The following is a 138,629-nucleotide window of genomic DNA, read 5'->3' on the forward strand; positions in this document are numbered from 1 at the left end:
GCCCCAGTTGCCTCCCTGACCCTGCCTCCACCCTGACAGCAGGCACTTCCTCGTGCCACTGTGCTGGTTCTAGTGGGACTTACGTTTAGGTTCTTTGGGGTTTCTTCCATCTCTTCCCACCCCCTCATTTCTGTTCCGTGTTTTGTTGGGTAACTCCCCTAGGCCAGGTCCGACTGTTTAGCTGGAGAAATGGTTTTGTCTGCACCTTTTTTCTAAAGATTTAACTCTGCCATGGCCCTCTCCACACCTCCCTGATGGGTGTTTCTCTAACTGGGTTGTAATTAGAACTTGGATCTACTATTTAATTTCTCTGGCCATTTCCCACTCCCTCCCACAGTACTAGAAATCTTAGTCCTATACAAGAGTAAGAGGTGTGTACAAGCCCCCACTGTACTGTATGCACGGATCGCTTGGCCAATAATTATGTCAGTGAATCTGAGACTTGTATTAAACACTTTAGACATTTGTAGAAGGGAATTCGTAGACTTTTCACTTATATACTAAAGGTTTTTTTTTTTTTTTGTGCAGTTCTCATTGCAAAAATAAACATTTGTACTGAATATAAAATTACCATCCTGTGACTACTGCTGTCTTTTTGTTTGAGGGTACAGCTGGGGCAGGGGGATGGTGAGAGTTTTGTGTAGCAGCGGAAGAAGGGACATCCCCAGACACCCACTAGCCATGCGGCCAGATTACAGAGGACTTGGGAGGGATACCGGGGTCATCCAGTAGTTGGAAAACTGATTTGATGGGAAGTGTAAAAGAAACCAAAGCTATGATACAGGCTAATCGCACAAGAAAAGAAAGGTACTAAGTAAGGGAGAATAAAGCTTTGTACAATACAAGCCATGTAATCACAGCCCTCTACCCGACGCTGAGATCAATTGTTTACTGAGGCGGAACCACATAAACCGCCATTCCCCTGTAAGTAGGAACCCACAGACTTAATTATGGTCCCAGGACAATAATGTTTAGCAGCTTTAACAATACAGAGGTAAGGTTAGCAGTGACGAAAAGAAGGAGTGTAGTGCTTAAAAGTTAGAGGAAACCGATAGGAGAACTAAGAACGGGTAGGGCCCGGGCCAGTGGTGGGGAGACGGAATCGATGCGCGGTGCGTCGTGCCCCAAATTGGCTAAGAAATAGCTACGTGAGCGCCTAGCGAGATACCTGGGCAACCCGCGGAAGCATCCGGACGGCTGCCTCTGGACGGGAGGAGAGGCGGGGCCTGGGGTGGTTGCTTTTCTTCTGTAAACCCTGTTCAGCAAGCTGTGTGGCCTTAGGCAAATGACTTACTCCCCCAATTTCAGGCTCGTGGTCTGTCATGCAGGGATGTGATCATGGTACCCACACTTAATAGGGGTGTTCTACGGGCTCAACGATGAGTGACTGAGATGTTCAGGATCTTGCGGGCAGGTTGCAAAACGGAGGGAGCCGCCCGGTGCGGCCTCTCGCCCGACCCTGCCCACTTCCTCTTCCAGGCACAGGGCCCCAGCGCCTCGACCCGCCCGGTCCTCGGGCTCCCGGGCCCGGCCGGCCCTCTGGAAGTCCGAGTCTTCATTGGTCGCCCCGGCGGAGTCCCCCGTCTCAACACCGGCCTATTGGCCGCCGGGCCTGCACGTCAAGGACCACCGCCCTCCAATCACAGCCGCGCGGGGGCGGGCCGACGATGGGGCCACCGGACTAACAGGAGGCCGGCGCGGGGTCGCCGCTGCAGGACCCGCCGTTGGAACCAGGCCTGGGTGAGGGTGCTGCTAGGTCGCTCCCAGCCAGCCTAAGGACAGGGTCGCGCTCCAGGAAGGGGCGCTGTCGGAGGGCGGCGCCAGGGGCCCCCGAGGCCGCCTCGGCTTGCGGCGGCCGCCCGCGCCTCCCTCCTAATCGCAGCCGAGGCACTACCTGTCCCTCTCCTTCCGCTTCCGGGCCCGCCCGCCGCGCCATATTCGGCTCCGGCCCCGCCCCCATCTCATTGGCCCGGATCCAGGCCGACCCCCAGCTTATTGGCCGAGCGCTCGCACCCTTCTCCCGCCCAGCTCTAGGCCCCGCCCATCTAGGCCCCGCCCCGCCCACCACCTAAGCCCCGCCCCCGCCACGCTCCGCGGCCAAGGTGGGTCCACGTTCCTGGCTCGTAGGCCGCCCCTACCGCGCACTGCTCCGCCCCTTCGCTCCAGGCCCCGCCCATTTCACCCGGGTCACCCCGTCCCCCCCGTTAGTCCACATAGCAATCCCCCCCGCGTACCAATCTTCAGGTACCCACCCACTGGCGGCGGGAGCCCTCCTGGGCAGCCCCCGTCCTTAAGCCCCGCCCCGGCCTGCCTAGGCCCCGCCCCCAATTCGCATCCCAGCCTCCGAAGCCCGGTTCTCCAGGCTCCATCCCGCACCCCATCCATCCTGTTCCCCGTCGCCGTCGCGCCCAGGTGTTTACCTGGCACTTAGGTGAGTCGTGTGCGGCGGCGGTTTCGGTCTGAGCCTCCCGCCTCTTCTCTCGGAGCCGTCCTCAAGCCCCGAAGGCACGGAGGGGCCCCAGACCAAAGGCGGTGGGCCCCCCAGCCCCGGCCCCGCCTCGTCGCTGCCGCAGGCGCCCCCCGCGCACACCCCCAGAGGCGGCGCCCAAGTCGTCCCGGGTCGCGGCGACATGCCCGAGCTGGTGGTGACAGCGCTACTGGCGCCGTCGCGCCTCACCCTGAAGCTGCTGCGCGCCTTCATGTGGAGCCTCGTGTTCTCCGCGGCGCTGCTGGCCGCCGCCGTCTACGGCTGCATCGCGCTCACACACGTGCTGTGCCGGCCCCGGCGCGGCTGCTGCGGGCGCCCCCGGCGCACCCCACCCGCCTGCTTGAGCAACCCCACCCTGGGCGAACACTGCTTCCTGACCCTCAAGGTGAGCCCGCGCGCCGGGGGAGGGAGGGGCGTGGCGGGTCGGGGGTGGCCCTTGGGGCTTGGGGTTCAGCAGCCCGGGGGTCGGGCCCTGGGGGGCCGGGGCGGGGTGAGCAGGAACCCAAATCTGGGACCGCCCGTGGCCGGGGTGTTGAGGCCTAGCGAGGAGGGGTTCCCCAGGTCTGACTGTGCCCTCCGCCAGAGCTCGGGCCTGCGCCTGCACTATGTCTCTGCTGGACGGGGCAACGGGCCCCTCATGCTGTTTCTACACGGCTTCCCCGAGAACTGGTAGGTCTGAAGCCCAGGGTCCCGGGGCACACGGGCTGGATGGAGGTGGAGCCAACCACCTGCGCATCTGGGAGGCAGGCTCTGGGGCTGTGTAGATTGGAGGCCCAAAGCACAGAGATGGGGTGTTCCAGGACAGGGGTCTTCAGGAGGAGGGCCTGGAGGGATGGGACAAAGAGGTCTTGGTGTTGAGGCCACACTGGATCCAGTGTGCAGCTGACCTTGCCCTAGGCCTGGGGGTCCCCCCATCTTTCATTCTGGGAAGCCCAGAGCAGGAAGATGGGGTCGCCAAAGGCCCCTGCTGGGGAAACGGTGGAGGTGCAGCCTGGGGACCTTGACACCCTCCCTCCTCACTCGCCTGACAGGTTCTCCTGGCGCTACCAGCTTTGGGAGTTCCAGAGCCGTTTCCACGTGGTGGCCTTGGACCTGCGGGGATACGGCCCCTCCGATGCGCCTCGGGATGTAGACTGTTACACCATCGACCTGCTGATGACAGACATCCAGGATGTCATCCTGGGCCTGGGTGGGGCTACTTCCCTTCCCAGGCCCTGTCTCCCTCACCCTGCCCTGCCTCTCCCTGGCATCTCACTCATACCAGTTCCTCTGACCGCCCCCGCCCCCAGGTTATTCCAAGTGCATCCTGGTGGCCCATGACTGGGGTGGGCTCCTCGCCTGGAATTTTTCCATCTACTACCCATCCCTGGTCGAGCGGATGGTAATTGTCAGCGCTGCTCCCATGTCTGTGTACCAAGGTGTGTTGGGGAGCCCAGGACGCTGGGATATGCTTGTGTGAAGGAGCATGTGTCTGTGTCTGTGCTTCCCTGTCCACCAGTCAACACTCCAGGGCCTAGAGACACCCATGACACTCCCAATCCGCAGTGAATGACAATACACTTAGGAGTGACTCACATTTCTTGAAGCACTTACAGGTAACCATTGCTCTGACAAGGAGCTTGCATGCGGTAACTTACATAGGTGCCTGAGCATATGAAAATGTTATTATCTTCATGGTCCAGTTGGGGGAAACTGAGGCAAGAGAGGTTAAATACTTCTTCCGGCAAGGAAGGCATAGATAAGTAAGCAACCACAATAGCATGAGATGCCATCTCACCTAATTCTAATTCCCAGTATCATAGTCAAAGTGATACAGTGACATGGTCCTCTTTCCTCTCTCTCTTTCTCTCTCTCTCTGTCTCCCTCCCTCTTTTTTGCTTTTCTGTCTCTGTCTCTAGACTGTCAGCTCCCTGGGGGCAAGGGAGTCTTTGTCCGTTCCATTTACTGCTGTGTCTCCAGGGTTTTAAACAGGTCCTGGCACCCAATAGGTGCTCAGTAAATGTTGAAATGCATCCAGGCCTGGGCAAGGGAAGCACACCAGTGGTTCTTGGGAGCTACAGAGGGAGGTGCCCCCATTCTGTGGGCCCCCTCGGCAGGGAGGGAAGCTGATGCCCAGGCCAGGAGGAGTGTCAGGTGTCCTCACGGCCTCAGGCAGACAGCAGTGACATTCCTGAATGCTGGCAAGTCTGCACAGCTAACCTGGGTACCCACAGGAATGCAGGGGTCTGGGGCCACCCTAGGCCCAGGCCTCACATCTGCCTTTCCCCTGCCCCCAGACTACTCTGTGCGCCACATTGGGCAGTTCCTCCGTTCCAACTACATTTTCCTGTTCCAGCTTCCCTGGCTGCCTGAGAAATTACTGTCCATGTCTGACTTCCAGGTGCAGTAGGGCAAAGCCTGGTGGTAGGTGGAGGGTAGTGGGTTGGGGCGGGCAGGCTGGGCACTGAAACCACAGTCCTGTTATGTACCCAGATCCTGAAGAGCACCCTCACACACCGCAAGAGAGGCATCCCACACTTAACCCCCAGTGAGCTTGAGGCCTTCCTTTACCACTTCTCACAGCCCAGTGGTCTCACTGGGCCCCTCAACTATTATCGAAACCTCTTCAGGTGAGACCAGACCTGGGGCAGAAAGCCGGGGAGAGTTGTGGGGGCAGGGAGTGGGGCCGGGCATTCTTCTGCCTGTCTGTGTCTTGGCCTTAGGAACTTCCCCCTGGAGCCCCAGGAGCTGGCCACACCCACACTGCTGCTGTGGGGAGAGAAGGACCCCTATTTCGAGCAGGGGCTGGTAGGGGCCATCAGTAGTCGCTTTGTGCCCGGCCGGCTGGAGGCCCACATCCTGCCAGGCGTGGGACACTGGATCCCACAGAGCAACCCTGAGGAGATGCACGAGTACATGTGGGCCTTCTTGCGAGACCTGCTGGACTAGTGGCTCTTGCTTGCTGGCCTGCGTGCCCCTGGGAGCCCACACAACATACATACATACCAGAGTGGGCTCTGGATCCGGATCTTGAATAGGGCGTGGACTCCTAGGCTGCACACAGGGGTGTCGGTGGATGCCCTCGGGCACACCAACCCAGAGGCTCACACACAGGTATGAGTGTGTGTGCATGTGAACAAGCACTTCAACCCTGGTACACCTGTCCTCTGTGGAGCTTGCTGCGGAGGGCCCTACCTCCCCCTCCCCGGGGCCTCACTCTTCTTGCCAACCTCAGCCCCCAGAGCAGCACCAACCATGTACTCTGACATGTACATACTCCAACATGTACATACTCCAGCCCCCCCACCCCCATCCCTGACTTTCCTCTCCAACCTGAGTCTTCAGCCAAATGCTGCTGTCTAATAGGGTAACTGGCAGCCACATCTGGCTGCTTCAGTTTAAATGCAAATTAATTAAAATCAATTAAAAATTCAGTTCCTCAGTCACTCTGGCCATACCTCAAGTACAAAGCAAGCAGTTGGGCAGTGCTGACGAGGGTAGTCCTAGAATAGACGCATCCACACCTGGCTCCTGACCAGCTCCCCACGTGCAAACAGGTAGGTGTCTGGATTCCAGTCTAGCCGGGCCCTGAGCAGCTCCCACGGGCTTCCTCCTGGTTGTGACTCCAGGCCTTGTAAGCTTGAATTCTGCTGCTGCCTGGGAAGGATCCCTGGGATCCCTGTCTCAGATCCACGGAAAAACAGCTTTAGGCTCCGTTAGGATGGATGCGTGAGATCCTGGACTGGCACAGGAAGGGACCAGCCCCTGGAATCTTCTCTAAATTAGTCACAGTTTCTGCTGATTCTTCCTGGGGTCTTTAGCTCCAGCCTCCAGATGAGGGTGGTACAAGGAGAGGGTGAACCACACAGCCCCAGGCTGGTGAAAGCACTTCAGTCTCCCCAGCCTTTGCCTGGCCTTTGGGGGCAGTGTCATGACCTGCTGCATGATGAATCTCTCTGGGGACCAGCAACCTCAGAAACACATTCCCTTATGTCTGGGATGGGCCTGCCTGGCTAACGCCGGCCTCCCAGTCATCCCCCAACGTCCTCTCATCTATTCTGCATGTCAGGAACCGAGCTAGGCCCGGTTGTGGAGTCAACACAACAGGCATAGAGAGCTGTGTGTGTGTATGAGGGCTCAGGAAAGGCTTCCCTAGTTGGGGGACACACTTTTCGGGGAGTGGGAAGGTCAGAGGCGGAAATAAGCAGATGTAGGCCACTAGAGCGACAACGTGGAGGTTAGTAGCTGCCAGGGCAGAGCGAGGCAGAAGAAGCCACAGCCAGTCCTCCAGGGGCTGCGAGGAGTTTGGATTCGATTCACAAGGGGAGCCAGACGAGAGTTTTCAGCAGGGGAGAGACACGGCTTGCATTCTGAAAAGCTCCCTGTTGTGGCTGGACAGTCCCACGCAAGAGTGTGAGCGGGGAGACAGGCCGGGGGCCATGCAGAGCCTGTGCACGGGGTGGCGCGTTAGGTCCCAGGGGAGCCGGCCCCGGCGCCTCGCCCACCCCGCCCCCCACCGCCCCCGCCAGGATGGGAGCAGTGCCCCCTAGGGGCGAGGAGATGGGCCGGAGGGGAAGGGGACCCCGCGACCTCGGGGTCTGGGGCGAGAAGGCCTGCGAGCAGGACGAGGATGGTGTGTGTGTCCAGGGGCCGGTGGGTGAGGCGACGGTTGCCAGGGTGACGGGGGAAGGGCTGATGGTCGACCGGAACGGGTAGCGGTTGTCTGGGTGATTGGAGGGGCCCAGGCGAAGGCTGACGGGAGGCCTCGGACAGTTGCCGGGGCGACAGGTCCGCTGACGGTTACCAGGGCAACTGGAAGGCGCCGTCTCCCTCCTCCTCGGCCGCAGGCGGGAGGGAGTCGGAGTCTGGGGCTGGGGGGGATTAATGCGGTGATTGGGCAGAGTCCTGGCTCGTGGGCCAATAGGGACTCGTGGTTCGGCCGGAGCCCGCCTCCCTCGGCCTGAGCCAATCCGGGCGCGCCTTTCTCCCGGCCGAGGGCTCGGCGCGCGCAACCCTTGGAGCGGGAGACGGGACTCGGAGGTCTCGGAGGTCTCGGAGCGGGCGGCTCGCGCCCAGGCCCCTCCCAGGCCCGGCGACTCGCTCTGCCCGCTCTGAGCCCCGGTCTCGGTCTCGGGACCAGCCTTCACCGTGCAGCCGTTCAGTCAGTCATTCGCTCGTTCATGCGCCCCTACCACCAGCTCCACGCCTTTAGCCAAGCAGCAGAGGAGCGGCGGGGAGATGGAGCCAGGCTCCAGAGGACTAAGGAACGGGGCGCTTACCTGGGGAGCGGCAGGGAAGGCTCCCTGGAGGAGGTGGCCCTGGAGCCAAACCCTGCAAGGATGTGCTCCAACTCACGCAAACCTCCACGCGCAGCTGAGTTAGTGTTCCGTGAGACTGGGAAGACAGTGGGATTGCGGAGGACTTCAGACACGGGGCGGGGAGCTTGATCCCCAGCGCGATGGGGAGTTAATCCATATGGAGAATTTAGAACAATGCCTGCAATTCATGCACTCTGCCCCACCTTCTCCCCAAATTCCTGCTTCTCTTGTATGCTCCGGACTTGCCCCACCCGTGTCCGTAGACCCAAGTTCAAAATCTGCCAGCCTTGTGAGCGTGGCCGGCAGGGAGGGTTCTGGGTAGATCTATGTGTTCAGGGTCTTACTCGGGGACTGGTGAGGCGGCAGGGCCAGAGGGGGGAGACTGAGAGGGAGGCCCGGAAGAAGGATGGGCATGTTCGGGCAATAAAAGATGAGGCCCAAACCCAGGCACTGGGTGCGGAGCAGATACGAAGGGAAGGCCAGAAGCAGGTTCGGGGCATGTTCAATCTAAGTAAGCGGCCTGGATCCCTGGTGCAAGGACCTAGATGCTTCTGTGCACTAAAGACAAAGATAGCCAAGCCACTGTCTGTGTGGCGGGACAGGGGGGTGCTGAAGCTGGGCGAGGATGAAGTCTCCCCGGAACAGAGCAGACAAGATGGCACTGAGCCCTTGCGGTTCCAACATCTAAGGGACAAGCAGAGCAAAGAAACCACAGTCAGAAGGGGAAGCAGGCAAGCGTGGTGCCCCGGCAGTGCTGGCAGTGGTGGTGGTGGTGGGGTGTCAAGCAGGAGGGGCTCAGCCCATGGTGTCACAGCTGACAGATGGAGAGGACTGAGCCACATAACAGTCAGCCTCTGAGAGTGGAGGCCAAGGACACAGGACATGGATGTTCTGAGCCCCCTTAAGCAGAAGTGGGGAGGGAAGCATGGGGCCTCCAGCTGTGAGCCTAGGGGAAATGAGTGGCACATTCACATGGGGTAATTTGAGGCAGGTTTGCTATAGGGAGCATATAGATAGAGTGGGCAGGGTTTGGGGAAACCAAAGGGGTGAGCACCTATGGGGCGCCATTACCATCTCTCAGACCCCCTGACCAGACAAGGGAAAAGAAGGACGTTAGAATCCAAGGATAGGTTTATGCGGACAGGGCCTTAGGTCAGGGGTGCACCCAGCTGAGGTGGCCCTATGGGAAGGGATGCAGGATTAATATCCCATTGTCTCCTTCGGCTTCATCTTCTGCCGGTGCCTCCTATTGGCCAAACCCACCTGGAAGCCAGAGGACAAGGCAGTCCATTGATGCAGCCTGTAGAGGTCAGCCTCCGGGGGCACGGAGTGGAGTGGGGAAGGGGAAGAATGAAGCCAAGCAGAAGCAGGGGACAGAGTAAGGGGGGTGGGGGAACGTGAGATGAGCATTTGTTGTGGATTCCTGTGAACTTCACTTTATCGTGGAACAGACCTCATTCCGTGGCCAAGGGGAGAGGTAATGAAAAGCCCTGGGGAGGGACGCCCCGGTGGCTCAGTGGTTTAGCGCCGCCTTCAGCCCAGGGCAGGATCCTGGGGTCCCGGGATCAAGTCCTACATGGGCTCCCTGCATGGAGCCTGCTTCTCCCTCTGCCTGTGTCTCCGCCTCTCTCTCTCTCTCTGTGTCTCTCATGAATGGATAAATACAATCTTTATAAAGGAAAAAAGAAAAGCCCTGGGGAGGCATTCCCCTTTTCTGATCAGGAAGACAGGTAGGGGGGACAGGTGCCATACTTATGGGAAGGAGGATAAGCTTCAAGGGCTAGGGAGCCAAGGACAGGCTGGGGACATCAGAGCAGGAGGAGATGGGGTCTGGGCTAAGGTCATGGACGTGGAAGATTAGAGTGGTCTGAGCCCAGGGTCTGTGAGGCCAAGGCATCCAGTGGATATCCCACCCAATGGGGGTCTTAAGACAGGGAAACCACTGCCTCCAGAAGGCGTGGGGGGGGTGGCCTCCCCTTTCACTTGTCCAGAGCTGCAGAGCCTGTAGCCTCTCAGGTGAAGGGAGATCCCTTCTCTTCACTCTTCCATATTCAGGTCTCACCCCCTCTCTTCCAAGAAGCCCCACCAGCCCCCAGGCCTACCTCTGACCTAGCGCTGATCTAATGGGGACATCTCAAGGGCCGGCACCGGGCACACTCAGGCCCCAGCTCCTGGGTTCCTGCTCTGCAATGAGTGAACTGGGTGTATCCTTTCACTCGACTGGCAGTTATTTCACCTACTGTGAAACAGCTCTATGCTGGACACTGGGGATTCAGCAGCAAGCGAGACAGATGCCCACAGAGCTCAGAATCTGATGGGGAGGTTCAGTTGGTTAAGCATCTGGCCTTGGGCTCAGGTCATGATCCCAAGGTCCTGGGATCGAGCCCTGAGTTGGGCTTCCTGCTCCACGGAGAGTCTGTTTCTCCCTCTGCCCCACCCCTCCACCCGCATCCCCCTGCCTAGCTCTTGTTCTTTCTCTCTCTCGCCCGCTCTCTCTCTCAAATAATAAATAAAATCTTAAAAAAAAAAAAAAAAAGAATCTGACCGAGAGCCAGGAAGGATCACACGGAGTGAAGAGGCCATGGGACCCCAGAGGAGACGGTGTAAAGCCTCAGGGACTACTCCCTGGGAGAGAAGAAGGCAGAGCTTCTAGAGTGGTCTTCTACAACCTCAGCCAGATCAGCTTCTCCCTGCAGAAAGCCTCCAGTGGCAGCCACTGTGCCTGTGTTAGAATCCCAGACCCTGTGGCCCCTTGAGACTTGGCCTGCATCATCTCCCTCAACTTCCCTCCCTTTGCTCACTCTGCGCCTGACACCCTGGCTTCCTCACAGCTCCTCTCATCCAGTTGTCCCTTCCTCGTTTGGGCCTTTGCACCTGCCATTCCCTCTACCTATGTTGCTCCTGGTTGGCTCCTCTCCTCTTCCAGGTCTCAGCTGCAATGTCCCCTGATTCAGAGAGGCCTGTCCTGCCCCCCGACACTGAAATCCCCCTTCTCTCATGTCACACTCAACGGTTCTTATTTGTCTACCTTCTTGTTTCTGGTCTGTCTCCCCCATCAGGTCAAGAAACAGCTCTGTCTTTGTCACCTCTGCCCGTAATGGGGCCTGCCACCAAGTAGGTAGTCAGTAAGGTTTGTTGAATGAATGAATGAATGAATGAATGAATGAATGAAGGTGAGAAGCGCTGGAGAGTCTGAGTGAACTGCCAAGTGGTGCCTGAAGGTGAACCTTCAGGGTATGAGAAAGGTGCTCCCAACTGTGTAACCTGTGCCAAGACTGGGAGGGCTGGGAGACAGAAGTGAGGCTGGTAAGGCAAGGCTGGTGTCACTCTTGGCAGCAGGGAGCCATAGAGGGTTGGAGTATGAGACGGCCCTAGGGACGCAGTGGCCAAAATTGCTGGTTGGGTCTACAGCCAATGGCCTTGGAGTCCAGCATCCCACCCTTGCCCAGGGCCCACACCCAGCAGCCTTCATCCCTCCGGGTTCTTGTCGGGCTCCATTGGCCCATTGCCTGGGCATGAGGGCCTGGCCCCAGCTTTGATGCAGGAGGCAGGACTGTGGTCCCGGGAGGAGAAGCCAAGGGCACGTTCTCAGGTTCCCGGTCATCAACCCTGGGCCCAGCAGCTGTGTCTTGGCCTGGCCCCAGGTCCTGTGTCCCTGGGGACTGAGCTCATTGAGGAGAAATGCAGTTCCGGGCCAAGGGGGCCGGCAGGGGCAGGGGAGAGGGCTCAAGCTCACCCCTACCCCCACCACATCGGGAACTGTGTGGCAGCCCACTGCGAGGCTGTGGGAATAGCTGCTCCAGACTACCCTGTCCCCCAAGGGTCCTGACACCTTGGGCTGGTTCTGCCACTGTGGCTGGAGGGCAGCAGGAAGCCGGAGCCAGGAATCCACGTTCTGCTGGCTGAGTCATGGGGACTTCAGAAAGGGATGGACACACAGTAGGCACTCTAGACTTTCTCTTGTGCCCACTCCCCCCATGCTGGCCTGGCCTGTGTTTTCACTATTATTGTTCCCTTTCTGTCTCTGCCCTAGACCGGAGGCCCCCAGATCAGCAGAGTCACAGACTAGACTTCCTGTCTCGCAAAATGTGAGTCCACATTCCTTGGTTGCTCTTTCTGATGGGGAGCTCAGCACCTCATAGGACATCCATTCCACAAAAAGTCCTTTCTCAGATAGGTCAGGGTTGGAGCTAGCCCACCTCCTGAAGCCCCTACCTTTATTCTTGGACCCCCAAGCCCTTTTCTGGACCCCCAGACCTCTAGAATGGTACTGAAGAGGTGGTCTGGGCCCCCTGTGGCAGCCCTTCTAAACGGGGCATCCTAACACTTTCAGCCAATTTCTGAGCCACCAAACCCTCCCATGTCACCCTCTCTGTGTCCACACCATGCTGTGTGATGCCTGGTTCCTGGAAAGCTCTCGGTCTAGATGGGGATACAGAGCAAGACATAGATATCCCAGCTCCTTATGGATAAGGCTGATAGAGAGAGCAGGAGGGTGCTGGGAAAGCCCAGGGGAGCTCTGCCTGGAGGAGCAGGGAGGGCTTCCTAGAGCTGGAACCTTGAGGAATAAATGGGAGTTCTGCAGGTACAGGAATGGGCAGGGGGTGCTGGAAGGCAGGCCAGAAAGAAGGACCAATGTCGGCAAAGGGGTGACATGTGTGGGAACTAGCAGAGTATTTCCTCTAACAGAAGAAGATACATTTTTGAAGAGAATGCATTTGCTGTGAGTTCCTGCTGGGGGAGGAAGCAAAAGGGTCCTTTTAACTAGCTGGGTGTCCCAGCATCAGGGAGACCTGGGCAAAGGCCATGAGGGCGCAAGGCCTGCTGGGTGAGAGGGAGTTTGACTCAGTGTGATGGGGGGAGGGCTGGAGAGGGTACAGCCAGTCTGAGGGCTCTGAAGGCAAAGCGGGGGGGGGGGGGGGGCGGGGGGGGGCTTGGATTTCCTCCTGGGGTGATGGGCACGGGGTGGGACTGCAGCAGCACCTGCCGAAGGGCCTGTTGACTCAGCACACTCACTGTGAATCAGGCTGTGCCCCATCTTGTGCAACTTTTGTCTTTTGCTGTCCAATCCCCAGCTCTGCCCCGCCCCACCCCTCACACTCCACGTGGCCCAGAGTCACTCGGACCTGGGTTCTAATGTCAGTTCTTCCCCTAGAAAGCCTCCAGCAAGTCACCATAAGATAGGCAGATACTCCCTCCCCATGGGAGCCGCATCCAGAAGACGGGAGGGGCAGAGCAGCCTCAGTTCCTGGCCCCAGGGGCTGGCCCATCTATGCCAGCCTCAGCCGGGGGGCATCTCTGATGCCAGGCTCCGGCCATTCAACTTCCACCCTAGGCTCTTCATGCTTCTTCTTTCTCACTAACAGAACTTTCTGCCTCCTTTCCCTCTTCCTCTTCCAGCATTTAAAACTCATCCAACATATTAATGGATGAATGGAGAAGCAAAGTATGGTATAGCCGCTCAGTGGAATATTAGCCATAAGAAAGAATGATGCGGGCGCACCTGGGTGGCTCTGTAACTGAGCATCTGCCTTTAGCTCAGGGCGTGATCCTAGGGTCCTGGGATCGAGTACTGCATCAGGCTCCCTGCAGGGAGGCTGCTTCTCCCTCTGCCTGTGTCTCTGCCTCTCTCTGTGTGTCTCTCATGAATAAACAAACAAAACCTTAAATAATAATAATAATGATACACGGAGGAACCTCAAAACACTTTTCTGGGTGAAAAAAGCCAGACACAAAAGGTCCCACTGTCTGATTCCATGTACACAAAATGTTTAGAACAGGCAAATCCACAGAGGCAAAAAGCAGAGTGGTGGCTGCCAAGGGCTGGGGAAGGGGGCTGGAGAGTGACTACCCTTGGGGACAGGGCTTCCGTTAGGGGTGATGGAAGCATCTTGGGAGTAGATAGTGATGATGGCTGTACTAAAGGTCTCTGAGCTGTACGCTTTAAAATGGTGAGTAGTTAATTTTGTGGTATGTGAATTTTAGCTCAATTTTTTAAAAAACCTCAGAGGAAAACATCAGTGCCTGCCAAAACCAGCAGGTGAAAGTTTGATGGGGACCAGGAAATTCATATAGTCTCAAAATATCTCCCCACATAATATTGATATCAATTTATTTTTATTTTTTAAAATGATTTTTTAAAATTTATTTATTTATTTATTTATTTATTTATTTATTTATTTATTTATTTAAGAGAGAGAGCACAAGCACAAGCAGGGGGAAGGCCAGAGAGAAGCAGACTCTCCACTGAGCAGAGCCTGATGTGGGGCCAGAGTTCTGGGATCATTACCTGAGCAAAGGCAGACATTTAACCAACCAAGTCATCCCCTGATATCGATTTATTATGGGAGGAGGGAAGGAAAGAGGGATCGGAAGAGAATGCTACCTCAACAGTAGGGGAAACTTGGCCAACTTCACTCAAGTGATCAAAGTGTAACATCACCAATGTTGGGAACTAATGTCAGGTACCTCTGGAAAGGAGGCGGGGGGGGGGGGGGCGGGGGTGGCGGGGGGCGGGGACCAGCGATCACCTCTGTGGTTCTGCAGAAAGACACGCAAACCCTGAAGCTGGTCCGGAGGAACCAGCAGGCTGGCCTGCTGGGGGACATTCTGTACAATGGATGATCTCAACTCTTAAAAAAATGTTGATATCACAAAAGACAAAGAAAAGCTGAGGAACGGATTCAGATTACAGGACATGAAGAGACATGGCCATTACATACAGCACATGGTCAGAGATTAGATCCTGGACCAGCGAAGAGACATGCTATAGAGGATGCTATTGGGGCAACAGAAAACTTGGAACATAGACTAAGGCTGACAGCTGCGGTCTGTTTGGGTAAGAGAATGCCCTCATTCTCAGGAAACACGCAGTGGCGTTTTAGGGGGGAAAGGAACAGCGCGTCCACAACTTGCTCTCAAAAACAAAAAGGCACATTGGGGCACCGGGATGGCTCAGTTGGTTAAGCATGTGACTCTCCATTTCTGCTTTCCAGGTCGTGATCTCTGGGTGGTGAGGTGAGAGGTGCTCAGTGGGGAGTCTGCTTGGGGTTCTCTCCCTCTCTCTCTGCCCCTCCCCCTGCATGCACAGGCTCTCTCTAAATAAATAAATAAATAAAAACTTAAAACATTTTTTAAAAAGGCACCTAGAGAGAGAAAGAGAGAGAGGGAGTGTGTGTGTGTCCGTATACATATATATGATTATAGAGCAAATGTAGCAAAATGTGGAAGGAGTTGGTGAATTTGGGCAAAGGGCATATGGAAATTACAGTATTCTTTTTTTTAAATTTTTTTAAAGATTTTATTTTATTTATTCATGAGAGACACATACCGAAAGAGAGAGAAGCAGAGACGCAGGCAGAGGGAGAAGCAGGCTCCATTCAGGGAGCCCGACGTGGGACTCGATCCCAGGTCTCCAGGATCAGGCCCTGGGCTGAAGGCGGCGCTAAGCCACTGAGCCACCCAGGCTGCCCCTACAGTATTCTTTAATTATCTGATAGAAAGAGTGAGAGAGAGCACATGAGCAGAGTGACGGGGCAGAGGGAGAAGTAGTCTCCCCCCTGAGCAGGGAGCCAAAAGTGGGACTCGATCTGGGGACTCTGGGGATCATGGCCTGAGTCAAAGGCAGTCACTCAACCCACTGAGCCACCCAGGTACCCTGGAAATTATGCTATTCTACGTTTGAAATTATTTTAAAATAAAAAGGTTAAGAGTTGCCTGAAGATTTCGGGGTACCCTTGTGACTCTCTCCCACCATGGCTTAGCCTCAGTGTTCAGCTGCTCTTAGGGCATCCCCAGGCCCCATGGCTTCAGCACCTCATCCACAAACCATTCCCCAACCCTGCAGCCTCACCCCCAAGCCAAATACCAGGGGGACAGCCTGGCTTCCTTGTCCTTCTCCTCCTCCTAGCTAGTGTGACCCCTGGCCTGTCCACTCCTCCTCCTTTCTCTGCTTCCTCCTGTGGGTGCAGGCCTGTGTCTCTGCTGTTCGATTTTTCCCTCTAATTAATCCTTCTTGGCTGAGCACTGCTCGACCCTCCTCTGGGGAGCCCTCTCAGGGGGAGGAAGGCCTACCCCCACCCCCTGGAACAAGGCAGACATAGAGCCAGAGCTTTATACTTACTTGTTGAATAAATGAACAAATAAGTAACTACCCTCAGGCAGAGCCCTCACCAACCCCTCTAGATGCCCTTCCCAGACTCTACGCCTCTCTCTGGCCCAGCTCTGAACCCGCGGTGCTGGGGGTGTCGGGTGAGGGTCTGTGTCCAGCTTTTTCTTCCCCAGAGTGAGAGCCCCTCCAGGGTTGGGCTTGGGGCCTCTTGGGATCCCCATTATCGCCACAGAGACAGAGTGGGCTGCTCCGTGGCTTTGTAGCATGACTGATGTTGGAAAAGGCAGCTGATCAAATGGAGCAAGGCTGAACAGCAAAGCTGTGTAGGGTTTGGGTGGTGCTGGGGCCTGGGGTGGACCTCTGGAGTTCACACAGAGTGGAGAAGAGTTTTCTAGGAGAGCTGAGAGTAAGAAGGTGTGTGTGTGTGTGTGTGTGTGTGTGTGTGTGTGTGTGTTTGCCCACATGCTTGAGGCTCCTTCCTAATGTGTGTCTAAGGTCTGAGGCTGGGAATGCTGCGACAGGCTCAAGGCCTGGCTGGGCCTGAGCTTTGGGTTTGTGTTCTGTGCTTTAAGTCCCCATGAAGCTCTGTGAATGCGCCTGCCTCTGTGTATGGTGGCTGTGTGTGCATGAGCTTCTCAGGACGTGCTTGCCCTGGATTTTGGGGTATCTGCAGGTCTGTGTTTGTGCCCCGGCTCTGTGTGTGCCCGCGCTCTGAGTGCGTGTTGGGAGCCCGGGTGTTCACGAAGCCGGCGTGTCTGTCACTGCGGGGTCAGCCCATGCTTCACTGCACCGCCCGCCTGAATTTCTGCGGGTCTGCGGGTCCCAGGCTGCGTGGGTGGAGGGTGGGCAGGGACCCCGGGAGGCCGGTAGGGGGGGTGCGGGGGAGCTCTGGGCCGGCCCCGGGGCGGGGCGAGCAGCCCAGGGCTGGGGGCGGGGCGGCCCGGCAGCCTCACTTCGGCGAAGTTGGCGGCGCGGAGGCTGGCCCGGGACGCGCCCGGAGCCCAGGGAAGGAGGGAGGAGGGAGGAGGGAGGGTCGCGGCTGGCCGCCATGGGGCCGGGGACCCGGGGTCGCCGCCGCCGCCGTCGCCCGATGTCGCCGCCGCCGCCACTGCCGCCCGTGCGGGCGCTGCCCCTCTTGCTACTGCTAGCGGGGCCCGGGGCTGCAGGTGAGGGACTGGGACCCGGCGGGCGGGACTGGGTGGTGGGTGGGGGAGGGTAAGAGCAGCTGAAGCCCCCCCGAGTCTGGGGCTGGGGGTCTGGCCTAGGAGCCAAGGAGCAGAGCAGGGGCAGGGAGCGCAGGAGCCCGGGGGCTGCGTGCCAGCCCCCCGGGGGGGGCAGGGGCTCCATGGGGGAGGGGGCAGGGCCCCGAGGTCCGCAGAATAGGGGCGCAGGAGCGATCGGAGTTGGGGACGAGGGACCCAGAAATGAGGGACTGGGAGTTTGAGGTGCGGGGATCAAGGGCGCAAGATCGGGGGCACCAAGAGTCTGGGGCTCGCTCCCAACGCACGTCCGCCTGGAGTCCTGGGAAGGTCACGACTGGAGCCCCAGGACCCCCAGGCTGGGGACCCCTCGCACAAAAGCCCCCCTACACACCCAGGGCTGGCCTGGCCGGGCGGGGGACGCGAAGGGGGCGCGAAGTTCTCGGAGCTCCGAACTCGGGGAAAAACTTCTCAGGCCGGAGCGCCGCAAGACCCGGAGCCGGAGCCGGAGCCGGAGCCGGAGCCCGAGCCCCAGCCCGAGCCCCAGCCCGAGCCCGAGCCCGAGCCCGAGCCCCAGCGGCGCCCGCGCCCCTCTCGCCGCCCGCGGCCCCGCTCCCTCCCTGGACGCCGCCCCCGCGAGGGGAGGGAAAGCGGGGGCGGGGGGCGCCAGCCCACGTGCTCCTCCGGCTCGGGCGCCGGTCGGCTCCGGCCGAGCCCCTCCCCCGCGGCCGGGCCCCCCGCCCCTCCCGCCCCTCCCCCGCCCCGCTCTCCCTTCCCCCGCTCGGGACAATGGCCGCGCCGTCTAGACACCCCCTCCCCCCGGGCCGGCCTCGCGCTTTCTCTGCCAGACAAAGCGGGACGGGCGGCGGGGCCCGGGCGGGGGCTGCGGGGGCTGCGGGGGCTGCGGGGGCGCACACCCCCAAGGGAGGCCCGGCCGGGGATCAGGGACGCGGGCCCAGCCGCCCCGGCCCGGGGTCCCGGGGAGCCGCCGCGGGGCTCGGCGCCGGGAGGGAGCGACCGACCGACCGGGCAGGATCGGGCAGGAGCCGCCGCCCCCGCGGGCCCGGCGCGCACACACTGGGCCTGTCACACACTCGCCCGCACACACAGCTCTGGGTCACACATGCGGATGGAGACGTGCGCACACACACGCACGCACACTGCGCCCTGACACGCTTGCACACCCGCCGATCGCCGGCCCCAGGCTTCGTGCACGTTGCCTGCACACATTCAGACACACACGGACACAGATTCAAGGCATGCCTGCACCCGGTTTATACACGCAGACAGACAGGCACACCTCACCCATACACAGACACACCTGGGAATGCGCTGGTCCCACACAGACGCACAGCTCTGTGCCCAGATAAACCGCTCACGTGCTCGGGCCCACAGCAGCTCCAGCCTGCACACAGAAGGTACAGGCATCTGGACACGCGTGTACTTTAAGAATACACACGTGGCTCCCATGGCCCACAGTTGGTGAGTCCCACAGTCTGCATTTCGAGGCCCCTGTCTGGGGTGGTAACTTCTGTGTCTGTCCACTGAGGAAGGGGACACATGTCATGTGGTCCTATTCTCCTGTCCAGCTCAACTTGTTCTGTCTCCTCTCCATCTCTGTACATCTGTCCCCTCTCTGTGTTGTCCTGCTTTTAGTTGCCTTTTTTTGTGTGTCTCCGTTTTTCTCTATCTCCCTCCATCTCTCTCTTCCCATCTCTCTATCTGTGACACACGCGCGCGCACACACACACAGAGGTCCTACACCTGCCAGCACACTCGATTCTCCACCAGCTCACACCCAGACACACCCCGGACCAGTCTGGCAGGAGAGTTAGACTGCCACGCCCCCGAGGGACACAGCCCTCAGGGATGGGGACGCTGGACAGGGCAGCACATGCCTAGTGCCAGCTGCTCCTCCCTTCAACCCACACCCCATCCCTACAACACCCAGTGCTGGCTGTGCAGGGGCTACAGGCCTTGGCCTCTCTCACCAGAGCACCATGCATGTCTTCCCACCTGGGGTAGATGCCCAACATCAGGGCAAGGGAGACCCATGGCCCCAGGCCTCCTTGCCTCTGCCCTCTCCATTACCCTGGGATCTGGGCACACAGCCCCAGACCTCCCTTCAACACTCAGCACCCCTCACTTCCTGCCTCTGCACACACACACCCCCCATTCTGGCAGCTTCCTGAGTCCCCACATCTGGCACAAGTCAGCACCTCCTCCTGCCCGCCCCTGCCTTGTGGTTCCCAGGGCTTGAGCTGGCAGGGACAGCTGCAGCCCCAACAGCTGGGGCCAGGGCGGGGGGCCGTGGGAACTGTGGATGCAGGGGCTCCATGCACCCACACAGACACCCCCAGCCCGTTGCAGCTGTTGCCTGGGGGAGGGAAGGATGGGCTCTGTCACTCTGAGCTGGGGTTCCTGGGTGCCTGGTTGACCCCCCATTTTCCTTTTGCTCCCACACAGCACCCCCTTGCCTGGACGGAAGCCCGTGTATGAATGGAGGTCGCTGCACCCAGTTGCCCTCCCGGGAGGCTGCCTGCCTGTGAGTGCCTGGCTCTGAGCCATCAGTGGGTCCTGTGTGGGGAGGTGGTCTGTGTTCTCCCTTGGCCTCTGTGCACCGTAGATGCTTCTGCCACTTCCTACATGTGTATGTTTTGGGGAACCTCTAGAATGGGGTTAAGAACTGAGGAAGGTTGAGAGCAGGGGCTCTGCAGTCTGCCTGGCCTGGGTTCAGATCCCACATGGTGTTGCTGACTGCCTGGGACTTAAACTCTTAAAGCTTCAGTGTTGTGGTCTGGAAAACAGGTGCACTAACCCCCACTTCACAGAGTTCTTGGCTGCCTGAGGTCACATGTAAAGACTCTGATGGAGGTAGTTATTATTCAATCAACAGATCTTCAGGGACCAATGGCAGTGGCTTGGCAGTAGTGGGTATACCAATTACATCCTCCCATTTCTCAATATTTAGTGTTGGGGGTACAGAGGCCTGTAATCCAGCCCTGCTCTGTCACTGTCTTGCTGTGTGACCTTGGGTTAGCCACTTCTCTCTGGATCTCATTGCATCTGTGACATAGGAGTGCTTTTCCCTGGCATGTGACCATGAAGGGGTTCAAGAATGCATTTGTTGGATAATGTAAGGAAAGACAGAGGGTTGGGAGTAGCAGAGCAGAGGCAGGGAAAGCACTGAGCAGAGGGGGACAGAAGTCCATTTGAATTCTGGGCTCTGGGATACCTTGAGCAAGTGCTTTGAGCTCTCTGAATCTGTTTTTGCATCTGGAAAATGGGGGCAATTATAGTTCCTCCTTTACGGGGTTGATTGTAAAGATCGAGAGACACTTCATATGATGAACTCAGCAAAGTGCTCAGCGTACTTATATAAGTGTAAGTGCTCCATAAATTGGGAGGATGATGAAGATGATGATTATTAATAATAATGGCAGGGGTACAGGAATACATGCCATAAAGGGGAACGTCCCAAGGTTTTGGGGAAATGCTTGGTTCCTTTTATAATATTGTCATTAGTAATCGTAGCCATTGACTGATTCACTAATGTATTCGTTTATTCAACAACATGTGTGCCAAGCTGGACGGGTCGGGGGTGACTTTTGATCCTGGAGAGCCCCTTTGAAGTTACACACTGCACTTTGACTGGAGTCCCACTTGGGCTCACCCAGGTGGGGGGTTAGCCTGGCTGAGCGGGTTCCTCAGGTTGGGAGTCCGCGATGGTGGGGGTGGGGGAAGTGTGACCTTATCTGGAGCTACTCACCTGGGAGGCGGAGCCGCGGGGCCGGGCGCCTGCTCAGTGGAGCTCGGCACCTGGAATACAGCCGACAGGTGAATGCTGCCGCCGCTGCCCCGCCCCTTAACAGGTGAATCACCAGCGCGCGCGGCCGCCCGGAGCCCGGATTACCCGGAGTGGAGCGGCCTGTCCCCAGAGCTGGGCCGGGGGAACCACTCCCCACGGGCCCCCATCTCCTTCCAGATTCTAAATATTGGGGTCTTTTCAGGAACGCCCCAATATGTCAGGCTTCCGTGGACCCCCCCTTAGCCTCTTCCTCAAAGTAGCCTCCCAAGCCCTCATCTCTGCCTCCCAATCTTCACCGCATCCCCTCCCCTCCTCTCCCCTCCCCTCCCCTCCCCTCCCCACCCCTCCCCTCCCCTCCCCTCCCCTCCCGCCGACCCCCAGCCCAGTCTGCGCTCCCCCTGTCGGTTTCCCCCAAAGCCCAGGCTGTGAGGCGGGGCGCGGGCGGAGGCTGGAACCGGCCCGACCGGTCGGCAGGGGAGCGGGGCGCAGAGCGTGGGAACCCGCCCGGGGCGCCGGGAGGGGGCCGCGCGGCCGCGCCCTGCCCGGCGGTGGGACCGCCAGTCCCCGGCGCCCGGAGCAGCGCGCCCCCTCCCGGCGCACAGTCGCGACGCACGTCCTAGCCCTGCGGGTCGAGGGGATCCCTTTGGGGAGGGGCTCGGAGCCTGGGCCCCCCTTCTTAGCACCATCGGCACCCCTGCCGTGCCGTGCTCTGGCCTGTTTCGCGGGGGGGCCGGGGTGCGGGGAGTCTTGTGGGTGACGCTAGGGACTGAGTCAGCTCTGAGCTTAGAGGGAGGCACCGCGCCGGGGGTGGGCAGCGTCGGGGGCGGGGCCTTGGACCCTCTGGCCAGTCCAAACCCTCCCCGCCCCCCTGCACCGCCACCGCCACCGCCACCGCCACCGCCACCGTGCCCCTCTCGAGGTTTCCAGCCTCGAGACCAAGGGCTCTATTCCCCTCATCCTCAAGGTTGCCTTGGTGGGCTTGGGGAAGGGGCCGCAGGCCAAGGACTCCATCCCAGTAAGAGGGCGCCAGCATTGGTGTCCCCCTCCTGCTCCCAATGGCAGGAAGGGTTGTAGGTGCCTCCAGGAAAGGGGTGGAGGATTTGTGAGACTTCCCCTCTCTGTCCGAGATGCCGTCTGTGAACTGCCCTGTGGATTTGGGTCTGAATGTGTGCCAGGCCAGTATGTGGAACCGGCCGCCCCGCCTGTCGTCCGTATGTTTCTGAGTCTGTCTGCGTGCTTGAGTGGTTGTCTCCTGGAATCTGAGACTTTGCATTCACTGCTCCCCCTGCCCGGAAGGCCCTTCCTCACACAGCCCCACGGCCCCCTCGCTCACCTTCCTCGGGCTGAAGATACCAGGTTTGCCGTCCGTTGTCACTCATCTCCCTTATTCTGGGTCGTAGTGTCCTGGCTGCCATAACAGACCACCCAAAGCTGGGTGGTTTAAAACAACAGACATTTATTCTCACAGTTCTGGAGGCCAGAGGTCTGAAGTCGGTGTTGGCAGCCACGCCGTCTCCAGCGGCCTCACAGGAGAGTCCTTCCTGGCCTCTTCCACCTCCTAGCAACTTCAGGCGCTCCTTGGCTTGTGGGTGCAACACTCCGATGTCTGCTTCTGTCATCACATGGTCTTCTCTTTCTCCCAAGCCTCCCTCTGCCAATGGATTTAGGGCCCATTTTGAAAATCCAGGATGATCTCATCTGTGATATCTTTCACTTAGTTACAACCGCAAAGACTCTTTTTTTCCAAATAAGGTCAGAGTCACAGGTTCTGGGACATGGGCATTTCTCTTCTGGGGCCATCACGCAAACCCATTGAACTCTTCACGGCCTTTACCATCCCATGCCGGCATGTTATATCGTTATTTGTGTATCTTCTCTTGGCCCAACTTGGCTGCGAGCATAAAGAGGGTGGGGATGACTTTTATTGTGTCTGTGACTGTATTCCTATTGCTAAGAACACAGTAGGTACTCAGGGAATATTGGTTGCATGAATGAACGAGGCGTGTGCCCATTTGTTGGGCTGTTTGCTTGTGTGTTTCTTGCCTTTCACGTGTGTGTATCTCGGGGTCTGGGATGCTCCTGCCCAGTACCATCCTAGTACTGCTCTGTACTAAGCTGTCTCTGCCCACAGGTGCCCGCCGGGATGGGTGGGCGAGCGGTGCCAGCTGGAGGACCCCTGCCATTCGGGCCCCTGCGCTGGCCGTGGCGTCTGCCAGAGTTCCGTGGTGGCAGGCGCCGCCCGCTTCTCCTGCCGGTGCCCCCGTGGCTTCCGAGGTAAGGGATGGTCTGGAGGGGAGCCCGGGGCAGGCAAGGGTGTGAAGAGCCCAAGCTCACCCTCTCCTGGTCCCTCCAGGTCCCGACTGCTCCCTGCCGGACCCCTGCCTCAGCAGCCCTTGTACCCATGGGGCCCGCTGCTCGGTGGGGCCCGATGGCCGCTACATCTGCTCCTGCCCGCCTGGCTACCAGGGCCGCAGCTGCCGAAGTGATGTGGATGAGTGCCGGGTGCCAGGGCCCTGCCGCCACGGCGGCACCTGCCTCAACACGCCCGGTTCCTTCCGCTGCCAGTGCCCAGCTGGCTACACGGGGCCACTGTGTGAGAATCCTGCCGTGCCCTGTGCCCCCTCGCCGTGCCGTAACGGGGGCACATGCAGACAGAGTGGCGATCTCACCTATGACTGCGCCTGCCTTCCTGGTGAGGGAGCTGTGCCCTGGGGGGGGGGGGCAGCAGGAGCACAGGGACAGCTGGCCAGCCTGGCAGTGACCATCTTTGCCTCCTCCTCTCATGCCAGGGTTCGAGGGCCAGAACTGTGAAGTGAATGTGGATGACTGTCCAGGGCACCGATGTCTAAATGGGGGGACGTGTGTGGATGGCGTCAACACCTACAACTGCCAGTGTCCTCCTGAATGGACAGGTGAGCACCAGGGCTAAAGACAGCCAGGTGGCAGACGTTGGGTGGGCATGCAGCGGGTATGGACTGGTGTGTCTGTATGCCACAGGCCAATTCTGCACGGAGGACGTGGATGAATGCCAGCTGCAGCCCAACGCTTGCCACAATGGGGGCACCTGCTTCAACACTCTGGGTGGCCACAGCTGTGTGTGTGTCAATGGCTGGACAGGCGAGAGCTGCAGTCAGAATATCGATGACTGTGCCACGGCTGTGTGCTTCCACGGGGCCACCTGCCATGACCGTGTGGCCTCGTTCTACTGTGCCTGTCCCATGGGAAAGACTGGTGAGTGGCCATTTTCCTCATAGGCAGCAGGGAGCCATTGATGGTTCTATAGTGGGGGCGGAGATGGAGTCTGACTTGAGTGTGAGAATGATTATGCTGGAGGCCAGATGTGGGGTGCAGGCTGAGCCTGGGAGAGGCCTAAGTAGAGGCTCGCCCACAGTCCAGGGCAGTAGCCCTCGAAATAGAGAGCTATCCTGTGACTGAGAAGGAGATGGGACCTTTGCAAGTGGCAAAGGTCAGGGAAGGTGTTTGGGAGGGGGACTTGGATATGGACAACAGGTCATGTCAGGCAGAGGATGCTGTAGAAGCAAAGGGTTAAAGGTATATAATCAGAAAAGGGAGTCAACAGATTTTAAAACAATATGTGGATATTTCCAACTCATTTTCAGTACATTTTTTTTTAAGTTTTTATTTATTTATGATAGTCACACACAGAGAGAGAGAGAGAGAGAGAGAGAGAGAGGCAGAGACACAGGCAGAGGGAGAAGCAGGCTCCATGCACCGGGAGCCCGACGTGGGATTCGATCCTGGGTCTCCAGGATTGCGCCCTGGGCCAAAGGCGGGCGCTAAACCGCTGCGCCACCCAGGGATCCCTCCAACTCATTTTCAAATGATTCAGAAAAAAATACATAAAGCTTACAATAGTTGAGTCTAAGTGGTAGGTGTATGCATCAACTTTGTGTTACATTTGAAAATTTTCATAATAAACGATTGGGAAAAATAGCTACTGAATACACCGCAGGTTAATAAAAACAAAACACAAAACAACGAGTGGGGGATGTGGGACTTTGGGCAGAGCTGGAGGGTCCACTCTTTAAAAAAAAAAAAATTTATTGATTTATTCCTGAGAGACACAGAGAGAGAGAGAGGCAGGGACACAGGCAGAGGGAGAAGCAGGTGCCATGCAGGGAGCCCAACGTGGGATTCGATCCCAGGTTTCCAGGATCACAACCTGGGTCGAAGGCAGGCGCTAAACCGCTGAGCCACCCAGGGATCCCCTGGAGGGTCCGCTCTTGAACTCTGCCTACCCCTTTCCAGGACTTCTGTGTCATCTGGATGATGCCTGTGTCAGCAACCCCTGTCACGAGGATGCTATCTGTGACACGAACCCTGTGAATGGCCGGGCCATCTGCACCTGTCCACCAGGCTTTACTGGCGGGGCATGTGACCAGGATGTGGATGAGTGCTCCATTGGTGAGGGGAGCGCCGTCTGAGAGTTGAGAGGGAGGTGAGAGGCTGGTCCTTAGCCACCCATGCTCACGCTGGGGGGACCTATTCCTGCAGGCGCCAACCCATGTGAGCACCTGGGCCGGTGCGTGAACACACAGGGCTCATTCCTGTGCCAGTGTGGCCGTGGCTACACTGGCCCGCGCTGCGAAACTGATGTCAACGAGTGCCTATCCGGGCCCTGCCGCAACCAGGCCACGTGCCTCGACCGTATTGGCCAGTTCACCTGTATCTGCATGGCAGGTGCGTGGTGGGTGTGGCCAGGGCGGAGCCTGAGGCTGTGGCCAAGGCCAGGGAAGCCTGCAGGCCACAACGAGGGTTCCTCCCACCTGGGTGAAACTGTGTCTGGAACGCGACCCCCAGGGACTGAAGCCTGGGATGAGTAGGAGGCTAGGCCAGAGCAGAATCTTTGTGGGAGGCTAGGGCCGTAGTCAAATGGGGTCCATAGAATCTCAGATGGGCTGGGAGTAGAGTCTGTGCCTCAGGACCCACTGGGGGGCTGGGGATGATATGAGGGCGCGACCAGGGGCTGGAGTGAATCGAGGAGGAGCCTGTAGACAGCCTGGCACTAACACTGGGGTGGGATTGAGGCCTGGCCCAAGACTGTGGGGGGGCCCTGGGGCTGGTAGCTGAGAACTCGGTATAGTGTGACTACTGCAGAGGGAATAGAGTGGTTTGAAGGCAAGGCCCATGTGGAATCTTAGAATCCTTGGGCCAGTCAGGCCCACATGACAGTCCACCGTGAGGCCAAAAGCTGAATCTGGCATTGGGCTGGGCGACAAGGCCAAGCAAGGCTCTGGGGGACTATCTCTGAGTAAGAAAGGGAATCCTCTCCCGCTTGTTCTCCCTTTGGACAGAGGCTAACCCCCACCGCCCTAATACCCCTCCCTCACTCCCTAGGCTTTACAGGCACCTACTGTGAGGTGGACATGGATGAGTGTCAGAGTAGCCCATGTGTCAACGGTGGGATCTGCAAAGACAGAGTCAACGGCTTCAGCTGCACCTGCCCCTCAGGTGAGGACCCTGGGCCAGGGAGCCTGAAAAAGACAGGTCCCCGCAGAGGCAAAGGCTCTAGGGGCACCTATAAGACCATGTTAGTGGATAACTATCATGAAAGAAACCACATGCTATGAAAAACATTGAAATTAATTTAAAACTAAATTAGGGTGCTGGGTGGGTCAGTCGTTAAGCATCTGATTCTTGATCTCGGCCCAGGTCTTGATCTCAGGGTGGTGAGTTCAAGCCCTGCGTTGGGCTCCACGCTGGGCGCCGAGCCTACTTAAAAAACAAACAGGCAAAAAAACAAAAACAAAAAAACCCACACAAAACTAAGTAAATGATGATCCTACTCATCTCACCCGAACAAGACAGGGCTGGCAAGGGGGGACTTCTCTGACCCTATCTGAGCCTCTGTCCATCCCACTCCCCACCCTAAGGCTTCAGCGGGGCCATGTGTCAGCTGGATGTGGATGAGTGTGCAAGCACACCCTGCCGGAATGGAGCCAAGTGTGTAGACCAGCCCGATGGCTACGAATGCCGCTGCGCAGAGGGTGAGAGGGCGGGGCGGCCTAGTGTCTGGAGGCGGGGCAGGGGAGGGGGAAGGCAAAAAACAGCCCTGAGGAAAATGTGTGTGTGTGTGGGGGCTGCAGCAAGGCGGGACCAATGATGGAGGTGAGCCTAGGGGCGGGGCCAACAGGTCTGGCCCAGACTGGGTGTGCTGAGGTAGAGTCCCACGTGTCCCCATTTCCAAGTCCAGAGCGGAGAGTGAGGGGAGCAGGGTTGCTAGTGTAAGGACTGGAGGCGGGATTACGGCTGGGGACGGGGTGTATCTGCGGAGGTGTCTTGGGGGGGCTAGTCCTGGAGCTTGTAGCTGGCTAGAGTTAGGGTGCGGGGCCTAGGCCGAGCCCACCTCCCGCTGGCTGGATGCGCAGGGCCTGGGGTGGGGGGGCCAGGAGTGGGCGAGGCCAAGGCTGTGGGCAGGCCCTTGGCTAGTGGCTGGAGCCTGACCCTCCGTCCTCCAGGCTTCGAGGGCACCCTGTGTGAGCGCAACGTGGATGACTGCTCCCCGGATCCGTGCCACCATGGGCGCTGTGTGGATGGTATCGCCAGCTTCTCGTGCGCCTGCGCCCCGGGATACACGGGCACACGCTGTGAGAGCCAGGTGGACGAGTGCCGCAGCCAGCCCTGCCGCCACGGAGGCAAATGTTTAGACTTGGTGGACAAGTATCTGTGCCGCTGCCCTCCTGGCACTACAGGTGGGGCCGGAGGCTGGGCTGGGCCAGAAACCTGGAAGGGCACAGAGGGTTTGGGAATGGTGCCCCTGGGGGGGCTCAGTGGTGGCTCCCCCTGCTGTGATCCCCTTCCCCAGGAGTGAACTGCGAGGTGAACATTGATGATTGTGCCAGCAACCCCTGCACCTTCGGAGTCTGCCGGGATGGCATCAACCGCTATGACTGTGTCTGCCAGCCTGGCTTCACAGGTGGGCAAGTGGCTGTTGTGGGAAGAGGGCCATTATAGGGGGAGAGGACGAGGATGAAATCGCCCTATTCTTGGCCGAGTTTGCCCCTCTCTTTGCATTCACTTGTCCAATGAGATTGACCACACGTAGCCTTGAGTTTGAGCTCTCTCTTGTTGGCCTGAGGTTGACCACAGTCTCAAGGAGGGGGGTGTTTCTGCATAGGGCCAAAGTAATCCTTGGTGAAAATGAAGGTGACTTCATGTAAGTTTGGGGATGAGTATGATCTGGGGTGACGCAGCTTTGGCTTGAGGAGGTGGCTGTCTTAATGTGGACAAGAGCTGATGTGTTATGAAGATGAGATGGTTCTTGCCCAAGGGTGTGGCTAAACGGGGCAAGGCTGCCCTTCCCTGTCGGCACCATGGCCGTTGTCCTGGGATGAGGTTGCCTTCATGCTCTTCAGGGCCCCTTTGCAACGTGGAGATCAACGAGTGTGCGTCCAGCCCGTGCGGTGATGGAGGCTCCTGCGTGGATGGGGAAAATGGATTCCGCTGCCTCTGCCCTCCCGGCTCCCTGCCCCCGCTCTGCCTCCCCCCGAGCCATCCCTGTGCCCAAGAACCTTGCAGTCACGGTGTCTGCCATGATGCGCCCGGAGGGTGAGGCCTCTCCCCAGGCCCCTGACCCCTGCTGCCTCCCCGCCCACGGGCGTTCCCTGACTGCCGTCCCCTCCAGGTTCCGCTGCGTGTGTGAGCCTGGCTGGAGTGGCCCCCGATGCAGCCAGAGCCTTGCTCCCGATGCCTGTGAATCCCAGCCCTGCCGGTCTGGCGGCACCTGCACCAGTGACGGGATGGGCTTCCACTGCACCTGTCCCCCTGGTGTCCAGGGTGTGTGCCCCCACGTTCCCACCCCAGGCTCTCCCGCCCCCACTTCTTCTTGCTTGTTTCCTTTCTGCTCCACTCTCCTTCCTCTGCATTTGCCTCCTCCCCGCCTCCCCCCCGCCCAGGAGCTTTGGAGGTGGGTATCAAGGTGGGGACCCTGGGGGAGATACCAGGAATCTGTCAAGACTGTCTCATTCTGCCTGCCTGCTACAGGCCGCCAGTGTGAGCTGCCGTCTCCCTGTGTCCCGAACCCCTGTGAGCATGGGGGCCACTGCGAGGCTTCCCCCGGCCAGCTGCCTGTCTGTTCCTGCTCCCCCGGCTGGCAAGGTACAGCATCTGCCTCTTCCTCTTCTTCCTCTCCTTCACCTCCTCTGCACCCCGCATACTGGCTGGTGCTGGGTCCCCAGAGGGAAACCTACCCTTGGCTCTGCCTTTTTTTTTTTTTCTGAAGATTTATTCATGAGAGACACGGAGAGAGAGGCAGAGACACAGGCAGAGGGAGAAGCAGACTCTATGCAGGGAGCCTGACGCGGGACTTGATCCCGGGTCTCCAGGATCACACCCTGGGCTGAAGGCAGCGCTAAACCACTGAGCCACTGGGCTGCCCTGGCTCTGCCTTTTGAGGGGGCTTCTTTTTAGGAAGGGAACTGAGCTGGACAGACACTTGCAGCCCGTGTGGTCGGTTCTGGAGAAGAAGGGATATGGGAGTGGGGAAGCTAGGACCCAGGCAGAGGGTTCGGGGACAGCTTCCTTGAGGGGCGGACCTCAATCAGAATGCTATGAGGGGAAGGCAGTTTTGGAACAGCATGCGCCATGTGCAAAACACCCAGAGGCAAATGACAGCATAGCTTGTCCTTGTATTTACCTACCTCAGCCTTCCGGTTCCCCCTGAGAGCCAGGTCCGCTCAGGCCTTACCCTGTACCCTCTAACCCTAGATGTTACCTTGGTCCCCATTCCCAGGTCCACGATGCCAGCAGGATGTGGATGAATGTGCTGGTCCCTCACCCTGTGGTTCCCACGGTACCTGCACCAACCTGGAGGGAAGTTTCAGCTGTACCTGCCACAGGGGGTATAGTGGTCCTTCCTGTGATCAGGACATCGACGACTGTGACCCCAGTGAGTTGAGGGGACTGTGACCCCAGTGAGTTCCGGGGGTGCTGCTTGAGACCACATGTTCATCAAGCCCATACTGTGTGCACATCACTGTGCTTTCATCTTCACTGTTCTCTTACCTCCCCCATTTTATTCTTGAAAACCACGGCCCCAAAGAGGTTAAGTGACTTGTCCAAGGTCACAAAGCAAGAGGGATGAGGTGGGATTGGAGCACAGGTCTGCCTGAAACCATAACTGCCTCTGGCAACAAGCCATAAGTTAACATTATGTGTCAAATATGACATAATAGGGCCCCAGTGAGTTCTCAAGGAGCGCTGATAGACCCATAATGCAAGCCACTTACACACTTGAAAACTTTCTAGTAGCCACAAAAAGTAAAAAAAAAAGATATATATTTAATTTAATAATATATTTTATTTAAACTAATATATAAAACTTACTTTGACTGTAATCAATATAAAATTATTTGAGATATTTTACATTCATTTTCTTTCCACACTAAGTCTTCAAAATCAGAAATCTAGTGTTTATTTTATACTTCAGCACATCCCCTTTTGGACTAGCCACATGTCAAGGGCTTAAGAGCCCCATGTGGCCCATGGCCACTATTCTGGCCAGCCTGGGTCTGGAGGAGGCCTTCTGTGCTGTGCCCAGGAATAAATAGACATAACTTAACCGCATGGGCTTGGCAGCTCAGGGGGCCTTTTGGCTCCTCTGTCTCCACCCTCCTTGCACATAGGTGAGGTTTCCAGCTAAGGGAGGGGATAAGGCCACAGAGGGGACAGAACTGGATTCCGCTGACCAAATATGCCCCTGCCCGTTAAGGCTGGTTTCCTCCCGATTCCCTTCTATGAAAGGCATGGCTGGGTCAGGTTGGGCTGATGGGGGGCCAGGTGTATGACCAGGCCTTCTCCCTTCGGACCTTAGACCCCTGCCTGAATGGTGGCTCCTGTCAGGATGGCGTGGGCTCCTTTTCGTGCTCCTGCCTCCCTGGCTTTGCTGGTCCTCGCTGTGCCCGAGATGTGGATGAGTGCCTGAGCAGCCCCTGTGGCCCGGGCACCTGCACGGACCACGTGGCCTCCTTTACCTGCACCTGCCCACCTGGTTATGGAGGCTTCCACTGTGAGCAGGACCTGCCCGACTGCAGCCCCAGGTGTGTGGGGCTGCTCCTGGGAGCTCAGGGACCCTGGTAATGGATGGGGTGTGGAACGTGAGAGGAAGTGGGGACTCTCACTCTTACTCCACCTCACAACTCTGATCCGTGATGGAGGAGTGTCCGGGAAGGGTCAGGGCATTTGTTTGGAGGTCACCTTGGGGACACTGGTCCCTAAAGGTAGGGGTAGGGCCCTCTTGACCGGAGGCTGGGCCAGAAGGCGGGGCCTGCATGGGTGTGGAGCCTGACCCACCCCTCACTTCCTCGCTTCCCCTCCAGCTCCTGCTTCCACGGCGGGACCTGCGTGGACGGTGTGAACTCGTTCAGCTGCCAGTGCCGCCCTGGCTACACGGGCGCGCACTGCCAGCACGAGGCCGACCCCTGCCTCTCTCGGCCCTGCCTGCACGGGGGAGTCTGCACCGCTGCCCACCCTGGCTACCGCTGCACCTGCCCAGAGGGCTTCACTGGCGCGCAGTGCCAGGTGGGCAGGGTCACAGGGTGGGGGGGGCGGGGAGAGGAATTTGGAGGGCTGCTCCGGGGTAGGGGACTGCCCTGGGGCCCTGGAGAAGCCGGGGTGCGACTCCTCGGGGGTCCTCCAGCACTGATGCTGACCGCTTCCCCCGCAGACGCTGGTAGACTGGTGCAGCCGTGCGCCCTGTCAGAACGGGGGTCGCTGTGCCCGGACCGGGGCGTCCTTCTACTGCCTTTGCCCTCTGGGGTGGAGCGGCCGCCTCTGTGACCTCCGGAGCGTGCCCTGCAGGGAGGCCGCAGCCCAGACCGGTGAGGCGGAGCGCAGAGTCGGGGTGTGGGGCTCAGGAGGGTGTGTGCGCCTGAGCTTTGTGCTACTGTGAGCCGAATAAGGCGAGACTATCGGGCAGAATGGGGTGTCTGGGTGAGCGTCTGTGGAAGTGTAACCGTGGGACAGCTGGTCAGGGCCAGGAGGGCGCTTGCCTCTGTCACCATGAGGTATCTGGGATGACGTCTGTGACGCTGTGTGTGACTGAGCTAGTGTGGGCAGTAGAGGCGTGTGTACATGCGTGCCAGTGACTGAGACTGCCAGTTTGGAGGGCCTTGTGACAAGCTGATGGGGTGTGCGTGAGGCCCTGGTGACTGATGCCAGCAGGGCTGTTTGGTGATGCTGAGAGTGATGGGAATATGTGCCTGACACCGCCCTCCTCTGTGCAGGGGTGCGGCTGGAAGAGCTGTGTCAGACAGGTGGGCAGTGCGTGGACAAGGACAATTCTCACTACTGCGTGTGCCCCGAAGGCCGCACGGGCAGCCACTGTGAGCAGGAGGTGGACCCCTGCTTGGCCCAGCCCTGCCAGCATGGGGGCACCTGTCAAGGCTACATGGGGGGTTATGTGTGTGAGGTAAGGGGCGCCCAGAGTCGGAGACGGGAGCTAGTCATGCTGGGTGTGTCTGTACACACACTTCTGTGTGTCTGTGACCTGGTATGGGTGTGTCGCTCTCTAGGCATGTCTGGGTTTTTGCTTTTGTGTCTCTGGGTATAATCTTGTGGGTATATTTCTTGGTTGATCTGAGGGATTTTCTGCCTGTCTGGGTGTGCCTCTGTCTTCGGTTGTTTCCTGGATGTGTCTCTATCCCTTTGTGCGCCCTGACTTTTTGGGGAGGAATGCACGTGCTGGTGTCTGAGTGCATCTCTGGTTGTATGTTTCTTGGGTGTATCTGGGTACCTGATGTTTCTCCTGTGTGCCTGTCCTGTGCATTTGTGCATCTGTGTCTCTCTGCACCCGGCGTGTCTGCGACCCTCTGTGACTGGATGTGCAGGCCTCTGTGTGTTGGATGACTCTATGTCCTTTTGTACTGCGATCTCTGTGTCTTCCTGGGGAGTATCTGTGTCCCTCTGGGCTTAGAAGTCTCTGTCTCACATCACTACAGTGTCCAGCTGGCTACACTGGGGACAACTGTGAGGATGATGTGGATGAATGTGCCTCCCAGCCTTGCCAGCACGGGGGCTTCTGCATTGACCTTGTGGCCCGCTATCTCTGCTCCTGCCCCCCAGGAACACTGGGTATGCCAGGGCCAGGGTGGGGGACAGGATGGGAGGCTGGGTCCCCGTCCCCTACTGACTGCTCCCCCATCGTCCCCTCCCCAAAGGAGTGCTCTGTGAGATTAATGAGGACGACTGTGGCCCAGGCCCACCCCTGGACGGTGGCCCCCGGTGCCTGCACAACGGTACCTGCGTAGACCTAGTGGGTGGCTTCCGCTGCACCTGTCCCCCGGGATACACCGGTCTGCGCTGTGAGGCAGACATCAATGAGTGTCGCCCGGGTGCCTGCCATGACGCACACACTCGGGACTGTCTGCAGGACCCAGGTGGGGGCTTCCGCTGCATTTGTCGTACAGGCTTCACAGGTAAGCACCGGAGAGGCGGCTGCGCGGGGATCCTGCCTGTGTTCCCGCCTTGTGGCTGACCCTCCCGCTCCTGCTTGTCTAGGTCCCCGCTGTCAGACCGTCCTGTCTCCCTGCGAGTCCCAGCCCTGCCAGCACGGAGGCCAGTGCCGTCCCAGCCCAGGCCCTGGGGGTGTGCTGACATTTACCTGTCACTGCATTCCGGTAGGTCACACGAGTGTCTCTGGGAGAGGAGTTGGGAGCGTGGCCTTGTCGGAGGATGTGGCTTTGGGGGAGACGAGGTGGAAGGGAAAGGGGTTCCTGAGAAATACTGGAAATACCTGGAGAGAGAGTGGGTTGGGGGGTGGGGGCGCGCAGTGGAGTTTGGAGGCTGGGCCTCCTGGGGAAGGCAGGGCTCATCTGCAAGGGGGGGACCTCCAGTGGGCGGGGGAGAGGTTGGGGGGACGGGGGACCCGGGACCCGGGAGAGGGAGGCTCAACCTTCTCAAGCCTTGACCCCCCAACCCGCCTCTCTTTGCCCAACCGGACCAGCCGTTCTGGGGCGCGCGCTGCGAGCGGGTGGCGCGCTCCTGCCGCGAGCTGCAGTGCCCGGCGGGCGTCCCGTGCCAGCAGACGGTGCGCGGGCCGCGCTGCGCCTGTGCCCCCGGCCTGTCGGGGCCCGCCTGCCGGGGCGCGCGGGGGTCGCCGCCCGGGGCCGCCAACGCCAGCTGCGTGGCCTCGCCGTGCCTGCACGGGGGCTCCTGCCGCCCCGCGCCTCTCGCACCCTTCTTCCGCTGCGCGTGCGCGCCGGGCTGGGCCGGACCGCGCTGCGAGGCGCCCGCGGCGGCGGCGCCGGAGGCCCCCGAGGAGCCGCTGTGCCCGAGCGCCGCCTGCGAGGCCAAGAGCGGGGACCGGCGCTGCGACCGCGAGTGCAACAGCCCGGGCTGCGGCTGGGACGGCGGCGACTGCTCGCTGAGCGTGGGCGACCCCTGGCGGCAGTGCGCGGCGCTGCAGTGCTGGCGCCTCTTCAACAACAGCCGCTGCGACCCCGCCTGCAGCTCGCCCGCCTGCCTCTACGACAACTTCGACTGCCGCGCGGGTGGCCGCGAGCGCGCCTGCAAGTGAGCCCCTCGTCCGTGGCCGTGGCCGGTCTGTGTCCGTCCATCTGTCCATCCGTGGGTCCTGCCTGCCTGTCTTTCTGCCTGTGCCCTCCATCGGTCTATCCCTATGACCTGTTTGTCCAACTCTGGACTTTGTCCATGCATGCATTGCTTTCGACCCTCCATACACCCAAACGTCTGTCTACACTTCTTTTAAAAAAAATTTTTTAGGAGCGCCTGGGGTGGGGGGTGGGGGGTTCAGTTGGTTAAGCGGCTGCCTTCGGCTCAGGTCATGATCCTCCGCTCCTCAGATTCGAACTCTGAATCCAGCCTCCCGCGCAGCACAGAGTCTGCTTCTCCGTCTCCCTCTGCCCCTTTCAAATAGTTAAATTAAACCTTTCAAAAAAAATTTAAAATAGGGCAGCCCGGGTGGCTCAGCGGTTTACCGCCACCTTCCGCCCAGGGTGTGATCCTGGAGACCCTGGATCGAGTCCCACATCGGGTTCCCTGTGTGGAGCCTGCTTCTCCCTCCGCCTGTGTCTCTGCCTCTCTCTCTCTCTGTGTCTCATGGATAAATAAATAAAATCTTAAAAATTTTTTTTATATAAAAAAATTAAAAATTATTTATTTATTTGAGAGAGAGGACACAAGCAGGGGAAGGTGCAGAGGGAGAGGGAGAAGCAGCTTCCCTGTTGAGCAGGGAGCCCAACTCGAGGCTGGATCTCAAGACCCTGGGATCATGACCTGAGCTGAAGACAGATGCATAACCAACTGAGCCAGTCAGGCACCGCCCCCTCCTTTTTAAAGATTTTGTCCATTCATTTGAAAAGGGAGAGAGAGAGAGAGAGTGAGAGAGCACAGGCTAGGGGAGGGGCAGAGGGAGAGGGAGAAGCAAGTTCCCTGCTGAGTGGGGAGCCTGACTTGGGGCTCAATCCCAGGACCCTGAGATCATGACCTGAGCCAAAGACGGACGCTTAACTGACTGAGCCACCCAGGCATCACTGTCTGCATCTCATCTGGTCCATCCTTGGACCTCATCTGTCCATCCATCTGTCTATCTGTATGCTGGTCTATGAGCCTCATCTGTCCATTCCTCTGTACCTCTTCATCCGTGTTCATCCACGTGCCTCTTCCATCCTTCTGTCTCCTCACCCCTTCTGCCTCTCTGTGTGCCCGTTCATCTGTCCATGTCCCTGCCTGCCTATTCCTGCCCATCTCCTGCCCCTCTCCATGTATTCATGAGTGCTGTCTTTCTGTCCCATGAATTCCATCTGCCCATCTCTGTCCTCCGCCGCTTCTGTCCCTCTGTCTGCCTAGAAGTCTTCCCTCACTGTCAACTCCCTGTCTTTATTACCTGCACTTTCCTCCTCACTCACTCTGCTCCAAACACCCTGGCTTCTGCCACTTTTCAGATACCCTATGCCTGGCCGCACCTCAGGGTCTTTGCACAGCACTGGCTGTTCCCTCTGCCTGGAATCCTCTTCCCTCAGGAAGCCACATGGCTCCTCCCTCACCCCCTTCAAGCCTTTGCTTAAACAGCGGCTCCTCAGCAAGCTCCTCCCTGGCCACCCCCAGTACTGCACCTGCTTTATTTTTCTCCTTAGCATTTAATTCTGCATAGCTCTGTGTGTGTTTATATTTAGCTTCTACTGAGTGTAATTGGAACGCTGTGTATTCTGCTCATTCATCTCTTTTAAGGTCTGTCTCTGCCCCCCGGAAGGCCTGGGCAAGGATTTGTGTCTGAGCCATCTCCTGGATGCCTACGGCAGCATCCAACACATAGCACGCATCTGTCTGTATTTATTTATTGATAGTTACTGAAGGAATGGCTGGATTTGCAGAAAGCCTGACACCTGTCAGACACATTCTAGCCCTCTGCTCTCACCGCCTGCCCCATTGTGTCCCTGAAGTCTGGGTGCTCTCGTGTGTGTGTGTGTGTGTGTGTGTGCGCGCGCGCGTGCAGGGGTATTAGATGAACCCTGAGCCTACTCCTCTCCTCCCCCAGCCCAGTGTACGAGAAGTACTGTGCAGACCACTTTGCGGATGGCCGCTGCGACCAGGGCTGCAATACCGAGGAATGCGGCTGGGATGGACTGGACTGTGCGGGCGAGGTGCCGGCCCTGCTGGCCCGCGGTGTGCTGGTGGTCACCGTGCTGCTGCCGCCTGAGGAGCTGCTGCGATCCAGCGCCGACTTCCTGCAGCGGCTCAGCAGCATCCTGCGCACGTCGCTGCGCTTCCGCCTGGATGAGCACGGCCAGGCCATGGTCTTCCCTTACCACCGGCCGGGTCCTGGCTCCGAGTCCCGGAACCGGCGGGAGCTGGCCCCGGAGGTGATCGGGTGAGTGCTCCACCCTGGAGGAGCCCCGACGGTCCTTGAGGCGCTGATCTGGGAGGCGAGGGGCACTGTCACTCAGGTCTTGTGTGTCTCACTTCCCTTAACCTCTTGGAGAGCCTGCTTGGCGATGCGACCAGCACAGACCAGCACATCCCCAGCTCCAGTGCCTTTGACAGTTTGGGGCTGGGTCATTCTTTGCGGTGGGGGGTTGGCTTGTGCACTGTAGGATGCTCAGCAGCAGCATGCTTGGCCTGGCTACCTGCATACCCACTGTATGCAGGTAGCCTCCCCACCCACCACCCACCCCAAGATGTGACAACCCAAAATGCCTCCAAATATTGACAAAGATCCCTTGGTTAGCAGAGTGGTTAAGGGCATGTGTAATTTTTGTTTTCTGTTTTTTAAGATTTTACTTATTTATTTGAGAGAGAGAGTGCGAGAGAGCACAAGCAGGGGGAGCGGCAGAGAGAGAGGGAGAAGCAGACTTCCTGATGAGTAGGGATCTGATGGCGGGGCTTGATCCCAGGCTCATGACCTGAGCCAAAGGCAGTTGTTTAACCAGCTGAGCCACCCAGGTGCCCTTGTTTTTTGTTTTTTAAAAATGGAAAACAGAACTTTCCTGATGGTGGCCTGGGAGAGAGGCCAGAAGAGAGGCGTGGCCTCTGAGCAGGGAGGGGGCCCCTGACAGAGGAGGACTGGATTCCAGGGATGGAGGGGGGCTCTGACTGGATGCAGCTGGGACAGGGGACGTGGAGTCCGGTGGCTGCTGTGCCAGTCCCTGGGTGCGGTGATGGAGTCGCTTGGGTGGAGGGGTGGGTGGTGTCTCAATCGAGATAAGGACACAAGGTGATAAACAGGGGTTACTTTCAGGCTTGCAGAATCTGAGGGGTCTGGGGGTATCGTGGAGCCCCCACCCACTCCAGGAGACAGCCAGAGGCTGAAGACTCAGGAAAGACAAAAGGATATTGAAGCCATGGGAGGGACTCAAAGAAATGGGGATAGAAGGATCTGGGGACGCGGAGATCTCAGGATTGGTTGAGGGAGATCAGCTCAGAAAAGAGGAGATGGAGCAGCCAGAGAGATAGGAAGAGAACCGGGACATGTGATGCTAGAGATCTCAAGGCAAGAGGGAGTTTGCAGGGGTGCCTGGGTGGCTCAGGAGTGGAGTGCCTGCCTTCGGCTCTGGTTGTGATCCTGGGGTCCTGGGATCGAGTCCGGCATCGGGATCCCCAAAGGGAGCCTGCTTCTCCCTCTGCCTGTGTCTCTGCCTCCCTCGATGTGTTTCTCATGAATAAATAAATAAAATCTTAAAAAAAAAAAGGGAGTTTGGAGAGCCAGAGATGGGGATTCAGCTATATGTGCCATGTGGAAGGGGCGCTCTGGGGAGAGAGGGAATGAGGGAAGCAGGATGGGGCGGGGAGCAGCTGAGGCAGGATGTAGGCTCAGTCTAGCCTCACTGTGATCCCTCAGGGAGCTCTAGAGTGCGAATAGCACCCCAGAGTCAGTCCCCACCTTGAGACAGGAGGGCCACCTTTGTACACCCTGTGTCAGCCTAAGGGCTGTCACCTCCCAACTGAAGAGCTGAGGTCAGTTTTCTGGAGAAGAGGCGGTGTCAGCTGTTAGAAGCTAGAGACCTGGGGGGGCCAGGGGCATCCACTAGAGATGTTGGCATGAAGACAGTGGCCCCCGGATTCATGGCTGGGGGGCCCCTGGTGGCCACAGCAAGACTGGTTTTGGGGCATGATGGGTTTGGATGCCAGACTGAGGGTGCCAGGACCCTGACAACTTGGTGAGTGGAGATGGCTTTTCTGAGGCCCAGGGATGGGGCTCCGTGCCTGGCTCTCAGCAGGTGCGCCCCATTGAACCTGCCTGCCCTTCCCTCGTGTCCCTGAAGCTCCGTGGTGATGCTGGAGATTGACAACCGGCTGTGCCTGCAGTCGCCGGAGAATGACCACTGCTTCCCCGATGCCCAGAGCGCGGCCGACTACCTGGGAGCGCTGTCGGCGGTGGAGCGCCTTGACTTCCCGTACCCGCTGCGGGCTGTGCGCGGTGAGGCCTGGCCCGGTGGGTGACGAGGGTGGAGCGGGGGCTCCGCGTCGGAGGGGGCGCCCTGGCCTGTGGTTGAAGCCCCCCCCGGCTTCCCGCCCGCAGGGGAGCCCCTGGAGCCGCCGGAGCCCAGCGTGCCGTTGCTTCCCCTGCTGGCTGCGAGCGCCGTCTTCCTGCTGGTCATCCTCGTCCTGGGGGTCATGGTGGCCCGGCGCAAGCGGGAGCACAGCACCCTCTGGTTCCCCGAGGGCTTCGCGCTCCACAAGGACGTGGCTGCTGGTCACAAGGGCCGGCGGGAGCCCGTGGGCCAGGATGCGCTGGGCATGAAGTAAGGACCCTGCGCTCCCCGTGCCTGACTGGGGGGGCCTCGGGAGCCCTTGAGCCCACTTTGACCAGACTCCGACCTCTCATCCCGAGCAGACCCTAACTTCACACTCCAGCCTGGCCCCCAGTGCTCATCCCTTTGACCACTGACTGACTCCATGATCCCCGGGGAGCACCCCGGACTCGTGACCCCCCTGACCCCATTTCCTGTTTCTCCGTTCCCCTGACTCAAATCCTACTCTCACCCCACCCTGCCCCTGCCCCGATCCTGGCCTCTCCGACTTCACCATGATACATTTGTTCCCACATGACTGTTGGCCTCATGGTCTGCACCTCAACCCCTCACTGACCACCCCTGACCCTATCCTCTCTGACCCCCTGGCACCACCTCTGGCTCTAACTCACCCTGACCTTTGACCCAACTCTGACCTTCTTTCCACCCCAACTCAATGTTCATTCTCCATGATCCTCAATTCTGGCCCTGTCCCTGGGCCTTACCTCCAACTTCCTGACGTGTCCTGCAAGACTCCCAACCCCACCCTGACCTAACCCCTGAATTTACCCCTCTCCTGTGACCCCATGACTTCCCAACTCCTCAACACAACCTCCTTGATCCTGGCTGCATCTCTCACCATCCTCCTGACTCCTGATGTCATCTCCTAGAATCCCTGCTATATGCCTATGACCCTCATCTATCCCATAGCCCACTATGCTGACCACTGACCCCATCACTGTCCTTTCTGCAATTCTACCTTCAGACCCTGGCTGCCACCCATCATAACCTTTGACTATGCTCCCTCTGACCTTGACTTCATCCCCCACCCCCTTATTGGATCCTGTGGCTTAACCCTGTCCCCTGTGCCTACTGACCTAGGACCCCAGAACCCAACCCCACACCCAGACCTGGCCTCTGGGAGCTCTTCTCTGACCCCACCCCACATCCTCCTTCCAGGCTGCACAGCTTCATTGTCTCCCCTCCCCTGCCCTCCTTCCCACTGTCTTCACAGGAACATGGCCAAGAGCGAGAGTCTGATGGGGGATGTGGCCACAGACTGGATGGACACGGAATGCCCAGAGGCTAAGCGGCTAAAGGTTGTGCCCCTTTCTCTGACCTGTGCCCTCAGGGTCCTGGGTGGGAGCCCCGATGGTCAGTGGGAGAGTCAGGGGAAATCTGTTCTCCCTGGCTCTGGGGAATAGTCATGGCACCCACTCCATCCTGCCCCTCTCTAACCGGGCCCCTGCTCCTAGGCCAGGGGGAAGTCTTCCTGGAGGGGAGCCTGTGGCCCAGACAGTGACTCTGCTTTCTCTCTCCTGGGTCCCCCTGGGTTCTGTGTCCCTGGGCTGAAAGTGCTCCTAGCTGCTTTTATCTTTTATTTAAAAAGATTTTTTTTAAAGATTTATTTATGAGAGACACACATAGGCATTTATTTATTTATTTATTATATCTCATTTATTTATGAGAGGCAGAGACATAGGCAGAAGGAGAAGCAGGCTCCCCACAGGGAGCCTGATGTGGTGCTTGATCCTGGATCCCAGGATCACATCCTGAGCTGAAGGCAGACGCTCAACTGCTGAGCCACCTGGGCGTCTCAAGATTTATTTATTTATTCCTGAGAGGCACAGAGAGAGGCAGAGACACAGGCAGAGGGAGAAACAGGCTCCCCGTGGGGAGCCTGATGTGGGACTCAATCCCAGGACTGGGGATCACAACCTGAGCCAAGGGCAGATGCTCAACCACTGAGCCATCCAAGTGCCCCAACTAGCTGTTTTTAAACCCCATGTCCTCTGCTGGGGCCCCACCACTGGGCTCTGTCTTCATCAGCTTGGACTGCCATTATGAAATACCACAGGCTGGGGGGATTTTAACAACAGCTACCTATTTTCTCACAGTTCTGTGGGCTGGAAGGCCAAGATTGACATGGTGGCAGGGTAGGTTCTTGGTGAGGGCACTCTCCCTGGCTTGCTGACAGCCACCTTGTCCATGTGTCCTCACAGGGCATTCCTCCGTGTGCCTGCAAGGGGAGAGCTCTGGTGTTTCTTCCTTTGCTTACAAGGATATCAGTCCAGTTGCATTAGGGCCTCACCCTTACGCCCTAGTTTCACCTTAATTACCTCCTTAAAAATCCTGTGTCCAAATATAGTCATGTTGGAGGGTTAGGGCTTCAATGTATGACTTGGGGGAGCACAGTTCTGTCCGTAACAGGTTCCTGCTAGCATTCCTTTATACTTGCTACATGTCTTGAACACACACGAGCATCTTATTTCATCTTTATGATGACCCTATAAAGCAGCTATTAATAACCACCTCAGTTCTCAGCCTGCCTCTCCCCTTTATTTATTAGAGGGAGAGAGAAAGCGTGAGTGAGGGAGGAGCAGAGGATATATGTCCATATACCCACGCTGAACGTGGAGCCTGCCTGGGGCTCAATCTCACCACCTGGAGGTCATGACCTGAGCCGAAACCAAGAATCTGACACTTAACCCACTGAGCCACCCAGGTGCCTCCTGCCTGTGCCGCCCCCTCCCCCCACCGCCTAGATTTTAATGTTTTTGAAATGGAGACATCTATTACAATGGACACCTGAAGAAATCTGTTCACTTCAGGCTTTTCTTTTTCTTTTTCATCCCGAAGTGGGTATTAAGTAGATAGCGAAATATGTTTTTGATGGCATTTTAGCATTGCAGGATGACAGCATTATCCTGGTTTTGCTAATGAGGGGCTCCGAGCTCTAGTGTGATTTGCCAGCTGATGGACAGCTAACCAGGAGGGTCAGGGAGGCTGGGACAGCTGTCCATCACCTGGCTCTCCCCTTTCATGAAATTCTATTCTCTACCTGGGTCCTTAAACTCAGGTCTGGCTTGATCAGGCTGTGTTTGGTGCCTGAAGGCTCTTAAATGTCCTGGCAGGCTAGTTAAGGATACCCTGTCCTATTTTCACAACATCACTGTGCCTTTTGGACTGTGAGCCTGAAATTTATCAAGCTCCTGCCAGGGGCCCAGGTGCTATGTGAAGGTAAACTGATCCATTTGTGTTTGACTCTTCTGTCCTGATGCCTTGTGTTCACGTTCACGGTCCTGGATAGGAGTCCCACAAGGTACCCAGAGCATCTCCCTGCTTCTTTCTCTCCCTCTCACACATTCAAACCCTTGTCTCCGATTAAAATTGATCCACGAGGGACCCTCCTGCTCCCCCACCCCCACATTTCTTTTACCACTGATCTATAGTTTCCAAAATACAAGTTTTGCAATCCTTCTGTTAAATTTAATTCTTTTTTTTTTTAAGATTTTATTTATTCATGGGAGACACAGAGAGAGAGGCAGAGACACAGGCAGAGGGAGAAGCAGGCTCCATGCAGGGAACCAGACGTGGGACTCGATCCCAGGTCTCCAGGATCAGGCCCTGGGCTGAAGGTGGCGCTGAAGCGCTGAGCCACCGGGGCTGCCCCTGTTAAATTTAATTCTAAATGTTTTATTCTTCTTGATACTGTTGTCATGGATTGTTTTTTTAAATTTCATTTTTGGTGTGTTATGTCTAGTGTGTAGACAGGTGTGTGCTGACAGGTGCTCTGCTCTGTGTCTCTTCCTTGATCACCCACTGTGGGTTCCTAGCCCTCCCCACTTCCAGCCCAGATTAAAATCCCAGTTCTTCCTTTTATGAATTCTCTGAGCTCCAGTATATCAATTTCCTGTTTTCACATGTATAAGAGAAGCAGGATATTCATGGTTTCTTGGAGGCTGTGAATGTATCTCCATGAGAGGAACCTGTGAGGGAGGCCAGACTGTCCCTCTGTCTTTCTCCTGGCCTTTTGTGAGAACCCTGGTTCTTGTGTCTCCAGGTAGAGGAGCCCAGCGTGGGGGCCGAGGATGCTGTGGATTGCCGCCAGTGGACTCAGCACCACCTGGTTGCTGCCGACATCCGTGTGGCACCAGCCATGGCATTGACACCCCCACAGGGCGACGTAGATGCTGATGGCATGGATGTCAATGTGCGCGGCCCAGGTCAGTGATGGTGCCTCCCCGCCAAGGATGTCCCTTCCCTGTCCTACTTGTGAAAGGTTGCATCTGGGTCTGTGTTCTAGGGAGGGTTGGGTGTGTCCATCTGTCCTGTGGGGCTGTGTGTCAATCAGGACTCTTGGTTGTAAGTGTTAATAGCCCAACTCAAACTAGTTGAAGTAAAACAAGGGATTTAGTGGCTCTTGTAACTGGAACGATCATGGATAGTTGGGTCTGGGACTCCCCGCCTCGTGGCTCCAGCTGAGGGAGGCTTTCTCCTGGGGTCCGATAGCACAGGCCTGCCCAGCCTTATAAAACCTTTATTACCGGCTGCACCAGCCGAAGTCTCAGGATGAGTTCTGATTGAATGGACTAGAATCACATGCCCATCCCTCAACTAATCAGTGTGACCTGGGGGCTGGAATATGCAGATTGACTGTAGTCCAGGGCTCGGTCTATGGCCTCTCCTCCAGCCAGGGACTGGGTTTCACTCTCCCCCGGCTTGAGGCTTGAGGATGGGAAACGGGGTGCATGTGGCTTCCTAAGGAAACAAGGGCAAATGCTCACCCGAGGGTAGTGGATCACATTATTTGGATCCTCCTGGATCCGTCTTTGTCACATTTCAGGATATTCCTCCCCCAGCTCACTTCGTTTTTGTTCCAAATGGCCTGCACCTGTGATTCTCGTTTGACATTCCTCAGGGTCCCTGGGTCTGGGATCTTATCTCCCAGAGGTGGCTCTTAACCAGTGTGAAAGGCACAGCTCAGCCTCCAGAGTCCCCCTTCAGAATCAGCCTGGGAATTTGCCTGAACTTGAACCCTTGCTCCTTCCTCCCTTGTCCTGTATTTCCTGTTGCCTTAGGAGCTCTTCTGTGACAAATCACCTGCCCATGAACCCTCATTCTGGGCTGGCTTCTGGGCTACCTAACCAGATGTGTGTGTGTGTGTGTGTGTGTGTATTCCCTGGACAGGCCCCTCCCCATGCCCCCTTGTGACATGCTCCTGGTTCCCTGCAGATGGCTTCACCCCACTGATGCTGGCCTCCTTTTGTGGGGGGGCCCTGGAACCAATGCCCACTGAGGAGGACGAGGCGGAGGACACGTCAGCCAGCATCATCTCAGACCTGATCTGCCAGGGAGCCCAGCTCGGGGCACGGACGGACCGCACAGGCGAGACGGCCCTGCACCTGGCTGCCCGTTACGCCCGGGCCGATGCAGCCAAGCGGCTGCTGGATGCTGGGGCAGACACCAATGCCCAGGACCACTCAGGGCGCACTCCTTTGCACACTGCTGTCACCGCGGATGCCCAGGGTGTGTTCCAGGTGAGATGGATCTGCCTCTTTGGACTTTGGAGCTGGCACAGGCATCACACAGACCTAGGTTTGAGCCCTGGTCCTGCAAAATAGAGCTTTATTTTTCTCATTTGTTAAATGGGCTGGCAGGTAGCTGCTTCCTGAACTTCATGAAGTCTAGGGGATGTGGGGGGTTGGGGAACTCAGGGGATTTAGAGATGCTTCTGGTCCCTCTGTTTTTGCCATGACCCTCTCTTCTAGATTCTCATCCGGAACCGCTCCACAGACCTGGATGCCCGCATGGCAGATGGCTCAACGGCGTTAATCCTGGCAGCCCGCCTGGCAGTGGAGGGCATGGTGGAAGAGCTCATTGCCAGCCATGCTGATGTTAATGCTGTGGATGAGCTTGGTAAGCTGTGGGGAGTAGCAGTGGGTGGAGGCTGAGAGAGCGGGCCCCATCTATCTTGTATGGTATGTGAATTACGTGAATTATCTTGAGACCCAATCACTGAAACTCATGCACATGTAACGGGCACGGACTTCGACATGGACTTATACTCACATACTTCTTTAAAGTTTTATTTTATGGCATCCACTAGCCCATATGGACACCTCAGTGACTTAGAAAAGGGTGGCCCTCCCCAAGACGCTTCATTTCCATCTACTTTGTTAGAAGAACCTACTCTGCTGCCCTCTGCTGGACAGCTGGCATAATATGTTTGCAAATTGGCCAAATCCACATGTGATCTACCTCCCTCTGGAGGTGGCTTGCTTGCCCAGGTCCCGGCCCACGCAGATTCACAGCAACCTGCCCTCATCTCCAGAGGACCTCACGTAGCTGCAGGCACACTCAGATGCTCCATCTCATGAGGAAGGTGTTCTCAGTCTCTGTACCATGTACACTTGGGGATGGATGATTCTTTGTGTGGAGGGCTGTCCTTGCAATGTAGGATATTTAGTAGCATCCCTGACTCTGACTCACTAGACACCATCAGTGCCCCATTCCCTAGTTGTGACAACCCAAAATGTCTTTAGACACTGGCAAATGCCCCTGGGTGAGGGGATCACCCCAGTTGAGAACTGTGGCTCTGGTGACTGCTGTCCAATAGAAAGTTCCTTGATGATGGAAATATTCTTGGTCTGTGTTGCCCAATGTTGTGGCTGCTGGCCACACGTGGTGGCTTTTGAGCACTTGAAATGTGGCTAGGGGGAATGGAGAGCTAAATGTCTTGCTTGATTTTTGTTTTGCCTGCTTTTTTGTTAAAAAGCTTTATTTAGGGGGATCCCTGGGTGGCTCAGCGGTTTGGCGCCTGCCTTTGGCCCAGGGTGCGGTCCTGGAGTCCCGGGATCGAGTCCCACGTCGGGCTCCCAGCATGGAGCCTGCTTCTCCCTCCTTCTGTGTCTCTGCCTCTCTCTCTCTCTAGATCTATCTTGATAAATAAATAAATAAATAAATCTTTAAAAAAAGTTTTGTTTAGGTATAATTCACATACTATGCAATTTAGCCATAAAAAAATAAAATCCAATGGTTTTTATTTTTTAAATTTATTAAAAAAAAAGATTTTATTTATTTATTCATGAAAGACACAGAGAGAGAGAGAGAGAGGGGCAGAGACACAGGCAGAGGGAGAAGCAGGCTCCATGCCGGGAGCCCATGTGGGATTTGATCCCGGGACTCCAGGGTCACGCCCTAGGCTGGAGGCAGGCGCTAAACTACTGAGTCACTCAGGGATCCCTATATATAGTTTATAATTAGTTCTCCCATTTTGTAGGATTTCTTTTCACTTAGAAGTACAAACATTTTGATTTTGATGATGTCCAATTTATCTATTTCTGTTGTTATTGCTGCTTGTTTTTTGGTATCATATCTGAGAATCCTTTGCCTAATTCAAGGTCATGAAGTTTTACTCTTACGTTTTCCTCTTTGGAAATAGTTTGAGCTTTTACATTTAGGTCTCTGATTCATCTTGAGTTAATTTTTGTCTTCGGTGTGAAGTAGGGATCTAACTTCATTCTTTTGCATGTGGAGATCCAGTTGTCCCAGCACCATTTGTTGAGAAGGCTATGCTTTCCCCATTAACTGGTCTTGGCACCTATATTGTTTAGTTTAAATTAATTTAAATCTAAAGAGCAATATGGGACTGGTGGCTACTGCACTGGACAAGCACAGGTCTAGCTACAATCAGTACCCTACATTGTACCCCCTGTGTATGGACAGTCACACACTATAGGTCCCTTTGACAGAGAGAGGCATTCCACAGGTCTGCACCATACATGGACCCAAACACATGTTCAGAGGCTTGTGGCAGTTCACCCTCCCAACCCCCCATCCCCGTCCCAGGCCATATTCTAGATACTTCCTGTCCCCCTGCCATGGGACCTAGCAAATGAACGTGGTCCTAACCCTGGCCTCCCCGCTTTCCCACCCAGGGAAATCAGCCTTACACTGGGCTGCAGCTGTCAACAATGTGGAGGCCACCTTGGCCCTGCTCAAAAATGGAGCCAACAAAGACATGCAGGATAGCAAGGTAAGCCCCAGCCCTTGACCCACCAGACAGCCCTGGCACACCCCCTAAATGTGGCAAAGAGCAGGGTGGGGTAGGTTAGTGGGGGCATTCATCCTGCCTGCAGGCAGGTTTCAGGGGTAGGATTTGGACTGAATAGTCACCAACTGTGGATCAGAGGAGAAAGCGTGCGGTATGTGGTAGTTGCTATGTGACTTCGGGCAAATTGCTTAACGTCTCTGAACCTCAGTGTCCTCATTTGTGAAATGGGAAAGCACCAGTACCCACCTCACTTTTGTCACCTGAGGATTCAGTGAGATCATGCATTTGAAAAATGCTTAGCAAATCTGTAGCAGAAGGTAACTGTTAGGATCTTTGTTTTAAAACCCTTGCAAGATGAAATTACTCTCTTCATTTTATAAATGGGAAGAGTGAGGCTCAGAGGAGCACAGGAGTGGATTCTCATCCTTATCTCATATTCTAGTATTTTATTCATTATGGATTTTTTGGCAATAATCACAATTTAAAAAGTAATGCATTAAAATATCATTTATTTTGGTGATTGGCTTTTGATGCCCCTTCCGTTTTGTGCCTAAGGCGAATGCCTCACTTTCCTTACTCTAGTCCTGTCTCTGGGGCATGGTGCTTAGTAGGTGCTGGATGAAAGTGCTTTAAAAGAAAGAACTTGCTCGGTTTCCCTCAGCAGAGCTGGGATTCCAACCAAGTCTGTTGGGCTGGAGGGTATGAATTCTTAGCTTTTAGGGTCCAGCAGAGGCTAGGGGCCTCTGAGACCCTGGCCAGGACTTGGTCCTGGCTCTTGGCATGCTGACACCTGGTGGGTTCTGTGCCCCCCTCCCCGTCAGGAGGAAACTCCACTGTTTCTGGCCGCCCGAGAGGGCAGCTACGAGGCTGCCAAGCTGCTTCTGGACCACTTTGCCAACCGTGAGATCACAGACCACCTGGACAGGCTGCCACGGGATGTGGCCCAGGAGCGGCTGCACCAGGACATCGTGCGCCTGCTGGACCAGCCCAGTGGGCCCCGTAGCCCTCACGGCCCGCATGGCCTGGGGCCCCTCCTCTGCCCACCTGGGGCCTTCCTCCCCGGCCTCAAGGTGGCACAGTCCGGAGGCAAGAAGAGCCGGAGGCCACCGGGGAAGGCGGGGCTGGGGCCGCAGGGCGCCCGGGGCCGGGGCAAGAAGCTGACCCTGGCCTGCCCGGGTCCCCTGGCCGAGAGCTCGGTCACGCTGTCCCCCGTGGACTCGCTGGACTCCCCGCGGCCCTTTGGGGGCCCCCCTGCGTCTCCCGGCGGCTTTTCCCTCGAGGGGCCCTACGCAGCGGCCACCGCCACAGCCGTGTCCCTGGCGCAGCTGGGCGGCGCGGCCCGGGGGGGTCTGGGGCGCCAGCCGCCGGGGGGCTGCGTGCTTAGCTTGGGTCTGCTGAACCCTGTGGCCGTTCCCCTCGACTGGGCCCGGCTGCCTCCGCCTGCCCCTCCGGGCCCCTCGTTCCTGCTGCCGCTGGCGCCGGGCCCCCAGCTGCTGAACCCCGGGACCCCCGTGTCCCCCCAGGAGCGGCCCCCGCCATACCTGGCGGCCCCGGGGCACGGCGAGGAGTACCCGGCGGCCGGCGCCCACGGCAGCCCCCCCAAGGCCCGCTTCCTGAGGGTCCCGAGCGAGCACCCTTACCTGACCCCGTCCCCCGAGTCCCCCGAGCACTGGGCCAGCCCCTCGCCCCCGTCCCTGTCGGACTGGTCGGACTCCACGCCCAGCCCAGCCACCACCACCGGGCCCGCGGCCGCAGCCGCAGGGGCGCTGGCGGCCCAGCCGCTCCCCCTGGCCGTCCCGGGCCCCCTAGCTCAGGCCCAGACCCAGCTGGGGCCCCAGCCCGAAGTCACCCCCAAGAGGCAGGTGTTGGCCTGAAAGCTCTTCAGTTCCTGGATTTTGGGGGGCTGAACAGACATCACATCCTGACTCTCTCCCCTTTTCTTGTTAGACCTTTCCATTCTCTTCTCCCTCCCCGCCCCCAAGCTGACTGAGATAGGTCACCAGCCTAGGCGTTCAGTTCTCCTTTATTTATAGGGGTGTGGGCTGACCCCACCCTCTGGGCCTTGTGATGAGCCTGGGACCTCCTCCTGCACCCCCACCCCCCTTCCCTATTCTTCCTTCCTTCCTGCCTCCTCTGGTCTCTCTCCTTACACTCTGACACGAGTGGATTATTATTATTTTTTTTTTACATTTTGTATAGAAACAAATTCATTTAAGCAAACTTATTATTATTATTATTTTTTACAAAATATATATATGGAGACACTCCCTGCCCCTGCAAACCCCCCAGTGCCCCCGTGGGGCTGAGTCTGTGGGCCCATTCGGCCAAGCTGGATTCTGTGTACCGAGTACACAGGCATGACCAGGATCCTGTGTACCGAGTACACAACCCTGGTGTGTACCAAGTAGGCACCCTTGGGCGCACCCTCCGGGGCAGGGGTTGGGTGAGACTTGGGAGCCTCTTTCCTATCCCACCTCCCTCACTTCACTGCATTCCAGATGGAACTTGTTCTATAGCTTTGCTGGGGAAAGGGCCCTTTTGGCCCAGAGAGCCCACCCCAGGTTCCCCCACCCTAGAGCCTGGGCTACTCCCTTTGGGGGAACTGGGTGGGGATGGCTGGTGAGAACACGAGGACCAGGGGAGATATGTGCGGTTCACTTTGTCTCCCTGTAAATATGGGACTGCAGGGAGAGAGGGAGCTGCCTGGGTGGCACCCCTCCTCCTGGTACTCCCCTGGCCCAGCCCCGGGGCAGAATAGAAGTTATTTTTAGGCTATTTTTGTAATGTGGCTTCTGGTCACAATCCCTGTGTAGCTAAATTCCCCAGCCTTGCGTTGTACAGCCCCCACTCCCCTCACCACCTAATAAAGGATTAGTTAACACTCAGTGTCATTGGCCTGTGTCTAGGTAAGGTGGGGGGTGCTACTGGTGGGCTTTCCCTATATCTCCAGGGCCAATGTGTGAGCTCCCATCCTGGGGTGAACCCATTTAGCTTGCCAGCCCACTCCTGCCTCCTCTTTTGGCAGATGACTCCACTGATTGGCTCAAAGGTGGCCACCTGACTCAAGGTGAGCCAATCAGAGTCCCTTGCTCCAGAAGTTCTTTCAGAGATGCTAAGAAAGCTGTGGGTTGTTGGAACTTCTAAGGCCAAGGGCAGATGGAGAAGTATGGGTGGCCAGTACGGGGTGGTGGGTACTGATGTGTAAACAGCAGAAGAAAGGAGCTGATATGCAGGGAAAACCAGAGATGAGTGCTGAGATGGCTCCAGTGATTTGGAGGTGGAATCTCAGTTCCAGATGGAGTATCAATTCCAGTTAAATGAGCATGGATTCCATTGACGTCACCAGGTATTTATTTATTGCCTCCTAAGTGCCCAATGCTGGTTCTGCATGACTCTCACCTCTACCTCATGCCTCCTTAGGGTTCTGGAGACAAGGCTGCACCGTGGAATAAATAAATACTCCCCTACACATACCAGCTTGGATGGGTTTCCGGGTCTTGCAACCAACTGTGTCCCCAAACAAGGTTGTGTTTACACTGGGACCCTCCAGGAAAGGAGAATGGGATAATGTCCAATGATTTCTCCTGTCATTTTGTCATTGGCCAGGTCCCTTCTCTGTCTCCACACTGATCTTGTTTGTTGGTTCTTGAATTTGGCCGAGAAAGAATTCAGAGCTAAGCTCTCAAGCAAGAGTTTGATAGTTTAGAAAGTATGCTCTCAAGATGGGGGCGCTGGCAGGTCCAGAGGTGGCAACTCTGTGTGTGTGTATGTGTGTGTGTGTGTGTGTGTGTGTGTGTATCAGGGTTGTCTTGCTTTTTATACTTGCATGGGTTATGGGTTGTCGCTAGGGCCATCTTCCTCTCTTTCTCTCTCTGGTTTCCAGAGTTTGGCTCTATTTTACAGTACAGAAATCATTTGGAGCCATCTGGAGACATCACTGAAGTGGAGGCTCTGTCAATACTACATCAAGGCTTGGTCCGTGGAGGAAGACACACCGGGATACAAAAAGCTTCTCCGCTTACCTGCTTTATAATAAGTTTCTTTCCCCTTTGCTCTCATCAATTTTATAAGATTAAAACATGGCACACAGCTAGGGCGGTCTCTGACTGGGGTTACCTCCCATCATCTGAGGGCCTCCTCCTAGTGATGAGGAGGGGGAGTTTGCAGGCCCCTTGTGGTCCTTGCGGAACTGTCCAGGCAGCCCTCCCCTTCCCGCAGGGGTCCAAACTGCAATGTAAATGTATTATCATGAAGCTAGAGGTTACTGGAGGGCAGCAGTTGTAGGGAAGACTGCATGCGCATGCATGCGTATCCCCTCCACGGCACCCAGCCTGCCCCCCCTACCAGGCTTTCTCTGCTGTTTGGGACTTGGTTTCGCCCTTTTGATCAGTTGGAAAGCATTTGTTCCCTTCTCACATCTAGCTAACTGCTTACTCTATCAATTTGGAGTGCTCTTGGTTGCAAGTGACACAAAAACCTACTCAATTGGCTTAAAGAGAAAAGGAATTTTATCAGCTCATATAACTAAAGAGGACCAGCTTCAGGGGAGATTTGATCTAGTAGCTCAAATGAAGTGAACAAGGGCTGAATTTCTCTTATCTCTCCAGCTTCTTCTCAGGCATCAGTTTCACCCTCAAGCTCCAACATAGGACCCAACCAACCTAACCTCTCTTCCACCCCACACAGCTTCTCCCCTCCTGTGTTAGCAAAGCAAGTGCAAAGATCAGAGACTATATTGCACTTTCCAGAGAATTGAGAAGCTTCTAGTTTTTAAAAAGATTTTATTTATTTATTTATTTATTTATTTATTTATTTATTTATTTAAGAGAGAAAAAGAGCACAGTGGGGGGCTGGAGGGTCAGAGGGAGAGAGGAAAGCCGACTAGCTGCTGAGAAGGGGACCTGACTTGGGGTTCTGCCCCAGGACCCAGAGATCATGATCTGAGCCAAAGGCAAGTGCTTAACTGACTGAGCCACCCAGGCACCCCGAGAAAATCTCTAGTTTTGAGGTTGATTTCGTATTGGCCCCAATTGGATCATATATCTGTCCTCTGACTTAGAGTTTCTCAACATTGGCAGTATTGACATTTGGGGCCAGATCATTCTTTACAATGGGGGCTGTCCTGTGCATTACAAAATGTTTAACAGCACCCCATTCTCCACCACTAGATGCCAGCAGCACCCCTTCTTCCACCGGGACAATGGAAAATGTCTCCAGGCTTGGCCAGTTGTCCCCTGGGAGTGGAGGGAATTGTTTTTGAGCACCACTGCACTAACCGGTCACTATGGCAATGGGATATGGGATGTGCTGATTTCTTAAAACAATCAGTCTCTGCTCTGAAAGTGGGAGGTGGGTGGGGGGGTAAATTTAGGGACAATCAGGTTTGTAGAAGTAGGCCTTCTTGAGGAAGCAACTAATAAATATTCACTCCACCTCCTCTCCTTTGACTAAGTCTTTGGAGATGGAACAATCTCTTTCATTGTTGTCTTTTTTTTTTTTTTTTTTTATTTGACAGAGAGAGAGGGCACAAGCAGGGAGAGGGGAAGAGGGAGAGAGAAAGAAGCAGACTCCCCACTGAGCAGGGAGCCTGATGTGGGGCTCAATCCCAAGACCCTGGAATCGTGACCTGAGCTCAAGGCAGACACTTAACTGTCTAAGCCACCCAAGTTCCCCTATTTCATTGTTGTTTTAAATTTATTTTATGTATGTTCATCTCTCCTCTACGTGCTTGTTGGGCACCTATTGCATGCCAAATTCTGGACTAGTTTTTGGGAGTAGAATGGTAAATTACATGGCTCACTCTCTGCTCTTATGGAATTTCAGGTGAGTTAGGGGATGTATAGTGGGTATGCCACTATGTCCCTTTGGATCGTACCATTCCAGATGTTGACAGAGTCTGAGAACCCCTAAAACTTTTTACCTGGAGGCTTTCTCTTATGTAGGCAGGAATGGACCTCAAGAATAAGGGGTGGATGGGAGTTGATGGATAAATACCCCAGTTTCCTTGCTCCTCTGTGGGAAAAATTCAGAGGTGTGTTCCACAGATTCAGAGGATGTCCATTAGGATTGAGCCCCATTGCGCATGGTAGCAACTTACTCTTCCTCACTGAGACTTTCTGGGATGTTTCTTTTTGGAATATTCATACTGGATCTTTCTGGAATAATCTTTCAAATACATTCTTTACACTGGAATCCTTGGTTCAAGAGAGGTCCATCTTAGCTGAGTGTATGAGTTGACTCAGGGAGAGGGACCAAAATACCTGTTGGGGTGCAAGCAAGTTTGGGTATCCTTCTTGAGTGCTACTCAAAGGAGGAGAAAAGGGGATCCCTGGGTGGCGCAGCGGTTTGGCGCCTGCCTTTGGCCCAGGGCGCAATCCTGGAGACCCGGGATCGAATCCCACATCAGGCTCCCGGTGCATGGACCCTGCTTCTCCCTCTGCCTATGTCTCTGCCTCTCTCTCTCTCTCTCTGTGACTATCATAAATAAATAAAAATTAAAAAAAAAAACAAAAACAAAAACAAAGGAGGAGAAAGTCCTTTTCTCCACCCACTTTACCTACTTTATCATGCAGTCTTGACTTTATATAAACAGGGCACTGGAGATGCTTGTCCCACAAGGGGGAACATACTTGCATGTCTTGTGGAGCCAACTTTTTGTAAGTATATGTGAGAATTCTCTGCTCTGGGGGCTCCCTGGAATAGTTGGGGGAAAGGTGACACGTGGGAGAACAGGAAGTCTGCTCACTGACTCAATGAGCTAGTGGGATTCAAAGATTCATGTCCATGTGACTTCACTGGTACTCACAAGATTCAGAGATATTTGTATTCATTATTCTCTTTTCTTTCTTTTTTTTTTCTTTTTCTTTCTTTCTTTCTTTCCTTTCTTTCTTCTTTCTTCTTTCTTTCTAAAGGATGTATTTATTTATTTGAGAGAGAGGGAGAGAGAGGGAGGGAGAGAGAGAGAGAAAATCTCTCCTGCTGGGCATGGAGCCTGATGTGGACCTTGATCCTATGACCTTGAGATCATGACCTGAGCTGAAATTAAGTTGGATGCTTAGCCAACTAAGCCACCCAGGGGCCCCTGTCCTAGTTGACTTGTTGACTGAAATGACAGTGACCGAACAGCTGTGTGCCTGCTGTTTGTCCCTCCAGATCTATTCTCATCCTTCTCCACTCTGTTCTGTGCTTGGGAGGATAACTCAAGTAGATGGCATGATTGGGCTCCTTTATCCTCTGGCTTCCACTTGAGTTTGGCCAAGGAAGTGGAAGATTAGAGAACAGAATGTATTTCTGTTCCTCTCCTGCAAGGTAGCTGTGGTGCTCTCCATCCAGGTGCCCTCTGTGAGTCTGAGTAATTATTCCCTCTCCCTCTCCTTGGCCCTTCTGGCTTAGGGGTGGTAAAGTCTCTCTACCATTGCAAATTCCAAGGTACACCAGCATGCCTTGCCTACATACTGCCCACACTATCATCTATCTATCTATCTATCTATCTATCTATCTATCTATCATCATCTATCATCATCTATCATCTATCTATCTATCTACCTATCTATCATCTATCTATATCATCTATCTATATAATCTATTCATTTTTGATCAGCTTTATGAGGTATTACTAACATATAATAAAGTTAATCAATTTTAAGTGTACAGAATGATGAGTTTGGACAAATGCATAGTCATAAAACCACTATCACAATCACGTTTCCTCACACCCTGTGTAGGTAATCCCCTCCCACACCTCTGGCTCTAGCAGTCATAGAGCTGCTGTCACTTAGTTTTGCCTTTTCTAGAGTTTCATACAAATGGAATCATGCAGTGTGTTGCCTTTTGAATCTGGCTTTTAAAACTCAACATAATGCTTTTGAGATTCACCTGTGTTATTAGATTTGTCAATCATTATGTGTATCATGTGTATTCCTTTTTATTGCTGACAACAGTATGCATGATGTGTGCTACAGATATGCCACAATTGGTTTGTCCATTTGTCAGTTTAGAGACAGTTTGGTAATTTTCACTTTTGGGTGTTATGAATGAATTTGCTATAAACATTCAGTTTTTAGTGTTATGAATAAATTTGCTATAAACATTCATTGTGTGGACATGTTTGCATTTCTCTTAGGTATTTTCTTAGGGGTGAGATAGCTAGGTTTTATGGTGTTTGTCAACTTTCTAAGAAACTGTCAAACTGTTTTCTCAAGTGGCTGTGCCATTTTGCATTCCCACTGGCAATGTGTGAGAGTTCCAGGGGCTTCACATCTTTGTCAACACTTGGTATTGTCAGTCTTTTTAATGTTAGCTATTCTGGTGATATAGTGGTATTTCACTGTGCTTTTCATTTGTGTCTAATTTGAAAATGAGTGCGTCTCTTCATGAGCTCATTTGAGATTCATATCGTCTTTGGTGAAGTATGTGTTCAGATCTTTTTCCCATTTAAATATTTTTTATTGGGCAGCCCCGGTGGCGCAGCGGTTTGGCGTCGCCTGCAGCCTGGGGTGTGATCCTGGAGACCCAGGATTGAGTCCCGCATCAGGCTCCCTGCATGGAGCCTGCTTCTCCCTCTGCCTGTGTCTCTGCCTCTCTCTCTCTCTGTGTCTCTCATGAATAAATAAATAAAATCTTTAAAAAAATAAATAAATATTTTTTATTTTTCACTTTTTAAAAAATATTTTATTTATTTATTCATGAGAGACACACACAGAGAGAGGCAGAGACATAGACAAAGAGAGAGAAGCAGGCTCCCTGCAGGGAGCCCAATGTGGGGCTCGATCCTGGGACTCCAGGATCACACCCTGAGCTGAAAGCAGATGCTCAACCACTGAGCCAGCTAGGCATTCCCAGATTTATTTTTCAAAATAACATACTATAAAGTTTACTTTGTGTGTGTGTACAGATCTGTGTTTTAACAGATATGTAGATTTACATAACTACCATCACTTCCAGGATACAGAACAGAATAGCCCTACTACTCCAAGAAACTTCCCCACTCTGCATTTTTGTGGTTATGCCTTCCCATCAGTCCTAACCCTTGGCAACCACTGATATGCTCTTCATCACTGGTTTTGCCTTTTCAAAACAAAACCCAAAAAACACAAAAAGTGGAATCATACATTCTGTAATCTTTTGAAATTTCCTTTTTTTCATTCAGCATAATGGTCTTTGAGATTCATCTGTGGTGTTGTGTATTCCAATAATTTCCTCTTTCTCTTGCTGAATAATATTCCATCATAAGGATGTGTTGCAATTTACTCAACCATTTACTCATTGACGGACTTTTGCATTGTTTCCAAGTTTTGGAGATTATGAGTAGAGCTATTATAAACATTTTTTGTACAGGCTCTTGAGTGGACACAGGTTTTCATCTCCTAGCTTTTGGTGTCATGACTAGGAACTTCTTGCCTTTTTGCATGGGGCAGGACCTCAGGATGATATAGAATAGTAGTGGTGAAAGGAGACACCTTTGCCTTGTTTTACATCTTAAGGGAAACATTTAGTCTTTCGCCATTAAGTAGAACGTTAGCTGTAGGTTTTTGTGGAAGCAGCACATCAAGTTGTGGCAGTCTGTCCTATTTCTAGGTTGCTAATATTTTTTTTAGGATTTTGTTTATTTATTCATGAGAGGCACAGAGAGAGAGAGACAGAGACAGAGACAGAGACAGGCAGAGAGAGAAGCAGACTCCATGCAGGGAGCCCTATGTGGGACTCAATCCCAGGTCTCCAGGATCACACCCCAGACTGAAGGCGGACGCTCAACTGCTGAGCCACCCAGGTGCCCCAGGTTGCTAATAATTTTTGTCATGCATGGGTGTCAGATTTTGTCAGGTGCTTTTTCTGTGTCAGTTGATACAGTTCTATAATTTTCTTTCTTTTTACCTGCTTGTTAATATGGTGGATTACACTGATTGGTATTTATTTATTTATAATATTTTATTTTATTAAAAATTTTAAAATATTTTATTTATTTACTTATCTATTTATATAGAGTGTGTGAATGGGTGGGAGTGGCAGAGGGAGAGGGAGAGAGAGAGAATCTCAAGCAGACTCCATGTTGTGCATAGAGTCTGACTTGGGGTTTCATCCCACAACCCTGCGATCATGACCTGTGTTGAAACCAAGAGTCAGACACTCAACCAATTGAGCCACCCTGGTGCCCCTTTAAGATTTTAAGTAATCTCTACACCCAGTGTGGGGCTCAAACTCATGACCCTGAGATCAAGAGTTCCATGCTCTACCAACTGAGCCAGCCAGGCACCCCACATTGACTGTTTTTTAAATTGAGACATACTATAAAATTCACCATTTAAAATAAATTCATACATTCACTATCTAAACATGTATAGTTCGGTGGATTATAATATATTCACATGGTTTGTGCACTCACCACCACTGTCAAATTCCAGTTTTCTCATTGCTTTATGAGGAAAGAATTTTTGGAGATCATCACCCTGAAATTTTTGCTGACATCACTCCTCATGTTGATTGATTTAAAAAAAATTTATTTTGGGCAGCCCGGGTGGCTCAGCGGTTTGGCCCTGCCTTCAATCCAGGGCGTGATCCTGGAGACCTGGGATCGAGCCCTGCCTCCGGCTTCCTGCATGGCGCCTGCTTCTCCCTCTGCCTGTGTCTCTGCCTCTCTCTCTCTCTGGTCTCATGAATAAATAATTAAATTATTTAATAAATAATTAAAATCTTTAAAAAAAGCCGTCTTCAAGGGTTGTTTAAAAAAACAATTTTATTTGTTTATTTGAGAGAGACAGTGAGAGAGCACAAGCAAGAGGGAGAGCGAGAAGCAGACTCCCCACTGAGCAGAAGCCCAATGCAGGGCTCAATCCCAGGACCCTGGGATCATGACCTAAGCCTAGGGCAGGTGCTTAACCAACAGGACCTTCCAGGTGTCCCATGTTGATTGATTTTTGATTGTTGGTATTATGAGTCTGGAGTCCGGGGGAATGACTGTTCTAGGGAGTAGATTTGGGGAGTACTGGGATGGGGATGGTATTTACCTCCATATAATTGTACTGATCAGCTAGGAAGACAGAGAGAGTGAAGCCTGTAGCCTTGGACAGCTCCAGGATTAGGGTTGGGGAAGAGAAGGAGACCAAGAAGGGGCGGTCAGAGATGAAGGGGAAAAACCAGGTTTGGCAGATGCCACCAGTATCCCCCATCCATATCTCCTTGCTCTGACCACTTCAGTGCACAGCAGCCTGATGTCCAACAGCTATTGCTCACATTTGTTTGCCTAAGGGCTTTCTCTGCTGGGAAAGCTGATTCTACTCACATGTGCAGTTGGCCAGGAATACTGGGGAATTAATGCCCCCAGGATCAGCTCTCAACAGCGACTAGCTCTGGTTGGTGCATACATTCCTCAGCTCCCTCACCCCTCTTCTTTTTTTTTTTTTTTTTTTAACATTTTAAATATGTGCAGTTTATTGTATATCAACTGCACTTCAGTAGAGCTATTAAAAATTAATCTCTTAGTATAAAATAGTTCAACAAAGTTGCCAGATTTCTGTCAACAACAACAAAAAAACATTTAGGTATACCAGCAATAATCAATTAAAAAATAAAATCACATCTACAATATCAGCAAAAATCAAACCGTCTAGGAATTGACTTTATAAAACATTGGATACCTCCATGCAGAAATTTAAAAAATTTTAAACTCTGTTAAAGAATTTAAAAGGATGTGTATTTGATAGGATGACTCAATATTATAACGATGACAATTCTCTGTAGATTGGTACAGATACAGACATAGGTATAGAAAGTTGTTGATTTACCGGAAATGCACAGAACTCCAAGAAAGAGAAAGTAAAGTGCCATCTGAACATGGTTTAAGTTTTATTAGCAAAGAAGGTGTTAGGAAACAATCAATAGTGTGGGCTTCATTACTAAACATGGTGTAGGGAAACATTTCTGACCTGGAGTCAAGCGCGTAGGGTTTGAATACCAACTCCCATACAAAAGCACTGGAACTTTGCTCCCTCACTCCTCTGAACTGAATGTTATAGGCTGTACTTACAGAGGGAGTGAACCCCAACTGCCACAGGGATGGCCTGCTTGATAACACAGGCTTTATTAGCTTCCTTTCTCCTTTCTCCACTCCCCTACTTGTGTTTTCTGGGGTAACCTCCCAAATTAACTTACCTCCACTGCAATCCTTGTCATGGGGTCTGCTTCTAGGGGAGCCTGAACTACGGCAGAGGTAGTTGGTCTAGAGCAGGCATGCAAAATCATGAGACTGTGCTCATGTACACCTATGAAATTTAACTCACGAAATTAAATGTCTCACTAGGACTCCCATAGTCACTGCACTCTATTCACAATAGCCAAAATATGGAAGCAACCTAATGTCAATCAATGAATGAATGGATAGGGGATCCCTGGGTAGCTCAGCGGTTTGGCGCCTGCCTTTGGCCCAGGGCGCAATCCTGGAGTTCCGGGATCGAGTCCTGCGTCGGGCTCCCGGCATGGAGCCTGCTTCTCCCTGTGCCTGTGTCTCTGTTTCTCTCTATCATAAATAAATAAATATTAAAAAATAAATGAATGGATAAAGATGTGTGTGTATGTATATATACATTGTATATATAATATACACTGTTTATAATATGTGTGTGTATGCACACTCACGCAAAATGGGATATTATTTGCCACAAGAAAGAAGGAAGTCGTGCCCTTTGTCATAACTTGGATGAACCACCATGCTAAGTGAGATAACTCAGACAAAGACAAATACTGTATAATATCACTTGTATGTGGACTCGAAAGAAGCCAAACTCAGAAAAACAGAGAATAGAGTAGTGGTTACCAAGTGTTGGAGGTTGGGGGACATGGGGAGATATTGGTCAAAGGGTACAAACTTCCAGTTGTAAGATTAACAATTTCTGGGGATCTAACATACAGCCTGGTGATTATAGTTCATAATACTGTATTACCTACTTGAAACTTGCTAAGAGAATGGATCTTAAATCGTCCTGCCACAAAAAAGAAATGGTAATCATGTGTTGGGATGGAGGTGTTGGCTAACACTTTGGTGGCAATCATTTTGCAATATATAAATGTATTAAATCAACACGTAGTACACCTTATACTTACACAGTGTTATATGTCAGTTATATCTCAATAAAGCTGGGTGAGGTATATGTGCTGTCGAAGCGAGCACTAAAGCTGAGTAAAATAAACAAATTTCTCAGGGAGAGAGAAGAGGGTCTAGGACTGAATTCTAGGGAGTTCTAATTTTAGGATCTGAGAAAATTTGGTGTATGGAGGTGGAGAAAAAGCAGATGCCATGGAAAGCAAGAGAGATGGCCGTGGCAAGGAGGGAACTCATCATTTGGGTTTAAAGCTCCTGGAAGGTGGAGAAGCATGGGGATAATTCCAGAGTTCCCCAAAACTCACCACCTACTGGCTCAACCAAGAAGCAGCTGGGCTGGGGATCTCCCCGTGGCTGCAATTTCTCTGGGATCTGGGTATAGAAATAAGGCACTTTCAGTCCTGCCAGAAACCTGATTTCATCTGATTAAGCACCCTCACCTCTCACAGTTGGAAAGCGGAATTTGGACATATTGAGGCAAAAAGTCACATGTTTTCTGCTGTTGTGGGCTTAAATTTCAGGCTAGGGAGAGACACACAAGGACACAGATAATATGAAGAGGAAACCCAGGGTATCTGGGAGTACAGATGCCACAGGTGATGAGGGAAAGCTTCCTAGAGGTGGTGATGTAGAGATGTGTCTTTCAGGAGGAGTGAGCATTTGCCAGGAGGCTAGGAGGGGAAAAGAAATTCCTGAGAGACTAGCACAGGGAGGGGCAAAATGATGTGAAACAGCGTGGAAATTTCAGAGGAAGTGTCAGCAAGTTGGAATGGCTGGGTCCATATCTCACTTTCTTATTAATGGAGTGAATGGATGTGTGTCAGTTTGCATGGAACAACAGCTGGATTTGGAACTAGATAAGGTAGCAGGGGCCAGATCCCAAGGCTCTTGAATGTAGACATGGGGAATTTAAAACTTTACTCTGGGGGCAACGGGGGGCCATGGAGGTCTCTGAGTAGAGACGGGACACAGCCAGAGCCTTCTGTTCTGGTGGCCATAGAGAGGACGGACCAGAGGGAGGTCGTGCGGCAGGCTTTTGCCAGGTGAGAATGATGCACTTGAGTTAGGGTGGGGCTGAGGGGATGGGGGGGCAGGGAAGTATAGGAAAGGAGGAAGAATAGAGGGAGCATTTGACAACTAATTAATTCTGGGGAGAGTAGGGAAAGGGATCAAGGGGGCTGGGGTCATCAAGAGAAGCTAAGCCTGGGCAACATTTGTATAACAGCAAGTGATCCACTTCTTCCTCCCCATTCTGGGAGCAGAGTGTGTGTGTGCTCGCACGCACATCTTCCTCGGGCAGCAGCCTTACCCAGCAAGCCGTGGGCACTGATGGGCACTGGGGAGCATTGATTGAGTGAGGAGTGCATTTTGTCTACCACAGAAATAAATCATAATTAGTTCTTCCCCCACCTTTTGCAATCAGAGCCTGGGGGCTGGGGAAGCAGACTCTGAGGTCTCTAGTTTCCAGTAGGGAGGAAATCTGCAGGGAGTCACCAGCCTGAGCCCTGGGGTGCTTGTTAGTGGCTGGGGAGCCCCTGGGATGGGAGCTCCAGGGACCCCCTGCATAACAGGACCTGGGCCCTCAGCCCCTCCCTTCTCAGGCGGTAAGCAGAGAGTGATGCTGGCAGGTGTGGTGGGAACCTCCCTTGGCCATGGTGAGTGTGGATTTAGAGCCTTTGCAAAGCTGGAGAAGCCACTCTGGCCCATCCCTGACCCTAAGGGTGAAAATGGGTCGGGGGGGAGAGGAATGCCAGAGTGAGAGTGTTAACCTGGAAACAGCCGAAGGTGATGGGCTTGGATGGCATTTGCCTGGAAGGTGTTCAGTTCTGTTTTCTGTGGATGACAGATTGTAGAGTGGAGGAGAATATGACACCTGCCCAGGAAGGGAAGCAGGGACCTCTGGGGGAACCTCAAGGAGACCCCTCCAAAGCCACAAATGCTCACCGGCACACGGAACACTGGCATGTGCAGGTGTGCTAGCAGACTGTGGGACACAGAGGTGGTCATGTGTGGTCTGAGCACGAGGTGTGAAATGCACACGTGTGTGCTGCAAGCAACACACACACATGCACACACCTGTACCCTGGAGTTTCATGGGCACAAATGCACACAGGTTTATGAAGCGGTGAGGTCTCAAAGGTGGTGGGGGAGGGGGCTCCTGTTTTTAGGGGGGAATCCCGAAGAGAAGAAAGAGGAAGGGGAAAGACTCTAGATCCTAATCCCATGTGCTCCTCTCTCTCACCTTCACCGAAGGTGGCACTGGGCAGAGCCCCAGAACTCACCACTCACTGGCTCCCCCAACCAAGAAGCAGCTGGGCTGGGGATCTCCCCGTGGCTGCAATTTTCCTGGGATCTGGGTATAGAAATAAGGCACTTTCCAGTCCTGCCAGCAACCTGATTTCATCTGATTAAGCACCCTCACCTCTCACAGTTGGAAAGCGGAATTTGGACATGTTGAGGCAAAAAGTCACATCTTCTCTGCTATTGTGGGCTTAAATTTCAGCCACGTTCAGAAAGGTTTCTGGCTTTCTTCTTCCCCCCTCCTGGTCGGGTGCTGGGGGCTGCAGCCAATGGAGGGGCCTCCCGTCTGTATGAGTCTCCCACCCAGCGTGTGTCTGCCCCCAGCATTCCCTGGATGACAGTCCCCTGTGACCCCTGGCTGGACCTGTCTTACCCCTGAGGCAGCTCCGCCAGCTCCCATACCCTGCTCTTTCTCTCACACCTGCATCCAACCCGTCAGGAAGCCCAGGGGCTCATGTGCACAGCCTGTCCAGAATTGGTCACCTCTCACTGCCTCCATGGCCCTGACCCTGGTCCAGCTCCCATCATCCCTCACCTGGACCAGCTCAGCCACCTCTGCTTTGGTCTCCCAACTTTCACCTGTGTCTCCCATGTCCTCACACTCTGTTCTCCCTCAATGGCCAGAGGGTGCCTTGGAATACCTGAGTCAGGTCGCATCTCTCCTCTGCTCAGAATCCTCCATCGGCCCCACACCACTTGGCCTAAGAGCTAAAGTCCTCCCCGTGACCCACAAGACCCTAACAGCGTGCCCCGTCACTCCTGAGGCTTCACCTCCTTTAGCCCTCTTGCTCCCTTTGCCCCTCTGTTCCTCCTGGATTTCCTGTTCCAGGCCCAGCCCAGCCCCAGAGCCTTTACCCCGGCTGATGCCTCTACCTGGTCTTCCTTCACGTGTCCTCTGGGCTGGCTTTTAAACTTTCTTTCTTTCTTTTTCTTTCTTTCTTTCTTTCTTTCTTTCTTTCTTTCTTTCTTTCTTTCTTCTTTCTTTCTTTCTTCTTTCTTCTCCTTCCTTCCTTCCTTCCTTCCTTCCTTCCTTCCTTCCTTCCTTCCTTCCTTCCTTCCTTCCTTTCTCTCTTTCTCTTTCTTTCTTTCTTTCTTTCTTTCTTTCTTTCTTTCTTCTTTCTCTCTCTTTCTTTCTTTCTTTCTTTCTTTCTTTCCTTTCTTCTTTCTTCTTTCTTTTTTTTTTTTTAAAGATTTTATTTATTTATTCATGAGAGCACATGGAGAGAGAGAGGCAGAGACAGGCAGAGGGAGAAACAGGCTCCATGCAGGGAGCCCGACGTGGGACTCGATCCCGGGACTCCAGGATCACGCCTTGGGCTGAAGGCGGCGCTAAACTGCGGAGCCACCAGGGCCGCCCTAAAATTTCTTTCAAGTGTGAATGTGGGGTCTTTGTCACCCCGGTGAAGCCACCCTGGCCCATTCCCAGCCCTAGAGATGAGATCTGAAAATGAAGAAACAGGGAACATTCCTGAGAGACTGAGCATTAAACCTCAACGAGCACTTCCCTGACTATCCTACATGAAACTGTAGCCCTTCCCCTCAATGAGCCCCAAGTACTCTACTTTTTCTTTCCTGTAGCACTTCTTTTTTTTTTTAATAATTAATTTATTTTTTATTGGTGTTCAATCTGCCAACATACAGAGTAACACCCAGTGCTCATCCCGTCAAGTGCCCCCCCCTCAGTGCCCGTCACCCAGTCACCCCCACCCCCCACCCTCCTCCCCTTCCACCACCCCTAGTTCGTTTCCCAGAGTTAGGAGTCTTTTTTAAAAATTTTTATTTATTTATGTTAGTCACAGAGAGAGAGAGAGAGAGAGAGAGAGAAGCAGAGACACAGGCAGAGGGAGAAGCAGGCTCCATGCACCGGGAGCCCGACGTGGGACTCGATCCCGGGTCTCCAGGATCGCGCCCTGGGCCAAAGGAAAGCGCCAAACCTCTGCGCCGCCCAGGGATCCCCCGGAGTTAGGAGTCTTTATGTTCTGTCTCCCTTTCTGATATTTCCCACACATTTCTTCTCCCTTCCCCTCTATTCCCTTTCACTATTATTTATATTCCCCAAATGAATGAGAACATACAATGTTTGTCCTTCTCCGATTGACTTATTTCACTCAGCATAATACCCTCCAGTTCCATCTCCTGTGGCACTTCTCTTAGCACACAGCCTCATTTGTTTAGTTAACACCTTCGTGGCTTATCGCCCGACACCCTCCCTCTAGAACCTCCTGCTCCTCCAAGGCTGGGATCTCTGCCTCCTGTTGAGCTCCCTGCTGTGTGTCCCCAGTGCCCACGGCAGCACCTGGCACAGACCAGATACTCAGTGAATATGAGCAGGATGAAAGGGGAGCTTGTAAAATAGCCCCAAAGGCACAACGTCCAGAGACAGACCTCTGGCTTCATTTCACATCCTGGTCCCAGGACCCCAAGAATGTGAGCAGATTATCCCCCCAACCCCTACTTCCTTAGGGGTGCAAGGAGTCTAAGACCAGCAAATTCATAGCACTGTTCTGGGACTCTTAACTCACCATTATCTGTGAGCTCACAGGATCAATCTCAACTTTCATGGATAAGGCTCAGAGGCACAAACCCAGCCACCCTTGGTCACCTTCACTCTAGTGGGTGAAGGCACCAACATTCAAATTTAGGCTTCTCTGATTCTGGGGCTCATCCCTGTTGTTCCTGTAGGTCACTAAAGGGCTGCCTTGAGCACATGATTTCTGCCCTACATAATGGGGATTTTTTTTGGGGGGGGGTCAGATAGTGACCTCCCCATCACTGGAGGCATGGGAGTGGATGCTGTATAATTGCAGTAGAGGAGACTCCTACACTGAGTGTATATTGAGGGAGAAAGGGAAAGAGAGAATCCTGAGCAGGCTCCATGCTGAGCAATCCCACTGTAGACAATGCTCTATGAGATCCCAGATAGCCCTGTCTGGGTGTCTCCAAGTCACCAGCAGAGCCTGAGAGTGTCCCTTTTCTGGGTCCATCCCTCTGACACAGACCTTACTGCTGGGGGCTGGTCAGGGAGTGGCAGCTGCTGAGGGGTGTAGGTACAGCTTGAACTTGCATGGCTGGGGGATCCATACTTCTATGTGTGAGGTCCCTGGAAGTGCTGGGTGGAGCCTGGGGTGGAAGAAGAGGATAGTCCACAGGCCAGGGCCAGGGCCAGGGCACTCTACCTACCACCCCATTCCAGTGTGGGACCCTAAAGAGCCCAGGAATTCCAAATTCAAGTGTGGTTTCCCAGGCCATTATGAAAGTCTGTTTTTCAGTGTAAGGAGTTAGAACATAGTTCATCTAACTGTGTGTTAACTTTATCCCTAACTTAAAAAAAAAAGATTATTTATTTACTCACAAGAGACCCAGAGAGAGGCAGAGACATAGCCAGAGGGAGAAGTAGGCTTCTCACAGGGAGCCTGATGCAGGACTTGATCCCAGGACCCTGGGATCACGCCCTGAGTTGAAGGCAGATGCCACCCAGGTGCCCCTAGATTCCTGAAGGTATTATTCTGTCCATTGCAAGTGTCAGTGTTACAGGCTTTGTCTTTCTGGGGTGTTCTTTTCACACAGACTATAGCAGACCCTGTAAATTCCTCTTCCACATCCCCTTGAGTCTTGTATGTTTTTTCTTATCCAATAGGGACTTTGAATTCCCCATACATGTCAGGTGAGAATTACCGGGAAATTCATGCCTTCTGGTAGAAACTCTCTCTCTCTCTCTCTCTCTCTCTCTCTTTTTAAATATGTTTTTATTTATTTTAAGTAGGCTCCATGCCCAACATGGGGCTTGAACTTATGACCCTGAGATTAAGAGTTGCATGCTCTACCGACTGAGCCAGTCAGGCACACTCCTTCTAGTAGAAACTCTTAAGCAATGACCATTTTACTCTCTGTGTTTTGAGTTTGGCTCTTTTAGATTCCACCTATGAGTGAGTGATAACATACTGTGTTTGTCTTTCCTTATCTGACTACCTCATTTAGCATAATGTCCTCAAGTTCCAGTCATGTTGTCCATGACAGGATTTGCTTCCTTCCCTTGGCTGATTAATATTCCATTGTGTGTATATAGCCCTTCTTCTTCTCCCTCCTCTTCTCCTCTTCTTCATCCTTCTTGCTCTTTTTAAGTAATTTCTACACCAAATATGAGGTTGAACTCACCACCCCAAGATCAAGAGTTGCATGCCCTACCCAGTGAGCCAGCCAGGGACCCTTACATCACATCTTTTGTCCATTCATCCATTGTTTCCATATCGGTGATTTTCTTGTCTATTGAGATGCTTGCTGGCTAAGTGATATATTCAGGAAAACAAGTGACATCATTTCTGAGTCTCTTTCCATTTTTCGTAAAACAGGGGTGATTTCCCACCCAACCGATACGAGGTGCATTGGCAATCATTATGAAATTGTCCCATTCCATTTACTCTGTCCTTTCCTCTCAGGCTTCTGAGAAGCAGCAGGACAATGGCACCTGGCTGGTGACCGAGTTTGTGCTGGTGGGTTTCTCCAACCTCCCAGACCTGCGAACTACCCTCTTCGTGTTGTTCTTCCTCACATACCTGGTCACCCTCAGTGGCAACATCACCATCATCACCATCATCCATGCGGATCGGACCCTCCACACTCCCATGTACCGCTTCCTGGCGGTGCTGTCCCTCTCTGAGACCTCCTACACACTGGTCACCATCCCGAACATGCTGGCTCGTCTGCTCACGGAGAGCCAGGCCATCTCCATCCCTGGCTGTCGGGCTCAGATGTTCTTCTTCCTGGGTCTGGGATGCAGCCACTGCTTCCTCCTCACCCTGATGGGTTATGACCGCTACGTAGCCATCTGCCACCCCCTGCGGTACTTGGTGATCATGAGACCCACAGTATGCCTGTGCCTGGGAGCCCTGGTTTTCTGCTCTGGCTTCTCTGTGGCCTCGATCGAGACCAGCATGATCTTCTCCTCGCCTTTCTGCGGCAGCGACCGCGTGGAGCACTTTTTCTGTGACATCGCCCCGGTCCTGAAGCTCAGCTGCTCCGAGAGCGCGGGCAAAGCGCTGGCCATCTTCTTCCTCAGCATCCTCGTGGTGCTGGTCTCCTTCCTCCTCATCCTCCTCTCCTACGCCTTCATCGTGGCCACCATCGTGAGGATGCCCTCAGCAGCCGGCCGGCGCAAGGCCTTCTCCACCTGCGCCGCGCACCTCACCGTGGTCATTGTGCATTTTGGCTGCGCCTCCATCATCTACCTGCGGCCGGAGTCCGGGGGCGAGCCTGGCCGGGACCGCCTGGTGGCTGTGTTCTACACGGTGGTGACGCCGCTGCTCAACCCCGTGGTGTACACCCTGCGCAACAAGGAGGTCAGGGTGGCTCTGAGGAGGGCGCTGGCGCGGAGCCGCGGGGATTTTAAATAAACTCTTGATAAAAAAAAATAATAATAATAAATAAATAAACGCTTGATCCACATCCCCCTTCTAGCTTTTGCTAGCTGACACCCAGTTTCTCCATTTGGAAAACAGAGGCCGCTCCCATAACCTTGAGTGAAATAGCCTCTTCACCGAGGCAGTTGACGGCAGCTAAGACCCACCATCAAGTCCATGAAGGCTGTTTTCTTTTCTTTTTTTTTAATAATTTTGAAAATTTCTTTTTATTTTTTAATTTTTTTTTATTTTTTATTGGTGTTCAATTTACTAACATACAGAATAACCCCCAGTGCCCGTCACCCATCCACTCCCACCCCCCGCCCTCCTCCCCTTCTACCACCCCTAGTTCGTTTCCCAGAGTTAGCAGTCTTCATGAAGGCTGTTTTCTTGATTTTGTCTTTTTGTCCTGGACTTCGGAGGGGATGCCGTCTGCAGTGCGGGATGGTCACCAGCAGATGGCGCCAAGAACCCCGCCAAGCCTTGGCGAGCGGCGCAGGGTAGGGTTGGCAGTGAGCAGGGATTGGCACCGGGTCCAGCATCGCTTGGCTTAGTCTCACCCAGAAACTTTTTTTCCACTTTTTTTTGGGGGGGCTGCTTCCTCCCTACCCTGCTGGGCTGGGACGGCTATGTAGCCATTTGGCATCACCTGCGGTCCTCGGGGAGCAGGAGACCCACAGTTCCCCTCTGCCGGGGAGCCCTGGTTTTCTTCTCCGTGGCCTTGAACCAGCCCTAGGCTGTCCTTTTTTTCTTCAGAGTCGCATCTTTTTAAAATTTATTTATTTTTTATTTATTTATTTATTTATTTATTTATTTATTTATTTATTTATTTATTTATCTTTAAAAAAGATTTTATTGGTGTTCAATTTGCCAACATACAAAATAACACCCAGTGCTCATTCCATCAAGTGCCCCCCTCAGTGCCCATCACCCAGCCACCCTAACCCCCCACCCACCTCCCCTTCCCCCACCTCTAGTTCGTTTCCCAGAGTTAGGAGTCTCTCATGTTCTGTCTCCCTTTCTGATATTTCCCACTCAGAGTCGCATCTTAAAGGTAGTTGTTTTCATGGTGATTCTCTAGCTCTCTTCCCTTTGGATCCTTTATTTCTTTGATGTATGATGGGGGAAGAAAAGAAGGGGGGATTTAATAAATCATTGCGATAAAACTTATATAACATAAAATTTTGTCATTTTAACGATTAAGATTTTTCTTATTAATAAGTTTTATGCATTCTTTGTATGTTTTGGTTGACAGTCCTTTATCAGATTTGTTTTTTAAAGTTTTCATTTAATTTCCAGTTAGTTAACATACAGTGTTATAGTAGTTTCAGGTGTACAATATACTGAGTTAATACTTCTGTACATCACCTGGTGCTCATCAGACAGGTGCATTCCTTAATCCCCGTCACCTCCTTAACCCATCCTACCACCCACCTCCCCTCTGGCAACCACCTGATTTGTTTTGTATAATTAAGAGTCTGTTTCTTATTTTTCTTCTTTGCTTGTTTGTTTTCCTTCTTAAATTCTGCATAAATGAAATTATATGCTATTTCCCTATTAATAACTCACTCATTTCACTTAGCTTTATACTCTCTGGTTCCATCCACGTCATTGCAAATGGTAAGATTTCATTCTTTTTTTTTTTTTTTAATAAAATCTTTAAAAAAAAAAAAAGATGCCTGGGTGGCTCAGCAGTTGAGTGTCTGCCTTTGGCTCAGGTCATGACCCTGAAGTCCTGGGATCAAGTCCCATGTTGGGCTCCCTGCATGGAGCCTGCTTCTCCGTCTGCCTGTTGTCTCTGCCTCTCTCTCTGTATCTCTCATGAATAAATAAAATCATAAAAAAGATTTATTTTTATTTTTATTTTTTTTCATAAAAAAGATTTAATTCCTTTTTATGGCTGAGTAATATTGCATTGCATATTTGTGTATATATATATAAATGCATATTTGTGTGTATATATATATACCACCTCTTCTTTATCCATTCATCAATTGATGGACACTTGGGCTGCTTCCATAGTAACAGGTATGTCCTTTGTAAATATTTTCTTTTAGTCTGTGGCTTGTCTTCTCATTCTCTTGACACTTAATTTTTCCCAAATATTTATCACTCACTAAGATGATCTTATTGTTTATTGTTTTTCTCCTCCCACTACAATGTAAGGTCTACAGAAAACCTTTCTATTTTCTTCTTCTCTGCTGTACTTGCAGTGCATAGTATGGTGCCTGGTATTTTGGATGCACCTGAAAAATATTTGTTGAGTGATTGAATGAATGAATAACTCATAACACTTTTAGTTTGTTTTATTCTTAGTGAAAATGGCATTAAGCTGATTTAAACTCTTCCATTTTTTAAAAAAGGTTTTATTTATTTATTTGAGAAAGAGTGTGAGGGTATGAGAAGCACAAGTGATGGGGAAGAGCAGAGGGAGAGGGAGGAGACTCTTCGCTGAGCAGGGAGCTGCATGTGGGGCTCAATCCCAGGACTCTGAGATCATGACCTGAGTGGAGGGTAGATGTTTAACCGACTGAACCACCCATGCACCCCTTTTCCATTTTTTAAAAAAGATTTATTTATTTATTCATGAGAGAGAGAGAGAGAGAGAGAGAGAGAGGCAGAGACACAGGCAGGGGGAGATGCATGTTCCACGCAGGGAGCCTGACGTGGGACTCAATATCCCAGGTCTCCAGGATCACACCCTGGACCAAAGGCAGCGCTAAACTGCCGGTCACCGTGGCTGCCCCCCTTTTCCATTTTTTTGACTGACTTTCACATTATCGCTATTTTAATCTTCAAAACTAATAATAGTCAGAATTGCTTTTTTCTGTTTTTTTTTTTTAGAAATTTATTTTTTATTGGTGTTCAATTTGCCAACATATAGAATAACACCCAGTGCTCATCCCATCAAGTGCCCCCCTCAGTGCCCATCACCCAGTCACCCCCGACCACCTCCCCTTCCACCCCCCCCCCCCCCCGCTCATTTCCCAGAGTTAGGAGTCTCTCAGGTTCTGTCTCCCTAATAGTCACAATTGAGTGAAAAACAAATTTCCACTATTGAACCATTTTAAAAGAATGAAATTCCCTGGCATTAATTATGTTCACAATTTTGTGCAACTGTCACTACTATTTTCGAAAAATTTTTTCCATTATTCTAACCTGAAACTCTGTACCCTTTAGCCAATGACTCTCCAGACCCCAAACTCCCAGTCTCTGGTAACCTCAAATCTACTTTGTCTCTATGAATTTGCCTATTCTAGATATTTCATTTAAGTATAATCATATAATATTTGTACTTTTGTGTCTGGCTTATTCATTTAGCACAATGTTCTAAAGATTTTTAAAATTTATTTTAGAGGAGGGAGCGGCAGAGGAAGAAGAAGAGGAAGAGGAAGAGAGAGAACCCCAAGTAAACTCCCTCTGAGCGAGGAGCCTAAGGTGGGGCTCTGTCCCACAACCCTGAGATCATAACCCCAGCCAAAATCAAGAGTTGGGTGCTTAACTGATTGAAACACTCAAGTGCCCCTCATTGAGCATAATGTGTTTTTAAATACTTTATTCATTTATTTGAGAGAGAGAAAGAGAGAACAGAGTTGGGGGAGAGGCGCAGAGAGAGAGGGAGAAGCAGACTCCCCACTGAGTAGGGAGCCCAATGTGGGGCTGGATCCCAGGACCCTGGGATCATGACCTGAACTGAAGGCACAGGCTTAACCATTGGAGTTACCCAGGCACCCCTAGCATAATGTTTTGGAGATCCTTCCATATTGTAGCATATGCCAGAACATACAGTGTGTTCATTCCTTTCCATGGCTGAATAATGTTGTACTGTATGGATGGATCACCCTTTGTTCATCTATTCATTTGTTAATGGATATTTGGTTTGTTTCTATCTTTCAGCTATTGTGAACGGTGCTGCTATGAACATTCTTGTATAAATATCTTGTTTGAGTCCTTGTTTTCAATCCCTTTGGGTATGCATCTAGAACTGGAATTGCTAGATCATAAGGTAATTCTATGTGAGACTTCTGGAGGAATTACCAAATTGTTTTCCATTGAGGCTGCATCCATTTGACATCCCCACCTGCAGAGAACAAGGGTTCCAGTTTCTTTTCATTCCTGCCGAAACTTATTTTCCATTTTTATTTCTATTTTTTTAATTTTCTATTTTTAAACATTATAGCCATCCTTAGAAGTGAAATAGTAGTAGTTCACTTTTGTCTGACTAAACACTGATGATGGATTGAAATCATCCCAAGCATCCTGTCTGACCACTGAGGAATGAAATAAGAAAGCAGTGATGAAAGGAAAACTAGGCACTTCCCAAATATTTAGAAATTAAGCAATACACTCTTAAACAATGGGGTCAAAGAAGAAATTACAAGTTAGATTGGAAAATAGTTTGAGATGAACATGAAAACATACCCAAACTTATGAGATATAGCAAAAGCAGTGCTTAGAGGAAAATTCATAGCTATAGGTGCTTCCATTAAAAAGGAAGAAAAAGGGATCCCTGGGTGATGCAGCGGTCTGGCGCCTGCCTTTGGCCCAGGGCGCGATCCTGGAGACCCAGGATCGAATCCCATGTCGGGCTCCCGGTGCATGGAGCCTGCTTCTCCCTCTGCCTGTGTCTCTGCCTCTCTCTTTCTCTCTCTGTATGACTATCATAGATTAAAAAAAAAAAAATCAAAAAGGAAGAAAAAGGGCAGCCCGGGTGGCTTGGTGGTTGAATGTCTGCCTTCAGGCCAGGTCCTGATCCTGGAGACCAGGATTGAGTCCTGTGCCGGGCTCCCTGCATGGAGCCTGATTTTCTCTCTGCCTGTGTCTCTGCCTCTCTCTCTGTCTCTCATGAATAAATAAATTAAAAAAATATTTTTTTAAAAAGGAAGAAAAATGCATAATCAACAGCCTGACCATATACCTCAAGGAACTAGAAACAAAAAAACAAGGTAAATTCTGAGGATGGGCTTTCCACCATGAGAGTCTCCAGAAAAATATGGGCTGTGCATAATATGCTATATCTTCCATTTACCAGAGCAAGTCTACCCTTTGCACTCATCTCTGTCTCAGGAGATCAACTGGTATGGATCACATTGATGGGTTCTCTGCTCTCCGGCTTCTGGTTGGGTTTGGCCAATGGGAGGTACTGTCAGGAGATGGAGGGCAGGAGGAAAGAAAGGCCAAAGTATTTCTCTCCCCAATCTCTCTCTACATGTGCCCATGGGTGGCTGCTTTTTTATTCAGAGGCTACATGCATTCCACACAACCACTCTTTCTGGGTGGCAATAACCACTCTCCCCTTTGTGCCTTCAGGCATGCAGGTGCTAACAGCTCTCCAGTGCTGCTAGCTCTGGGGTGCTGCTCCAGCCCCTAACTGCTCACACCTTTACAAACAGCCCCTTTTAAAAACTACCCCTGTAGTACCCAGCAAGAGTGCATCACCCATTTCTTAGTGTATCCTACTGATACACTTACAGGTGGAATCCGTTAAAAAAGAAGAAAACACCTTAGGAAACTTCCCATATCTACATACCTCTGATTGCCCTGGGGAAACCAAGCCACCATCTTCAACAACCCTGACTTCTCACGTAGACCTCTGTGGCTTGCCTCTGAGATGCCTCTCCTTGCTCCTCTGTTTTCTTACTCTGCTATTCATTCTGTGTATTTAAACTTGTACATGATTATATGACTCTTTGAGAGATAAGATTCTAAAAATGCCAAACAGATATGTTTACTGAAATCCTCGGCATTCCCCTGGAGGGATTTTGCCATTGTGGTTCCACAGAAAAAAGGCGGTGATGCTGGGACACCTGGGTGGCTCAGTGGTTGAGCATCTGCCTTCATCTCAGGGTGTGATCCTAGGGTCCCAGGATCGAGTCCCGTGTCGGGCTCCCTGCATGGAGCCTGCTTCTCCCTCTGCCTGCGTCTCTGCCTCTCTCTGTGTCTCATGAATAAATAAATAAATAAATAAATAAATAAATAAATAAATAAATCTTTAAAAAGAGGGTGATGCCTACTTCAGAAAGGTATTGTAGGGAGAATGCCTTTCCAGGACCAGGAGAAGAGAAGGAGAGAAGTTGGGGGAAACAAATGTCCAAGCACCGGAGTCTGGAAATCCAGAAGAAGGTACAGTATGGCAGGTAGCTTTGAAGATTTTCCCCAATGATCCTATCTCTAGTACTTATAACCTCACATAATTGCCTCCCCTTGAGTAACTTGTTCTAACCAGCAAAATATGAAAATATTGAGGGGATGTCACTTCCATGGTCAGGTTACTAAGGCTTTGACTTCTATCTTACTATCAGACTCTTTCCCTTATTGGTTTTGATGGAGCAAATTGCATGCAAGAGTTAGAGAAGCCCACTGAGAGTAGCCTCCAGACAACAGTGAGGTCCTGAGGCCCTGAGTTCAACAGTTCTTGAAGAGCCCAATCCAGTGTGAGACCAAATAAGTGAGTGAGGAAAAGTATCCTTCCCCACCTGAGTCTTCAGATGAGATCTCAGTCCTGGCCAACATTCTTATCACAGCCTGTGAAAGGCTGTGTTACAGAGGTCCCTGCTAACCCTTGCTCAGATTCCTTTTTTTTTTTTTTTTAACTGGTGAAGGACAAGAATCTCAAGGATGTGAAACTAAGAGAGATGCCAATCTGGACACTGATGTGGAATTTCACCCCTAAGAGCACTGCTGGAGCATTTCATGTCCCCCCGTCCCCCCATTAATAAACAGGGGACATTGCTGGGATTTGTATGGTGCTGGCAGCTTATGCGCTTTTCAACTACTGTTGTCACAAGGAACTCAAACATGAGCAGCTACACAAGTACCACCGAGGAGGGCCCAGTGTGGAAGTACATTTGGCATTCCTGACCATAATCTTTGTCTGGCACCCTTGAATTCTTTCATACTGTAATTCAGAATTAACATCCAATAAAAGATCCTTGGGGAGGCAGGAAAAGAAACAGTTATGCTATGAGAGGCAGTCAATATTAGCAAGAGAAGGATTTGTTTGTCTTGCAGATGTCTTGGTACTGAAAGATCTGAAGTCACCTCCCTAGACAAGCAGAACCAGAAGGACTGGTACCACTGTACTCAGCATCATATAATATGCACACACCCCTCCTTCTCATATATCCAGCACCCCTGCCTGGGGATGTAGTCTAACAAGTCATCTGTTTGCTGCATAGTATTTGAAGTAGTGTTTGAAGTCTGTCCTTCACACTCTGCAGTGGCTTCTTGCATTCTGGTGACCTATAAACCTAAGATAAAAAACAATCTCAATGAGAAATAAATGTTAAAACCACAGTGAACAATAACAACAAAACAAACAATAAACCTCAGGAGAAGCAGAAGCATGGGAAACACACAGGTCACTGAACTTAGCAACTTAAAATTTGTGTTAGGCAGCACTGGTGAAGACTCCTCCCCTTGCTTTTAACCAGTTCTTTGTCCCTTGTCTTCTGTGGTTCTGGGCTCTGCCCTCTGTGAGGCTCCTCACTGTCCCCTGTCCCTCATCACTACTTCTGAAGCTTTCTTGGTGCATTCCTTGCTGCTCTCTCTCCCTCTCTCTCTCTCTCTGGCTCTCATGAATAAATAAAATCTTTTTAAAAATGTTTCATCCATCTGAGATAGTTTTTTTTTTTAAGATTTTATTTATTTATTTATTCATGAGAGACACACACACAGAGGCAGAGACATAGGCAGAGGGAGAAGCAGGCTCCATGCAGGGAGCCCAATGTGGGACTTGATCCCATCCGGGATCACGCCCTGAGCCAAAGGCAGATGCTCAACCGCTGAGCTACCCAGGTGCCCCTGAGATAGTTTTTAAAAATTATTTATTTAAGAGAGAGCGAGCACTAGCACACACAGGCAACACAGGGGAGAAGGGACAGAGGAAGAGGGGGGAGAGGGAGAGAGAATCTTAAAGCAGACTCCTTGTTGAGGGTGGAGCCTGACAAAGGGCTTGATCCCAGGACTCTGAGACCATGGATCCAGTAGAAACCATGAATTGGACTCTCAACTGACTGAGCCACCCAGGCACCCCCATCTGACATGGTCTTTTTTTAAAAAATTTTTTAAAATTGGAGTTGAATTTGCCAACATATAGCATAACACCCAGTGCTCATCCCGCGAAGTGCCCCCCTCAGTGCCCATCACCCAGTCACCCCAACTCCCTGCCCACCTCCCTTTCCACTACCCCTGACATGGTCTTTTTTTTTTTTTTCCTGACATGGTCTTAAACCTGAATGCTGCCTTCATTTACTTCCCTGCCTTGGACCTTGGCATTTTCTTGAGGCTGCTGAGAAAGGGCCAGTCTCTTGCTATCACTGACTTCTCCGGGTGACTTTGTATCACTGCTTCCCTGTGAGGCTCCGAATTACCAGACTCAGTCTATTTAAATTATAACTGCATGGAGAGACACTACTTTAATAGTACCATAGTCCCTTCCATCTTGGCTTGCCTCAGTACCTCTGTCTTTTTCTTAACAGTGGCAAGAAGTAGGAAACACGCACAAAAAGTCTGGCTTCTCTAACCATTCCTAGAGGGCTATAGACTCAACAGGCATACAGGCTGTCATGCAAGACATCACAGTTTACCCAATGGTTTACTATAACTTAACATGTATCACCAACTTTCCACCTTGTATCTGTGTCCTCATGACCTACTACCTGTTTGTTAAGGTAATGCCTCATAGTTTGGGTTTTTTATTATAGCAGAATGCCATTTCTGGCATTAACTCTCTTTTAAAAAATATTTATTTATTTATTTATTTGGGGTGGAGAGGGACAAGAGGAGAGGGAGAGAGAAGATAAAGTAGAATTTGTGCTGAGTGCAGAGAGCCTGATGTGGAGCTCGATCTCAGGACCCTGAGATCATGACCTGAGCCAAAAGCAAGAGTTGAATGCTTAACTGACTGCAACATCCAGGTGTCCCTAGCATTAATTCTTATATTAGTTATTGTACAGTGTGAGCTGCTATAACAAAAAGGCTCCAAAACACAGTAGCTGAAACTGGATATAGCAGTCTAGAGGTGGTGGTTGGTTTGGGGCTGGTAAAGTAGTTCTGTTTTCCTTATAAACCATGTCTTTAATCCTTGAGTCCTAAGTAACTTCTTTACCTCCAACCATTGTTTCTACATCTCAGGGTATAGGAAAGGGTATGAGGCTCAAAGGAGCACATGCCCTTTCCTCTTAAGGGCACGGTGTGGATGTGGTAGTCATCACATCTGTTCATGTCCCATTGGCTGGAACTATGACCCCACAGCAGGCAGCAAGGGTGTTTGGACACATGCTTTTTAGGTGGATTACCAGGTTCCAGGCCACATCTTTGGAGTCCTATTTTTTTATTACTTTTTTTTTTTTTTTTTTTAAGGTAAGCTCTACATCCAACATGGGACTTGAATTCACAACCCTGAGATGAAGTCACATGCTCTACTGACTGAGCCAGTCTGGTGTCCCTGAGGAGTTCTATTTTTAAAGGAGGAAGGTGAGAATAATTTCTGGTGGACAAATAGCAACACATTACTTGTATCCTCCCATGAATCAAGATTACTATTTCCATTTTATTGTTGAGGAACACTGGAGCTCAGAGAGTTTAAAAAACTTGCCCTGTATCACACAGCTACCGAAGAGCCAAGCCAGGATCCAGCCCTAAGTGGTGTGTGCTCTTAGCAGCCTTCACCAGTTCACTGGGAGACGGGACCCTGTGGAACCGAGAGATTACACATAACCCCAAAGAAATGTGGGATGAGGAGAGAAAGCGAGAGTAGAGCAAAGACATTCCCAGATTTCCATCTCAGATGATTTGATGGGTGATTCAAGAGAATAATAAAATTTGGACAAATTGCTAGATATTGTGTGTTCATGATTATTTACTCTTAAAACTTCCCTTCTGGGAATGGAAAGTTCTTTTATTCCCTCCAGCCTCTGGGTATGATGAAAGAAGAGACACATTTGGGTGGGGTGCATTTTCAATAATAATTGCCTTCCATTTTCTAATACATAAGATATAATATGCATGTCTAACAAAGCCTACTACATCAGTGAGAGTATTCCATAGTATGGTTGTAGTATAGTCTAGCCCTTTACCTAGTGGGGGACATTTTGTTATGTCTTGCTTTTTGAGTTTTTGACTATTACAAATAAAGCTGACCTTAGGATGCTTGATTTCAGTTTCAATTTTTCTTTTTCAATTTGTATTTTAAAGGTCGCACATTAAAATTTTTGTATGATGCTTCCATTTTTCTTTTAGATTTGGGAACCGGATGACTCATAAATTACTAAAATGTACTAAAAACTTAGCACAGATATGCCTCATTTGGTTGCATGTAGCTTTCCTCTCTTCCCTCTCCTGTGCTGTGCAGATACAGTGATTTTTACAAATTGAAGGTGTGTGGCAATCTTGTGTCAAGCAAGTCTACTGGCACCAGTTTTTTTTTTTAAGATTTTATTTATTTATTCATGAGAGACACACACACACAGAGGCAGAGACACAAGCAGAGGGAGAAGCAGGCTCCATGCAGGGAGCCCAACGTGGGTCTTGATCCCGGGTCTCCAGGATCACACCCTGGGCTGCAGGCGGTGCTAAACCGCTGCGCCACCAGGGCTGCCCTGGCACCAGTTTTCCAGCAGCATTTGCTCACTTCACATTTCTGTGTCACCTTTTGGTAGTTCTGGCAGTATTTCAAACTTTTTCATTATATTTGTGATCTGTGGTCTGTGGTCTTTGATGCTACTACTGTAATTGTTTTGGGGTGCCACAAACTGCGCCTGTATAAGTAGGTGAACTTAAGCAATAAATGTGTGTGTTCTCATGGCTCCACTGGCCACTGGTCCCCTATCTCTCTCCTCTCCTCAGGCCACTCTCTTCCTTGTGACACAACAATATTGAAATTAGGTCAATTAATAAGCCTACAATAACCTCTAAGTATTCAACTGAAAGAAGAGTCATACATCTCTCATTTCAAATAAAAAGCTGGGGATGATCAAGCTTAGTGAGGAAGGCAGGCTTCAGGTAGAGAGAGGCTGGAGGTGAAGTCTCCTGTAACAGTCAGTCAACTTGTGGTTGCAAAGGAAATTAAAGTGCTATTCCAGTGAACAGACATGAGTGATAAGAAAGCAAAACCGCCTTATTGCTGATGTGGACTTAGTTTGAGTGGTCTGGATAGAAGATCAAACTACCACAACGTTTCTTTAAGCCAAAGTCTAATCCAGAGCAAAGCTCTAACTCTCTTCAATTCTGTGAAGGGTCACAGGTGGGGAAGCTGCAGAAGAAAAGTTGGCGACTAGTGAAGGTTGGCTCATGAGGTTTAAGGAAAGAAGCCAACTTCATAACCTAAAAGTGCAACATGAAGCAGAAGGTGCTGTTGTAGAAGCCACAGCAACAGATCCAGAAGATGTAGCTGGGATAATTGATAAAGGTGGCTACATCAAACAATAGATTTTCAATGTAGACCAAATATCTTCTATTGGAAGAAGATGCAGTCCAGGACTTTCATAGGTAGAGAGGAGAAGTCAATGCCTGGCTTCAAAGCTTCAAAGGACAGGCTGGCTCTCCTGTTAGGTGCTAACGCAGCTGGTGACCTGAAGTTGAAGCCAATGCTTATTTAACATTCCAAAAGTCCTAGGGCCTTTAAGAATTATGCTAAATCTACTATTTGTGCTTTAGAAATGGAACAACAAAGCCTAGATGACAGCACATCTGTTTATAGCATGGCTTACTAAATATTTTAAGTCCACTGTTTGAGACCTATTGCTTAAAAGGAAAGAAGGAAGGAAGGAAGGAAGGAAGGAAGGAAGGAAGGAAGGAAGAAAGAAAGAAAGGAGAGAAAGACTCCTTTCAAAATATTACTGCTTGTTGACAATGCACATGGTTATTACCCAAGAGCTCTGATGGTGACACGAAATGAGATTAATGTTCTCATTCCTGCTGACACAACATCCATTCTGCAGCCCATGGACCAAGGAGTAATTTTGACTCTCAAGCTTATTCTTTAAGAAATACATTTTGTAAAAAAAAAAAAAAAAAAAAAAAAAAAAAAAAAAAAAAAGGAAATACATTTTGTAAGGCTATAGTCACCATAGATAGTGATTCCCCTGATGGATCTGGGTAAAGTAAATTGAAAACCTTCTGGAAAGGACTCAGCATTTAGATGCCATTAAGAATACCCGTGACTCAGGGAAAGAGGTCAAAATGTCAACATGAACAGGAATCTGAAGAAGTGGATTCCAACCCTCATGGATGACTTTGAGAGTTTCAAGACCTCTGTGGAGGTCTCACAGGTGTGAGAGAAACAGCAAGAGAGCTAGAATCAGAAGTGGAGCACGAGGATGGGACTGGATTGCTCCAGTCTCATGCTAAAACTTGAATGGATGAGGAGTTGCTTCTTATGGAGGAGTAAACAGTGTGGTTTCTTGAGATGGAATCTACTCCTGGTGAAGATGCTGTGAAGATCATTGAAATGACCACAAGGGATTTAGAGTATCACATAAACTAAGTTGATAAAGCAGCAGTAGGGTTTGAGAGGACTTAGTCTAATTTTGAAAGAAGTCCTGCTGTGGGTAAAATACCATCACACAGCATCTCATGCTATAGAGATATCATTTGTGAAAGGAAGAGCCAATCAATGTGGCAAACTTCATTACTGTCTTATTTTATGAAATGGCCATGGCCACCCCAGCCGTCAGCTGCCACCACCCTGTCTGGTCAGCAGGTATGAGCATGGAGGCAGGACATTCCATCAGCAAAAAGAGTATGATTTGGTGAAAGCTCAGATGATGGTTAGCATTTATTTTTAGCAATAAAGTATTTAAAAATTATGTACACTTATTTCAAACACAATGCCATCAGACTACAGTATAGTGTAAACATCACTTTTATATGCATTGAGAAACCAAGAAAATGCCTTTGACTAGCTTTATTGTGGTGGTCTGGAATCGAATCTGGAATATGTCTGAGGCGTGCCTGTTTTTATGGTTTCTGTGGACTTTTTATTTTTTCCAGTGTTGAGGACTGAGACTGGCTTTCATTTCTCTGCTTGGGTGGATGAAAGTGTGGGTTCTCCCCTCCTTATTAGGGATTTAGTGCAGGCGTGGGGCCAGGTATGACTCACACCTCCTGAGGATGGTTGGAGGGCCTGGTAGTGTTGCTTCTGGCTCAATCAGATGGAAGCAAGGCTTGGAGTATCCCATCACTTTAGAAGGAGCTCTGGGCAACTTGTGTTCCTTCTCAAAGGCTGTATAGGCATTTATAAACACTGGGGTGTTCCCTGGGGTGCCTGGGTGGCTTAGTTGGTTAAGTGTCTGCCTTGGGCCCAGGTCATAATCCCAGGGTCCCAGAATTGAGCCCCACATTGGGCTCCCTGCTCAGTAAGGAGTCTACGTCTCCCTCTGCCCCTCATCCTGCTGTGCTCTCTCACTCTTTCAAATAAAGAAAATCTTAAAAAAAAAAAGAAAGAAAGAAACACTGTTCCCTGAACCAGAAGCTGGAGATCTGGGTGCCAGTTTACCTCTGAACCACTCATGGGGGCATTGGAAGGTCCCTCCCCTTCTCCATGTCTCAGAGATCACTACATGGAGGAATTGACACTGATATCTCTTCTCCCTGTGACATTTTCAGACCCTATACTGTTTCTGGAACTCATAAATATGAGGCTTGATGAGAATATGAAGGTCTAAAAAAAAAAAAGAATATGAAGGTCTGGCAATGTCATTGTTTCCCAAAATGTGAAGCACATAACAGTAATGGTTCCTGCATATGGCATTAAAGAAAACTTTGCATTACCCAGGCAGAAATGCATTCCTTTTCCTAATTCTCTCTTCAAGGAAAATATTCAATTTGATGCTAGTGGATCTTTTATTTATTTTTTACATTAAAAATTTTGAGTATGACATGCAATATTAGTTCAGGTGTACAACATTGTGATTCCACATTTCTATACCTTATGCTATCCACACTGCATATGTAGCTACCGTCTATCATTGTACAACAATACAACAATATTACAATATCACTGACTGTATTCCCAATACCGTACCCTTTATTTCTGTGGTTTATTCATTCTGTAGCTGGAAGCATGTACCTTCACCCATTTTGCCCATCTTCGTATCCCCCTTCTCTCTAGCAACTATTGGTTTGCTTATAGTTCTGATTCTGCTTTCTGTTTGTTTCTTCATTTTTGTTTGTTTTTCAGATTTCACCTATAAGTGAAATCAGATGGTATTTGTCTTAGTCTTATTTCTGCTAGTGTATCTTTAAAAATTATTTACATTATGTATGTATAATATCTATATACACACATGTATGAAATTATATGTATAATTTATTTATATTTTAAAAATATTTATTTCTTTTTAGAGAAAGAGAGAGTGGGAAGGGACAGAAAGAGTAGGAGAGAATCTCCAGTAGATTCTGGCTGAGTGAGGAGCCAAACACGGGATCCCACGACCCCGAGATCACAACCAGAGCTGAAACCAAGAGTCGGATGCTCGACTAACTGAGCCACCCAGGGGCCCTAAATTTAAAAATATCATACTTTAAAACAGATTTTGTTTTTTAGGTACATTTCAATGAATTTTAACACGTCCTGTAATCCAGGTACAGAACATCACCCCAGAAAGTTCCTTTGTGCTACCCTCTTTATAGTAACATTCTTCCCTAATCCTCTCAGAAACCACTGATCTGTCCTCTCTTGGTTTTTCCAGAGTTCTAGTATGGTTTGTCATTTGGAAAATATTATATTAATGGAATCATATAGTATGTAACCTTTTGAGACTGGCTTTTGTCACTCAGCATAATTTGTGTGTGTGTGTGTGTGTGTGTGTGTGTGTAGCTTGTGGATAGAGACTACAACCCCTCCCCCACCACGGTTTTACTGAGGTACAACTAACATATAAGATTGTACTTTAAGGTACACAACCAATGGTTTGATACACATATATTGCAAAATGATGACTACAATAAGTTAACATCCATCACCTCACATCATTATGATTCTTTTCTTGTGATGAGAACTCTTAAGACCTACTCTCTTAGCAGCTTTCAGATCTACAATACCCTATTATTAACTGTGGTTTCCAAGCTGTACATTATACCTCCAGGACTTATTTATCTTTTAATTGGATGTTTGTACGTTTTGACCACTTTACCCCCATTCCTTCCTCTCACCCAGGCTGCTGGCAACCACACACCTGTTCTTTGAGCATAATTATTTTTTTAAATTTTTTTATTTATTTATGATAGTTACACACACACACAGAGAGAGAGAGAGAGGCAGAGACACAGGCAGAGGGAGAAGCAGGCTCCATGCCCCGGGAGCCCAACGTGGGACTCGATCCCGGGTCTCCAGGATCGCGCCCTGGGCCAAAGGCAGGCGCTAAACCGCTGCGCCACCCAGGGATCCCCGAGCATAATTATTTTGAGATTCATCTAAGCTGTTGTGCATTTCAATTGTTTGTCCTTCAATTTTTAAAAAGGATTTATTTATTTATGATAGAGAGAGAGAGAGAAAGAGAAGCAGAGACACAGGAGGAGGGAGAAGCAGGCTCCATGCACCGGGAGCCCGACGCGGTACTCGATCCCAGGACTCCAGGATCACGCCCTGGGCCACAGGCAGGCGCTAAACCACTGAGCCACCCAGGGATCCCCGGCTTGTCTTTCTATTTCTGAGGAGTGTTCCATGATAGGGATGGACCACAGTTTGTTTAGCCATTCACCTATCGAGGGCATTAACCTTAAAGATAAAACCATCAAGGGCAGCCCTGGTGGCGCAGCGGTTTAGCGCCGCCTGCGGCCCGGGGTGTGATCCTGGAGACCCGGGACCGAGTCCCACGTCGGGCATCCTGCGTGGAGCCTGCTTCTCCCTCTGCCTGTGTCTCTGCCCTCTCTCTCGCTCTCTCTGAATGAATAAATAAATCTTTAAAAAAAAAAAACCCATCAGTTATTTAGCAACAAAAATGGTCTTATTCAGAAATAGCAGAAAATTACAATGCAGGATATTCAAGCTACAGCAAAACTATAGGCAAATCTGGAGAACAAAGGCAAAGTATGTTTTTTTATAGAGGAAAAGGGAGGTTTAGGAGGAGTTGTTATAAATGGAAAGTTCATTGGAGTAAACAGAGTTCTAAGAATAGTAGCTTTTCATTTGATGAACTGTCACAGTTTCTCATTAGCTTGGCTGTTGCTGGGGGAGGAGGAAAACCTTTCTTCCTCCTGCCAGAGCAGTACAATAGTATCCATTCTCAACACTTGCAAGGTCTGCAGTTGATGATGAATGGTAGGGCATGTAAGCTCCCCTCCTAGCCTCCCAACTCCCGTTTAAATGAGATTTCCTTTTTGCTGATTTTCACAAGGGACTTTGGTTTTTCCAGTTTTTGGCTATTACAAATAAAACCCCTATGAATTACTGTGTACAGGTTTCGTGTGATGTAGGCTGTTCAAAATCTTCTTTGCTTTCCAGCTCACTTAGAATAAAATCCAGTGTTAAGTGTAAGGGTGTCTGGGTGGGCCCCAAATGTTACACCCTGTGACAGGCATGGGGAAGCCATGTGGTTGATGCACAGTACCTGTTCTTGAGGTATGCCTGGTCTGGGGGCAGTATTGCTTGAGTTCACATGGTGCCTCTTTCACTTACAAGTTGTGTGACTTTGAGCAAGTACCTTAATCTCTCTGTGCTTAGGTTTCCTCATCTATATATGAGGATATTAATAATAGAAACTACCTTACAGGGCCTGTTGTAAGCATTAAATGTGTTAATGTGAAGAGGGTAGGGAACAACCCCTCCTATGTAATAACTGCTTAATGAAAAGTAATGATCACTATTTCGTTATTGGCTTTGGGAATTTAATTGGACCTAGAAGGCCTTTCTAGGAAGTTTGCATTTTATCCTGTTAATCATAGGCAAGGAGAGTCGGGTTGAGCTGTTAGATGAGAGACAGAAAGGAGAGGGACCTGTTTGGAGACTGTTGGCATACTCCTGAATAGCTCTCATAGGGTGGCGGGGAAGAGTCTATATGGAGTGGGTTCAAGAGGGAATAGCCGGGGGCTCACGGAGACAGCAAACAGATAACTCATTGGAGGAATTTTGCTAAAAAGAGTTGCAAACGTACAGTAATAGGTGGAAAATGTAGGGCAAACGGAGTTTTCTTTTCTTCTCTTAAATGGGTGAGCTGAAAAGTAAAATGATTCAACAGAAGATAAAATTACCAACCGGGGGGAATCCTCAGAGGGAGATCTCAGAAGTCCACAAGGGATGCGAGCCACTGGTAAAGTGGCACGATTCGTTGGGTCAGGTAGCAAGGTGCTCAGTTCCAAAATTACTTCCCCTTCGCTGATGGGGAGATCATTTTCCAGAGGCCGGACGGCTGGACCCAGAGCCCTCCGGCTTCTGCACGTCCACACCTCCGCACTCGGAATAGACAAACCCCAAGGGTCGGCAAAGAAGGCGGGGCCAACGGCAGAGGCGGGCCTACGAGCGCGGGGCGGGGCTGGGGGCGGGGCCTCGGGAGGGCGAGGGGCGGGGCTTGTCGGGGACGTGGTCCCGGATGGCGGGTTCCGGGGAGCGGCCTGCGGCATGCGCGTCCGGCGGACGTTCAGGGGCGTTCGGCACGGCTGGTGTGAAAGCGGGCGGGCTCGGAAGGCCCGAAAACCACAGGCTGAAACATGAGGCCAGTGGAAGGCCGCGGAAAGTCGGCTCCGGAGCGGCTTGGCTCCTGCAGAACGCCGAGGGGCGCGGCGTCTCATCGAGAAACGCGTTACCTTGCGGGGCGAGCCCATGAGAGGCGGGGGCGGGGCCTGCGCGAGGCGGCCCGCAGGGATAGGGCGCTGGCGGTGGTCCCGGCCCGGTTACGGCTCTGCGCACGCGCGTCGGGCCGGACCAAAGGGCGCAGCGGATCCTAGTGAAAGCGCCACCGCCAGCTCCGGGCCCAGCCCCCCCCCCCGCGCCGCGCGCCCGGGTCATGTGACACGAAGGGCGCCGAATGCCTCGAGGCAGCGCCATTTCCCGAACGTGAAGGCCAAAGTGCCCCGAGGGCGGGAGACGCCTTCTGATGCGATCTGACCTCGACCCGCGCAGCCCGCGGTGCGGGGTCGAGCTCAGGCGCTCGCAGTGCGCGGGGGTCTGGCTTTAGGAGAGGGGCACGCACGCTACCTTGGGGGCGTGGCCTGCGCCTTCTGGGTGACCTACACGCGGGGTGGGTGGGCTCACCACTGGGGCTGAGATTCGGGTCCAGGTGTGACAGAGGCGGGGCTTCCCGCCAACCACTGAGAAACAGGTAAGTGTGTAAAGCTATCTGGAGGCTGTTCAGGCCGCACTCGACCTGCGGTGGGCTAGTTTCAGTGGCGGCGGTGATGTAAGGGAGGGGGAGGGGCTGGCGCCGCAGGAGGTGTGGCCCGGCCCGAGGGGCGTGGCCTGGCTCTCGAGGGGGCGTGGCCTCGTGAGGCGTAAGGGGCTTGGCTGCGCGGAAAGTGGGACGAAGAGGCGTGGCCCGGCATCCGTGCGGGAGGGGGTTACCTTCTTCCGGAAGAGAGATCTACGTCCAGCTGCTCGCTGGCGCTGTCCTTTCTCTTTCAGGTGCCGCCTCATGGAGACCCTTGCGGCCGCCGCCCCTGCCGGGAGCTTCTTCCCCTCCTTCCTGCTCTTGGCCTGCGGGACGCTGGTGGCCGCCCTGCTGGGCGCCGCGCACTGGCTGGGGCTCTTCTATCAGTTGGTGCACAAGGTGCGGGGGCACAGATCAGCGGCGGGCTGGGGGCAGCCAAAGAAAGAACGAGCTCCCGGCCCTCCCTCTAACTCACATATTTTGCAGGCGGAGCAAGTGAGGCCCGACTCCTTAATGTAGGGGACTCGGTCGGGAAATTCTATCCACCTCCCTGTCCTCTGTTTGCCAGGCTGCAGGCAAGGCCCTCCTGGACTTTGCCTCTAGAAAGAGATAACTGCAAGTTGCTGCCCCGGCGCTCATCGCCCTTCCCCCTCCTTCCCCAGCGGCCGGGAGCCCTTTTCACAGAGCACTGCTCCCTAAATGTGGTGTGGTCACAGTGGGCTGAAGGCAGGCCCTGGAGGGGGCCTGTGATAGTTGTCATGTACCTCTCAACACCTCCCTGAGTAGTTGCTTTTGTTTCTCTCTTCTTTTCCCGAGAGAGCTTGGAGGTAACTTGCCATAGGTGATGGTTTTTGGAAAGAGTTGACAGACCTCATTCTGCACTGCTTGGCTCCTCCCTCAGGAATCTATCTACCCCTGACCCCCCCCCCCCCCCACTCCCTCCTCAGTTCCTCTTGTCTTCACCAGGAGCAATGGGAGCAAGGCTACTACTAATCTTGAGGATTTGTGGAGGTTTAAGGCAGAGGCCTCTAGTGTGCAGGGCTGTGAGAAGGCCGGGTCTGGGAAGCCTCAGCATGATCTGTGCCAGCAGGCTGCTCTCGTGCCAGGTGCTTGGTAGCTGGCCTGCCTGCCTAGTGAGTGGGAGGAAGTCTAGCAGGCTAGAATCCACAGTCAGGGTGCCAGGCCCTGGAGGGGAGGCAGTTCTGGTATCCTGCCAGATGGCCCCTGGTCAAACTACTTAGGGTTCTCTGGATCCACTTTCCCTCTCCTCTCCCTGATTGCCCCACCGCCCCTGAGACAGGCAGTGTAACAAGGGGGTGCTTGAGAGCATTGGTTCTAAGCGACTTGGACTATTGCTTGGGCAAGTCTTGGTCTTCCTAGCTGCAAAACGATATAATCTCCAGAGAATCTGATGGGATGACATGTCCTGCTCTAGTCCTGGCCTATAGTATGATAGATGCCTAACCAAGATCAAAGTTCCTCTTACTGGGATCCCTGGGTGGCGCAGCGGTTTGGCGCCTGCCTTTGGCCCAGGGCGCGATCCTGGAGACCCTGGATCGAATCCCACATTGGGCTCCCGGTGCATGGAGCCTGCTTCTCCCTCTGCCTGTGTCTCTGCCTCTCTCTCTCTGTGACTATCATAAATAAATTAAAAAAAAAAAAAAAAAAAAAACAAAGTTCCTCTTACTGACTCTGTCCTGTCCTCCTTCCTTGGGGGAGCAAGATTGTCCTCTCCCTACCTGCCCTGGTGCTTGATAATCTTGCTCTTCCCTGTGGGTGCAGGTGGACAAGGCAAGCATCCAGCATGGTGGGGAGAATGTGGCAGCTGTCCTAAGGGCCCATGGTGTGCGGTTTCTCTTCACACTGGTCGGTGGGCACATTTCCCCGCTGTTGGTGGCCTGTGAGAAGATAGGCATCCGTGTGGTGGACACCCGCCATGAAGTCACAGCCGTCTTTGCCGCTGATGCTGTGGCCCGCCTGACCGGTGAGGGCAGAGCAGAGAGGGCTGAGGGCTGGGGAGAATGGGATAGGAGGTGTTTGAGGGGCAGAATTTTTTCAGATGTGGCCAGGAGGGTGGGCACGGCTGTGATGGATTCTGTGTTTTAGGGACGGTGGGCGTAGCAGCAGTGACAGCAGGCCCTGGTCTCACCAACACAGTGACTGCAGTGAAGAATGCCCAGATAGCTCAGTCCCCGGTCCTGCTTCTGGGTGGGGCCGCCAGCACGCTGCTGCAGGTGCCCTGTCCTTGGGTGGGTGGCGGGGGTCCCTGGGAGCCTCAGAGGGCTCAATGTGTTAACTCCCTGGACTCCTCTGTTTCCACCAGAACCGGGGTGCACTCCAGGCCATTGATCAGATGTCCCTGTTTAGACCACTGTGCAAGTTTTGTGCTTCTGTGCGGAGGGTGCGGGACATTGTGCCCACTCTGAGGCTTGCAATGGCTGCTGCCCAGTCAGGCACCCCAGGTAGGTGAGGGGTGCTGGGCAGTGGTCAGGCCCTATGGCCTGGGCCTAGAGAGGCATGGCCGGCTCAGTAGCCTCCCTGCCCCTCTTCAGGCCCAGTGTTTGTGGAGCTGCCCATCGATGTGCTGTACCCCTACTTCATGGTCCAGAAGGAGATGGTGCCAACCAAGCCGCCCAAGGGCCTCATGGGTCGAGTGGTCTCTTGGTGAGTAGCCCCACTCCCATCATGCCCTTTTTTGTAACTTCCTGCCAGTATCTATCCCTCCTTTGAGTCCTTCATCAGCTTGCATATCAATTGAGTTGGGGGAGGGCAGCCAAGGGAAGAGCATTCTATATAGAAGGACTAGCATATGCAAAGGTCCTGAGGCAGGAACAAACTTGGTGGATTGGGAAAGCAAGGTAGCCTATGTGGCAGCAGCAGATGAGCAAAGGGGCAGGGGCTGAGCCCAGAGCAGTGAGCAGGGGCTATTGGGAGGACCTGGGTTTTTTAAAAATTCAAGATCCATTGAGAAGCATTGCAGGGCCTTAACAGAGGCGTGCGATGCCCTGATTCAGGGCGTTCTGTTTAACTGCTGCTGGAGAATGGACTGTAGGGTTGAGTGGAAGCTGGGAAGCCAGGAGGAGGTGTGGTGGGCCTTGGCATGAGAGGCACTGGTGGTTGGATCCAGGTGGTGGCTGTGGGATGCAGAGACGTGGGTGGATCACATGGGGACGCTTGGACCTCAGGCCAGGGTAGGGGACAAGGTTTTCCTGGAAGAGCTACAAGCTTGAGGAAGTCTTTCAGTTGAGAGGATAGAAAGAGTTTCCAGGCAGAGGTATGTGAAAGGGGTGTTTTTGGTCACCACGGAGATGGGCCTGGTTGAAACAGCACAGGACAATCGATTTTCCTTCTCCTTCCTCTCTGTCCCTGCTCTTTGCCTGTGCTTGCCCTTCCACCTTCTGTTCCCCTTCCACCAGTGTGTGCTGCTCTAGGTACCAAGACAGGTGTGAACAAGACAGTCAGGCCCCTGCCTGCTTGAAAGACAGTGTCTTCAGGGAGTAGTGGTTTTTTTCACATGTCTCTTGGAACAATCCATCCTGTGTTAAAATGGCAGGTATTATGTGCATTTCATAGATGGGTAACTGGGACCCAGGGGGGCCAAATGACGGGCATGAAGTCCTCCAGCTTGTTAATGCTGAGGTTTCAGCCTGGAGGGGCCCTCAGTGCTTTATCCACAGAGCTCTGTGCTGTCTGTAACGAAGGAAATAAAAGTCCAAAGAGACGGGTCTAAATCCCAGGACTGCCACTAGCTAGGTTAGGTGTGTTAGCCTTGAGCCAGTGGTGAGCCTACTGCCACCCCTGCCATGGTTTAATTGAGATACAGCTAACATAGGGTGCTGTGCACGCTTATGTAGACCGAGTCATGATTTAACTTTTCTTGACTTCAGCTTCCTTATCTAAAAATGGAGGAGCATTGCCTGTTTTCCCCTCTAGACTAAGATTCCGTGAAGAATAAAAGAAGGTCATTTTGATAACGTAAAATGCGGAAGTGAATGATTAACTTACTATCTTAAATAAGAATAGGGTTGGAGTCCAGTATCCCTGTCAAGTGTGAGTCAGGGTGTCTCCCATCCTTTCTCCAGCATGTGCTTAGGGAACCACAATTACAGAGGGGGACTCAGGTCCTGAACACACAAGAAATGGCTGGTGACCGTGTCAGGCAGGCTGAGTTTTTAAGCAGTTTTAATTCTGTGGCCATGACGGCAGTCTCTTTTATGACCCCTCCCTTCTCTTCTTTCTTGGGCTGCCCCTATCCAGCCTCCGGCACTTCCTCTGCCTTTTCTTTTTACGTTGGTTCCTTCCGTGTTCTCTTCTCATTCTCTACAGTCTTGGTTCCTCTTTAAAAGAGAAACAGAAGCTTCAGGCTCTGGCTGCCTTCTGCCACCACTCATGTGTCTTGTTTTGGGCTGAGTTGGGTGTTCCTTGAGGGCTGAGCTGGGCAGGATGTATCTCTGTGTCTCCAGGTCCTGCACAGGCCTATGTGGAAAGTCAGGGCCCTAGGCCTGATGGGTAAGGAGACGGAAGGAGGTGTGTCAGAAGCCAGAGAAAGCGGCTTGAGTACTGGGGATGTTAGTAGCCTCACTGATTGTGTGTTTTGCACAGTGCTTTATATTCTGAATGGATAGATAGTGAACCTTGGGAGATTCCCTTTTCCATTTTGCAGAGGAGGAACCTCAGGAAGGTTAAGTTACTTGTCCAGTCACACAGCTAGGAAGCGGTGGAGTTGCGTGTGGCTGTCCCTGTAGCGGTGGCCCCGATCCTGGCATCCATGCCTGTGTCACTTGTTCCTGAGGGTCTGTGTCAGGTTGGGTGGTCACCAGAAGCTTCTGAGGGAAACAGGCTGCTGGAGACTTGGTCACTGAGGTGTGTTTCTCCTGGGGTGTTGCTTGTCCACTCCGGTGCCACCTTCTTCTCTCCTAGACCCGGCCTCCTCCAGCTCTTGGAGCCCTGGTCATTGATCTTGGTAACCGCCTCTTCCTCTCACCTTTGCAGGTACTTAGAGAATCACCTGGCCAACCTCTTTGCAGGAGCCTGGGAGCCTCAGCCTGAGGGGCCTTTGCCTCTGGACATTCCCCAGGCATCCCCCCAGCAGGTGAATCGCTTCCCTTTCCTGGCTGAGGACCCCCACCTGGCAGAATGGCCTCTCTGAGTCAGTTTTGGGGCCATGATCTTGGGAGCTGATGGTGACTCACACGGTTGGCTCTTTGAGCCCCATCTCTCATCCCAGGTTCAGCGCTGTATGGAAATCTTGAGCCGAGCCAAAAGGCCCCTTATTGTGCTGGGGAGCCAGGCTCTGCTGCCCCCGACACCTGCTGACAGACTTCGGTGAGAAGCCTCAGCTGTGACCTTACTCTCCTATACCTGGTCCCTGCTTCCCTGATGCCTTGTGGGGTGGGGGCACTCCTTGACTACACTCTCCTCTGTTCTGCCTGGATTCCTAGGGCTGCTGTGGAGACTCTTGGCATCCCCTGCTTCTTGGGAGGGATGGCACGAGGACTGCTGGGCCGCAACCACCCCCTCCACATCCGCCAGAACCGGAGCGCCGCCCTGAAGAAAGCAGATGTTGTGCTCCTGGCAGGTGGGCCTCAGCCTCTTTCCTCCCTCCAGGCACCATTCTGTGACCCTGCCCCTCCTAGTCAGGTACTTACTGGCACCCTACCCTCATAATCACCCATCCTTTATCTTGGGCCCCTTCCAAGGGTTTGGACAGCCATGTACTTGACATTCAGCTAAACTCTTGCAAAGTTGCAGTTGTGTTGTGGGACTCAGCCTCGCACTAAGGAAAATGCAGAGGTAGTGGGCACCTGTAGTATTTGTGTTCAGCATTTGCATTTGTATATGTTATATAGGATTTATATAGCATATACACATATGGAATACACGTTCTCATGTAAGGTATTTGGAATCCTGCCTAACATACCATAGTTGTATCTGTTGTTTGCTGTTGTGTAATAACCATTCCTAAACTGAGTGAGTTAAAAAATAAACTCATTATTTCTCAACGTCCACCTAGATAGAGGTTAGGTAGCAGTTCTGGTTTGGATGGGACTCATTGATGAGTCTATAGTGGGAGAGGCAAGCAGGCATCTGGGCTGATCTGGGCAAGGTTGGCGCATATACTTGGCCTGGGCTGACTGCAGGCGGGGTTGACATGGCCTCCGCAGGGATAATTGAATTCTTTCACTCTTCCTTACCTCTTCCTTCAGCTTTCTCATCATCCAGCAGGCCAGCCTGGGCTTGTTTACTTCATGGAGGGTGAGAAACATGCAGAGATGGGAGAGCACGGTTTTTTAAGAGAGACCGTGGAAGCCACAATTCTTGAAGCCTGGTCTCAGGGACGCCTGCCTTCTTCTGTCACACTCTGTTGGCCGGAGCATGTTCCGGAGGCCAGCCCAGATTTGAGGGGTGGGGAGCTGTGAAGTCAGTGCATGTGGTACTAGTATGGGGAGAAAGGAAGAAGAGGGACCCTTGTGCATTTAGTCTGCTGGGGTGGATTAAGTAAGGTAGTGGGACACTGGCCCTCCAGCCATTGAGACTATGTTCCCCACTCTAGGAGCCGTGTGTGATTTCCGCCTGTCTTACGGTCGTGTCCTTAGCCGCAGCAGCAAGATCATCATTGTCAATCGTAACCGGAAAGAGATGTTGCTTAACTCAGACATGTTCTGGAAGCCCCAGGAAGCCGTCCAGGGTGAGCTCCCAGTATCCCCCCAACACATATATGTTCTTCCCGGTCCTTCTCCTGACCTCTGCTGCAGCTGGCTTGTGCCGGGTGCTGGTGAGCAAGGCTGGGACCCTGCCCTGCTGGGCACCCAGTCAGCAGAGACGTACATTTGGCTCTCAGACTGATGGGTGCATCTGGATGAACAAATGGTGGGGTGTGCATAAGGGGGAAGGCCTGGGAGTGTGCATGTGATCGTGCTTCTGGCCGCAAACCCTCCCATGCTGCCAGCTGCCTAGAGGACAGAGAGCTGCCTCTGTTGTCTCGGCAGACTATCCCTATTCAGTCTGCTCCCATGGCTTCTTTGTGCTCTGCTTTGCCCGTTGCTCCAAGCACATTGACTATGCTACGTGGACCTCTTGTGTCAAGCAGAGAAGTGGCACTGCTGCATTTGTGCCTGGGAAGGCCCACTGTAGCAGCTGGTAGGCAGAGGCCAGGGGCCCATTCAACCGGGCCGGAGCAGAAAGGACAAGGCCTGGAGTGGGGATGGACGGGCATGACAAACTCAGCTTCTCTGAGCGTCCATGGGATCACTTCCAAGACGGAGATGTAAAGTGCATCACTGGCCCATTTCTCGGTCACTTTACAAGCACTCTGCATGCCTGGATTGGAGAGACATGCTTGGCTGATGGAGGTGTTTGGAGGGATGTGTTTTAGAGGCAGGATTGCCAGCACCGTGTGATCTAGGATGTGAGGAGGAGATAGGCGACAAGGCTGCTCATTTTTAACCTATTTTGTGTTTCCTAAATCCTCCTTTCTATGGCCTTGCTCTCTGCCTTACCTTGGCTGCCCTAACCTGGTTCTGGCAGACTCTGGAAACTGCCCTAGGAACATCCCTGGCCTGCCTCCTTGTCTCCTGCTGGGATGTTGCCATTGGATTCCTGCTGTCGCTGGGCCTCTGGTGCTGGAAGGGCAGGAGGCCACTTCCCTGCAGCTGTATCCTCTTCCTTCTATAGGAGACGTGGGCTCCTTTGTGGTGAAGCTGGTGGAAGGCCTCAAGGGCCAGACGTGGGCCTCAGACTGGGCAGAGGAGCTTCGGGAAGCTGACCGGCAGAAGGAGCAGGCCTTTCGGTGGGGGCCAGGTGGAGCAGACATGGGGCCAGGGGTGCAACTGAGGGCTCCTGGCAGGCTCCACTGCCGGGCGCACTGACACACATCGCTCCGTGGCAGGGAGAAGGCGTTGACACCAGTAGCCCAGCACCTGAACCCAGTGCGGGTACTGCAGCTGGTGGAGGAAACTCTGCCTGACAACTCGATTCTGGTGGTCGATGGTGGGGACTTCGTGGGCACTGCCGCCCACCTGGTGCAGTCTCGTGGCCCCCTGCGCTGGCTTGACCCTGGTAAGGAGACGCCTCTGCCTGGGATAGCTTGCATTGTCGGGGCCCCATTAATCCCACCTACTCTTGGTTTCCCTAGGGGCCTTTGGGACTCTGGGGGTTGGTGCAGGATTTGCACTCGGGGCCAAACTGTGCCGGCTGGATGCTGAGGTGAGTGAGGGTGCTGGAGGCAGGGGGCAGTGAGCTGTTTTCTGGGCAGTGAGCACTCAACCAGCCTTGTTCCCTGCTCAGGTGTGGTGCCTGTTTGGAGATGGAGCCTTTGGCTATAGCCTCATTGAATTTGACACTTTCGTCAGGCACAAGGTGACCGGGCTGCCCCAAGGGAAGCTCAGAGCTTGGGGTTCTGGAGAGGTCATCAGGAGTGGGTAGGGCTGGGGGTGGGGGGGACTGCTTCTGTCTGGCAAAGGTCCTGTCCCTGTCTTTGTCCTCTGGCTGGCCAAGCCTTAATACTGAAGGCTGTGGTCTGGCCTCATCCTCTCCCTGCAGATCCCAGTGATTGCCTTGATAGGGAATGATGCTGGCTGGACACAGATTTCTCGGGAGCAAGTGCCCTGTTTGGGCAGCAATGTGGCCTGTGGCCTGGCTTACACTGGTGAGAGGCCTGGGTGGAGTGGAGGGGTGGGGGGGATGCTGTTTCATGTGTTCCTCTCCTGGACTGAATGCATGGTGGCCTGGGTCCCTGCCACCATCTGACTTGACTTCCCCTTTTAGATTATCACAAGGCAGCCATGGGACTTGGGGCACAGGGCTTGCTGCTCTCACGGGACAAAGAAGATCAGGTGGTTGAGGTGCTTCGTGATGCTCAACAGCAGTGCCGAGATGGCCACCCAGTTGTGGTCAACATCCTCATTGGGAGGACAGACTTCCGAGATGGCTCCATCGCTGTGTAGGGCCTCCTGGGTCAGTACCCTTGGCTTCCCCATCCTTGGACTGTGCCTGGCTGGGTTAGAGTCCTTGCCTGCCTTCGACCTGGCCTATCAGGTCCAGTGACTCTAGAACCCTCCCTGAAGATGGGGTGGAGATGGAGGGGTCAGAGCTCAGTGAGGCTCACTGGAAAGCTCCTGGACCTCTTTCTCTGGGGGCACAACTGCCCTCTCTCCCTTCTCATCCACACTGAATAAACCATCTCTGGTCCATGTGTTCATGGGGGCCCGAACACTCCAGAACTTGTGCATATTGATTTATTGTCCACAAAAATGGAAGTGAGGGAAAGGGGGGAGACAGGAGGGGACCCTACTCTCCCACTGGAACTCTGGGGCCCCATGAGGCTCCATTCCTGCGGATTTCAGGGTGTCTGGCCACTGCAAACTCTTTCCCCCTCAGAGGCCCCTGAAAGAGCCCCATATGCCTGCTCCAGACGTGTCCATGCACACTAGTCCTCACACACAGACACACACGCATGGAGGCAATAAATATGTTCCGTACCAAAGTGCCCCTAGCCTGACATTTCAGGTGGGGCCCCTCCAAAAGGGAGGTCTTGTAAGTGCTGTTTTCTCAGGGATGTGGAGGAAGAACTGGGTAGGGGAAGGGCCAGACTCTGCTATCTCCATTTCCTGGTTTGAGGCAATCATGGGGTTTTCCCTGGAAGAGAGGGTGGGGAAACCAGCTATTTTTCTAAAGGCCCTGGGCTGCTCTTATCCAGCGGGAGCCCGGGGTAGGGGCTTTCCCCCACCCTGCCCCAAATTGCACCCTATGATAGTCCTTGGACCCTCCAGGGGAGGGAGAAGCAGAGTGCGGTGCTTAAAGCTAATACTGATTTGGTTGGCAGCAGCAAGAGGACTGAGGGGGGGTGGGGGACACTGGTGGGGCGGGAAGGAAGGGGACGGTGTCTCACCATCCCGGGGTGATGCTCACAGTAACTGGTGTTTCCCTGGCAAAAGGGTGGGGGGCGAGAGAGGCCAGCCCAGCAAGCGGGAGAAGTGCTTTTTGGCAGCAAGGGGAGAGGCCCTTGGTTACTTAGAAAAGATGCCCCCAAAAGCTGGTCCCGAAGTCCCCAGTCCCCAGCCTTCGCAACCAGTGTCCCAGCACTGAGCACTGGAAACGAGGAATGATTCTCAGCAACCGGCTGGCTGGACACTAGGCAACTCCCCAGCAACCGGGACCCCGGCCCGGGCGACCGGTCCGGTCCCCTCCGTCGCTGGGGCACCCGGCCCGTGTGACCGGGGTCCCACTCCTCCCCGCCCGGCTCAGAGGCACACGTTGATCTGCTTGGAGAGCTCTCGCTCCAGGTCCAGGATGAGGGCGTCGAAGTCTTTGAGGTTCAGGTGCGGGTTGAAGGGCGCCTCGAAGTCGTCGTCGAAGTCCGCGGCGCCCGCCGGCTCGCCCGCCTCCTCGTCCTCGTCCTCGCTGTAGCCGCCCGTCACGTGGTCGTAGTCCGGCCCGGACAGAAAGTCCCGCCCGCACGGCAGGAAGTCGCGTCCGCAGACGCTCCAGTCGCCCGCATAGCGGTTACTTGGGGGGCTCTCGGGGCCGCCACGGCCGCGGGGCCGCGCCACCACTTCGGGGCCGGCGAGCGGCAGGTGCAGCGGGGGCTGCCGCTTGGGCCGCAGGTACGGCGCGAGGCCTGGAGGCTCCGGGGGCCTGCGGGGATCTGCGGGGGAAGAGCGGGGCTCGTGATTGGCTGCCTCGCTAACCGGGCCCCGGATTGGCCCGGCGACCTGCCATCGGCTCGGGGGACGGGGTTTCACTGGCCGAGCCGACCTCTGATGGGCGGGCCCAGAGGCCGGGCGTCCGACCGCGTCAAGCAAGGATTGGCTTAGGCTGCCGGGTACCGGATTACTCGGGCGAGGGGGCGTGGCCCGCCTAGTCCGAGGCTCCGATTGGTCGGCCGAGAAAGCATCCGGCGGCAGCCTGGCCTGGATTGGCGGCGCGGGCCGGGGGCGGGCTCACCTGGCCAGGCCTGCAGCAGGTAGTGCAGCACCTCGATGTGGCGCTTGAAGTCCACTGCGTTGCTGAGGCCCGGGCCAGAGCTGCGGATGCGGGGCCTGGAGGGTGCCTGGCGCGCCGGCAGCAGCACGGGCCCGAAGCACACGGCCAGGTTCTGCGGGGTCATGCGGTTGTGGGCGTGGAAGGAGGAGACCAGGCGCAGGTGGTCCAGGAGAAGCGTCAGCGTGGCCTGAGAGAAGACGGTTGGGAATCATGAGGCGAGTGAAGCCGGTCCCCTGTCACACCCGAGTGGAGACCAAGGCGGCCCAGAGTGGGGAAACGACAGAGCTAGGGCTTCGGGATTATGGAGGGAAGACTGACGACAAAAGTAATTTGGCTTTGGTCTGGGAGAGCTTGGATTTGGATGGACCCACTCCTCTGTGTATTAGGCAGGGCTAGCATTAATCCCGTTTTACAGATGAGGGTACTGAGGCACAGAGGGTCAGTCAGGACTTCTCCAGGATCTCACAGCCAGGAACCTTCCTTGTGGTAGGTGGACAGACCTGTATTCAGAGCCTGCATTTTTGTGATATCCTGGCTGTGCATGCTTGGGGGACTCACTTAACTGCTCTGAGCCTCAGTTTCCGTAGCTATGAGGTGGGGATACTAATAGCACCCACTTTCTAGGGTTGTGACAGTGCCACACGTTCATGCACACTGTGAGCGCAGGTGTGGGTGCAGCACTCTCCTGGTATCAGCCCACTCTTGAGTCCTGCCCTCTCCCACCAGCACAACTTACCCTCTCCACATCCGGCAGGCAGTTGAGGAGCTCACGGGTGCCCTCAGTGCTAGAGGGGGCCCTGCTTGGGGGTCCTTGGGCCATGGCCTCCAGCACCACCTGATAGAGGGGCTGGGTGATGAGTGGGGTGGGCAACTCCCGAAGATAATCCTTGAGGATGCCTGTGGACACAGGGCCCACTCTGGTCAGGGCAACCCTGGCTTCTGAGCCTGGAGGGGTCAGCTGGGGCTGGGAGGGGGAAGAGGAGGACAGGCACAGGAAAGTGAAAACAAGGCCAGACAGGAAGGGGGCGGTCACAGAGGGACCACAGGGACTCCCTTGAGGTGAAGGTTGAATAGGGAGACAGTAGGGGCAGAAGGGGCATGCTGACCAGTGATGACATTGATATCGGGATACAGGTCCTCAGAGAGGCAGACAGCTGCACTGTCCCGCTCAAAGGCATCCCGGAGCTCTTTCTTCACAGCTGCTGAGCCACACAGACGGTACAGCCCCACCACCTGGAGGTGGGGACAGAGAGAGATCCTGCCAGTGCTACAAACTGATCAGGGCTGGGTGGGGTGAGGGGTGGAGGTCTGGGTCAGGGTGGCAGTGGGCTGAGGGGTAGGGGCTGACTGTAGCTTTACCAGCTGCCTTCCTGCTCCTCTGACACCTGTATGGGGCCCCCACCTGGCTGCCTGAACAACCTGGCCCTGTAAACCCTCTGCTTGGATCATTCATCCTGGCACCACCCTCCTTTGACTCAAGAAATGACTCCCCTTAGCTCACTTGTCACCTCCTCTGGGAAGCCTTTCCTGACTACTCCAACCAGCTTTAAACTCTCCCAGCTTCTTCACTATTGTCCCAGCCACAGTGAATTATTGGAATCATGTCTTTTCTCCCAGCTGACTCTGAGCTCCAGAAAGTCTGGGACCAGGTAGTACTAAACAGATGGATGACCTATGGGTTCTGGGTTGGGTGCTATGGTCTAGGGGAGCTTCCAGCTTGTCTAAGCTGGGATTGGATTTAGGAGTGTGCCAGGCAGGATGTATGTGTGGGGAAGGCCTGGGCTCTGTGTGCTGAGTATCCTGGGGTATAGGTCTGAGGGCCAGCTGGGGTGGGGCAGGGGGCTCACCCGAAGCCCTCGGCGCTCAATCTGCCCAACGCACTTCTGGATGATGAGGGGCACCTGGCCGGGGGGCTGTTCCCGTTCCACCAGCAGCGGCAAGGGCAGCCCAAAGACTCGGGGCTCATCTGTGCCTGGGGCTTCCTGCTGCTCTGACAGCGTCAGCTTGGCATACAACAGCCCCTGGGGCTCCAGACGCACGGCCAGTTGCTGGGCCTGGCACCCTGAAGATACAAGGGTATCTGTGGAGTCTGCCCCCACAGGCTTCTATGCCCTGGTCTCCTACTCCAAATCACACCCCCACCTGGAAACTCTGGGGGAAAGGGGGAGCTGAATCCTGTGCCAACCGCCCCTCCCTTGCAGCCATGTATCCTACCTCGGAAGACTGTGGGTAGGAGCACAGTGCCCTGGGCGCAGGGCCGGTGCCTCCGCACACCCGGGTCCCACGCCAGCACCAGTGCCCGCAGCAGCCGGGCCGCCTCGAGTTCTAGGTGGAAGGTGTGGTCCAGCCGCAAGAAGTCTGGTCCCCCCCGCAGTGGCCCTGTTCGGGCCCGGGCCACCCCATCCACCTGCAGTAGGCAGCAGAGGTCTCTTGGGGTGGCCCCAGGTGCCGGCCGCAGACCCCCCAGCCCATACAAGTGTAGGCTGAGGCGGCCCCAGAGTGCGGCGGGGGGTGCTCGGGCTGTTGGGCCCACCTCATAGGGCCGGAAGGCAGTGGGCGACGGGGGCCCTGCTGGGCGCTCTGGTGAGTCACCATCACTGAGGTAACCGGCCCGAGGGCCCCGCGTGGCCCCAGCCCCTGCTGCCCGTCCGGGGGTCCCCACACTGCTGTCCAGGTGGTAACGGCTGATGACGGAGCCCTCGGGGGCGGCCCTCTCACGCTCTCTGCCAGCCCTGGTGCCCCGCAGGCTCAGCCGGCGCCTAAGGTCGGGCAGCTTCTTCATCTTCATGGACAGACGCCTGGCTGGGCCGGGGGACTTTGTGCGGGAGGTTTTGGTGGGGGGGCTGGCAGGGGCTGCACCTGAGGGAACAGCAGATCTCAGGGTTCAGAAGCCTGGGCTTGGGGTGGGGGTGAAGCTGGTGGGCATCTTGGGGGGCTGGAGGTATGTGGCTAATGCTCACCTTGGGAGGCCGGGCCCTCTGGCTCAGCTGAGCCTGGTTGTGGTCCTGGGGGCTCAGGTGCCAGGGGTCTGGAGTCTTCCTCAGGGATAGGGTTATACCAAATCTCACCCGCAGGCTCCCCGCTTCCAGGTGCCCTGGGCCCCAAAGCAGCCTCTTCTGGTGGCTTGGCCCCACCCAGCACCCATCGGCGGCTGCTGGGCTCCAGGCTCTGCAGGTAGGCCCCCCGAGCTGGGCTCCGAGATGTCTCAGGGCTCGGGGGCACCTCTGCTCCAGCCTGGGACCCTTCAGGGGCCTGGGGCTCTGGCTCTGGAGGACTGGGCTCCGGGCGCTGGGCTGGGCGGCCTGGCAGAGAGCAAGGAGAGTGAGACGCAGCTACCCCCTGCTACCCCCAGGGCAGCCCCAGCCCTCAGCTCATTCCCTGCAGGGGCCAGGGCTGGGGTGCACACAGTGCTGGCACTCACTCCACATGTTTGTTTGGAATAGGCGGGCACAGGCCAGCAATCTCATTGGTTGCAAGCTTAGAGCCAGCCCCCTCTTAGTCGCTGGGGTCCCAAACAGTGTCCCTCTGCCCTTCTTCAGCTTCGGGGGTCCAGTGGGGTTTCTCCAGACCTGGGCCATGCATTCTCAGCTCTACCTCCCAACTCTGGGTGGAGCCCGGCCCCCGTCCCTTCCTCCTGGCAGCTTTGGGCAAGTTGCTTTCCTTCTTTGAGCCTCAGTGCCCTCCCGTTAAATGGGGGGAGGAGGATTCAATGCCCCCCTCCAGGGAGGCATCAGAGAGCTCATTGTGGGGATGGCTTCCTAGGGATCCAGGTTATGGTCGAGCTCAAAGCCTGCAGTGAACCCTGGCTTGCTCCTTTCGGAAGACAGGAGCAGGCACGACAGCTAGGGCTGCGTCCTCCCTTGGCTACATCACTAACCCCAAACCACCTCCTACCCACCCCCACCCCCACCCCCCTGCCTGTCTTCCAGACTCTGCCTCCATCCTGGAGTGGGCCCGGTCTCTCAGCCCAGTCCAGATCCCCACAGTCAACGCCTTGGGGCCTCCCCTTTGCTCCATCCTCCAGTCTCTGACATCCTGGGCTGTTTCCTGTCTGTGTGCGTGGGCACCCCAGTCCCTTCTCTCTGCTCGAGGAACCTTGGGAATCTTTGGGAAGGGCTTGGTGGTGGTGGTGGTGGTGGTGGGGCGGTCAGAGCGTGGAGTCGGCAGGCCTCCCTCCCTTAACTCCTTCCTTTCTGGGACTTTCTGACCCACGCTGCTCCCAGTTCCTTAAGGTCTCCTCTTGCTTGCTGGTGGACTCCCTCCTCTGGTCAACTCTTATTTCCAACGCCCTGGGCTCTGTCTCGGGGGTCCCTATTAGTAGTATAGTCCAAAGAGCTGTTTAAGTCACTTAATTGGCTATGGGCACTGCTCCGTGCCTCAGTTTCCCTGCCCGTATTAAAGGGACAGTTTCCTAAGGTTGCCTAAGGTGGGCGCAGCTGCAGTCACTGGTTAATAGGTGGAAGGGGGCTGGGGGGTGACCACTGTGACTGATGCACCGCCTCTCTCCCTCCGCTGCAGGAGTTCGCTGCCCATCTGCCATCCCGGGTCTCCAAGGGCGCGGGGTGTCCCCCCGCCTGGGCCCGTTTACCAGCTTCCCAAGTGCTCCTCCCCTCCGCCCTCCAGGCGCTCGGTCTCGGCCCCATTTCCTGTAAGGGGCGAGGCCCCCTCCCGGGCCTCTACAGGAGCCCGCAGCGCTGGCATCCCGGGCCAGGCGCACATAACGGTCCGCGCCCCCTCTGCCCCGCGCCCAGCCCCTTCCTGCCAGGACCCCTGCCCGCTCTCGGCCCCCCGCCCGGGGCCGCAGGGGACTCCGCGGGGCTCCCCCTCGCCCCCCAGCCGTCCCGCCTTGGGGCTCCGGGACCCCCTCCCGGGCGGGGCGGGGCTCGGCGCCCCCTCCTCGGCCGCCTCCCCGGCTCACCGCGCTCCTTCGCGTCCGACTTTTTCCGGGGAAGTTTCTCCCGGCCCCGCAGGCGGGAGAAGGTTTTCCTGAGCAGCGGCTCGGCCATGCTGGGGCCCGGGCCGGGCCGAGTGCGCGCCCCGGGCTCCGGCCGCACCGCCCCCCGCCCTCCCCGCCCCGCCCGGGCCTCCCCGCCCGCCCCCCGCTCCGCGCCAGCAGGAAGCGCATTCCGGGAATGCTTGGCCCAAACTTTTTTTTTTTTTTTTTTTTTTCCCCTTCCCGCGGCCTGAGCGAGCGATGCTGGGAGATGTAGTCGCCCGGGCCGCGTGGGGAGGGGATGGGGGCGCTAGGCTGCCTTCCTCGCTCCACCTGTGCGTATCCTGGCACGGTCCTGGGCCCTCGTCTAACGTCTTACCCACCCTCTTTACTGAAGGAACACTGCAAGTTCTCTAGGATTTACCTTTAAAGCGCATCCTGCACGTATTCCACCCCCCCCCCCCCCCCCGCCCTCCTTTCCCTGTCTACTGGTCCAGCCTGGTGCAAGACCTGGCATCACTCCTTTCCATGATACCTCCTCTTCTTGAGTTTCCTGGTTGCCACTCAGCTGCCTCCTCATGTTCCCATCCCTCAATTCCAGTTACTACCGATGTTTAACAGACGTTTTCCAAAACAGTGGTGTAAGAGCCATTTTTTGATACCCACAGATGCTGTGGGTAAGGAATTTGGGCAGGGCACAGCTGACATTGATTGTTCATTCTCCTTGGTTAGAAAGTCTTTGAGGTTTAGGGGTATCTCAACAAATGGGGGGCTGGAATCATCTGCAGACATGTTCACTCATATGGCTTGTAAGTGATCACAGCTGAGGGCTGGGACCTCTTTATAGGCTGTGGACTAGGGCAGCTACATGGGCCTTGCTCCCTGGCATGGGCTTCCTCCCAGCAGGTCAGTAGTCAGGGATACCAGGCTTCATACATGGCCACCCAGGACTTGGAAAGTCAATAAGACTGAAGATGCATTATTTTTTTCTGACCCAACCTTGGGATTCATGTTGTGTTACTTTTGGCACCCTGATTCAAGAGGAGGGGGCATAGACCTCCCCCCCCTTCTCAGTGGGTGATGTGTCAACGTGATCTTGTGAAGAGGATGTGGGATGTGGCCCATCTGGGAAACTTTAACCTGCATCACTCTGTACATTCCATTCTCCAGAGTGGACTTAAAAAGCTGAAGCCAGATTACTGCACACTCCTGCTGTACAGTCTTTCCATGACTGCTCACCCCACCTACAATAAAATCTAGATTCCTGGTAAGACTTCTAGCCTCATCTCTTTTCTTGTCTCCATTGCTCACCATGACCTCTACTCTGATCCTCCTTACATCAAACTGTACCTGTCCCAGGCCCTTTCCACATGTAGTCCCCTCTGTCTGGGAAGCCCAGGTTCTTCTGAATTTGCCTCTTTCTCATCCTTTAGTTACAAAAGCACACCCTAGGGAGGCTCTCCTTGAGTACACAACACTGTCCACTCATTATTATCTCATTGTGTTTCATTTCTTTGAACACTGTCACAGCTTGAACTTAAGAGCTCCAGCGCTTTGTTCTAGTTTATCTGCATCCTTGTCTAAGTGGGACTCCACCAGAAGCTTGTCCGTCTTGCTCACTGCTGAGTGTTTAGGTAGGAGATCAGGTATCAGGGGCCAGAAGCGTGGATGGAAGGGGGTGGCTAAGAGTATTGCACAGAGGAGGTTGTGTGTGTTTGTTTATCATGTGTCTCAAAGTGGATCTCTAGGTTTATCCTACTTGGAGTTCATTGAACTTCTTGGATGTGCAGATTCATATCTTTCATCAACTCTGGTTGGTTTTTTTTTGGCCATTATTTCCTCAACTATTTCCTTATCCCTTTCTCTTCTCTCCTGGGATTCCCATTATGCATATGTTAATATGCTTGTTAGCATCCACGGATCTCTCAGGTTCTGTTCACTTATCTTGGATATGTGTTTGGGGGGAGTCAGGCTGGAGAGTGATACATCCTTGATGTCTTTGAGGGAGCGGCTGACGATGAGGAAGAGGTCAGGGTCAAGACAGCACCTCTTCACAAGTCCCAGGGAAGAGGGGAAAGGAGGAGGGCTCCATCAGGGTATCCCAGCATCTCAGAGAAGCTGGAGGCTGATATGGGGATGAGAGCATCCCTGGCCCCACCCATATCACATCAAATGATTACAAACCACTCACACACCTCATCCATATTTATTTATTTATTTATTTATTTTTGGTAAACACCTTTGACAGTGTTTCTGTACTTCTCCTGTTGCATTTATTTGGCTACATGGAGCTTATTTAATTCACAGTTGGCTATGATTCTTTCTCAGCAACCTGAAGTTCTTGGTGTTAATAAAATGGTTATGAATATTGAATTTCACATTTTGTACAGTCTGTACAATTATTCATCTGGATTTTGATAGTTGCTGTTTGGATTTAGGAGCCTCTCTCTCTCTCTCTCTCCCTGTGTGTGTGTGTGTGTGTATTCTCTTTCCCCCAGATGTTCTCACTGGCTGTAGGCCTGATGTGCTGTATTTATGTGCCTGATAGATAAATCCAGTCCCCAGCAAAATGGGGATTTTTTTTTTTTTAAGAAGAAATGCAGACAGAGGGGGCTGGTGAGGTTTGAGCAGAGCTCTGAACCTCTGTGGCAGACAGTGGGGGTTGGTGCTCATATACCCTAACTCCCTCAACCCTCATGTGGGATGACTGAAGATGTATATGTTTCGCACTGATGCCCACAGGTTCCCATGGGACTGAGCTCCAGCTGTCTACACTGGAAACTTGAATACCAGTATGCTCTTTACTGACTTCCTTCCTTTCGGTTTCTCACTTCTCCACCCGCCCCCATTCCAGCATTTCTTGGATCACCTCCCAAATAAACTACCTGCACTTGAATCCTTGCCTCAGAGTCAGCTTTTGGGGGACCCCAAATGCAGACATTTTTTCTAAGACTCAGTTTCCTTGTCCATCCAGAAGGAAGAATAACTCCCCCTGTTACCAAGGCTGTTGGGAGTGGGGATAATGGAGGCAGGGCATGTGTCTGTGGGCTAAGCCTCTTTTCTGCCATCTCCTTGGGATCCTTAGTTCCTGGGAATAGAAGATGGAGAAGATCATGGGGAGCAGGCTCCCAGTCCTCCCTCCCACTTTTGTCATTGCCAGTTATCCCTGTGCCCGAGTCTCACCTGCATCAGGCTCTTCCCAGAGGGTGAAGAGGCACTTGCCTGGCTGGGAGTCTATCCTCAGAGGAGCCAGGGAAGAGGTGGTTGCCCCGAGATGTCCACCAGGGCAGCATCAAGCAGCTAGAGGGAGAGAGGTTGCCAAGCAGCTTCCAGAGGTGGGATATGGCATCACCTGACAGGCAGTTAGTGGGGCAGCATATCTTGGCCAGAGTCTCCGAGTGGCCCTTAGCAAAGCCCATCAGGAAAGCTGTGGGGTTGAAGCTGAGGTGCAGCAAAACCGCCAGGCCCCCTGCAGTGCCCTCCTTCCATTAGCTGCAGGTCTGCGGGGCCTTCCTGCTGACCAGGCCCCTGTACATGCCCCAGGACACCTTCAGCAACTGGCCACCAGCAGCCATGCCAAGAACTGCCATGGTGTCCAGCTTGCAGGACCTCTGATTTTCCCAGAGGAAGGGGAGGCAGCCTGGAGAGGGGTGACAAACAGGTCGGCTGGGGCAAGTGGCCAGGGGTGGGCAGGGCCAGGCAGAGACCCCATTTCATTCCTTAGCTCATCCCTCCTCTCTCCCAGATCTCTGGACTCTACTGCACATTCCACAGAAAGGTCTGGCTCCTGACTGGCACCTGGGAGGTAGCCCATAAGCCCTTAGACTGTCCTACTTGATAAGAATCTCTTTGTATACCTGGGGGCCATGCTAACAATGTGATTTATAGTGGGGGGCTTTGGGCCACACTGTGTCAACTTAACCTGGAGGGTACAGAGATTGAGTAGCCAAGGTTAGCCACATGGGCGGTCAGCTATGTCTATGTGGCTGTTGTGGGCTGAATTGTGTCTATACCAAATTCATATACTGAAGCCCTAACCCTCCACCTACCCCCCAGTTCCTCAGGATATGGCTGTATCTGGAGATAGGGCCTTTAAATAGTGATTAAATCAAGGGAAGTCTTTAGGGTGGGCCCTAATCCCGTATGACTGGTGTCCTCATGGGAAGAGGACATTTGGACACAGGATGTGTGTGGACATAAGGGAGATCATATGACAGTACAGAAGATGGCCATCGACCAGCCAGGGAGAGAAGCCCCAGAAAGAACCAATCTTGCCGATGCCTTGATCTCAGACTTCTGGTCTCTCTAGAGCTGTGAGAAAATAAATTTGTCTTGTTTAAGCCACACCATCTGTGACGTTTTATTATGGAGGCATATACTCCCTGGTTGGCAGTAGACCCTGTGTGTGGTCTAATGTCATTGCTGGGCAAATTAAGTGCTGTCTACATGGATCTGCAGGAAGGGGACAACTGGTCCCCTGGTGGCTGCTCCCTTCTGCCCATGTGCCTTTTACCTTTGCTGATTTTAATCTGTATCCTTTCCCTGTAATGAACTGTGAATATATCCATTTTGCTGAGTTCTGTTGACTCCTTCTAGTGAATCACTGAACCTGAGGGTGGTCTTGGGGACCTCCCACAGCACAAGTTCACAGAGATAGGAGTGACTCCCCAAATCCCTAGCAAATGTACATTTGGGAGTAGGAGCTTCCCCTCTAGGACCTCAGGCTGAAGCCTTACTGCATCCTTCCTCATGCCTTGTTGGATGTGGCTTTCTTTTCTACCAGCTGATCCACCTTTTGCCCCCCAGAGCCCTACATGGGGCTGCAATGTGGCCTTGGGCGAGTCACCTGGGAGACCATCCAGCAGGATGGGGTCAGGTTTTCGGGTCACACTCCCCTGGATTGGAATCCGCACTGTGCCCTGATCTAGCATATAGCCTTGGGACGTCATTTTCCTTTTCTGAATCTCAGTGTCTGTCTCCAAAATTGCTTTGAATCACCCTATAAAATCCTATGTACATCGAAGGAAGTGGTATTGTGCTTTAATGGTGGCCAGGGTCACTCTGCTGTACTCTTCAGATCGGGATAAATGGGCTCAAGCCCCTTCCAACATCCTTGCTGAGGTTTTGGAGAATTACTAGATGATTATTTTCTCATGGTCTCCTGTTATTGCTGAATTAAATATTCTCACGCTGAGCTTGCTCTTCCTGGTCTCTAGGATGAGAGGAAGGCTTCTCTCCTTGATTTCACCAAGGTTCCTGGATGTATGTCAGGCTTTACGGAAGCTGGGGAGGCAGGAGAGTTTACATCGTGTACACAACAACCTTATTTTGACTGTTAGCTGTCTCTGTTGTTACCCAGCCTACTCCTAGAGTCTTGCCATTCATTGCCTCCCCATTCATTCATTTGTTCATTCATTCATTTGTTCATTCATCTGTTAAGTCAACAAATATATTTTAAGTGGCTGCTGTATGGAGTTGGGCAAGATAAGCAAGAAAACAATCTCTCAGCTCACAGTTAAGTGGGTGAAATAGACATTCATCAGAGAATCACACAAATGAATATAAAATCACTGATGTGATGAGTTGAATGAGGAATAGTGAATGTATAGCTACCTGATATAACTGAGGTAGGGAGGGGGTGAGAGGCTTCTGTGAGGAAGTGGGGTTTGCCTTGAAATCTCAAAGCTGAGGAGGCATTAGCAGATGCAAAGGTCCTGTGGCACCATCCATCCCTTCATTTTTTTGGTGCTGGGTTTTGGCCAATTTCACTTCTCACTCTTTGGTCCCTGTTGGTCTCTCTGCTTCTTGTTACTTCCATCCATGTGTACCACGGTTTGCTAACTAGAGCCTGTGGGCCAAATCTGGCTCTTGAGCTATGAACTATTTTTAAAATTTTTAAATGGTTGGAAATGAATTAGAAGAAAACATTTCATAAGCTACTTTTGATAATTTTGATAATTAAAACTTTAAACCTAAGGTCCGGTTTTTAAATGGTTGGAAATGAATCAAAAGGAAACATGTCATAAGTTACTTTTGATAATTTTGATAATTAAAACTTTAAATCTAATGTCCGTGAAGGGAGTCTTGGTAACCATAGGATTACTGTGTCCAGTAATATGTGATGTTAGACAGCTCACATTGGATGGCAGATTTTAGACAGGATTTTCTGTTTCTCAAATTAATTAATCTTTTTCCTAATTGATCCTGGAGCTCAGGAAGATGATACAGAAGGTGAAAACTTTCTCCTCATTTCCTCTTGATGGGTAACAGTTGAAATATTTTGGTAGTTGAAATATTTGGGAATCCGCATTGCCAGGTAGCTAAATTAGAAGAGGTAAGTATGTGGGAGTGTTTCTGGGGTGGGTGGAGAAAAGGAGTGAATATATGCCAGTCACTGAAACTCAAACAGCCAGATCCATTTTGGCAATATATTTTACTTTCTTAAAAAAAAAGTTACATGCTATATTTTACCACTACAATTTGGGGGAGAGAAGTGCATGGAAGGAAGGTATTCGTTGAGAATATTTCTGAATCATTTTGATGATGTCAACACATTTTTTAATGCAACAGTAAAGAAGGACTATTTTCATGACATGGTAAAATAATATGAAAGTCAAGTTTCAGTTTCTAATCCTTGATGTATTGTCTATGGAAGCCACAATAGACAATACACCCATTGTGACAGAGACTGTATGATCTATAAAGCTGATAATTACTATCTGGCCATTTGGAAAGTTTTCTGACCCCCAATCCATGGTATGATTCATCAGTGGATTCATTCTGAATCACAGGCCTTCTCTATATCTTTGCTTAGTGTCATGGTGTCCTCTGCCCTGTGGAGCAGTCCCAGTGGTGACTGACTACTGCAGTCCTCCATGAGGTCCCACACATCCCACTCCCCACGCTGTGGGCTGGGGACACACCTCTCCGTGATTTCTTTGAATAACCCAGGCTCCACCCCACCACAAGAACTTTGCACATGCTGTGCCTCCCAGGGGAGGATCCCACCTACAGCCAGGATAAATGTTTCTGAAAAAGTTTTAAATCCACTTTGTGAAACGGCACTATCGCCACCTGGTGGCCATGTCCTCAACCTGTAGCCACAATTCTTTCAAAGCGTATGGTGTGATGTGGACCTTTCTCTCCAGGACCGTGTTTAAGGCAGGGAAAAATCGAAAATGTTTATGGAAAAATGCCCCAGATCTAGTTCTCCTGAACCGAAGGCCTATTTGGGTCCCACATCTCTACAGCCCTCCATTCCATCCCCCACCTATCTCTGTGATCCCCAAACTTTAAGGCTCATAGAAACCCCATGGGTTGCTGTTAAAATTATGATTTAGTGGTTTGGGATGGTGTCTGAGTCTTCATTTCTAGCAAACTCTCCATGATGCTGATGCTTCTGGTTCATGGATCTACTTGGGTATCAGTCTATTTTTTCTATTGAAAAGGGGACAGCAAACTCCTTCTGTAGAGGGTCAGATAGTAAATATTTTAGGCTTTGTGCACCATAGAGTCTCTGTCAAGATTATTCAACTCTGTTCTGTGGCTTGAAATCAGTCATAGATGATACATAAATTAATGGATGTGGGTGTGTTCCCATAAAACTTTATGAGCACTAAAATTAGAATTTTATATAATCAATCTGTCATAGAATAGTCTTATTTTATTTTTCCCCCAACTATTTAAAAATATAAAAACTACTCTTAGCTCACAGGCCATACAAAAAACAGGCTGTGGGCTGGATTTGGCCCAAGGCTCCCTGTTTGCAAATCCCTGCTTTAGGCACCAACTTCTAGACAGTATGGTGTGATGTTAAGACCTGGGGCTTTGGGATGGGTCTTTTGTTTGAACTTTGGCTATCACTTATTAGCAGCTTCATTTTTCAAGCTTCAGCTTCCTTATGTGTAAAATAAGAACTTATATCACCTAACTTGTAGGGTTGTTGTTTAAAATATAATGAGATAACACACACAAACAGCTTAGCACTGTGCTGGGCATGCTATATATCTCATTATTGTCATCACACTGAGGGCCCAGAAAATGGATTCAGAAAATGAATCCATGCAATTTAAACCCCTCATGTTTTCCTCCAGCTGTAGCCCAGACTCTCTTAACCATGACACACAGTGAGTCATGGACTTGAGGGGATGTGTCTGTGTGTGGTCTTTGCATGATGCCAGCTCTTCCTAAACTTGCTGTACTCATTTGCTAGGACTGCCATAACAAAGGACCACAAACTGGATTAGAGAGTTATTGTCTCATGTTTCTAGGGGATAGAAGTCTGAAATCAGATGTCAGCAGGGTTGGTTCCTTTCGGGGACTGTGAGGGAGGGTCTGTTCCATGCTTCTGTCCTGACTTCTGGTGGTTTGCTGGCAGTCTCTGGTGTTCCTTGGCTTGTAGAACCATCACTTCCAACTCTGCCTGCATCTCCACACGGCATTCTCATGGTGTGTCTGTGTCCATGTCCAAATTCTCCCTTTTTTTTTTTCAAATTCTCCCTTTTGATAAGGTTGGCAGTCATATTGGATCAGGAGCCATCCTAATGACCTCATTTTAACTTGATTACCTCTGTAAAGACCCTATTTTCATGTAAGGTCACATTCTGAGGTTCTGGGGAGTTAGACTTTGACACATCTTTTCTGAAGGATGAAATTCACCTCCCAGCACTAACTTTCCAGTCCATCCTATCTGGCTTGTTTTGATTGGGCTTTTAGAGTCATATTGGGTTTGAAGTCAGATGATGGGCATCACAGAAAACACATGGGCTCTGCAGCCTCTCCAGGGCCTGTGTCCTCAGACTGAGGTCTGTGTACTCCCTGCATCAAGGCCACCTGGGAACTTGTTAAAAAGGCAGATTCTAGGGTTTAGTGCCAGACTGCTGAATCACAATCCCTGGGAGCCAGATGTTGTTGTCTCTTATGATCCAATGCATGGGAGGTGGGGAAGGTGCACATGGGAAGGTGCCCATTGATGACATTGATCCCTATTCAAAGTCATGGCCACAAGAGGTGGCCAGAGAGTCCCTGTGAGACCGAGGCTGGTGGCTGCTGAAGTGAATAATAAGTGACTAATCTCAACAGATGCTTCCACTGTCCTTCTCCAGGTCACTTAGGAAGCATGGTGACGTAACTGGCTAATATGTGTTGTCTTTATCAATATTAAAATGGTGCAGCCGATCTTTTGTTCAACTAGTATTACCCACATGGCAATCCCATAAGCCGAATACCCCAGAGAGGGCCAATTTAAGACTATTTTGAAGTCTTCTGATATTCACAGGGAAGATAAATCATGGAAGAAAATGTGTGCCTCTCCCTTTGGGTTACCACAGCTTTTTATTCATCTTTTGTGACACATTTATCAAGTTGCACCATAATGATTTATTTACACATCTCTATCCCCCCACTCAATTCTGAACACCTTGAGGGCAGTGATGGGATGTATCTCCGTGTTCTCACCACCCAACAGTGGTTCTGGAACAAGCTAAGTGCCCAACAACTGTTCTGTCCTAGGACTGAGAGGAGACTGCTTTGCCGACAAGCTTCTTCAGGGCTGCCTTCATGTCCTTATTCCTTAGGCTGTATATAAAGGGGTTCAACATGGGGATGACCACCCCACACATCAGGGCAGCTGACTTGTCCTTCTGGGAGGAGGCAGGTGATGTGGGCTGCAAGTACACAGCAAAGATGGTGCCATAGAACAGTGACACCACAGTGAGGTGTGAGCCACAAGTGGAGAAAGCTTTCCACTTGCCCTGAGCAGAAGGGATCTTGAAGACTGCCCAGAAAATGCAGGTGTAAGAGAGGAGGATGCATGAGAGAGGACTGATGCCCATGATGATTCCAAAAGCAAAAATCACCAGCTCATTGGTGTGCGTGTCAGAGCAGGAGAGCTTCAACAAGGGCATGAGATCACAGAAGAAGTGAGGGATTTCAGAGCCAGCACAGAAGGTCAGTTGAGCCATGAGGCAGGTGTGCACGAGTGACTGGAGATTGGTGATCAGCCATGGCACCCCCACCAGCAACCCACAGACACAAGGGCTCATGATGACTGAGTAGCGTAGAGGGTGGACAATGGCCACAAACCGGTCAATGGCCATCACAGCCAGGAGGAAGCTATCCGTGGTCCCGAACAGGTGGAAGCTGTACATCTGAGCAAGGCAGCCCACAAAAGATATAGCCCGGTTCTGGGTCCAAAGATTCACCAGCATCTTGGGCACAGTGGTGGAAGAGAAGAAGGTATCGACGAGGGACAGGTTGGAGAGGAAGAAGTACATGGGAGTGTGGAGGTGGGAGTCTGTGATGATGGCCAGGACGATGAGCAGGTTCCCAAAGACGGTGACCAGGTACACAGAGAGGAAAAGTCCAAAGAGGAGAGTCTGATGCTCTGGTTTTTCTGTGAGTCCCAGAAGGAGGAATTCTGAGACTACTGTTTGGTTTTTTTGGTTTTTTGGTTCCATGAACATCCTGTGTCTACTGCAAAGGAAAAAGGGGGAGAGGAAAGCAACATAAAGCTGAGAATCAGAGATGGAGGTCCAGTCCTGGTCCCCTACAAAGATTGCAGAGTTCTGTGAAGATTTGTGGGTTCCTGTTTCTCCCCAATGAACCCATCCATGCTGGAGATAGTTCGCATCTCAAAAACCTCACTCAGTGGTTTAGAGACAACTTAGATATTACCCATGAACATCTTTGTGTTTTCAGTGGGGCAAAGCTTCACAGAAAACAAAACTAAGCTGAATTAAACCGAAACTGAAACCGAAACCCAGCACAGGGAAAGGGAACCTGATCAGCCTCTTTTCTTCCTTCTCTTCCTTTCCCTTTATCTTTCTCTCTTTTCTCCCCTCCCTCCATTATTTCATCCTTCCTTCAAATGATACAATTTTAGCATCCATCTCAAGTTAATGACCAAGGATACTAGGACAGATGACACTCTTCTCTGTTTCCAATGATCACCAAATTTATTAGGGGGACTTTATGATCTTCTATCATGTCATCACTACAGTAAAACCCCTCTCATCTGTTGTGAGACAGCAACCAACATATTTTTTTTAATTTATTTTTTATTGGTGTTCAATTTACTAACATACAGAATAACCCCCAGTGCCCGTCACCCATTCACTCCCACCCCCCGCCCACCTCCCCTTCCAACACCCGTAGTTCGTTTCCCAGAGTTAGCAGTCTTTACGTTCTGTCTCCCTTTCTGATATTTCCCACACATTTCTTCCCCCTTCCCTTATATTCCCTTTCACTATTATTTATATTCCCCAAATGAATGAGAACATATAATGTTTGTCCTTCTCCGACTGGCTTACTTCACTCAGCATAATACCCTCCAGTTCCATCCACGTTGAAGCAAATGGTGGGTATTTGTCATTTCTAATAGCTGAGTAATATTCCATTGTATACATAAACCACATCTTCTTTATCCATTCATCTTTCGTTGGACACCAAGGCTCCTTCCACAGTTTGGCTATCGTGGCCATTGCTGCTATAAACATCGGGGTGCAGGTGTCCCGGCGTTTCATTGCATTTGTATCTTTGGGGTAAATCCCCAACAGTGCAATTGCTGGGTCGTAGGGCAGGTATATTTTTAACTGTTTGAGGAAACTCCACACAGTTTTCCAGAGTGGCTGCACCAGTTCACATTCCCACCAACAGTGTATGAGGGTTCCCTTTTCTCCACATCCTCTCCAACATTTGTTGTTTCCTGCCTTGTTAATTTTCCCCATTCTCACTGGTGTGAGGTGGTATCTCATTGTGGTTTTGATTTGTATTTCCCTGATGGCAAGTGATGCAGAGCATTTTCTCAGGTGCATGTTGGCCATGTCTATGTCTTCCTCTGTGAGATTTCTGTTCATGTCTTTTGCCCATTTCATGATTGGATTGTTTGTTTCTTTGGTGTTGAGTTTAATAAGTTCTTTATAGATCTTGGAAACTAGCCCTTTATCTGATACGTCATTTGCAAATATCTTCTCCCATTCTGTAGGTTGTCTTTTAGTTTTGTTGACTGTATCCTTTGCTGTGCAAAAGCTTCTTATCTTGATGAAGTCCCAATAGTTCATTTTTGCTTTTGTTTCTTTTGCCTTCGTGGATGTATCTTGCAAGAAGTTACTGTGGCCAAGTTCAAAAAGGGTGTTGCCTGTGTTCTTCTCTAGGATTTTGATGGAATCTTGTCTCACATTTAGATCTTTCATCCATTTTGAGTTTATCTTTGTGTATGGTGAAAGAGAGTGGTCTAGTTTCATTCTTCTGCATGTGGATGTCCAATGTTCCCAGCACCATTTATTGAAGAGACTGTCTTTCTTCCAATGGATAGTCTTTCCTCCTTTATCGAATATTAGTTGCCCATAAAGTTCAGGGTCCACTTCTGGATTCTCTATTCTGTTCCACTGATCTATGTGTCTGTTTTTGTGCCAGTACCACACTGTCTTGATGACCACAGCTTTGTAGTACAACCTGAAATCTGGCATTGTGATGCCCCCAGATATGGTTTTCTTTTTTAAAATTCCCCTGGCTATTCGGGGTCTTTTCTGATTCCACACAAATCTTAAAATAATTTGTTCTAACTCTCTGAAGAAAGTCCATGGTATTTTGATAGGGATTGCATTAAACGTGTATATTGCCCTGGGTAACATTGACATTTTCACAATATTAATTCTGCCAATCCATGAGCATGGAATATTTTTCCATCTCTTTGTGTCTTCCTCAATTTCTTTCAGAAGTGTTCTATAGTTTTGAGGGTATAGATCCTTTACATCTTTGGTTAGGTTTATTCCTAGGTATCTTATGCTTTTGGGTGCAATTGTAAATGGGATTGACTCCTTAATTTCTCTTTCTTCAGTCTCATTGTTAGTGTATAGAAATGCCACTGACTTCTGGGCATTGATTTTGTATCCTGCCACGTTACCGAATTGCTGTATGAGTTCTAGCAATCTTGGGGTGGAGACTTTTGGGTTTTCTATGTAGAGTATCATGTCATCGGCGAAGAGGGAGAGTTTGACTTCTTCTTTGCCAATTTGAATGCCTTTAATGTCTTTTTGTTGTCTGATTGCTGAGGCTAGGACTTCCAGTGCTATGTTGAACAGCAGGGGTGAGAGTGGACATCCCTGTCTTGTTCCTGATCTTAGGGGAAAGGCTCCCAGTGCTTCCCCATTGAGAATGATATTTGCTGTGGGCTTTTCATAGATGGCTTTTAAGATGTCGAGGAATGTTCCCTCTATCCCTACACACTGAAGAGTTTTGATCAGGAATGGATGCTGTATTTTGTCAAATGCTTTCTCTGCATCAGCAACCAACATATGCTCAGGAGGAAAAGAAAACCATGGATGAACACAGAAAACTGGTTAAGTGGAGATTTTGTTTTATTTTTTTGTATGTATTTTTTTATTGGGGTTCGATTTGCCAACATACAGCATGACACCCAGTGCTCATCCCGTCAAGTGCCCTCCTCAGTGCCTGTCACGAGTCACCCCATCTCCCACCAGCTTCCCCTTCCACTACCTCTTGTTTATTTCCCAGAGTTGGGAGACTCTAGTATTTTGTCATCCTCTCTGATTTTTCTAAGTGGAGATTTTAAAGAGAACTTTCATGATAAAGAGTAATATCTGGGCAGCCCAGGTGGCCCAGGGTGTGATCCTGGGGACCCAGGATCGAGTTCCATGTCTGGCTCCCTGCATGAATCCTGCTTCTCCCTCTGCCTGTGTCTCTGCCCCGCTCTCCCTCTCTCTGTGTCTCTCATGATGAATAAATAAAATCTTTTTTAAAAAAGAGAATAATATCTGAAGTTTTAAAGCTAATGGTATTTTGGAAGTATATTTGGCCATTAGCAGTAGCTTTCGAGGACAAAAGTGTTATATTTTCTCATGTTCTAGAGAGGCTATCACTAGTAACTGGAACAGTTTTGCACTGTACATAACAGTGTATTTTACATCATAAAATACATATTGTTATAATGTGTCAAACAGCTGTTTAAGAGGTTTTCAAAATAAAGCTCTCAGACACAGCCTGGATTGTTCAAAGTAATGCCTATTTGATGGGAAGCAAAGCACTATGTGCTTATTCCTGTAGGTAATATGATGACAAGAAAAGTGAGTTTATAAAAGAAGACCCTGATAGGAACTGATATTAAAACAGTGACCAGTGTGAGAGCAACATTTAAAGAAATGCCCACATAGGCATGTTGTATTAATATTCTCATTGACCCATTTAACACTGCTAATGGGTATGACCCCAGTTTTATTTCCCCATGGATTTAGAAAGCATTTTGGAGTTCATCCTAGGCCATTTTAATCTTCAGAGTCAGAGGCGACTTTTGAGCTCCTCTCCTTTGGCTTCAGCACTTTGGGACTTAGGAGCAGTTTCATGTCAAAATCCCAAAGAAAGCATATGTTTATCTGATCCACACCTGGCCACCAAAGCCTGGTTGCATTTGCCATTAAGTCTCCAACTCCTAGAGTGCATAGTGATTTCCCCTTTCACTTATTTATAGAGTGTGTTAAGTGCCACATATTTCTTTTTTTTTTAATAAAATAATTTTTTATTGGTGTTCAATTTACCAACATACAGAATAACACCCAGTGCTCATCCCGTCAAGTGTCCCCCTCAGTGCCCGTCACCCACTCACCCCCACCCCCCGCCCTCCTCCCTTTCCACCACCCCTAGTTCGTTTCCCAGATTTACACATATTTCTTTTATGATATGTGGATGATATAGAAAAAGCCCCACATGGCATGACTCACCAAGTTTTTATAAAACTTCTATAATGAATCTTTTCAGCAATGAGAGGATCTTCTTTAATTCATTGTTTACCTGGTTAAGTTCCCATGACTTAAAGGTAATTTCCAACAAGAACACAACAGAGGGGTTTAGTGACCATATCTGTAGTGTTGAGCCTTTTTCCTTCTTCTATGTTTTTTAAGATTTATTTATTTATTTCATAAAGAGAGCGAACTAGGGGGCAGAGCAGAGGGAGAGGGAGAGAGAGTTACTCAAGCAGATTCTGCATTGAGCACAGAGCCTGACACAGGACTTGATCTCAAGACCCATGAGATCACGACCTGATCCAAAACCGAGAATTGGGCACTTAACTGACTGTACCACCCAAGCGTCCCAAGTGTTGAGCCTTCTTAGGAGCTACAGGTCTCTCAATATCCACAAGAGGGAGATTGTGTTGGCCGCATCTGACAATGAGGAGCCAGGCTGAGAGTGAGGGGCGTCAGCTTGCAACTGCTCCATTTCCCATCTGGACAGATTTATTTTTATTCTCTCACACGCCATTGCTTCTCTGAGTATGCTTCATGAGGAGAGGCATCTCAAAGCTAAACTGTGCTGTCAACACTTCCTAGGGAAAACTATTCAGTCACGAGCATCTAAAATTATCATCATTCTGCCTTCCAAGGAATGCTGGTCTCCAGAAAGATTTAAGGTTAGCTGAAGTGGGATCAGGATGCATTTGAGAGGACACAGTAGGTAGATAGGTGTGTATAGGAAAGGCTATTGGTGACTCTGAGCTCTTGTGAGAACAAGGGGAGGGATGCAAATATCTGCCATGAGGAGCAGGATCCCTGGAGGTAGAGGAGGTGTCGAAAGGGGATTTTTAGGAAGGGCAGCAGTATAATCTCCTTGGTAACCTCAAGAGATCTCTAGCCAAACCTTCTACTACTTTCCATGATTTTTCAGAGTTCTATTTGAAGCTTTGTAAGGTGATGCTCAGGTTCCTCTGGCTGCATATGCTTTGAGAGTCCCCTCCTGGCAACATATTTGCACTTGGTTGTTTTCATGGAGTCCTTGGTTGCACTAAAGTAATGGTTCTCAACCTTGAGTTGCATCAGTGTCTCCTAGAGGGCTGGTGCTATGCCCCAGAATGTCTGTGGTGGGGCTTGAGAATCAGCACTTCTACAAAGTTTCCAGGAATGCTGCTGCTGCTAGCAGGGGGACCACATCTAGAGAACCACCACCCATAGTGGAAAGATCTGTTTTTCAATTGCTTCCATTTGTGCTGGTGTCTTTCCACTATAGAGTCTGACTGTTCTTTCTTCTCATGATCTACTACTGAGGGTGTGGCCTCTATGCCCTCTATACACTCAGAGGTTGTAATACTGGTCTAAGATACTTCTCTCTTTGTACATCCAGAAAGGAAAGGGTTTCCTCTTTCCCAGTCCCATTCAGCTCGCTCTGCTTCCCCATCCCTTGCTGACTTACCAGGATGGTATCACCAACAGGATGGTCCTGGCGAACCTCCTTCTCTACTGACTTCCAGGGGATCTTGAGGTCAACGGTAAGCCCTCAGGAAGGACAAAGGGAGACCACTCAAACGGTGATGGCTGGGGAGAGTCTGATGTCTGTAGGGGGGAATGATGTGTTCGCCCCAGCCTGGGGCAGATGAGCGGGGGGCCAGGGACACAGTAGGATATTTACAGTTCGGAGGCTCTTGGGGACTCTATCCTCAAGGCTCCTTGTTAAGAAAGAAAATGCTAGTTGTTTTGTTTCTAGTCTTGCCACTTGTGGCCTATTCTCTAGGGTATGTGCACTCTGAGATGACGGAGGAGTGAGGAGACGGAAAAGTCACCAGGGATTAGCTCTCACAGAACACTCCCCCCAAATCTTTTCCCAGCCCAGACTGAGCCTCATGGTAGTTGCTGGGCAGGAACTCCTCCAAACCTCCACTCATATGCCTGAATCAATGTCCTTTCATTCATTCCATCATGATGAGAATTCCATGAGGGAGAGAATTTATGCAGTTGGGTTCATTGAGGAAAGCTCCTAGAAAGTCAGAAAAGTCAATAAAGTCAAAAGAATGAATTTATCAAACACTTCCTGGTCCCCTGCCACAGGTCAGGTGCTGTGCTTGACACTGGGACTTCAAACCACATCCTTGTTAAAAATACCTTCCTGTCAGCCACACAAAGGGTTCAGTCTTTATTAACCCTACCAAATGCACTTTGCATGGAGACTAGGGAATTTCTGTTCTACTCTTGCCACTAATGTTGGTGAGCCTTTGTTGGGGTGCTCACCTTATAACCCCATTTTCTGCTCCCCTATATCCTGGGATCCTTTTATTTTTACCTTCTCCTCCATTGGCTTTCTGTTGTCTTTAAAAATTTTAACTTTTAAATGTGTTAATATTCACTCTTGGTTAAGAAAATAGTAATGCAGTGCAGTAATGAAATGCTGTCCCCCAGTCTAGGTCCCCATGCCTCCGGTTCTGAACAAGCCCCCTCAGTGGATTGCCCCTATTAATTATTTCTTATGTAACCTTCCAGAGTCTCTTTACACACACACACAAACACAAGCACACTTATTCTCCCCTCTTTGTATACATAAAATACCATACTATAATAGTGTTCTGTGTCTTGCATTTCTTACTTAATTTATTTTTTTTGGCATTTTTCATTAGTTCCAGAGATAGAATTTAGTAATTCATCAGTTGTATACAACACCCAGTGCTCATCTTCTTTCCCTTATTTAATTTTGGTGGTATTATATTCATATCCTTAATTTTTTACAGCTCTTTTTTAAATAATAAATTTATTTTTTATTGGTGTTCAATTTGCCAACATACAGAATAACACCCAGTGCTCATCCCGTCAAGTGCCCCCCTCAGTGCCCGTCACGCATTCACCCCCACCCCCTGCCCTCCTCCCCTTCCACCACCCCTAGTTCGTTTCCCAGAGTTAGGAGTCTTTATGTTCTGTCTCCCTTTCTGATATTTCCTAGGGAATAGAAGGGAAGGGAGAAGAAATTTTTTACAGCTCTTTATTTCTCCTCGAGTATATAGTGCCATCAATTTTCTTTTGATGAATGTTTCTAGTCTTTGTTAAAATGAATACCTTGTATACGTATGATTTCACACTATTGCTCTGTCACATTCACCATGTTATATTAATTGAATCACACAGAATATAGGTTTTGATAAAGGTTGGCTTTTTACATTTAGCATAATATTATTGAGATTCAACCAAGTTGTTGTATTAGTAGTTCTTGTCTTGGGGATCCCTGGGTGGCTCAGCGGTATAGTGCCTACCTTTGGCCCAGGGTGCGATCCTGGAGTCCTGGGATCGAGTCCCATGTCGGGCTCCCGGCATGAAGCCTGTTTCTCCCTCCTCCTGTGTCTCTGCCTCTCTCTCTCTCTCTCTCTCTCTGTGTGTCTATCAGAAATAAATAAATAAATAAATAAATAAATAAATAAATCTTAAAAAAATTAGTTCTTGTCTTTTTATAACTAAGTAGTATCCATGGTGTATATGAACTGTAATTTGTTTTCCAGTTATTCACCGAAGATTAATTCCAATTTGGCTATTACAGATAAAGCCGTTTTGAGCATTCATGTGCAAGTTTTTGTGTGAACATATGGTTTCATATCTCTGAGAGTATGACTGCTGGGTTGTATATGCAAAGTTTAAATTTTTAAGAAACTATATAGGTATTCATATATATGTTTTATATACACGTATTTATAAGATACTATATATAAAACTGTATTTCATCCATTATCTATCTATCTATCTATCATCATCATCATCATCTTTATCTATCATCTATCCATCCATCATCTCCAGTACCCCAGAGCCCCTTTATGACTCCACGTTCTCATTCAGGTCTTCTCCTCAAAGATAACTTCTTTTCTGATTTTTTTCTTTTTTAAGATTTTATTTATTTATTCATGAGAGACAGAGAGAGAGAGAGAGAGGGGCAGAGAGAGAGGCAGAGACACAGGCAGAGGGAGAAGCAGGCTCCATGCAGGGAGCCTGATGTGGGACTCGATCCCAGGACTCCAGGATCACGCCCTGGGCTGAAGGTGGCGCTGAACCACTGAGCCACCCAGGCATCCCTCTTTCCTGATTTCTAACACCTTAGATTAGTGTGCCTTTTCTTAAACATTATTTAAACACAGTCATGTATACTTTTTTCCTGTTGTCTTTTTCTTAACATCGTATTTGTGAGAGTCATTACAGTTGCTGTGTATAACAGTTCTTTACCTCTTTTCACTGCTCTACAGTATAACTTAAGGTATTTTGAATTGAGTTTTTTTTTCTTGGAAAGGATCCCTAAACTTGACATCCAGTGTTTGAATGAGCATCATAAGTAAAATGCTCTAAAGACCTGAGAATCTGCATCATAGGTACTCAATAAATATTCTCTGTGAGAGCTTGATTCAGTCACTCAGTTGGAATGGTAGAGCTCCATGTGTTGGGTCTATTTCAATGCTACTAGGCACCCCCTGCTGGTCTCTGGGAATGCTGGGAGACAGAAAAGTGTAGTGGTTAAACTCAGACAAGCTTTAGCTCTGCCACTTGGTGGATGCGAAATCTTTGGGAAGTAATTAAATACACCTGAGCCTTCCTTTCCTCACCTGAGATACAAGGATGGTACTATTACTCATCCTGCAGGCAGAATGTGAGACTTTATATAAGGCACAATGTATGTAAAGTGCATAGGACAGCTATTGAATACAGTCAGCCCTCAATAAAAGTTCCTGTGGTCATTGCATTGTAGCTTCTTGGTGGTTTCTAGAGCTCAGCAGGCTTGCTCGTGTTTCCAGCACCTAACATGTTCTCCCAGAGCTCAATTGACAGTATTGCATTCTCAAAGTCATAGCCCTTAATCAGATCTAGCCAAGAAGGAATAAAGTATAGCTGGGGATAAAAGGGAAGAGAAAGCCTATTCTCATCAGTCTGACTGACTACGGCAAAGTAGAAAGTTTCAGAATGTGCTTCTTAATCTTGGTTGTTGCTGTTGGTCAATATGGTGCTTATCAGTAGAAGTCATGGTTGTAAAGATCTCTGAGCAAGGCTGTTTCCTGGCTCTCCTGCAGGTGGCAGGCACACCTTACTTTGCACAGCTGGCCGATTACATGTGCTTCTGACTCTGTACCTTTGTACCTCTGGGCTTCTAGAGATGCCCTTGGTGAGATATGTGTGTGTGTGGGGGTGCTGGGCCATTTCAGCACCACGGACACAGACCTTTAAAGATTTATTGCTTTAATCAGGCACCTTTAGGTTTTTCCACTGACAACAGTGGGCTGAACAGGAAAAGCTCTGGCTTTGCAAACAAACAACAGTTGGACTGTCACCCTTATTCCTTACTTGCTGCAAAAATGAAAGCCAAGTTGTGTCACCTCTTGAATCTCAGTTTCTTTATCTGTGAAAGAGTTGATAATTATTGCTGTTTGTTTCTCAGGACTTTCTGTGCATCCTCCTACCTCCCTAGTCTTGATCCTTTGTCTGAAGTGGGTATTCAGTACACTCTGAGCTCATCCGGCTCAGAACTGCCCAGCCCTGCATGCTGTTGCAGTCCGGAATCTTCCATCTTCCTTGGTCGCCGACCTCTGCTAGATCATTTCTAATGATGACCTCTTTTGACAGCCTACTCTGTTGTTCTCTTTGTGTATACATACACAAAACACATAAGTACACATTCATATGGATACATAAACGTGCCCACTCAATACATGTACACACATATACATACATACGCATGAAAGTAAACATTCACAGACACACTTATTTTGGCAAATGTATCCATCCATCCAACTATTGATGATGTCAATAGAAATCCATCAAGCCCCCAATCTTCTGATACAGATATCATTTGGTATATATATATTTAGATTATATTTATTTATTCATGCTGGAAAGAGAGAGAGAGGCAGAGACACAGGCAGAGGGAGAAGCAGGCTCCATGCCAGGAGCCTGACGTGGGACTCGATCCCGGGACTCCAGGATTGCGCCCCGGGCCAAAGGCATGCGCTAAACCGCTGAGCCACTCAGGGATCCCCTCATTTGGTAGATATTTTGTGAGCTTATAGCCTGAGGAAGAGGAGGGCATATAAACAAATAACTCCAGTACAATGAGATAAGCATTATAAAGTGCCAAAGAGAAGAGATTGGGTCTGATTACTGCTGTATTCTCAGCTCTTGTGGAATGGCAGTGCTCAATTGATATTTGTGGGATGAAAGAATGAATGAATGAATGGAGGTCTCTAAAGTATTAGATATTAGAGGAAGGAGTAACTCATATACCTGAAAGGGCCAAGGAATGCTTTGCAAACATGGTGATGTGAGTCAAGTCTTGAAGGACAAGGGATTGTTTGTGTATGTGTATTGTGTGGGCATATGTGTTTGTGTATATGTGAGTACGTGTGTGTGTGTGCTGTGTGGGCATATGTGTACATGACTACACATGGGTGTATGTGAATGTGCATACACGTGTGTATGTGTATTGTGTGGGCACAAGTGAATGTGTGTATTAGCTTCCTAAGGCTGCCATAAAAAGTACTGCAGACTGGATGGCTTAAACAACAAATTTATTTTCTCACAGTTCTGGAGGCTGGAAATGTGAGATCAAGGAGTCAGAGGGCTGGTTTCTTCTAAGGCTCCTACTCCTGCACTTGCAGCTGGCTATCTTCTCCCTGTGTCCTCACATGCTTCTTCCTCTATAACTGTGCATGTCTTAATCTCTTATTATAAGGACACCAGCCATATTGGATTATTCATATATTGGCCTATTCATATGACTTCAGTTTACCTTAATTACCGCTTTTATTTTTTACTTTAATTTTTAAAAAAGACTTTTTATTTATTTGAGAAAGGGAGAGAAAGAAAGAGAGAGAAATGAATGAGAGCATGCACATGAACAGGGGCAGAGGGTGAGGGAGAAGCAGACTCCCATGCTGAGCAGGAAGCTTGACGCAGGGCTTGATCCTGGGTCCCTGAGATCATGACCTGGGCGGAAGGCAGATGTTTAACTGACTGAACCACCTGGGTACATTTTAATTACCTCTTTAAATGGGCAGCCCTGGTGTGCAGCGGTTTGGCACTGCCTGCAGCCCAGGGTGTGATCCTGGAGACCCTGGATCAAGTCCCATGTCGGGCTCTCTGCATGGAGCCTGCTTCTCTCTCTGCCTCTCTCTCTCTCTGTGTCTCTATGAATAAATAAATAAAAATATAAAAAAAAATAATTACCTCTTTAAATACTTTCTCCAAATACAGTAGCATGTTGAGGTACTCAGGGTTAGGATTTTCACATATGAATCTTGGGAGGACACAGTTTAGCTTCTAGTACTATGCACATGAATGTATAAGTGTGTATGTGAATGTGTACTTATGTTGTATATATGTATGTGCACGTGTGTTGGGTGGGCACGTCTATGTATGCATACGGATGCATACTTAAGTGTTCGTGTATGCATACTTATGCATGTATATAACTTATGCATGTATACTTGTGTGTATCTGTGTGAATATGTACGTGTGTGTGTGTGTGTGTCGTGTGGGCATGTATATGAGCCTATACATGTGTATATTAATGTGTGCAACTGTGTGTGTCTGTGCGTGTGAGAACATTTCAGGCAGAGGAAATACCATGTGTAAAAATCATGCTATATATGGAAAATTTAGTTTTAGTTTTTATTTTTATTTTTTAATTTATTATTATTTTTTTAAATTTTTTTTTTATTTTTTTAATTTATTTTTTATTGGTGTTCAATTTACTAACATACAGAATAACCCCCAGTGCCCGTCACCCATTCACTCCCACCCCCCGCCCTATTTTTTAATTTAAATTCAATTTGCCAACATATTAGATTCAGATGTAGTTTTCAGTAATTCGTCAGTTGCATATAATACCCAGGGCTCATCACATCATGTGCCATCCTTAATGTCCATTGTTTGGAGAATTTTGCAGTTTGGTTTCTATCTACTCTTGGCCCATATGCATATTTTTTTGAGTTTAGTTGGATGCATGGAACAAATCATTTCCTCTAGCTTACTCCTAACATTCTGTGCTCACTCTCCCCTCTACTGTCACATATTCTTTATGATTACCACGTTAATGGCTGCTTAATATTCCACGGAGTGCATAAATAATGATTTGCTTTACCTTTTTGTTGCTTTTTAAAATTGTAGATAAGAGTGAAATAACCACTTAAAATTGTCTTCTTTTTTTGAATTATTTCTTTGTGATAACTTTTCCAAAGTGGAATTACTGGATCAAAAGTAGAGAACATTTTTATAGCTTTTGACAAAGCTAGTGCTTTCCAAAGGTTGTAACAGTTTATCCCATCATTCTACTATCAGGAGTTTTACTACTAGTTCATAAAACTTTGTGCTAATTTGTTAGAGTTTTAACACGTCCCCACAGGGGTGGTGGAGTTTGCACTGCTTTGACTGCTAATGCAGAAGAATTCCCCATACGCATGCCAGTGATTTATACAGCCTCTTTTGTGGATTGTTATGGATGAGCTCTGCTTAAAAGCTTCAGAGTCAATGTGGAGGGAGATGTTGAAATTCAGAGCTGAATGGTTCCAGTGGAGGTAGTTAATAGTGCCAAAAGATTCTCTTTGAGGTTAAGCTAAAATCTCTTTCCTCAACATTTCTGCTTGTGGTCCTTGCTTCTCTGTAGGTCTCAAACCACAGGGTGGTATCCCTTTTAAAAGCATGATGTTTTCAAGCTTCTTTATTCTTTTTTAAATTGCCAAATAATATTCCATCATATGGGTAGCAGTATGCTTTTAAATAATAAAAGAAAAGAATGACATTAAAGAAAAATAACAAAAAAATAGTACAGAGGTATGTAGGTAGGGGGTGCAAGTAGCATGCCAAGACCACTGGGTCTTCATATCATTCCCACTTGCTCTTCCTTTAGATAGATCTTTGTTCAAATATCACCTCCCTGACCACAGCCATCTGGGCATAAAGTTTCCTCCTGGGGAGATGGAAATGTTCTGGAACTAGGTGATGGTTGCACAATATTTTGAATGTACTTAATGCCACTGAATTGTACACTTTAAAATGGTTAAAGCAGTCCATTTTATGCTATGTGTACTTTACCACAATAAAAAGCAGCTTTCCTGCATCATTATTTATTATTTTAAAAATATTTTATTTATTTATTCATGAAAGACACAGAGAGGCAGAGACATAGGCAGAGGGAGAAGCAGGCTCCCTGTGGGGAGCCCAATGTGGGACTCAATCCTAGGACCCCAGGATCCCAGAACCCTGGCATCACACCCTGAGCCGAAGGCCTATGCTCAACCACTGAGCCACCCATGTGTCCCCCTGCATCATTCTTTAACCTCTCAGAATACTTTTTCCTCTCCATTGCACGCAGCACTACCCCAAATCATATTGTAGTGTCATTTATTTATTGACAGTCTCTCCACCAGAATGTAAGTTCTGGGGGCTTTGTAAATCACACTATTTCCAGTATCTAAAACAGTCTTTGACATTTGGTAGGGGCTTGACAAATTATTTTAATGCAGCAAATGAGCAAACATAAGGAGGATTAAAATGCTCATACATTTGACTTAGCAATTCTGCCCCTAGAGATACATTTTTGTACATGTGCGCAAAAAGGCATATAGACCAGGATACTTACTGGTCATGGTATGGAAAGATTTTGCGGAACTTATACTGGTGGTACATTGAGATAACCTTTGGTGATTCATACTTGACCATTTAAAATTTTATTTTACGTATGTGTTTTTTATTGAGATGTAATTGACATATAACATTTTGTAAGTTTAAGATATACAATGTGTTGATTTGATACAATATTGCATATTGTAATATGATTACCACCATTGTATGAGCTAACACTTTTACCACATCATGGAATTATAATTTCTTTTTTGGTGGTAAGAACGTTTCAGATCTAGGGACACCTGGGTGGCTCAGCATTTGAGTTTCTGCCTTCAGCTCAGGGCCTGATCCCAGGATCTAGGATGGAGTCCCGCCTTGGGCTCGCTGCGGGGAGCCTGCTTCTCCCTCTGCCTGTGTCTCTGCCTCTCTCTCTCTGTGTCTCTCAGGAAAAAAAAAAAAACAAAAACGTTTAAGATCTAGCCTTGTAGCAACTTTCAAGTGTATGATATAGTATTGTTGACTATAATCAGTATGCTGGGATTAGACAGAGTCTTTTTTTAAGATTTATTTATTTATGATAGACATAGAGAGAGAGAGAGGGAGGGAGGCAGACACACGGGAGGAGGGAGAAGCAGGCTTCATGCCGGGAGCCCAACGCGGGACTTGATCCCGGGACTCCAGGATCGCGGCCCGCCCAAAGGCAGGCGCCAAACCGCTGAGCCACCCAGGGATCCCCTTTACTGTGGATTAAATCTCCAGAACTTATTTATCTATTGGTTGCAGGTGTGTACCCTTTAAAACGTCTCCCCTGTTCCTCACTCCCCCTGGTAACCACCATTCTATTGTCTATGAGTTCAGCTTTTTTAAGATTCTACATATAAGTGATATCATATACTATTTGTCTTTCTTTGCTTGACTTTTCTCACTTAGCCTAATGTCCTCAAGGTCCATCTATGTTGTCAGGAATGATAAGTTCCTTTCTTATGGCTGAATAATATTTTAATGCTTATCTCCTATTTATGGCAAGGGATACTGACTTTCCACTTATCATGATAAGTAACTGTTTCTTAAATAACAACTGTACTGATATATATATAAAAAACTCATTCTTTGATTGTATAGGATTCAGTGGTCTTTGGTGTATTCATATTCCAAAACTTGTTCATCAGCCCAAAATGAAGCCGCATACTCAGTAAACTGTCATTCCCATTTCCTCCCCCAGCCCCTGGGAACCACTAATCTGCTTTATTTATGTCTCTATGGTTTGCCTATTCTGGACATTTTATAAAATCAAATCATACACTAAGTGGCTTTTCCCACTTAGCATAACATTTCAAAGTTCACTTGTGCTGTAGCCCAAATCAGTCCTTTGTTCTTTTAATGACAAATAGTATTGTATTGTGTGGATAGCTGTTGCCTTTTAAATAAAAAAGATAGAACTGCTTTAAAAAATCAATGAGATGAGCACTGGGTGTTATGCTATATGTTGGCAAATTGAACTCCAATAAAAAAGATACAAAAAACAAATCAATGAAATAATGAATACAGGGATATGTAGTTATGGGATGAAGGTAGCATGCAAAAGACCAAGGTTTGGGAAGCTGGAATATAGGAACTTCATCTGGTTATATGCATAATTGATGTACACTACAGGGGTTTGTCTTTTTTTATTTTATTTTATTTTTAAAATTTTTTATTGGAGTTCAATTTGCCAACATACAGCATAATACCTAGTGCTCATCCTGCCCAGTGCCCCCCTCAGTGCCCATCACCCAGTCACCCCAACTCCCTGCCCACCTCCCCTTCCACTACCCCCTTGTTCATTTCCCAGAGTTAGGTGTCTTTCATGTTTTGTCACCCTCACTGATATTTTCACTCATTTTCTCTCCTTTCCCTTTATTCCCTTTCACTAATTTTTATATTCCAGGGGTTTGTCTTCTGGGCGTGCAAGCATTCCTTAGTTCTGTGGTTTGGATGGGAAGATTATTCTTTCGGTCTTCCCACCAGCTCTGGCTTCATGCTATTCTGTAGAATAACCAGTGGGAAAATGTTGGGTGTAGTCAGGAAATGCTCAGTATCTGTTCCCTACTTTCTCCCCTTACAGAAAGTCTGTCTAAAGGAATAGATGTGTTGCCTTTATTAAAGACTTAAACCCACACAGGATGGTGTAGAGTGGCCAAATTATAATTCATCTTGACACAGTAGTGTTCTAACCTCAGGCACCAGGAGCAAAAATTTAAATTCTTTTCCAGTTAAGCACAATGTCAAAATTCAACATGACAAAACAAAAATGAAAACAAAAGCAAAAAAAGCAAAAACCACCCAACCAAACAAAAAAACCCCCAAAACCAAACTCAGAAAAAGAGATCAGATTTGTAGTTACCAGAGGTGGAGGATGTGGAGAGGGGAAGTGAAGGATGGGGGTTAAAAGGTACAAATTTCCAGTTATAAGACAAATAAGTACTAGGGATATAGTATACAACATGAGGACCATAGTTAACACTGTTGCATGGTGTATTTGAAAGTTGTTACAAGGTTGTTAGGAGTAGATCCTAAGAGTTCTCATCACAAGGAGAAAAAAGTTTTTTCTTTTGTTTTTGTTTTTGATATCTATAAGAAATGACTAAACTTACTGTGGTCATCATTTCACAATACATGTAAGTCAAGTAATTATGCTGTATACCTTAAACTTATGCAGTGCTGGATGTTAATATTATCTTGATAGAACTAGAAAAATGAAATGCTAAAAAGCTGAAAAAAAATTAGCATTGCACAAATATCAAGCATTGTACAAAAAATTTATGATTTGCCAATCTTTTATCGTACCTTGGAAATTACATTGTATTCTAATAGCAACAGATTAAAAATGATGAAATAATTTACATAGATTAGAAACTGTTGGTCTATTTCTCCTACTTTATATTCAGAGATGATTACATTCTTTAGCAATCAGGGTTAAGTTAGGGAAACAAAAACTAGTCCAGTTATGATTTTTGTCTGTGTTCAATAAACTCTTAGTTTTGGAATACTTTTAGATTTACAAAAAAGTTTCAAAAGTAATACAGAGAGTTTGTATTCTATTCCCTTAATGGTAACATCTTCTGTAACCTGGATGCATTTGTTAAAATAACATTGACGCAGTACTACCGACTTTATTTAGAATTCACCAATTTACCCACACATGTCCTTTTTCTGATCCAATGCAGGATACCCATTGCATTTATGATTTTGTTTGCTTAGTCTCCTCTGATCTATGATGATTTCTCTGTTTGGTCTTCTCTTTCATGACCTTGACAGTTTTAAAGAGTGTTATTGGTCAGATATTTTGTAAAATGTCCCTTCTTTTAGATTTGTCTGAAGTTTTTTCATTAGCATGGTGTTATGGAATACTCCATTTATTTATTTTTTAAAAATGAGACTCAAGACTTTATTTAGATTTGACCAGTTTTTCTGACATTGTCCTCTTTCTGTTCCAAGCTCTGGCATAGGGTATCACATTGTTTAATTGTCAAGTCTCTCCACTCCCTGTGACAGTTTCTCAGTCTTTCCTTGTTTTTCATGACCTTGACAGTCTTGAGGATGACTGTTTGGGCAGCCCATAGGATGTCAACAAACCTGAGTTTGTCTGATATTCTCCCCAAGATTAGATTGGGGATATGGATTTTGGAAAAAATACCTCAGAGGTGAAGCACTGCTTTTATCATATCATTTCAGAGGGTACATGAAATCTACATGAACACCCTCTTCACTTGGTTAGTTTTCTTCACTGCCAAGCACTCTAGGTTTTTTTTTTTTTTTTAACAGTTTTATGAGGTATAATTCACATGCCATACAATTTACCATTTAAAGTGTTATAATTCATTGCTTTTAGGCATGTTATATTTTTAATTTTTAAAAAATAGTTGTTGTAACATATGTATAACATTTTAGCCATTTTTCAGTGTACAGTTTAGTGGGTTGAATTACATTCATGATGTACAACTAATATCACTATTTCTAAAACGTTTTTTTCATCCCAAACAGAAACCATGTAATCATCAAACAATAGACCCTCATTCCCCCATGACTCCAGCCCCTGACAATCTGTAATTTACATTCCATCTCTTTTAAAATAATTATTTTTATCTTATTTTATTATTTTTATTTTCTTAAATTTAAAATCAATTAGTTAACATATAGTGTGTTAGTTTCAGAGGTAGAGTTTAGTGATTCACCAGTTGCATATAACACCCAGTGCTGATTATTATTTTTATTTTTTAAGTAGGCTCCACACCCACCATGGGGTCCAATGCAGAGCTTGAACTCATAACCCTGAGATCAAGACCTGAGCTGAGATCAAGAGTCGGATGCTTAGCTGACTGAGCCACTGACTCCTGAGCTCAGCTCAGGTCTTGGTGAGCTCAAGCCTCACTCTGGTGACCCTGATCTACATTTCCTCTCTGTGAATTTGCCTATTTGGGGTACTGCATATAAGTGGAATCATATAATACTGGTCCTTTTGTGTATGGGTTATTTCACTTAGCATAATACTTTCAAGGTTCATCCATGTATAGAAACACTCAAGGTATTTTAACAGAAAGAACTCAATATGGAAATTGAACAGTTAGTGGAGGACAGAAAAGGCAATCTAATACTATAGTTAAAACAGAGAGAGATCCTGTGGGACTCAGTTGACCAGCCTAGCCTGGAAACAAAGGGAAGAGCTGAAGGTATCAGATCCCAGAAGCTTAGAGGAGGGAGAGAGGGGTATCATGTGGATCTGGTATCCATAGCTCTGAGGAGAGGTTGCTGATCAACTGGTGGTGGTATATGTCAGGGGGCATGATGATGCTCGTTCTGCATGTGGAGCAAAAAAGTTAGAAACTGGAATGATCTGATATTGCTGGCCACCAAAACCAGAAGATTCAAGTCATGTATCATTCCTTGTTCCTATCTTCCTCTTGTATATCATGCTGTCAGAACATAACAGGAAACCACATGGGCATAAGGAGCTTGCCTTGAAGCTGTGGGTGTGGACTGTGGGCAAGGAAGTATAGCAGGAGGGTGATTGGCTTATTTAATTGGCCAAATGAGGGTGACCTCATTTCCTATAATTGATCATCTGTAAGAACAACTTCAAAAACAGCAGACACATTTTATCCCCCAAATAACCTAGTCAATCAGAATGAAGGCAGACCAGTTTGTATTCCAAATTCTGTAGGATAGATATCCCATCACTTTTCTCATGTCTTATGGTGAACTGGAGGAGGCCTTTGAAATGGCTTAGGTGTTTGTTCCTTGTGCTTCCCTTGTTAGTAGATATGCTTTTTAAAAATAAAAAAATTATTAAAAAATTTTCAGCTTTATTGAGATATAATTGATATATCACTGTTTAAGTTTAAGGTATACAACATAATTTGATATAGATGTATATTGTGAGATGATTAAGAGAATACACTTTTAATATGGTTTAATGTATTCATGGATACAGGAAGTGGATTTGTTTTTATCTCTTGGATTCTTTGAGTTTCCTATTTGGCTTCTAGGAACCTCAGAGCATCTTTCATTATAATGTGCACTTTTAACCTGGATCCTTCACTTTAGGCCTTCAACCTTGCCTGATATATCAGTCAGCATAAGTTAAGTTATGCTGCAATAACAAATGACCCCTGAAACACATTGCCTTATGACACCTGAAGTCTAGTCTTGGATCCATTAATTGTAGATTTTAGTGTGACTTGTGGTTTGAAGAAAAAGTTTACAAAGAGGGATCCCTGGGTGGCACAGCGGTTTGGCGCCTGTCTTTGGCCCAGGGCGCGATCCTGGAGACCCGGGATCGAATCCCACATCGGGCTCCCGGTGCATGGAGCCTGCTTCTCCCTCTGCCTGTGTCTCTGCCTCTCTCTCTCTGTGACTATCATAAATAAAAAAAAAAAAAATTAAAAAAAAAAAGTTTACAAAGAACTATAAACATTGATTTTGTCTGGGGTGATGGACAAGACTTCCCTGAAGAAAGGATATTTGAACTGTGATATGAAGGATAAAGTGGTAGTTGGGAAGAATGATCTAGGCAGAGAGATCTGAGGTGAGAAAGAGCCTATTTTTTGGGGGGAGGGGGGAATGGAAGGCCAAAGTGATTGGGGGAAGAAAGAGAGATGGGATAGAGATGAGAACATGGGACCTAGCAGTCAAATTAAGACTGTTTTCCTTACTCAAAGGGTTGTGGGAAACCACTGGAAGATTTTAGGAAGTTGCATGGCAAGTCAGATTTTCATTTTTTTTAAAAGCAGGCTCCTTGCTGGGTGTGGAGCCCAGAGTGGGGCTTGAACTCACCAAGACCTGAGCTGAGCTCAGGAGTCAGATACTTAACTGACTGAACCACCCAGGCACCCCAGGTCAGATTTTCATTTTTAAATGATCATCCTTGCTGCTGTTAAAGAATGGCTTAGAGAACAGGTGGTGGACAGAAGTGGGTTTTCTGTGAAGCTGGCACAGCATAAGCTGCAGGTATCACACTTTCATGGGCCCCTCCAATGCCTTGGAAGAGACCTGACAATGCACTCATACAGCTGTACTAATTCTGTGTTGGTATTTTTATATTTTTCTTAGGGAGGAGCTCCTCCCACAACAATTGTACAGGTCCTACAAAACCTGGATCTGCCCTTTATACTCAGTAATAATCTTTCAGGACACACTTTCAAATCCTTAGCAAATACCTTGGGGGCGGGGGAGAATTCTTAATCAGGAGTTTTGAAGAATTAAGCCATTGGTTCCATGCTGTCACCTGTTGTGTGGGTATGGTTTTGGGTGATGAACAACCCTGACTGACTTTAGCAAAATGGGAATTTGTTGAAAGGACATTATGGCAGGAGCTGGCACACTTCTGAAAGGGTCTGGATAGTAAATACGTTGTTTGTTGTAACTACTTACACCTGCCATTTTTTGGATAAAAGGAGCCATTGACAATGTGTAAATGAGTGAGCATAACTGTGTGCCAATAAAGCTTTGTTTATAAAAACAGGTTGCAGACTGGATTTGACAAGTGAGGCATAGTTTGCTGACCACTGTTTATTTGGAAACTCTGGAATCATTGGGTGTTTAAACCACAGGTTTTCATTTGAATGGGTGTATGGGACTCAGTATATGCATCATCCCAGATCTATTTGGCCCTGTGTACTTAACCCTGCCTCAGTCACTTGCTATGCCAGTCCCATGGATAAAGCCCTCACTGCTGCCATGGTTATTATTGCACCATAGAATGAGGAGACCTGAGTTTGCTACTTAAGAACTTGGTGACTCTAGATAAGTCCCATATGATTATGTTTCCTGAAGCGTTAAGGGGAGAAATACTTTGAGGCTACACCCAAATTCAGTGGGAAAGGTGTGATTGATTAGTCATGTCTGCTGTGGGCACCTGGGTAAGAGTGACATGGCACTCTTGCTAAATATTTATGATCCTGTAACTAGCTGATCTTCAAGGTCCCTAATGGTCCTGAAAAGCTACAGTTCTGTGTCTGGATACTTCCTCAGGAACATTCTGGAGATGACATGATTATGTAAAATATAACAGTTTGAAATGGAAGTGTGGCCTCTAACTTAACAAATCTCCTACACATCTGCCTTTATGAAAGAGATGGGATAAGGCTCCTGATTCCCTGCTCATGATAGACATGTCCAGGATGCAGTGACCATTGGGAAAAACAAACTAAATCCATAATGCTTTTAACATTAGCCTTATGTTTTAAGCACAGAGCCGATTCCAATACATACTTTTAAAGTTTGACAACTGTTTATTGAACATCCATTATGTTGATCCAAGGCTTGTTTCTGCCCTCAATCCTATAATCATCAGTGTCTCATCCTGGGTGAGAGTGGAGAATCAATTAGAAAGAATACTGGGGGTGGTTCTTTGGAATACATATGGGTAGGAAGTAGTGAGAGAAAGGGCACCCCAGCTTGGGGAAATGGTGACAAGCAAAGCCTCAGAGGCAGGAGTGAGTAAGAGGACATTAATGCTGTTGGAAGAGTGAATTCACAGTTGGGGAGGTAGGAGATGAGTTTAGCTGATTGCCGGTACAGGGGGAATTATAAGGATGTGAGAAATCAAGATGTGGAGTTTGATCTTGATATCTTTTTTTTTAATAATAAATTTTTTATTGGTGTTCAATTTGCCAACATACAGAATAACACCCAGTGCTCAATGTGGGGTACTGTTGTGTGTGCTTGAATGTTCTAGGTAGGTCAAGAGTTGCACATGGTGGTCAGAGGAGGGATGAAATGGGCAGGCAGAGAGGTGAGGAAGGAAGATAGTGCAAAGATGTAGACATAGAGGACAGGACTTGAGCCTGAAGAGTAACATGTAAGGGAAGGGAAGACAGATGTGAGAATTGTTCAAAGTCAGGCTATGCTGAACACAGTGCTTGGTAGCATTTGAAAGGAGATAAGAAGAAGGGAGTCATAGATAACTGCAGAATTCTGAACCTGTGGTCTGAGGATGAGGGTGCTACTTGAAAGAGGAACTGGGGAGAAAGACTCATCATTAGCCATGAATTTTCAATGATGGCAGATAGGCCCACAGGTTATTTCAGTGGGGAAGGATCAAGGCTGGAAATGGGGAGACATGAATCATAGACTTGGAAGGCAACACATTTGGTTCAAATTCCAACCCAATGCCCAATCCCACAGGGGTAGCCTTGACTGCTGGGTATCGCTTAACCAACTGAGCCACACAGGCACCCTGCTATGTGGCATTTGACAAGCCTTTAAACCTCTTTGGGTCTCTATCACATTGTCTGCAAAATAGCAGAGTGACACTAGAGAATTAGCCATGGGTTCAACATATTCTGATTCAGAGTGGTTAAAAGCTGAAGCCTTGAGAAGAAATAAATGGATGGATTTTCTTGGAAAGAAGGCAGAGTCCAGGGCTTTGGGTAGGATCAGTTAGTAGGGAGAGACTCAGAAAAAGATGAAACAGCTCCATTAGCCAAAGAGAGCCCATGAGCTAAAAGGAGAATGATGTCAAGGTACCAGCTTGCCAAGGAAGAGGAGTCTTGGAAAGAAAGAATGATTCTTGCTTCACTGATTTTCTAGGGTTTGGGAGGGAGTCTCTGGGAGATGGAAATGGATATGGTTCTCAGAAGAAGGTTATAACTCCAAGTGAAATTCAGGATCCAGTGAAATTTTGATTGGGGTGGGAGGTGGTGCATGGGTGTTGGTATATCAGTGGAAAATCTTGAGCTTTATCCAGTTACATTTGCATAGGTATAATTAATAAAAGAAAGAAAAGGGTTTCAGTTGAAGATAGGAACAGTGGATATACTCTTAGGTTGTATTAATAAAGGTAGAGATTCCAGTCTGAGGGAGGTGAATGTTCACGTTACTGCTATGCCTTGTACTATGCTGTGGCTGGCTTGCTTTAAGAAGGGCAGGGACAGATAGAAAGAGGACTTGTATGAGGGGTGTAATGAAAGAGGAACTGGGTAACATTTGGCTTTGGGAAGACAAGATTTTAGGGGAGTGGTGAGAACTGCCTCTAAATATTTGTGTGGCAGAGAGAGCCCTTGAAAGACAGCCTTCCCTGCCCTTTCTACTTTTACTGCAGATAGAGCCGTTTCCGAAGGGTGCTTTGGATTTCAGGATTCACTTTCCTTGGTTTTCCTTCCTGAACCAATTCTGCTTCCGCCATCCGCCGGGTCACCTGCAGCAAGAGGTGTAGTCAGCTTGGGGTTAGGTCCCTAGGGGAGCTGGTATGGTGGGCTTATAGGGAGAAGGTTAGAGAACAAGAGAGGTAGGTCTCCATTTCCTAAAATGGGAGACCTTTATTGCCTCTTCCTTTTTTTTTTTTAAAGATTTTATTTACTTATTCATGAGACAGAGAGAGAGAGACAGAGACAGAGACAGAGAGAGATACAGAGACACAGGCAGAGGGAGAAGCAGGCTCCATGCAGGGAGCCCTATGTGGGACTTGTTCCCAGGACTCCAAGGTCATGCCCTGGGCCAAAGGCAAGCACTAAACCGCTGAGCCACCCAGGGATCCCCTATTACCTCTTCCTATGCCATAATCTCTATGGAATCATTGGTTGGACATATTGGACATCATTGTTATGTTTTTTCTAATCCACCAGAAAAAGCACCTAATCATTAGAAGAAGACAAAGTTTGTTCAACCAAAGGCTAAAACTATGGATTTTTTTTTTACAGAAATTTATCTATATTTCATCTAAATTATCTCACATACCCTGGCTTTGGAATTTCCTGCATAAGGGAAACTCATCCCTAGGACATGGTTATTCTAGTTTCTGTGTTGGGACCTATGTTGGACTTGGGGCTGGGGGCAGGAGAAGGGGAAAATGCAGAAAGTTTTGGAAGAGACTTAGCCTTCTTGCTCAGGCTGTATGAGGGTTTCAGGTACCATGTCCCCAACTCACCTCTGTCAGTAGCTCCAGGATGGGTCCTTTCCTCTCTGTGAACACATCAACAAGGGTCTGGATGAAGCAGGAGCCCTCTTTGTCATGTCTGTATGCGATATATCCTAAGGGTTCCAGAGAAGAGGGCTCAGAAGAGCTCTGATGGGAGTGGGAGGGTTGGGGTATGTGTGGTGCAAGAGGCCCTGTTAGACAGTGGGTCCTGGAGGAGTGTCTCAGGGGTCAGGAGTGGTGGGCAAGGAGGGGGAGCAGAAGGCCACCCTGTGTCATCTAGGAGCTCATACCCTCCACGGTGGAGTAGACATGGAGGATGTCCGTGTATGTTGGGATGGTTTGAGGATTGTCCTTTGTGATCATCACAATATCGTCTCCACTTACTGTTTCACCGGGGTCCCTTTGTTCTGAAACATCAAGAAGAGGAAAAGGCAAAGTTAGAGAAAAAGATGGGGAAAGGAGGTCAACCTAAGACAGCCTGGCAAACCAAGGCTTAGATGACGCTCTGGAGCTAGGGTGAAACTGGATGAGGAACACAAACTCTGTGTTCTTGGCTTTGTCCCCACCTCCTCGACAGGCCTGCACGATGTACACCTTAGGCTTGGCTCTTAGGGCCCGGCAATTCTTGTTGTTCAGAACCTTGAAGAGGTCTTCCAGCTCCACCATTTCTCCGTCCTCCCCTTTGAGGCGACCTTCCAGCCCATGTGCCATGAGCACCACAAAAGCACAGCTGATGAAGTCATCCCTGGCATCCATGGCCTGCTGAAATTTGTCCAGCTCTTCCTGGAATTGCTAGAGAGGAATGGCCAGATTCAGGTGTGGCCCCAGAGCCCACCTTCTGGGCCAGTCCCCTCCTTTATTGGTCTGGGGCTGACAGCACAATACCTGGGCGGTGGGGTCTCTCTTCATGGTGCTCTCAAACCCCAGCTGCTGGAACATGCGTTCCAGAGCATCCAGGTCTGCCTCTGAGCCTTCCCGGGCTTTGGTGACGCACAGTGTCAGGGCTAAGCGGGCGCCTGACATGTCGTATGCCTCCTGGGCCAAGAGTTGACAAAAATCATCAAAGGGATAAGGAAGTCAAGGTAAAGCAGAAGATGTGGTCCAAAGAGGCCTGGGGTTTGGGTGGTTGGGTAAAATACAGGATGCCCAGTTATATTCAAATTTCAAATAAAAAAGGTGTTTTTGTTTTTTGTATGAGTATGTCCCAAATAGTACATGGAATATACTTATACTATAAGATTATTTGTTGTCAATGTGAAATTCCAATTTGAATGGATATCCTTTATTTTTATTCGTCAAATCTGGCGAATTAACTGGGATCTGACTCTGTTTTAGCTCTGTGCAAACTTGGGCATCACTGCTGAGTCTCAGTTTTCAAACATAGACAATGGGAATATTTACGGGGGATTGTGAGGGTCCTTTCTAGCTATCACACTGGTGGCTTTGTCTCTCTTTCCGTCCTTCCCAAGAGTATTCCGTGCATCACTCTCTCACTTAAAGAGGTCTCAGAATTTCTGAAGCTATTGCTAAGATCCTACCTTGTCCTGAGGAAAAAGGACATTGGGTTCAAAATTTCTTTTCTTATCTTGTCTTATCTCACTGTCAACCATAGTGATAAGAATTTGATGGTTGAGACAGATATAGCAGGGCCCCCCCACCCCAGCTTGGTTTCCATATCTGTTTTTTTCTCCATCTGAATGATTACAATGCACCTTCCAGCTCTGAACCTGCATCATGATTTTTCACCTTCTCCACTATCTCTGAAATATAAAGTTCCTCACCTTCACTCTATCCAGATTCTCCCACCCCTCTCCCCCAAACTGCACCCAGCCCACCTCCTCCAAAGGCTGAGGATTGCTCATGTTTCCTCTGATTCTCAGTCCGTCTCTCAGCACTCTTGGTTGATCCTGGGGGGTCAAGA

The 138,629-nt window shown here is 50.5% G+C and overlaps 7 protein-coding genes and 3 long non-coding RNA genes across 16 annotated transcripts in view; 4 read left to right on the forward strand and 6 right to left on the reverse strand.

The window, feature by feature from the left end:
- The first annotated feature begins 1,513 nt into the window (after positions 1–1,513).
- EPHX3 (epoxide hydrolase 3) lies at positions 1,514–5,901 on the forward strand. 2 transcript variants are annotated; one of them, XM_077859605.1, is made up of 8 exons: positions 1,514–1,740; positions 2,487–2,873; positions 3,072–3,157; positions 3,520–3,677; positions 3,778–3,906; positions 4,765–4,868; positions 4,961–5,097; positions 5,191–5,901. In XM_077859605.1, exons 2-8 carry the CDS (start codon positions 2,631–2,633, stop codon positions 5,414–5,416), a joined length of 1,083 nt encoding a protein of 360 aa, XP_077715731.1. In that variant the 5' UTR covers positions 1,514–1,740; positions 2,487–2,630; the 3' UTR covers positions 5,417–5,901. The 2 variants fall into 2 exon arrangements, with proteins under 2 accessions (XP_077715731.1, XP_077715732.1); XM_077859606.1 differs by having other exon boundaries at positions 1,725–1,740; positions 2,413–2,873.
- Positions 5,902–16,913: 11,012 nt separating this feature from the next.
- Positions 16,914–49,830, forward strand: NOTCH3 (notch receptor 3). Its single transcript, XM_077859607.1, has 33 exons — positions 16,914–17,061; positions 19,561–19,639; positions 23,034–23,176; positions 23,256–23,594; positions 23,692–23,814; positions 23,900–24,133; positions 25,172–25,327; positions 25,418–25,603; positions 26,261–26,374; positions 26,797–26,910; positions 27,382–27,615; positions 27,729–27,839; positions 28,279–28,471; positions 28,548–28,699; positions 28,907–29,020; positions 29,655–29,810; positions 30,735–30,960; positions 31,240–31,441; positions 31,587–31,740; positions 32,146–32,330; positions 32,860–32,992; positions 33,079–33,336; positions 33,419–33,537; positions 33,864–34,432; positions 36,417–36,749; positions 38,641–38,795; positions 38,898–39,120; positions 40,124–40,208; positions 42,953–43,115; positions 44,125–44,429; positions 44,661–44,808; positions 46,830–46,927; positions 47,767–49,830. The coding sequence occupies exons 1-33, from the start codon at positions 16,944–16,946 to the stop codon at positions 48,817–48,819; spliced, it is 6,975 nt and encodes a 2,324-aa protein (XP_077715733.1). The 5' UTR covers positions 16,914–16,943; the 3' UTR covers positions 48,820–49,830.
- LOC144290404 (uncharacterized) lies at positions 27,971–30,136 on the reverse strand. Its single transcript, XR_013358082.1, has 2 exons — positions 29,752–30,136; positions 27,971–28,339 (listed from the first exon to the last, which is right to left on the reverse strand). It is a non-coding gene; the product is annotated as an uncharacterized LOC144290404 (long non-coding RNA).
- On the reverse strand, positions 30,202–33,867 carry LOC144290403 (uncharacterized). Of its 2 annotated transcripts, XR_013358081.1 has the most exons (4): positions 33,813–33,867; positions 33,522–33,653; positions 33,161–33,220; positions 30,202–31,714 (listed from the first exon to the last, which is right to left on the reverse strand). It is a non-coding gene; the product is annotated as an uncharacterized LOC144290403 (long non-coding RNA). The 2 variants fall into 2 exon arrangements; XR_013358080.1 differs by lacking the exon at positions 33,813–33,867 and having other exon boundaries at positions 33,522–33,759.
- Positions 49,831–66,733: 16,903 nt separating the features above from the next.
- On the forward strand, positions 66,734–67,729 carry LOC144291107 (olfactory receptor 10T2-like). The gene has a single exon (XM_077860845.1). It carries the CDS (start codon positions 66,734–66,736, stop codon positions 67,727–67,729), a length of 996 nt encoding a protein of 331 aa, XP_077716971.1.
- A 983-nt stretch (positions 67,730–68,712) lies between these two features.
- On the reverse strand, positions 68,713–85,219 carry LOC144290407 (uncharacterized). The gene is made up of 3 exons (XR_013358083.1): positions 84,933–85,219; positions 73,266–74,985; positions 68,713–68,842 (listed from the first exon to the last, which is right to left on the reverse strand). It is a non-coding gene; the product is annotated as an uncharacterized LOC144290407 (long non-coding RNA).
- Positions 85,220–85,596: 377 nt separating this feature from the next.
- On the forward strand, positions 85,597–95,261 carry HACL2 (2-hydroxyacyl-CoA lyase 2). 4 transcript variants are annotated; one of them, XM_077859609.1, is made up of 17 exons: positions 85,597–85,995; positions 86,295–86,439; positions 87,823–88,024; positions 88,147–88,274; positions 88,364–88,502; positions 88,593–88,704; positions 91,033–91,132; positions 91,268–91,365; positions 91,482–91,680; positions 92,247–92,295; positions 92,594–92,728; positions 93,715–93,829; positions 93,929–94,098; positions 94,175–94,245; positions 94,327–94,398; positions 94,582–94,687; positions 94,807–95,261. In XM_077859609.1, exons 2-17 carry the CDS (start codon positions 86,305–86,307, stop codon positions 94,983–94,985), a joined length of 2,010 nt encoding a protein of 669 aa, XP_077715735.1. In that variant the 5' UTR covers positions 85,597–85,995; positions 86,295–86,304; the 3' UTR covers positions 94,986–95,261. The 4 variants fall into 4 exon arrangements, with proteins under 4 accessions (XP_077715735.1, XP_077715738.1, XP_077715739.1 ...); XM_077859611.1 differs by lacking the exon at positions 85,597–85,995 and adding an exon at positions 87,007–87,146 and having other exon boundaries at positions 86,310–86,439; XM_077859612.1 differs by lacking the exon at positions 92,247–92,295 and having other exon boundaries at positions 85,600–85,995; positions 91,482–91,618.
- Position 95,262: 1 nt separating this feature from the next.
- SYDE1 (synapse defective Rho GTPase activating protein 1) lies at positions 95,263–102,087 on the reverse strand. The gene is made up of 8 exons (XM_077859608.1): positions 101,942–102,087; positions 99,984–100,325; positions 99,238–99,882; positions 98,871–99,085; positions 98,130–98,256; positions 97,760–97,920; positions 96,985–97,210; positions 95,263–96,685 (listed from the first exon to the last, which is right to left on the reverse strand). Exons 1-8 carry the CDS (start codon positions 102,027–102,029, stop codon positions 96,282–96,284), a joined length of 2,208 nt encoding a protein of 735 aa, XP_077715734.1. The 5' UTR covers positions 102,030–102,087; the 3' UTR covers positions 95,263–96,281.
- A 9,375-nt stretch (positions 102,088–111,462) lies between these two features.
- OR1I1 (olfactory receptor family 1 subfamily I member 1) lies at positions 111,463–112,429 on the reverse strand. The gene has a single exon (XM_077857478.1). It carries the CDS (start codon positions 112,417–112,419, stop codon positions 111,463–111,465), a length of 957 nt encoding a protein of 318 aa, XP_077713604.1. The 5' UTR covers positions 112,420–112,429.
- A 21,629-nt stretch (positions 112,430–134,058) lies between these two features.
- Positions 134,059–138,629, reverse strand: part of CASP14 (caspase 14) — a 6,604-nt gene continuing 2,033 nt past the window's right edge. Inside the window, exons 2-7 of one of the 2 annotated variants that reach the window (XM_077859614.1) lie at positions 138,544–138,615; positions 137,594–137,743; positions 137,275–137,500; positions 136,999–137,115; positions 136,718–136,821; positions 134,059–135,988 (exon numbers count right to left, since the gene is read on the reverse strand). In XM_077859614.1, coding sequence (XP_077715740.1) covers positions 135,884–135,988; positions 136,718–136,821; positions 136,999–137,115; positions 137,275–137,500; positions 137,594–137,743; positions 138,544–138,570 — 729 coding nt within the window. In that variant the 5' untranslated portion in view covers positions 138,571–138,615 and the 3' untranslated portion in view covers positions 134,059–135,883. Of the gene's footprint in view, positions 135,989–136,717; positions 136,822–136,998; positions 137,116–137,274; positions 137,501–137,593; positions 137,820–138,543; positions 138,616–138,629 lie in introns of those variants that run through there. The other variant, XM_077859615.1, reaches the window with a different exon arrangement.

The sequence above is a fragment of the Canis aureus genome, chromosome 19 (genome assembly GCF_053574225.1).
Source record: "Canis aureus isolate CA01 chromosome 19, VMU_Caureus_v.1.0, whole genome shotgun sequence".
NCBI lineage: Eukaryota > Metazoa > Chordata > Mammalia > Carnivora > Canidae > Canis > Canis aureus.

Coding starts and splice junctions, on each gene's coding strand:
- NOTCH3 (XM_077859607.1), top strand. CDS start 16,944: ATGGGGCCGGGGACCCGGGGTCGCCGCCGCCGCCGTCGCCCGATGTCG. Junction 28,700..28,906: donor CTGTCCCCCTGGTGTCCAGG/GTGTGTGCCCCC, acceptor TGCCTGCTACAG/GCCGCCAGTGTGAGCTGCCG. Junction 43,116..44,124: donor TGTCAATGTGCGCGGCCCAG/GTCAGTGATGGT, acceptor GGTTCCCTGCAG/ATGGCTTCACCCCACTGATG.
- LOC144291107 (XM_077860845.1), top strand. CDS start 66,734: ATGAAATTGTCCCATTCCATTTACTCTGTCCTTTCCTCTCAGGCTTCT.
- SYDE1 (XM_077859608.1), bottom strand. CDS start 102,029: ATGGCCGAGCCGCTGCTCAGGAAAACCTTCTCCCGCCTGCGGGGCCGG. Junction 100,326..101,941: donor GTCGGACGCGAAGGAGCGCG/GTGAGCCGGGGA, acceptor GCTCTCTGCCAG/GCCGCCCAGCCCAGCGCCCG. Junction 96,686..96,984: donor CCTGCTGCAGGCCTGGCCAG/GTGAGCCCGCCC, acceptor CTTCCCCCGCAG/ATCCCCGCAGGCCCCCGGAG.
- OR1I1 (XM_077857478.1), bottom strand. CDS start 112,419: ATGTTCATGGAACCAAAAAACCAAAAAAACCAAACAGTAGTCTCAGAA.
- HACL2 (XM_077859609.1), top strand. CDS start 86,305: ATGGAGACCCTTGCGGCCGCCGCCCCTGCCGGGAGCTTCTTCCCCTCC. Junction 88,705..91,032: donor ATGGGTCGAGTGGTCTCTTG/GTGAGTAGCCCC, acceptor TCACCTTTGCAG/GTACTTAGAGAATCACCTGG. Junction 94,099..94,174: donor CCTGCGCTGGCTTGACCCTG/GTAAGGAGACGC, acceptor TGGTTTCCCTAG/GGGCCTTTGGGACTCTGGGG.
- EPHX3 (XM_077859605.1), top strand. CDS start 2,631: ATGCCCGAGCTGGTGGTGACAGCGCTACTGGCGCCGTCGCGCCTCACC. Junction 2,874..3,071: donor ACTGCTTCCTGACCCTCAAG/GTGAGCCCGCGC, acceptor GCCCTCCGCCAG/AGCTCGGGCCTGCGCCTGCA. Junction 3,678..3,777: donor GGATGTCATCCTGGGCCTGG/GTGGGGCTACTT, acceptor CCCCGCCCCCAG/GTTATTCCAAGTGCATCCTG.